Source organism: Phoca vitulina, unplaced genomic scaffold (assembly GCF_004348235.1).
Source record: "Phoca vitulina isolate PV1807 unplaced genomic scaffold, GSC_HSeal_1.0 scaffold25, whole genome shotgun sequence".
NCBI lineage: Eukaryota > Metazoa > Chordata > Mammalia > Carnivora > Phocidae > Phoca > Phoca vitulina.
This window is the reverse complement of record NW_022589728.1, coordinates 28,012,582-28,156,760: the sequence shown is the minus strand read 5'-3', so window position 1 is coordinate 28,156,760 and position 144,179 is coordinate 28,012,582. Positions and strand designations below refer to the sequence as shown.

Sequence of the window (144,179 nt, the reverse complement as noted above, 5' to 3'; positions counted from 1 at the left end):
CAAAAGCTTAAATAAATGGGTAGAAGCCAATGTCACTCTAATGGCCACATAATGAAGGTGTATATAATTACCTATGGATATCCAATTGATTCAGCACCATTTTTTGAAAAGACTAGCCATTCTCCATTGACTTATCTTTGCACTTTTATCAAAAACAAGTTTATTGTAATGTCGAGTAAATCTTTTTTTTTTTTTTCATTTGACAGAGAGAGAGCACAAGTAGGCAGAGTGGTAGACAGAGGGAGAGGGAGAAGCAGACTCCCTGCTGAGCAGGGAGCCCGATGCGGGGCTCGATCCCAGGACCCTGTGGGATCATGACCTGAGCCGAAGGCAGATGCTTAACGACTGAGCCACCCAGGCGCCCCTGTAATGTTGAGTAAATCTTGAAATCGGTTCGTGCAAGTCCTCCTCCAATTTTGTTTTCCTTCTTGTGTATTGCATCTGCTATCCAAGGTCTCTTGACTTTCCAGATACATTTTAGAATCATTTTGTTGGTATCTAAAAATAACCATGATGGGACTTTATTTAGAATTGAATTGAATCTAGGGGCACCTGGGTGGCTCAGTCTATTAAGCATACATCTCTTGATTTCGTTTCAGGTCATGAACTCAGGGTTGTGAGATCGAGCCCTGTGTTGGGCTTGCTCTGGGCATAGAGCCTACTTAAGATCCTCTCTCTCCCTTTATCTCTGCCTCTTCCTCTCCTCTCTCCAAAAAAAAAAAAAAAAAATGACATCCTAACAATATTGAATCTTCTAATGCAAGAGCATAGAATATCTTTCCATTAATTTAGTCTTTTATTTCTTTCCATCAGTGTCTTGTAGTTTTCCACATACAGCAATTGTGCATATATGTGAGACTTGTGCCAAAGTATTTTTCATGGTATTGCAATCTTGTTTCATTTTAAATTCCAAGTGTTCATTGATGGCATATAGAGAAACAATTGGAGTTTACATATTTACTTGATATCTTGCGATCTTGCTATAATTGCCTATTAGTTCCAAGAGTTTTACATAAATTCATCTGTAAATAAAGACAGTTTTATTTCTCCCTCTCCAATATGTATTTAAATTTTATTTTTTGTTCTTGCCTTATTGCATTACCTAGGACTTCCAGTATGTTGAATAGGAGTAGTGAAGGAAGACATCCTTGCTTTGTTCCAGATCTTAGATGAAAAAGTCTAGTCTCTTACCACTGAATATGATGTTAGCTCTAGTTTTTTGTTGATGTCCTTTATCAATTTGAGGAAGTTCACCTTCTATTCCTAGTTTGCTGACAGTATTTATCATGAATGGGTATTGGAGTTTGTCAAATTATTCTGTCAATTGATAAAATTTTTATTCTTTAGACTTTTTTAGACAGGTCATGTTGATTAGACATCACCTAGAGGATGTTGGAGGATGAGGAACCTCATCCATTATGGCGGGGGATTTGATATTGAGGATGGGGAGTTCTGGCTAAACTGACTTAGCAGAATTCTTACTAAACCTGGATTTTACAGGGAAGTGCACAAATAGGCCTAAGAGAAGTTTCAGGAGTCTGACTAATGTTCAGTCAAGCAGAGAATCTTTGTTAAGTGTAATGGCTTTGTCATAGAATGAGCTAAGAAATGTTCCTTCTGCTTCTGTTTTCTGCAAAAGATTGTGAGGAAAGTCATTTCTTACAACTTCTTCTTTAAATGTTTAGAATTAAACAGTGAGACCTCTGGACCTGATGTTTTGTTTTTTGGGAAGTTTTAAACTATCAATTCCATTTCCTTATTCCATTTCTCCAGTTTTTAGATGTTTTTCCCTTTAACTTAACACAAAGATCAGCCTGTAACAGATTTGGAATAAAAAAACCCTGGTCCTTCACCACAGATTATTTGAGTAGACGTCCTCCATATTGTTGCAATAATCATGTAGCATAAAATGAAAGTGCTATAAGATATGGGCTGGCCTCCAGAATCCATGAGATGCGTGAAGTTCCAGGCCTGGGTAAACTAAGGAATGAAAGGAAACTGAACGGCCAGAAGTGCCACCCAAATCAAGCCTGAGAACAGTCTGGTGAGAATTCCAGTAGCATCATTGCTGCTATCACTGTCACCGTGGAACCAGACACTCAAAAGGTCTGTTGATACGAGACAAAGTCCCTGCTGCCACCTCTACACCTCCTGGAATAATATCGTCCCTGCCTCTGACTCTACACAACTCTCACTCTAGATTCAGTCTACTGGATTAGAACGGCCATTTGCCAAGCCAAGAACCTTTGTCACAATGGCTTCCTAACATGTCTAAGGTCTGTGAATGCCGTCTACCCCCAATGTCTGTCCCATTTGTTTATCCTTTCCTAAGAGCCAGGCTTGGTTATAGACAACGGGCTAGCAGATGGTCCTTGGGTAGTCACTAAAGATACTGAAGAGATTCAAACCGGAGATTGAGACTCAACACTAAGGAAACAGTCCTAAAACATGAGTTATCTCTTGCTTTCTGGCAAATGAAATCACTCTTTTATAATTGCCTGTAACTCAGGAGTGTCTATTCCTCCGGTGACCATGTTTAATTAAGGGCATAAAGCCTTAAAATTCTCAGGAATACAAACTCAGAATCAAAATCCTTCCTTAATTTTCATCTCTAAGAAGAAAGAGGATGTATCTAAACTTTAAGCTGGTGTTCCCCAGAATTCATAGGAAGAGAAATATCAAACCCACGTGGAAGCCGATGGCACATACCTAAGATTCTGCACATTAGCTACGTGTCATGCTGGCATAGTCTTTCCTTGAGATCTTGTTTTCCTTTGCAAAATAAATATGAATACAGTAATTTCATGCTTTCTCAGGAGTGAGACAGACTTACATATCTATTAAGAAGCAGTTATTAAGGAGCAACACAGAAAAAGCCTCTAATAACAGGAATAAAATGACTGAAAATAATGCATCTTCAGGGACCTAAAATACTCAAAACTTTTTTTGAGCGTTACAAAATAGTGTGTTTTGATGGTAGGATGTGGAGAGGAAAATAGAAGAGGCTTGGGGACAATGTGCTGTTTTCTTTACTGCCGAACTGAGAACAAAATAGTTCCAATGATTTAGCATGTGACAAGCTCTTCGTTATTATCTGAGTTAAAGTGAATTTCTGGGGCATGGCATGTCCGTAAGCCTGACATTTGTAGAAATGGCAGTCTGTCTGAGAAAAAGCTTTTAGCATATACTCAGCGGTGGCTCAATGTGAAATGTGAGACCTCTCCCTGTTCTGCTGAATGAGTTTTTATGGCGACCTGATGTAGATTATCTTATTTTTGAGGGTGAAGGAGAATTTAGCATGTCCTTCGGGTATTGTGCTTCCTTCTGCCCTTACTCTACAATGAAACCAAGTTTTAAAAATCACAGAAATGCACAGCACTTACACTACATAAAATCACAATGTCATAAGGCACCATAACAATACAATTCTAGTGTTGTAGAGAGTAGAAAATAACATTTAGGCAAAAAGCAGATCTAACAAAAAATATTTTAACTATGATGTGGGCAATGTAGCTGGTTTAATCTGTGAAAAATATGTCCCTGGCCAGCACTATAGTTCCAAATTTCTTATTCATGCTCAAGCAAAATGTTCTCGATATCTGGCCAATCATAGAACACATCACACCAGTGAAACCCTATGACTTGGACTTGAGGCACCAAATTCTACTCCTGTTCTCTCAAGTGCGAGAAAGCCACTCTTTTGACAGATTCTAAGAGCCACTACCAAACTGCCCAATCTGACTCAACACTATTGAATTAATGATCCTGATATTTTTTTGCCAGGTTGGACTCTTCTCATAAATGTATAACAGTAAATTATAGAATGTCCGAATGGGAATGCATGACACACATCAATCTTCCCAAGTTTAAATTGCAAGATTGGTGGCACTGCATAGACTCTAGGATCTGCTTACTGACCTGCTTTGCTAAGAGTTTGCAGCAGCAACTATCTTTTGCTTTCAAGTGAAGAAACTTATGATTTTCATATAAAAAATTTTGTAGGTGCCTTTGGAGTCACGATTGAGAGACCGAGATGAGTGCTCCTCATTCTTAAGATGTGAATTAAACAAGGAACACGGCATAGCAGGTCGTAAGTGCATGTTCTTTCCATTGCACTGACTGCTATGAATTGGAGAGGAAAGAAATTAGAATACTATCAAAATTAATGGAATGCTGTTTTCATGTCAGCAGATAGAATTGCGTGGAAGTTTTATAAACAATTCCAAACCCATCGGCTTTCAGCATTGATGTTATTAGAAGTTGTTGAAGCTATACAGTTTGTCATTTGAAGACAAGGTCCATTTGGTATTCGGTTCCGCATGCCCACTGCCTTTCATGGTGTCTCCTTGTAGACTGTCTCGCTTATTAATACTTAAACAAATCTGAATAGGTAAAAGCAGACACTGAGATTTGGATTGTCAAGAGAACTACTTTTTTTTCTGTTTTGATTTCCTCCCTTCACAAACAACAGCTAAACTTATTAACTGGTTTCGTATGACAGGCACTATTCTAAGTGCTTGGCATTCTAATTTATTGAATCTTTACAACAACCCTATGAGGTTCTATTACCCTTACACAAATGAGTAAACTGAGGCACAAGGAGGTTAAGTAACTTGCCCAAGATACTACAGCTGTTGAGTGACGGAGCTGTGACTTGAACTCATACAGCTCTGGGTCTTCTGGAGCTGTGTTCTCAGTTATGCCATGATGCTACTGAAGGCGCCCGAGAATTTAAAGAAGAATGACAAAACCGGCCCCTCTAAAAAAATTGTTGGCAGCTTCACTATCTATGCAACTTTTATCTCTATTTGTGGGATATGAAGGAATAAAATATTTGAAGCCATAATTAAATATGTCTTTTCATGGATTTATTGTGTATATCTAACATATACTTAAACATTTTTCTTTTGCTGCAATGGAAAGAACATGTCTGTTTCCACTATAAAGCCCAGCATGTATCTGACACACAGATCCTAATCCACATGCTCTGGGTTATGAAGCACCTTCCCTTTGTGATGAAAGGTATCTAAAATCCCACTTACTCTTCTCATTTGGAATTCAAATTCCAGTTCAAATTCCAATTCAAGTGGAATTAATTAATGCCTGTATAATCATTAATTAAATTCACTTGAAAATCTTCATAGCCATTAAATCTCATTTCTGATGAAAGTATTGTGGTTGGTTGTGTGATGGTGTCTTGTAGTTATTGTTGTTTGTTTTGCTTTATGTAGGGACTGGCTTCCAAGCTATCTCCTTTCCAAAGGCTGCTTCTAAAATAACTCCCATTGCCCAGCCCAACTGAATAGAACAGTATCACATTAATGTTTAAAAAGCATCGACTATGGTGTTAATAGACATGCTTTCAACTACAACATATTTTTTGTGTAACAATCAAATCACTTCACTGCACTTGCTTTATGTCCCTCATTTGTCCTATGGGAATTGTGATTGTCCATTCTTCATGAAGCTGTTTGTTCACTTGCTAATTCATTCCATCGGTCAACAGAACTCTTCAGCATCTGCAGGAGCCACGCACTATTCCAGACACCAGGGAACCTACAATGAATAAGCCAAGTCTCTTCCTTCAGGAAATCACAGTGGAGTGTTGTTGGAAAGAAATGAGAAAAATATAAGTAATGTCTTCAGTGCCTCATGCATAGTAAACCCTAAAAGTACATTAGCTATTTTAATTAAACCAGAGCATTTCCTTTACCCATAAGGGTTTAAACGGATGAGCAAACTTATTTTCAGTCCTCGGGCCCTGATAATCTCTGGGGAAACACGGAGACTACCAATTAAAGAGAAATGGGGAGTTGGAAGGTATACTGAAGCACAGATGTGGGTGATTAATTTTACTTAAAGTTATATGGAAAGCTTCATAGAGGAGGGCATTTGATATTTGATATTTGAGCAGAAGGTGAGGAAGAGGAATTTGACAACTGGATAAGAAAAGAAAAGGCAATCTGGGATCTGGGTGGAAGGAATAGCACATGTAGAAGACAAGAGATGTGAGGGTACATGGCATGTGATGGGAAAAAAGAACAAGAGTCTGACCAGAGTATAGAGAGAGATAAGAGATGAAATTGCTAAGGCAAGTTGTGGTCATGTTGCAAACAGCCTCCAAATGTCATGCTAAGTAAGAAGTTGGAAACCATCCTAAATATAATGTGGAGAAATATGAAGGTTTTAAACCAGAAAATGACAAGACTGGACGCATATTTCAGAAATGTCAGAGCTATACAGACTGAGGGTGAAAACCTAGAGATGAGAATGTCCATTACAATCTATGGTAATGATATAAAGAACTAGCATGGTGAGGTGAAAAAGTAGATTGTAAAATCACTTTGAAGGAGAATGAGGACAATTTGGTGAAAGGAAGTAGGTAAGGAAGAGACTGAGGGAAATGAATCTTTTCAAATGATACTTTCAGTATCCTTTTGAGGTAATGTTGACTACTGAATGGGTCAAGAGTCAGGAGAGCTAGAGGGAGAGGGAAAGAGAGAGGGAGAAGGAAGGGATGAAGGTAGTGGCAGAGAAGAGATGGATGTGAGGAGTTAGAGATTAATCAGACGTAATGATCCGTAGGGGCACCTGCACCCCAATGTTCATAGCAGCAATGTCCATGATAGCCAAACTGTGGGAAGAGCCAAGATGTCCATCGACAGATGAATGGATAAAGATGTGGTATATATATACAATGGAATATTACTCAGCCATCAGAAAGGATGGATACTTACTATTTACATTGATGTGGATGGAACTGGAAGGTATCATGCTGAGTGAAATAAGTCCATCAGAGAAAGACAGTTATCATATGGTTTCATTCATATGTGGAATATAAGAAGCAGCGCAGAGGATCATAGGGGAAGGGAGGGAAAACTGAATGGGAAGTCATCAGAGAGGGAGAAAACCATGAGAGACTCTTAACTCTAAACTGTTAACAGTTTAACAAACTGAAGGTTGCTGGAGGGGAGGTGGGTGGGGGATGGGGTAATTGGGTGATGGGCATTAAGGAGTGCACGGAATGTGATGAGCACTGGGTGTTATACACAACTGATAAATTATTAAACACTACATCTGAAAAAAAAGGAGAGATGAATAGGTAGAGCAGAGGATATTTGTATGATACTATATATATACTAGATGTATGTATGATTTATATGATCCTGTAATGGTGGACACATGTCATCATACATTTGTCCAAACCCATAGAATGTACAGCACCAAGAGTGAACCTTAATGTAAACTTTGGACTTTGGGTGACAATGATTTGTGAATATATTTTGACAAAATATACCATTCAATTTTAACAAATCCATTTTATGAATTTTAACAGATATACCAGTCTGGTGTGAGATGCTGAAAACAGGGGAGGCTGTGCATGAGTTGGGGCTATGCATGAGGATATGGGAAATCTCTGTACCTTCCTCTCAATTGTGCTGTGAATGTAAAAGAGCGATAAAAAATAAATTCTACTAAATATGTGTTTAAAAAAAGATTATATATATAAAATTGTTGTCCTTGGTAAATGGCTAAGTTGCTATAGATTTAAAAAATTAGGAACAAGCTCAAAGAACTCAAATATGCAGAATGCAGAAACAGGGCACACTGAAGAAATATGGTCCAATCTCACAAAAGACGAATATAGTAAATTCATGGATGAAACACATGTATTCAACGACCAGAGGGTGAGAATAGTAAATGAGACCTGATAACTACACTGTAGATTCTTATGATTTAAAATGGCATCACGGAGAGGAATATTTTTTTCTAGCAGGTTTTGATACATTAAAATAAAACATAATCTAAAGACTAGGAATTTTAAAAGTTCGGTGAAATAAACAAGAAAATTGATTTGTTTTACATATGAGGAAATTAAGGCTCAGAGAGGCATTGTAGCTAATAAAAAGATCTGACTGTCAAACTCCAATCTCTGTTTTGATAATTGGAGGACTCTTCCTATTGTGCCACTCTTTTTTATCTTTCAGACATAATAAGAGATATAAGAAGAAAATGATATAAGACAATGCCGAGGGGTTGGGCAGAAAAAAAAAAAAAAAGACAATGCCGACTTATTGGATGAGGTAAACGTGGTAGGATACCAAGCAAAGCTATTTTGTTTTCTCTAATTATTCCCTTTAACACTAGCTGTTGAATAATACATAATTATTAATGTGACCAGCAACATCCAGTATTAAAACGCTCAACTTTCTGCCAATTAAAAACACCTTCACTCCCCAGCTTGAGTCTGTCTTAGGGGGAATGCCCTGGTTTATGATTTCTCTCCTACTGGCTCTAGCTTCTGGCCTCTTCAGAATGTGTAAATTGGGGTTGGGCAGAGAGGTTAGGGGTCAGCAAAGGTCCTAGGAGACTGGTAAAATTTTAATTTGGTCCTCTGGTTTTTCTCTCACAGATGTTTTTATGGATTTCTCAGAAATATCTATCCTCAATGGGAACCTCTGGTTATAATCTCATGGAGTTGGAAATGCCTCCTTCCACCTGGCTGGCAGCTTACAAGGTGAAGCACCCTCACTTTCAGCTTCTATATCTGGAAATCCACCCACAAGCTCTTTCTGAGGTGTTCCCCGCATTGCTAGCAGAAAGCCCTCTTGAATGGGGTCATCTCAAGTTGTCTTCCCCTTCCATTATTCCACAATTGGTACAGTTGAGGCTGGCCCCAATGTGGCCTCTTAGTTACTAATAAGTCAACCGGCCCAGAAGTCAGGTACCTGTCCCCCATGTTTCCCGAATCATCAGGGCACATGCTGTGCGAGGGGTTCTCATGAACCTTGGAGTACACCTTGAAACACCTTTCTTCCCATCTTCAAATGGGGTTGGGTGCTGTGGTAGGCAGCTTCTAAGATGACCCCCATTAAACAACATATCTGTCTCTCTCCTCTTCTGTATTTCTCAGGGAACCCTGTCATATCTCAACTACGTAAATACATACACTTTACATTAGAAGCTGAAAAGTCTGTATTAGTTTTCTGCTATTTGTCCTAGAGATGACGAACACCAGTCTCTCTTTAGGGGGTAAGGGTTATCACAGGCAAATAAAACAATGCTATTGGGGGTTTCAAGTTTTAATCTACAACAAATTAACACTTCATACACCCTCTGCCACAATAGGAAAACCAGAAACAAAATAAGCACTTCATGTTTATTCAGATATGATGTCATGAAGCCAATTATAACAGAGGTTCTCATTCTGCACTTCATCTTCCAGAACTTCCTGTTGGCCTCCTCTCCTTCTTCTTTTTCTAGCCTTTCCCTGACTTCCACTCATTCCACTTTTCCTTTTTATGGCATTTGTTCCCTTCATTTTTTTTAAAATCTCTCCTCCCTGAAAAATGCTTGCTGTAGAGGGTTCATAGAGCCATATTCGTTTCAGTTTTGGCTGTTTCTCTAGTGCATGGTGTTTCACAGGTGGTTATATCACACAAGCTGAATCAAGACCCAAGGAGAAATCTGCCATTCCTTGAACCACCTCTATCAGCAGCTTTGTACAGGAAAACAATGCCTTCTTCATTCACAATAGACAACTGTTATCAAAAAGAAATAATAAGTGATATAAAATATTGAAATATCAGCTTAAAAACACTAAAACTTGCTAATAAAATGACTTTTGTATGGAATATGTATCCCACATTCATAAATATGATAGTTATGCATATTTTGAGAGAGAGAAACACAAGATACGCTGTTAGGATTATGAGTACTAATCTGAAAGTATGGTAACGTAGATAGACAGTTCTTAATATTCAAAAAATAAAATCTGATCCAATCTAGTTCCTTTTGGTCAAGTCATGATTTTGGCTTTCCTACCCTCTGCCAATAATAACACTGTGTCCCCCCAGCCCTCATAAACTCTATCCTCACTGCACTTGACACAGTTTAATGAATAGGCAATGTCCTTTTACTCTCTCTGGCTTTGTAATGTTGATCCCTATGTCTGGCAGACTTCCCATGTCAGCCTTCCCTCCTGACACCCATTTCCTCCTCCATCCCCCATACTAGCACTCACATGTCTATACGATCTACATGTGTAACACTTATCAAGTGCTTACTAATGTTTCTTGAATAAATAAGTGAACCCGTAAGTGAATAAAAGTGTGTTATGGGTACACTGCCAAGTTGCTATCTGACATAGTTGAAGTACAAATAATGGACCCTGTGATTGACCTCCCTCAATCCACAGGCTAACTTGTTCCTCTGGAAGAATGTAGCTGCAATGATCTGTTCTGCTCTGTACCTTCTTAAAACTAGTTCCCAAATTCTGTCTGATGATTGGCATTAACAGACTATAAATTTCTTTTTTCGATAAACTACCTTCTTAAAGCAAATTATCAATCACTCTTTGCATGACCTTTTGTTCTCAACCTCTTAGAGTGTGGCTATCTTCACTATCAGACAAGAAAAATCGTTCTCACCAAAACCATCACTAATCGTCCAATTGCTACATCCAACCAATTGCTAAATTGAAGTCCTACATAACTTGCCTGTAGCACTTGGCATTGTGCACACTTACTCCCTCTCTCTAGAAATTCTCTCTTGATATCTGTATTCCATTCTCTCCATTGTCTAGTAATCCTGTGGCCATTTCTACTCTTTCATTTGCTGGCTTGTCTTTTGTACATTCACTGTGTGTTAGGGCTTCCAGAGCAGAGCCTTCCAATCTTGCACCAAATACTCTCCCCTGGAGAAACACTCTCATTGCTTTAATTTTATGTGAATTTTTTTAAAAGATTTTGTTTATTTATTTGACATAGAGAGAGAGAGAACAAGTAGGCAGAGAGGCAGGCAGAGGGAGAGGGAGAAGCAGGCTCCCCGCTGAGCAGGGAGCCCGATGCGGGACTCGATCCCAGGACCCTGGGATCATGACCTGAGCCGAAGGTAGCCCGCTTAACCGGCTGAGCCACCCAGGCGCCCCAATTTTATGTGAATTTTAATTATGCCTTTGGCTTTTGTTTATTTCCAGCTTCAAATCCAAATTTTCAATTGTCTCCTGGGAAAATCAACTTTGATATTGCACATTCAGGACAAAATTGTTAACACACTTGTATTCACACACAGTCTATCCTGCATGTACCTCCATCAGAATGGAAGTGTATTTAATGTCCAATCCCATGGACTCTGGGGCCACAATGCTTGGGATTACATATTAGCTCTAGCACTACCAGTTCTATAACTTTGGACAAGTTGCCTAAGCTCTCTGTGCTTCACTTTGTTACATGTAAAGTGGGGATAATGATGGCATCTCCTTTTTAAGGTTGTTATAAAAATTAAAAGAAGTTGTTCATATAAAATATTTAGGAGAGTGTTGCGATGTATTGAATGTGTTCCCCAAAACTCACATCTCAAAATCTAAAATCCCCAAAGTGATAGTATTAGGATATGGGCCTTTGGGAGGTAATTAGATCATGAGGTTGAAGCCTTCATGAATGGAATTAATGCTTTTTTAAAAAGACATTAGAGAGCATACTTTCTCTCTCTCTCTGCTCTCCACCATCTGAAAATACAATGAGAAGACAGCTATCGCAAATCAGAAAGCATGACCTCACCAGATATGGAATCTACAGGTGCTTGACCTTGGATTTTACCAGCCTCCAGAACTGTGTGAAATAAATTTCTGTTGTTAGAGCTACCCAGTCTCTGTTACTTTATTATAACAGCCTGAAGGGACTAACACACATGTCTAGCACATAGTAATCACTTCAAAGGTTGGACATTATTAGTCATTACTACATTTACCACAACATAATTAGCTTTTTACTCTTACGTCCCCACCCACTAAACACAGAGATCCCTTATGGTAGGAACTATTTCTCAATCCTAGGCAGCTCCTGATACATGGAAGACAATCCATGAAAGGCATGTTGAATAAAAATTTTACCTGCATCCTGTGTTCTCACGGTGATTTAGTGACTTAACCACCATAGCAACCTCAGTCCTATGCAACTCCCCTCCCAGTCATCAAAGTCTGGGCATATACTTAAAGGACCTCCATTCCCCATCTCCACTGCCACTGAGAGTCCTCATCATATCTCACTTGAGCTATTGAAAAAGCTCCCCAACTAGACTCTCTGCCACAACCCTTACATATCATCTCTAGGTTTCCTTTCTTCAAAAGAAAAAAAAACATCATGTTACTTCTCAGGTTGAAAGCCTCCATTCATTACCTAGTACCCACAGAATAAAACCCAGTGTAACATACAAGATTTTTCAAACTCTGGTCCCACCCCATACTGTCTCCTGCCACCTCCCTCAATGCTCCTGCCACCCTGAACTAAATGTTTGGCAAATAGACCAAGTGACTCTGACGTCCAAGTCTTCCCACAAGCCTGAAAGCTTTTTCCCACCTATGATCCTGACCAAATCTTAGTTGTCTTTTAAGATTCAACACAAGTGTAATACTTCTGCAAGATCTTCCTGATTCCCTTAGAGTATTTGTCATTCTCCCTTCAATGATTCCACCATGTTTTGTTCCTATCTCTTAACGACGTTTAACAGAGACACTGTTTTTCTATTTACCTGCTCATCTCTTCCATTAGACTACAGTCAGTTCTTTAATCACAGGGGCTGTCCCCCCTTCCACAAAGCCTGATCTATTGTAGATACTAAGAAAATGACTATTAAACTCATCACCAAATCCAATCAATCCAGTCAATGGATAGTCTTAGCATCTACTCTTCCTTAGATGCTGTATTAGTTTTAGTCAGGAAAATTAAAATGCTCCCTCATGTAAAGTAATAAGCTGCTCAATTTGGAAAGTAGGTTGGTTAAAGAAAACAAGATTCCTGGGAAAGTGGATAGGAGTGTGTAGAGGAAGAAGGTAGTGAAGGTACTTGTGAGGAAGTACCAAAAAAATAATAATAATAATAACAAGCAGGTACTGTGAGTCCAAAACAATAAACTGACTTCTAGCTCAAGATATCAGTAGGTTTTCCACACATGCTTACAGTCATTGACTGGGGTCTCTCTTCTTCTCCTCCTGGCCATTTCCTCTATGTCCCCTCTTCCTTTCCCCCAATTCTCAGAGCTGGGCACTTTCTCTTTTTTTTTTTTTTTAATATTTTATTTATTTTTTTGAGAGAGAGAGAAAGAGCACGAGTAGCAGGGAGAGGGAGAAGTAGACTCCCTGCTGAGCAGGGAGCCCGATGCAGGACTCGATCCCAGGACCCTGTGATCATGACCTGAGCCGAAGGCAGACGCTTAACCGACTGAGCCACCCAGGCGCCTGAGCTGGGCACTTTCTGCAGCAAGATTGAGAAAGGAAAAGAGAGCTTTGGAAGAAGCTGACAGAGAAATGCCTTACCGATTACGATAATAATACAAGAATAATTCACTCTTGTGGATTCTGCATTAAACGAGTTTTTCTCCCAAGATATATGTATGGCTATATAATAGTTACCAGCCTATGCAATGCATAGGTTTAGTTTTGCAATCCCACAGTTGTAGCACATACAAGGACACGGAAAGGAATAGCCAGGACTACTGGGGTGCTTTCTACCTTCCCTAGCCTCAGCCACAGACAGTAGGGAATTTCCTCTCTCCTTTTTATATCGTCCTTTTAGGGAAAAGATTAGAGAAAATCAAGGTAAAATAAATTCAAAGGCTTGTTTATCCAAACTTATCATCAGTGAAATGAAAGAATAGTATAGTGGCAGCAGACCTAGATTAAATTTCAAGTACTGCTAACTAATTATGGGACTTCGGTGGGGGCACTTGTTTTCTCTAGACCTCAGTTTTCTTCTCTGAAAACAGGAGGGGGATCACATGGCCATTCCTTTTTGCTTACGGTCCAGTCAGGACCTGGGACCAAACAAATGCAGAATTTTACTAATTAAAAAGAGAGAGGGAGAGAACATGTTGAAAAATCTGAACGTAATAAAGTCCAAGATAAGGCAAATGATGACTACACATAATGACCACATTAAAAACAGGTCAAATTCTCATTCTTCCAGTCTCAAATTACAGTTCTAGCTAGTGATTATTGAGCATAATTGCAACTTTTGGGAGGAAACTGAATTATTTCCCATTATAGAGACTTCAAAAAATGGCAAAAGGAAAGTAGTCATGCCCGTGTTCTTGTGTGGAATGGAAAGTGTGCATAATGCCATGTCCTTTTACAATGCCCCCCTGTCCTTTGCATAATTTTGTTTTTCATAATGAGCACAATTAATTCTTTTTCATAGAAAAGGGGAAAAAGTGTCCCCTTGGCAAAGCCAGTTATCTGAATCAAGCCCATTGTTATTTCTACCAACAAGGAGAGGATTTATTACTGCATTCATTCTTTAACAATTAGAGTTAAAAGACTGAATGTTTCAGGGACATTCACCTGAAGCCACCCCTTTCTTACTTCTTGGGAGAAGCAAGCATTAGAAAGAGCACCTATTGCGTTATGGTTCTCAATTTGCCCCTAACACTCTCTACGACCTTAGTCATAGATTTAGTCCTTACGATCCTGGTTTGCAGAAAGCGGCAGTTGAACTAGATAACTGGCTGAATCTAAATCCCAATAAATATGCTTGTTCTTATTTTTAGACTTTATTTCCATAAATGAAATAAATGAGAGTAATATTAGTTACATCAATGGCACTAGTAAAGCATTTACTGAGCTTCAATAATAAAAGCAACAATAACAATAAAACTTTATGGCTTTTTTTCTCAAAGGAAATTGGAACGCTTCACCAACATTATTGTCTCATTAATCTCATGTCTTTGGAAAATAGTGCAGCATTGGCAGGATGGAAGGGTATGAGCCAGGGAGTCAGACAGACCTGTTTTGCATTTACCTACCTGGAAATTGTTTCAGTAATGAGTGACTAAGATAATGCACATCAGGTGTGTACCTGCATAGTAAGCATTCAAAGCACTCATTATCTGTCTCCTTCTCTCTCTCTCTCCAGACCTACCAACCTCTCTCCCCTGATCTTCTCTCTCTGCCCCTGCTCTGACAATTCCTCCCCTCTCCCTTCTTTCCTTTTGTAGCAGTGCAAGCTAGGACAAGTTCATTGGAGTCTTTGTTTTATTTTGTTTTATTGGCACAAAAGTATTCTGATCCCCTCTGAAAGAAGTCATATAAGTTTATCATCACTGTTCAACTGTCATATATGGGCAAGAGTCCAGCTCCTACCGTGAGTCAAGTCTCCAGAGGGTAAGTAACTCCAGATAAGTAACTCTTTCTCTCAACATCGCCCTTCTTGGGGTCAGAAGAGTCTTAAGTTTGAGACATCGTAATGCCCACGTTTTGGGCACCTGGGTGAAACAGCAAATCTCTAAATGGAGATCTGCTGAAAACTAACATGGAATAAGACCTACAGTTCCAAGAATTCAAGTTATAATCTGCATGGCAATTCTCTGTATATATGTCTCTATAGTTGCCCCAAAGTCTTTACTACCATATTGTTTAAATGTTGTAGCCTAGCCCTGGGGCATCGTGAGAAGGACTGTTCATCCATGCTTGGGCCAGGCTGTTCCACAGTGAGCTGTTTGCCACTTGAGGCCAACATGGTAGTGTTGATGGTGGTGCTGGTGGAAGAAGCAGAAATAATTACAAGAGCCTCTCCCTCTTCCATGATGGGGTATCTTAGAATGAGAGTAACTGACTTTTTACCCACCCAAACACCTTGAGTAGAGATTATCTCTCCATTTTCCAAACTAGGATAAGTAGGGGTTTTATAACTGCAGAATGTGAAGTTTTATCTTAGAGAAGGTAGTGTAATGCATGACATTTTAAAATTCATATAGAAGGAATAGCTCATTCAAGAAAATGTCTGTCACATAGCTATCCTCTGGGTTTGCCCAGAGAAAGAAGTATTAAATGACAATGTTTATTCAGATACATACTTGGATAGCCCGATACTCTAAGAAGTATTTAGATTTGTGGGATATTAAACTTGATGATGTCTTGGAGAAAAATAAATCATGACTTTGGGAGCTGGCAGCAAATTTGGGAACTTTGAACTGGGCCACACTGCAATTATTCTGAATCTTAACAGAACTGTGAGGTCCACTCACTGGCTTGAACACCATTTTCATCTTCAATAAAAATTAAGCAAAACTTCTGGATTCTATAAACACACATACACAATGAAATTATGAGAAACAATTCCTGAATCAAAGTGAATGGGAGTGCAATGAATAATCCTTTAGAAAAGCAATGGAATTAGCAATGGGGACTGATTTATAAGTTAGTATTTTAAGAGGCAAATTTGTATAGCTTGGCTCAAATAATTACAAAGGAAGACAGTACTGCTGCAGTATTATACAGGCTGGGGGTTTTAAAGACGGAGGAGCAAAAGAAAGTGTGGTTGCATTTTAAAAGGATATAGCAAACCAGAACAATGTGATATTAGGCAAAAGAAAAGCTGGACTGCTCTCGGCGACATTTTCTCAACAGGAAGATGTATTACCGAAGAGTGGAGTCTCCCCAGGGCTGCTAGAAATGCTTCACTGTTCATGTCATTTCACACAAAATACATAAAGCTGCTATAGGAGGTGGACAAGGTGACCTGACGGGTCTCCTGTCTCTAATTTCTGTGATTTAAAGGTTCTGTGCTATTACCCAGCAATAAGCACTGCTTCTTAGTGATTCCATTTATAAAATGACCCTACAGGTGTTTTCTCTTAGCTTCCACCTCTGCAAACTCTTTTTGTTTCCACCTATGCAATGAGACTCAAGATTATAGTATTCAGCATCACAGGAGAGGGGAGGGTGGAGGGTTAAACAGTGTAAGTAGTTACTTGGGAAAAAAAAATTAAAGGCAAGGGAAACTGGAGGAAATGTGAAAGTTCATCACACACTAGTGAGTTTCTCTGCATCTAAATGGAATTTTGATCCAGATACCACATTTCTGTAAGAGAAGCTATATTGAGTGCAGAAAATACTTCACATTAATCTTCCTTTTGACAAGACTAAGGAAAAACAAACAATGGTACTAATTTAACTCAGGCTTGTTGAAGTTCTCAGATTGTAATTTAATTATTGAAGAAGTCACAGGGTAGTGGCAACCTTTGGATGACACTGAGCATCTCCAACTTGGTAAAAAGCCTTTTAATGACAATTCTGGAGTATAATCCGTGTGTGCCATTTATATGATCTATGTAAAGTTTTATCTTTTGGCCCAGATGGACTTGGATTTACAAGATGAAAAACCCTCACAGAGCAACCCTTGCTAGGTTTCAATTATAAATACAAGGTTGGGCTGGAATCTTTTCTCCCCTTTGGTGGGCAGTTGTGAATGGGGCACGTTGCGAATACTGTGTATATTGCAAGAGACTGGATCACTGCTGGTTGCATTATACTTCAGCAGGATTCAAAGCTGGTTTTTTGCTGCCAGAATCAAAGAATGTTAAATTGGATTTAATGTAGACTAGCAGGGGACTTCTCCACAAGTCACTTAGAGTGAAAGGTGAAATGGAAAGAGATCACTTATGTCCAGGAGTTTAAAAATGGAACCAGGGGTCATTAATGAGATGGGCCTTATCATGTCCTAACCAGATGAAACCATGAACTTTGAACTGGGCCACACTGCAATTATTCCAAAGACTCTGCCCAGACACCTGCAGCTTTGCCGCTGTAAGAGACTGCTTGGTGATAGGCTTAGTAGCTAGTTATATTCAGCCAAGTTTAGTTTTCTGCCACCAACATCGATCAAAATGCTTTGGAAACAACACACACAAACATTCCTTTTTGTTTTTTAAAACTCTTGACTTTTGCTCCCTAGAGGACACAATTTGGGGTGCTACTCAAATCTGGGCTCCCCAAATTACAATTCTGAGATCCCAAATTAATACTTTTTGCTTTATTTCAGCTTTGCCACTTTTCTTAGTTGACACTAGCAAGACACACTCTACCACTGAAGCATTAGGTCTCAAGGCTATTAGCAATTTGTGACAAACTCCCACGTTCTGGGATCCACAAAGAAGAAGAAGAATATAATATCTCTTCACACACACACACACACACACACACACACACACCCCTCTGCCCCAGTCTTCCACCACCTGCCAGTCTTGTTTCCTTTTCTTTCTTTTCCCAGACATTGTCCCAGAAGCATCAACCAACATGGGAACTTGAATGTAGCAAAGCAAACACAGTAACCAAACAACAGTAAAAGACAGCAATAGTTGTTGGGTTTAACAAGACAAACAGAAGCCTTTGTTTTCCTCAGAACCTGGTTGGAATAAGAAAGCCTGAGCTTTCACTAAAGAAGGGGAATGCCATCTTCCACATCTGCCCAATCTTGTGACATTTGTCTCTGCTGCTATTCTCATTGTGCACTCTCTATAATGAATCCACCCACAGATCTGCATCCTCTTTTCCCTTAAATTTTACATCTAGGTGAATTTTTCAACATTAATTTCCTGGCATTTTGCATATAGCTCTTTGTAGCTCTTACTGTGTAATTCTGTAACTAATTAATATATGTACATATTTATCTTTGACATAAAATATAGCTTCTAGAAGGGCAGAGACAAGCTCTAAATATGTTTATGTGTTCCCTAAGCTTAGCCCAGAGTAAGCTGATTTTTTTTTTTAAAGTTTGTTGTGTGAAGAAAAGGGATGAATTTGTCAAGAAATAGATCCCTGCTTACTCATTTAAGGGAATATCTAATGCTTTGGGTATAATCCAGGGTCCTATTTTTTAGATAATGCTGAATTGTTACAATATACTTACCAAGAAGTTTGCAAGCCATTACTTGGAAACCTCTTTCAATGAGAATCTCAAGCCCTCACAAAATAGCTCATTTCTTCTATGCACAACTGTTACAAATTTGATATATTGGGGGCTGATATATGTCCCTTAGAAATGTCCAAGCACATAGATTAGTTCCAGTACATGAGTCTGTTTAGAAAATAAATTAAGTACTGTTAAAATTAGAAACAAGACAAAGATGCTATCTCTACTATTATTCAACATTATATCAGAAGTCCTAGCCAATAGAAGAAGGAAAAGAAATAAGAAGGAATAAATAATGAAAAAGAAAATAAAATTGTCCTTAATATATTACAGTATTCATAAAAATTCCAAGCAAATCTACTGTTATGTTATTTGAGCTATTAAGGGAATTCAGCAAGGATGCTGGTAAAAAAAATACAATTACTGGTATCATCGTAAATCAGTAATAAATGCTTTAGAAAATGCAGTTGGCCAGAGATTCCATTTACAATGGCTACAAACTATTACCATAACCATAGCATTCACTTTGCATTGTTGACAAATTAGACATCTATTCTCATCCTCCTTGCTAAAAGAACTCTGATGGTGTTCAGATTCTTATCTCTCAAAGAAGGGGGACACCATTCCCAGTTCAGGAGTATATTCAAAAAGGGCTAAGTCAATTATTGATTTTTAGCATTCTCTTTGCTTATGATTGGTTTGGGGTAGCCCCTAAACCAAGGGTGTGTGGGAAATGTGATGGGTGCTCCTCAGAAAGATTTGCTTGCTCTTAAAAGATGACACAGGCACTTTTTCTCGTAGTTTTTTCCATGCCTCGATGTGATGCCTATGTGGCAGCCACTCAGTAACAAGGAGGGGAACAAGCCAAAGCGTGAAAGAGAAATGTTAAGCATGACTGAGCTGAAGATGGAAAGAAACTGTATTCTTGATGATTACTGAAGCCACTGAATTGACCAGTCCTTAAGACAACTACTTTGTAATTTGTGCTGCATAAAAAAAAATAAATTTTCCTTATTGTTTAAGCCACTTAACAAACAAGAGAAACAATGGACTCAGGGATTCATTTGTAATACACCTAACCAATCAAGAATTAACATCCAGAAGAAAAGGAGAGTGAGAAAGAAAGAGCAAAAGCTCTTATAAATTAGTAATAAAACTATAAATAATCAAAAAACCAGTGAAGGATATGAACAGGGAATTTACAGAAGAGGACAATAGAATATTCATGAACATATGAAAGAATGCCCAACTCAACAGAAATCAGAAGAATTCAGAGTATAACACGAGTATAATTTCCAACTCATCACACTGGCAATTGATGGTGGTATGGATAATTATGAACTTTCATGGAGGCTAATGGGAGAGTAAATTGATATAACACATACAAAAGCAATTCAATCATGTCTGGCTAAAGATGTCTATATCCTTCAAGCCAATAGTTTATCTTCCAGATACAATTCCTAAGGAAACTCCAGCACCTGTGCACAAGAATACATGTACATTAATATCTAAAAGCATTTTTGTTATAAGGGAAACTGCTTAAGTATCTACCATAAGGCAAATGTATTAATATTACTAATCCAATGGCATAGAATACCATAAATGGCATAGAATACCATTAAATAAATGAAATAACATATATAACCTGGATAAATCTTACACAATACAATGTTGAGAAAAAAAAATTGCAACACAATCTATCTAGTATGGTATCCATTCCACAGAGTTTAAAAATATACAATATATACATTGTTTTTTGATGTATAGTCACATAGTAATAATAAAAGCAGATATATGGGAATAATAAACATTAAATTAAGGATAATAGTTTCCTCTGGATCATACAGGGAAGTGTCAACCTTTTGAAATCTTTCATTTTTGAACTCTTTTGAAATTCAACTTTTTGAAAGTTAGTATTTTTTTATTTTTTTAATTTTTTTTTAAAGATTTTATTTATTTATTTGACACAGACAGAGAGTTAGTGAGAGCAGTAACACAAGCTGGGGTGTGGGAGAGGGAGAAGCAGGCTTCCCGCGGAGTGCGGAGCCCGATGCGGGGCTCGATCCCAGGACCCTGGGATCATGACCTGAGCTGAAGGCAGACGCTTAACGACTGAGCCACCCAGGCACCCCTGAAAGTTAATATTTTTAAAACTGACCACTTGATTTTAAGAATTCTGTGTGTACCAAATATTTAAATATGAAAAAAATCTTCTTTTCCAGCATTCGCCATAATTCTTTATTAATGATAAATCCATTCGTCTAGGTGCTCGGATGAAAATCCTTGGGGGCATCCCTGACTCCTCTTTATCCTTACATCCAATCCATTGGCTGATTTTCATGGTTCTAACATCAGTTTCACCTCCCATTTCATCACCCTTCTGGTTAAGTTTACCATTATCTCTTGACTGGATCGCCGCAGTGGTTTTCCTTTTTTTTTTTTTTTAACTGCCTTTTTTTTTTTTTAAGATTTTATTTATTTATTTGAGAGAGAGACAGACAGATAGTGACAGAGATAGCAAGAGAGAGCACAAGCCAGGAGGAGAGGGAGAAGCAGGTTCCCGCTGAGCAGGGAGCCCGATGTGGGGCTCGATCCCAGGACCCCGGGATCATGACCTGAGCCGAAGGCAGATGCTTAACCGACTGAGCCACCCAGGCGCCCCATACAGTGGTTTTCTTACTCATCCTCTGCCCCTTGGAATTGATTCTCGAAATAGCACAGCCAGAGTTGTTTCCTTTAAAAGATTAGTCTAATCATGTCACTACTCTGCTCAACATACTCCATGAGTTCCTATGACATGCAGATCAAAATCCAGTTCCTCTGGCCTCCCTGATGCTCCTTAACCTTCTAAACACACTGCCACTTCTGCAGGCCTGTGGCTCCCCTTTCCATCCTCCAGGCCTACCTTTCCCCACGGCTTGTGCTGTGCCTCACAGAAGACTCTGTTTCAAGCCACCAGATCAGAGTGGCTTTCCTTGATCACCCTTATCTAAAATCACCTCTTCTCTCACTCTCCTTTCCCTGCATAAATTTCTCCATAGCATGTCTCAACCCCTGACATACTATGTACTTTGTGTATAATATGTATACCTCCTATTGGTGTTTTGGTTTACTGCATGCTCTCCCCAATAGAATGTAAATTTCAGGGAGTAGGGATATTGCTTCATTGTTCTGTTATACCTCTTGTAACAAGAACAGCACATGTCACAGTGTAGAAGACAAAAAAATAAAAAAATAAATAAAAGATTGAATGGCTGGATGTATTGAATCTGCATTTTGTAGTCTAAAGCAAATATGATAAAATTTTATATTTGATAAGTCTATATGTTGTCATCATGGAATTTTGCTATATTTTATAATTTTAAAAAATGAAGGCCCTTTATTCAAGAAAAGACCTACACTAAAAAATGGCTTTGGAACATGCAAAGGGCTAGATGATAAAAGAAATGGCAGGAGAAGAATAGATAAATACAGATATTTCCTTTAATTGCATCTGACAGAATGGATCACCCATTCTTTACTAGGAAGTGATTAGAAATTAATACCAAAACCTTATCACATATTACCTAATGTCAAAATATGTACCCATGTATGTGTTTGTATACTAAAATTAACTGAATAAAGTAAATGCAATTTTATTCCAAAATTATAGATTTAATCATCCTCAATTAATTCCTTTCTTGTTTTATGATGTCCTGAGTTAAAAAAAGGTATCTAGTTTACATTGATATCTACAATTTAATCAAAATAAATAACTTTTTTAGAAAAAAACTCTTTGCTAGATCCATTTATGCCTCTGTATATCGTGTCTTATACCTACAGATGGTTTCAATTTGACAACATGGATTTTCCTTCTTATTCAAAACAATTTATTAAGCCTTTGCTATTTAGTCAGTGCTCTAGGAATATAGCAGAAAAGAATGATAACAAGAATAATACTATTGTTGTTATTACATTATATGATATTGACAATATATATTTATTACAACAAACATTAACACCTATACAGTACCTACTATGAAATACATACTGTTCTAAGAGTCTTAGATATATTAGTTCATTTAATTTTCACAACAACCTTAAAAAGAAATATAATAGATACAAGTAAAAAGGTACTGAAAGACTAAGCATCTTGCCCATCGTCACTCAGGGTCAACTTCATGGGCATGCAACCTGTGTAGTTGCTTTGAAGGACCCTATATTTAGAAGGGCCCACACTTGATTTAATGCTCTACTGTTGCTGTCCCAAAATTCTTAATAAATCTTGAATAAGGTGCCCTTCATTTTAATTTTGCATTGGGATCCACAAGTTATGTAGCTGATTCTGCTTGAATTTGAAAATGAGTTGTTGGTTTCTGGTAAACTTGCCATTAATCACTACTACTAATTTTTTTTAAAAAATTGATTGATGACCTGATTGATGGATTGATTTAAGAGAGAGAAAAAACAAGACAGAGCAGGAGAGAGAGAGAACATGAGCAGGGCGAGGGGGAGCACAGAGGCAGAGGGAGAAGCAGTCTCCCTGCTGAGCAGGGAGCCCCATGCGGGGCTTGATCCCAGGACCCCAGGATCATGACCTGAGCTGAAGGCAGGCGCTTAACTGACTGAGCCTCCCAGGTGACCCTACTACTTCTTTCTTCAGACAGACAGGGGACTATTTACACTTATTTATTCAATAAATATCAATTGCACATCATCTATGTTCCATACACTATTCTAAAGATTAGGGATACAATAATGAGCAAGATAGGCCACGTTCTCAAAATCATACTTATTTTAGTGGAGATACAGATAATAAATAAATGAATAACCAAAAAACATAGGATTGTTATAAATTTTATGAGGTGAATTAAACTAGAGTCATATGATTAAAAGTAGCTGGTGGTTGCTGTAGATAGATCAAGAAAGAATGACATTTAAAACAAGATTTAACAAACAAGACACCACTCATGAGAAGGTCTGAAGAATGTTTCACTTAGTTTCATGTTTATTTGTTCACCTTCAGAAAAATACTTGACCAAAAATAAGAGCAAAGACTTCCTAGCCTAGAAAATGGATTATTGTTAGAACATGATTTTCCTCATTTCACATGCTTTTCCTTATTTTAATTATAATTCTTGGCTAATTCATTTTTCAAAATGGAAATGATATCAAAAGATCTCTTGAGAAAGCTTAGTATCTCTTACAGTGAAATGCCAAAGGACTTTGTCAGTGATTTATGTGTCTGTAAATTAAACTCAGTATGCTTAGTAAAATCTGGCCATGATACTAATTAATTGCAATGAGAATGAGATAGAAGTGATTAAAATATTGACTCATCAAATCCAGGCTGCTGTGTACGCCAAGTGGGGAGTGCCACCTGGAGTTGTGCCATGTGACGTCACTGACCAGAAGTTGGCTGGCAGCGTGCACTTTCTAAAATCAGTAGAATATAAAACATTATAGTTTATACCCTTTATTTTACCGACAAGGAATCTAAGGCACAGTACGTTCATTTAGATGGTCAAAGGCAGTTCAGGCCTCCTGATTCCTGCCCTCCTGATTCCTGTTATTTATTTATCTTTAATTAAAGATGGAGCATAATGACACATTCATATTGAAAATTAGGGCCCTGGAGCAAGTCAGAATCAACTGCAGATAATGAGCCCTTCTGAAATGCTGATTGTGTCCCACTTAATATATCTCCCCTAGACCACAGTCAGACCCCAATTCCACTTCCACACACAACCCCCCACACACATTTCATTCAGGAAGGAAAGGATCCTTATTCAATACAAATATTTGATACTGTGGAACTAAAATAAGACCCTGTTCATGAGATCAAGTTATTCTTCTTTGTATCCCCTGCATGTCCCAGGTATTTCAGTACAGCCTACATTAAATTGCTCTTCACAAAAATAAGATAAAAATATTAATATTCACCTATCTTGCTCAATTAATGTTTCTTTCACATACTAAAAAAAATGTTCCTCTCATAACAGTGATCAATCATTTGTGATTAGAATCTACTTTCCTTCATTCATCAAACTCTACATTGTTGAAAATGATAAATAGCCCCTGGACATTTGAGAAAACAAGGAGTACAATCAGAAATATGAACACTTTGTCTCTTCAGGAGTGTGGAGGAGGGGACGTCTGCGTGGCTCTATCCGTAAGTGTCTGCCTTCGGCTCAAGTCATGATCCCAGGTTCCTGGGATCAGCCGTAGTTGGCCCCCTGCTCAGTGGGAGTCTGCTCCTCCCTCTTGCTTTCTCTCTCTCAAATAAATAAATAATACATTTTTTAACTTAAAAAAAAAAGGAGTGTGGAGGAAATTATGCTCGGATTTCTAAGCACAGTTCACCTCAAGGTATGTTCTCATCTATTGGAAACTCATTGGCTTTCCCTGACTTCTTTTTAGGTCTATATTTTTGATAGTGGCTATTCATAGATAGAAAGTCACTTTCTCAAACTCAATTGCTTCCTAATAAAATCAGTGAATTTTTGGTTACAGAGAGAGAAATTAAGAAAGAAAAAAAAGCCCTAGGATTTTTAAACAATGGTTTATAAAGACTCAGTGTTCCAGAGAGATACTTCAATGGCGGGATGATTGCAGTGGGGGTGGTGGTAAGGAGGAAGGCAAAAATTGGAGGGTGGGTACCTGGCAGGACACCCACCTCCTCCTTCTATCAGAGTGGACTCTGCTTATTTGTTCTACTAGGATTCAGAAAGAAATGTTCATTAAGAACAATTTTTGATAACCACAAATCTAGCAAACTGCCCCTTTCTACTCAAGTTTTGTTGTTGCGCGAGAGAGAAATGAACTTTAAACTTGTTCAAAAGACACACACACACACATAAACAACAAAAGAAGGAAGGAAGGAAGGAAGGAAGGGAGGGAGGGAGGGAGGGAAAGAAGGAGGGAGGAAGGGAGGGAGGAAGGGAGGGAGGAATGGAGGGAGGGAGGAAGTGGGGGAGAGAAAGAGAGAGGAGAGGGAGGAGAGGCGAGGAGAGAGGAAAGGAAAAGAGAAGAGTTTATTGAAAGTATAATAGGGTTCCATAGAATCCTAAGGAGAATACCAACAACCATGGAGTGGGTAGGGTGAAGACCAGAAACTAAAAAGATCCTGAATTTCTGTGTCTCCAATTCAGTAATCTAACTCAGATGGGCCAGCAGCTCTTGGCCACCAACTGAGAATTGCCAAGAGAATCTGATTACCTCAGCTCAATTATCTACCCACTGTGGAACAATTAACCATGGTCAAGGGAGAAGGTTCACGTGGCATGAAGTAATTGCTGAGGGTTGACTTCTTTAGATAAGCATGGCTCCTAAAAGAAAGGTGAGCTAGGCAGACATTCCACCTTCAATTCCAGCACCTGACTTGCTAACAATTAGGAGACCAGTCATTATCACATCCTTGAATATGAGGCCAAAGGTCATTGTCATGGGTTGAACTGCATCTTTCCAAGATTTGTATATTGAAGTCCTAACTTCAACTGAGGTCCCCAGCACCTCAGAATGTAATCTTATTTGAAAATGGAGTCTTTACAAAGGTAATCAAGTTAAAATGAGATCATTAATGTGATCCTAATCCAATATGTGATCCTAATCCAAAACACAATTAACGTGTTTTCATTAAAAGGAAAAGTTTGGACATAGATATGCACAGAGAGAAGAAAATGAGAAGATACAGGATGAACATGAAGGTAGCCATCTACAGGCCAAGGACAGAGGCCTAGAACAGATCCTTCCCTCACAGCCCTCAGAAGGAACTAATCCCACCAATCTCTCATTTTTGGACTTTTGTCCTACAGAACAGTGAGACAATTAATATCTGTTGTTTAAACCACTCAGTTTGCCATGCTTTGTTATGGCAGCCCTAGAAAATTAATATGATCATTTTAAGAGACAGTATTTCTTTCTTCAGGTTACGTTAAGTTCATCTCGAAGAAAGAAACAGCATGAAGAGTCAGGCTACTTAAATTCCTGTGTGATTTCAGAAAGCCACTTAAACTTTCTGGGTGCCAGTTTTTTCATCTTTAGAGGACCCATGATGCCCCAGCTACCTACAATTTGGTTGTGAGGTTTTGAGAATAAATTAAGGCATTATATTAGAGAGTACTCTATAGAATGTGAAATCATCTGACAGGAATTCCTTTTTCTTCTGTAAAAAAGTATACAACGTTGCATCTACTTCTAGCAGTCTAATATGATTATATTCATCAGATAATGGGAAAATCTATAATGAAGTCATTTTAAACATTATTGTTTTCACAATTATGCATTAGAAAGGTGGAAGGAAATAGGATATTTTCACTTCACAGTGGCAAGACAGCCTAAGTTCGTAGTACCAATTGTTTTAGAGTTTCATCATTTTCTTCAGCTCCCTTATGGTTTCTTTCCTTCTTATTTCTCATAGCCTTTCCCTTTTACCTGGTGAGAATTAAATAAATTCAGGGATCGATCAGAATCTTTTCAACAGTTAAAAAACGTGCATGTATCCTGTTCCATTACCTTGTATCAAAATATATTATAACACATTCAAGACAGAAATATCACTCCACATTAACTCCAGCTTGGAGCTATTTACGATAACATTGTGAACACTAGAGCTTGGATTTCAGCTTCATAAAGCGGGTATGTGTATACACGCTCCCACTCTTGTGGGTCATGTACTTGATCAAATTTAACTGCTCTTACTAACCAGTGACATGCTTTTATTGGTGTAACACTAGATCAGGAGCCATCTCATTTCTGTGCTGGATAAAGACTCAATCATAGAGTTTGTTATATTTGACATTAGGGAGCTAGCCGAGAGATTTTTGTGGCCGATTGCCTTGTGGCAACTCTCTTGAAATCCACAGTAAAACTTGATCTTAGAAAGCTGGCTTTCTACTACATCTTTGCAAAGCTTCAGATAAATAAAATGCAGGAAGTTAAGTTGAACTTAGATTAAGATGTTCAATAAATTGAACTCCACAAGATTCCAAGTAATGTACAAATATGGTCTTTTCTGGAGAAGTTTTTATTATAACTATGTTCACTGTGCTTTATTAATAATAAAGAGATAAGTTGAATTTAATTTTTTACTTAATTTCAAAACAAACTACAAATCTAGCACTTATTTTTAGAATGATCAAACTATGTCCAGTTCTTTGTGAATAATAAATCCATTTAGTGCAGACTAAGTTCACTATATTTAAAATATATCCAGCACTATAAAAATAGCTCTGTTGTATTTTCTCCTTATTCTTCTCTATTAGAGCATTGAACCAAGCATCTAATAGCGATACTGATGGACTTGACAAAGCAGTCGTTTTGTTATAGCTTTCCTCATCTTTACAGGTCCTCTACATAGCCACAACACTGGACAATGTGTTAAAAAGTCAGTCTTTCGTATTTGCTTACATTAACAGGTAATTTGACTCTTTCATGCATACTCTTAAGTTTCCCAATATTTTATATAAAATGTTAAAGCATAGACTAATTTGTAGCTTATACATTACATAGAATGCATAATTCATGCATTCTCATATCATTTCTAATAGGTATTTAACCAGTCTTTGTACATGAGAGCTTCATACTCAAATTTGACTACTTCTGAAATTATGACAAATTTTGCCCTTCGTTCCATACATTAGGAAGCTCAGTTATTTTATTTTCTTCCCCCTTTCTTCACCTCCTTTCTATTCAAATCAATGTATAATTCCTTTTTGCTTTACTTTTGAAAATTATTGGTTCTTTCTATTCTCAGTGCCTTTCCATAATGAGGTCACCGGGGTTAACATGATACTGCCTAATGAGTACATGTGTCCATTAGTCTTGTCTTGTCATCCATCTCTCCAACTATCCATTAGTCTTGTCTTGTCGTCCATCTCTCCAATTTCAGTTTTATCTCTATATAACTCTACCAGAGTTGTTTTCTTGGAATGAAAATATGATCTGTTACCCCATTCTCCTGCTGGTGAACATGTAAGTTATTCTAAATTTTCAGTATTACAAACTATGCTGCAAATAACAGTAGCATACATGCCTATAAATGTATATGTGAGTAATTTTGAAGGTTAACAACCTAAAAGTGAAATTACTTGATTTGGAGATACATATACTATTAATTTTTATACATACTGCAAAAAAAGGCATTTTAAGGATGATATTCATTTATGTCCTAACCAATAATATCTATTTCTCCTCACACTTACCTTCAGAGGATATTATCAGTCTTTATAATTTTTCTAATCTTAGGGGGAAAAGTCCTAACTTCTTGTTTTTTCCCACTTATTAGTGAGTTTGAGCATCTTTTCACAGGTCTTTTTTACCCTATTATGTTTCTTTTACTGAAGTTTGCCTATTCATATGTTTTGCTGCCCCTGTTGGCTTAGTCAAACAAAATGTCTAGATGTAATTATCCCTTTTTAACAAGTACATAATATTTCAAAACAAGTATATTTCATGATTTACTCAGTGGTTGCCATGTTAATAGATATTCAGAATGGTTCTAGTCTTTTGCCATTACTACTAATGCTACCTTAAATGTCCTTATAAATAGATCCTTACCAAGAGATGTTTATAGTACATTGGTAGAAATTTCTAAAGGTGGTATCGCTGGACCAAAACACTGACATATTTGCATACTTTTTTATTTTAATAAATACTGACAGCTAACTTTTCTTTAAAAAATATTTGTACTTAACATACACCATCAGTATGAGAACATGGCCAATCCAGCATTCTCACCAGCCTTGCTGTTATCAGCTTTGGACTAGGCATGCATGCCCTGGAGTCAGAATACCTTGGAGCAAAGCTGATTTCCACTATTTACTATTTACTATATGTTTCTGTATTTTTTGATCAGTGTTAAATTAACAAGCTAGATACTCATACACTCCCTAAGAGGTAGAATCATATATATTCTTCTCTTCATTGTATTTTCTGTGCCCAGAAGACTGTGTCTTGAACATAAGGTCCTAGTGTGATGGTGTTTTTATTTTCAATAATAGGAACTTTCTGCGTATCAGTGATATTAGGCCTTTGGTTTTTTGTTCAAGTAACAAATATTATTTTCCTATGTTGTCTTTGTCTTAAAGACACTTTATTAAATCAAATATCAATCAGTCTTTCCATTGCTGTTTCTACATTTATCTTGTTCTCTTCTCCTACAGGGTTATAAAAATGTTATCTGAAATAGTTTATTAACATTTTTAATAAAATTTTAACAGGGGCACCTGCCTGGCTCAGTCAGAAGAACATGCAACTCTTGATCTTAGGGTCCTGAGTTTGAGGCCTACAATGGGTGTAGAGATTACTAAAAAATAAATAAACTTAAAAAAATAATAAAATTTTAACAGACAAGTACGTCTAGAACATTTAGTAAATAAACCAGTATTTCCTTACTAGATTGTAATTCTACCCTTATCATAAATGGAGTTTCCCACATAGATTTGAATTTAAATTTGGAGTGTTTAATCTGAACCATTCATTTATTTGGCATATTCTTGTTTCACTAAAAAGCTGTCAAACTGCAATATATTCCTCTTACTAAATTGAGAGTTCCTTAATGTATCAGGGCACCTGGGTGGCTCAGTCATTAAGCGTCTGCCTTGGGCTCGGGTCACAATCAGGATCAAGCCCCCGCATCGGGCTCCCTGCTCAGCGGGAAGCCTGCTTCTCCCTCTCCCACTCCCCCTGCTTGTGTTCCCTCTCTCGCTGTGTCTCTCTCTGTCAAATAAATAAATAAACAAATAAAGAATCTTAAAGAGAGTACCTTAATGTATGCACTATTATATTTACTATTTAATGTAATAAATGATATTTAACATATATCGGTTCTGTATCTATAAGACCATTGTATTTGGTTGTCTTTCCCACTAGATTGTCAGATCATTGAGAACAAGGAATGTTGTCTTTTGTTCCCTCTGTATCCCCGCTGTGAAGTGTACTGCATGGTACATTCTAGATACTTAAAAACATGTTTTATGAATAAACAATAATTGAATGCACACACAAATTCCTAAATTATGAATGTGATACCAAACATTAAAATCATCAAACTACTGACATTTCATTCCTTTAGATGGAAAGGGTAATTGGCAAAATAATTTTATGGAGTTACTTGGTTGCTTATCATATATTTTAGTGCGTGTTTAGTGACATCGATACAGTGTCGTATGACTGTGCATGTGCATATGACTGATGAAAATGACAGCAACTTCATAATCAACAAAGCAACTATAATTCTGTGTCCAGAAAAATTCTCCCCCAAAGATTCAAGATTCAGAGCTTCTAAAATCCCCTTCTTTTAGTTCCCCAAAATTCTCCATTGTCTACAGATTCTATGAGAAACCTTTCCTGTGAAAAGAGAGATTAGCTGTGTTTAGACCCTCAACATCCAACTGCATTTTCTCTTTGATCATCAGCAGAACTCTAACTGTATTGAAAATGGAGGATTCTGGACAGAAAGTAATTACATATAGGAAGCATTTTCCTTAGGGATAGATGCTAACACCATTTGTCTAGTCTAAAAACCTCTGGGGTCCCACTTTCTAGAAAAGACAAACATTACCCATGTATTTGTTAATCATATATCTTTGGTCTTAAAAAAAATAACCATTTTATTATGTTAATGGATTCTGTGTATCAAAAATTGGGAAAGAGCTCAGTGTGAATATCTGATCTCTGTTTTTCATGATAGCAGGAGCCTCATCTGGGAAGACTTGAAGCCTAGAGGTAAGTTGGTGACTGGAGGCTGGAATCATTTGAAGCCTTGTTCACTCACATCTGGTGGTTGCTGCTGGCTTTCAGCTGCCACCTTAGCTGGGGCTCTACGGTACATGAAGTCTCTCCAAGTAACTGTCCGGCTTCTCTCTACAGCAGGATGACAGCATGGGTTGAAAGAGCAAGTATCCCCAGTCCACAGGGCAGAAATGCATTGCACTTTTACAACCTAGCTTCGGAAGACATAGAGTCACTTCTACTGTATTCTATTGGTTGAGATAGTCACAAAGTTCCACCCAGGTTAATGCTGAAGGGGTACAGACCTCACACTAAATGACAGAAATGGCAAGGGTCCCTTATAAGAACCTGTGGGAAGAGAGATATTATCGTGGCCATTCCTGGAATATACGATCTGCCCCATTATTACTACTCTGGATTTGGTATTTAACATTTCCATGTATTTTTCCAAAATTTAGTAAATAGGCATGCAGAAATGAAAATATAATACTTTTTTATGTTTTAAAACTTTGTGGTAGACATTGGGGAGGGTATGTGCTATGGTGAGCGCTGTGAATTGTGTAAGACTGTTGAATCACAGACCTGTACCTCTGAAACAAATAATACAGTATATGGTTAAAAAAAAAAAAAAAAGAAGAAGAAGGTAGCAGGAAGGGAAAAATGAAGGAGGGGAAATCGGAGGGGGAGACGAACCATGAGAGACGATGGACTCTGAGAAACAAACTGAGGGTTCTAGAGGGGAGGGGGTGGAGGGATGGGTTAGCCTGGTGATGGGTATTAAAGAGGGCACGTTCTGCACGGAGCACTGGGTGTTATACGCAATGAATCATGGAACACTACATCAAAAACTAATGATGTAATGTATGGTGATTAATATAATAAAAAAAAACTTTGTATTTTTTTTTGTATTTTTTTTTGTATTTTGTAACAGGCTAACTCTGTTTTTTTCCTCACCATGTTATTTTTAAGATTGATGCAGATTTGATATTATAGCTCTAGTTCTTTCATTTTTAACTTCGGTGCGATATCCTTTTGTGTAAGAATACCACAATTTATTTGTTCCTACTCCGGCATCTCTGGTCTTAAAGTCCCAGCAAAAGTGAATTTTCAGCACTCTTCAGCACTATGACTACAATGATGGTAGTATGGTCCTCAGTGTGTTAATTATAAGTTGCCATAATATGTTAACAGAAAAAAAGAAAATTGAAACAACTTTATCCTCAAAAGTCCAGATGAATGTTTAACTTATATACTTATATTTATATTTAACTTATATTTATATTTAACTTATATTTAACTTAACAGTCCAAAACTGTTTTTTTCTAAAATTTTAATATGTGATACTTGTAATGTCATTATAAAATAACAATATGTTAAATGAATGAATGAATCAACAAATCTCCTGATGACTAGCCAGGCAGTCAATGAATTCAAGGTCCTCCATTATCTGGAGACAAACTGTCCAACTTGACTTATCACACTTCTTCCTCCGCTGACATTTGTGCCCCCCCGCCCCCTCCCTGGAATGCCTTCCATTCCAATTTCTGTCAGTTACAAACCTTCCCATCCTTCAAGCTACATCTGAAAGTCAGTCTGGCAAAGTGACAAAGGCTCAAGTTCCCGATTCAGACAAATCTAGATTTAAATACCTGCTCAGCCACTTACAAACTCTATGACTTTGAGAATGTTTTCTAGACTTCCGTTTTTTGGCCCATAAAATACAGATAATAATTATATTAACCTGGTAGACTTGTTTTAAAAATTAAAAGATATAATATATGAAAAATGCTTATCATATGGTAGGTTTTCAATAGATATCAGTTGGATGGCATTTCCTTCATGACACCTTCCTTGAACACCCCATCCCAATAGCATGGTGAAGTAGTTCCACTAATTTTTTTATTAGAATCATATGGAGGATCTTTAAAAATCCAAGCCCTGGGTTATACCTCAGAACAATTAACCAAATCACAATCTCTGAGTGGGGAACAGAGGAATTTTTAATTTTTGAAGTTCACTACGTGATTCCAGTGGGCAAACAAACTTGGGAACTATGCAATTGTATCCCCCCAATCTTCCTGTTCCCAGAAGAATCATCCAGAATATTTACTAAATTATTAAAAGAGCCTCCACCCCGACCTAAGGATCTGACTCTCCAAGACAGACACACAGTAATTAATCTGTACTGTTAATTAGTGTCCTAGGTGAAGCTCATTAATAGGCGGGTGTGGAAACAAGCCATTGGCAATATTGGATGTACTTCTATATCAGATTCTCTTAATAATTTATAAGCTCTTTTTCAATGTGGGACAATGTCTCTTTCAACTTTGTGTTTCTTAACATAGTGCTTACATATATTAGGTATGCAATAAATGTTTTTAGTTGACTGAATTAAGAAACATAAAAGAGTAATTATTATAAGCCCATTCCCTAATTAAGACATTTCCAATTTGTATTAAAAAGTGAGGGTGAAATATTGGTATCCGAAGTACAAACACTTGTGCATAATCTGACATCTGAAAAGAGCTGGCCTTAGTCTCAGCTTTGTCACCATCAAGCTTCAGGATCTTGGAAAGTCACTTAGCTTCTCTGGGCCTCAGTTCCCTTGTAGGTCTAATGCTGTACTTATGCGCACAGTTAGGCAAATTCTCTACAGTTTATTCACCGTAAATGCCGAACTGAGTCCAAATTTTATTAAGTATGCATGAGGAGAAACTAAAGCTATATTTCTCTATTTTAAATCGCCTCCCTTAATTTTTCTTTCTGGAAACAGTTCCATTACTTTTCTACAGCCAAACATTCTTTCCCATTGAATGCTGCTCTTTCGTATCCGCAGATGAAATGTGCTCAGAGGAGCCTCAGTGCCACTGCCCTTCCCACAGGGGCGACAGCCTCCAGGGCTGCACTCTGCCATCCCTACATGTGTCTGTGCTTATTTTTATTCCGAGACTTCTCTCTCACTGTCTGGTTTGTGAATTATGTGTCTGCTTTCTGTTTCCTGCCAGAATGTTCTCTCCTCAGCAGTAGGTCATTTCTCATCAGCAGAGATACACAATCATCACCCTCATCAGTAACCCTCTCACTGTACCAAATGAAAACATATTTATTTTTGTGACTGTATTTTAACCCCATCTCTTCTCACTTTTCAGTGATTTGGGCTTTAAGATTAAGGTGATCAAAATAAAAGAGCAGATACAGGACAGTTAGTCTCTGGTCTTCCTACTCAAAGATTATAACAGAATCACCTTCAGAAAGGATAGAATAATCAGCAATTAACTGCCAAATTACTTTTCATTGATTATATGGAAGAAAAAATATTGATATTAAAAAACTCGATCTCAGTAGACTTGAATGACTGCAATACACACACACAGGGAATGAATAGATAAAAATTTTATAGTCAATTGATATAACTGAAATTATTAGTGCTTCCATTATTTTCCAAATGAATTCATACACTTAAAGATGATTGAATTTTTTAACATTTAGGGCAAAATGGCTATTAAAGGAAGTAATAATGACCAAAGTACAAGTAACATCTGATATCAAAATATTTTTAAAAGAAAAATAACATTGGATCAGAATTGTGCTGCATGTGTCTTGAATAAGAATATGCCTCTTTTCAGTGCTGCCTTTTGGGAAATGTGATTGAAAAGGTTATCCAAAAAAGGAACAAAAATTTTGTAACTAAATCTGACCGGCCTTGGAACCAACACCTGTTCATTTCTTCGGTTGATGGTCTAAATGTTAGCTAAAGGTCAAATGTCCATGATCATCCTGTAAGTCATTCAACTACCTGCAGTCACAATGAGTCATATAACATAACAGAACAGATGGAAATATTATATGGTGATTCTGCTTCTGTATCTGGATGAAACTAGCAGAGAGATTTTTCAGCAAGGCATCTATAATGTCTTGAATAAGTCTGAATAAATCCATAAATCTCTATTCAGTGCCAGTAAACACTGTAGGAGATAAAGTAAAAGATGAAGAAGAGAAAGAAAAATTGTCATTTCAATTTTCAAGATACATATCGAGGACCGATCATAGAGGAACAGCTGTTGAAGATGTGGGGATGACTGGCACATGATCCTGAGACAGACGGTTTTAATAAACCCAGGAACTATAATCTGATTGAGTTTCATTCCTACACCCATTTAGTGCTGTTCCTCAAGATAATCGCTTTGAGCAGATACACAATATTCTCCATAATTGTCATTGCTCAAAACAATTTTGAAGCACCTCTTTTGGTAGATATGCACTTTTCAAATGACAAGATGACCTGTTTGTAATTGGTCCTAATTTTTTTATTCTCTTCACCAATATATTGTTATGTATATGCATGCATATAAAAGTGGTTAAGGGGCACCTGGGTGGCTCAGTCGGTTAAGCGTCTGACTCTTGGTTTCAGCTCAGGTCATGATCTCATGGGTTGTGGGATTGAGCCTCACTTCCCACTTCTGGCTCCTCACTCAGTGCAGAGTCTGCTTGAAGGATTCTCTCCCTCTGCCCCCCCCTTCTTTCTCTCTCTCTCAAAATAAATAAATAAATCTTAAAAAAAAAAAAAGGAGAGTGGTTAAGAACATGGAATCTGGATTAAAAATACCTGGGTTTAGGGGGGGTGCCTGGGTGGCTCAGTTGGCTAAGCGACTGCCTTGCAGCTCAGGTCATGATCCTGGAGTCCCGGGATTGAGTCCCGCATCAGGCTCCCTGGTCAGAGGGGAGTCTTCTTCTCCCTCTGACCCTCCCCCCTCTCATGTGCTCTCTCTCTCAAATAAATAAATAAAATCTTTAAAAAAAAAATACCTGGGTTTAAATTCCAGTTCTACCTGTAAGAACTTGAATAAGTTATTTAACCCATCTATGCATAGATTTCTTTCTATCTCTGTACCTAATTCACAGAGAGGTTGTGAGGATTAAATGATTATACATGTACGTACAGATATAAGTGTACACTATAAACATACATGTATAAAATGCTAAATGAGAATTTGTTGTTATTGTTATTATTAAATAACTAGAGATCATCCTTCTCTTGATATTTTTCTTGGTGAGGAGTGTTCTCTGAAGTTATTTTATTTTTCCCTTTGTAAATATACCTTTAACCATGCTAAGTATGCTTTCAAAATATTGCAAAATTTCCTGGAAGTAAGATTAATATAATAATTTTAATTAAAAATGACATGATAATCTCAATATGGTGAATATTAATTATTACATGTTAATTCTTCCATATAAAATAACTTTAGGATGAATTTAAATTTTTATATAAATTTAGAAAAATAATATTTATATGATATTTAATCTTCCCCAAAAGCACATAGCTTGTCTCTCCCTTTTCATGTTTTAATATTGCTCACCAACATTTTTTAATTTAATTCATATTGTTATTTATATGTATTTTACATTCTTTCTGTGTTTATTATGAATGGAATTATTTTTTCCATTATATTTTTCTAACAGGTCATTGCTGATATCTTAGGTTTGCTCCCCAAAAACAGATACTGAGACAAGGATTCATATGCAAGAAACTTATTAAAAAAGTGTCCCCAGGAAAGAGGGGTATGGAGGACAGAGAAGGGGTAAAAGCCGAGCAAGGATTTAGTCTCAGACCAAGTCCTACCTAAAGTACCTTCAACTTGATCCCATGGGGAACGATGACATGTAAGCTGAGACTCATGTCAAGGAACTAGGGCTTTCATAGGCCCATACATGTCAGCCAATGGTGAGTGGACACACCCAGGAAATATAATTTCCCAGAAACTTCTCGATATTCATTTAGACAAGGTAAGCACGAGTAACCTTAAGGCAGTTACACAAAAACAAGTGCCACAAATCCACCTACTGGAAACCAAAGAACACCAAAGCCACAGCACGTAAAAACAGTAAAAAGAGGATCTGATGCTTAACATCACTGATCATCAGTGAAATGCAAACAATGCAAATCAAAACCACAATGACATATCCTCTTAAACCTGTTAGAAATGCTAGAATAAAAAAAGAGGAAATAACAAGTGTTAGTGAGGATGTGGAGAAAAAGGAACCCTCAGACACTGTTGATGGGAAGGTAAATTGGTACAGTCACTGTGGAAAACAGTATAGAAGTTCCTTAAAAAAATTAAAAAATAGAAATACCATATGACCCAATAATTCCACTATTGGGTGTTTCCCCAAAACAGTGTTTTGAGAAGATATATGCAAGATTATTGCAGCATTATTTACAATAGCCAAGATATAGAAGCAACCTAAGAGTCTATCGATAGATGGAAGGATAAAGAAGATATGGTATATATCTATAAAGGAATATTACACGGCCATAAGGATGAGATCATGCCATTTGCAACAACATGGGTGGACATAGAAAGTATCATGCTAAGTGAAATAAGTCAGACTGAGAAAGACAAATACCATAAGATTTCACTCATATGTGGAATCTAAAAAAAACAAATGAATAAACAAATAAACAAAAAGGAGAATCAGACCTGTAAGTACAGAGAACAAACTGATGATTGCCAGATGGGAGAAGGTGGGGAATGGGCAAAATGGGTGAAGGGGACTGGGAGATACATGCTTCCAGTTATGGAATGAATACATCACAAGAATAAAAGGCACAACATAAGGAATACAGTCAATATCATAATAGGTTTCATGGTGACAGATGGTAACTACACTTGGGGTGAGCATAGTATAATGTATAAACTTGTCCAATCACTATATGTACATCTGAAACTAATGTAACATTGTGTTGTCAACTACACTCAAATAACAAAAAATTTTTAAAAAGAGAGAGAGAAAGGAGGAAAGGGGTAGGAGACTTTTGCCTGCATAGAATCCCTCAGCTTCATTTGTAAAAATCATAGAAAGTATGATTTTTCTAAGGGGTGCTATTTTTTCCATAGGGGTGCTATTCACTTAATAAAATAAATGTTTTCTGAGGAGGGTATGTGCTATGGTGAGTGCTGTGAATTGTTTAAGACTGATGAATCACAGACCTGTACCCCCGAAACAAATAATACATTATATGTTAATAAAAAATTTTTAATTAAAAATAGATAAATAAATAAAATAGATGTTTTCATGAAAAAAAAAAGAAGATCTGAGAGGATCTTGACAGAGTACCTAAATTGTCCCAAGCCTTACATGTCTCAGACCCACTCCCATCTCACATTCAGAGAGCCACTCTGAACGTGACTTCACTCCATCCTGTAACAGATTCTTCAAAATGATGGTTGGTCACAATTTCTTAGGGACAATAATCCATACTTGGAACAGTAGCTGGAATTGGAGTTACCACCTGATAAAGTTTAAAATAATGAAATTTTTTTCAAATACCCACCACATTCTGCACAGGCCAATAGGACAAGATAAATGGGAATGTGAACAGTATCACCGCTCTTCATCTTTTGAGGCTTTCATAGAAGGCACTTGATTCAGCAATTCCCACCATAAACACAGCATGTCAGTTCAGATCCTGACAAGGAGGACAAGTTCAGAGGCTTCCACAAACCCTTTCTACCTTAATAACCATCACTTCCTGGATCAGAGGGACACTGCAGGGATTCTGCCAGATGCCAAATATGCCCATTCCAAGTACACATTCAGGAACTGGAGAAATATTCACAGGATGGGTCTGTGGATCTAATGGGCACTTGGTGACTCAAACTTGAGACATAACTCCATTTACTACTTGATTATTATAAACCTCACATTGGTATTTTGAGTCCCTTAAGAATTAGTGCCAATTCCCAAGAGTTTAGATCTCTCATTTTCTCCAAAATACATTTACTGTAGTAATTGGCCTCAGATCTCTTTTGACAAGGTTGGAAGAAGAAAAATGATAGAAGCTGATGGCAGTGTTGAATGGGAGCCAAAACTCTCCTTCAGTAAAGAGGCTCTTGGTCTGTGAACTGACTTAGGTCTGTAACTGGGGGAGAGGACATGATTCTCCATTGTGTTGACTCAGATCATGAATTTGGTCCATTACCTGGAATTTGTCTTGTTCTAGATCAAGTAATGCTTTGCTAGACTGCACATTTACTTTATTTTTAGGGACATGAGATTGATTAGCTCCTACTAAAGATTTCTGTGGGTCAAAACTTCTAATGTACATTACACTAATATCCCCACTTAGTCTGGCCATTAAATGTTGCATTATCTTCATGAGGAGCCCAACTCAATGATGACATATCTCAACATTATACCTGGCCTATTGAAGACATTCCCATATTTTAAGGATATGGATGTTTCTCTTACCTATGTAATTTCCCAGTGACTGAGTGAAGGGAGTAATCTTTGGGTTCTCACAGAAGAAACAATGTGGGAAGAACTAGTTGCACATGATAAATCCATTCCAACTTGCTTATTTCCCTAAGTCATTGAATTCTTTCTATTTTATACCAAGGAAGGTCTGGTATCTCAACCTTATTGAGTTACTGGAGACAAATTTTTACTTGACAAACCAAGTCAAATGTTAGAGCCCCTCCCAACTGACACACTGAGTACATTACATTCAGACTCTTTGATAGGTGCACCCATATCAATAAATTTGGCCATATGTACTCACAAACATTTTGCAATTCATTTTGGAGTAAAGCTATTTCCTCCCAGGTCGCTTTGAGCATATCCCCTTGGAACATGCTAAGAATTGACAACAGTTATAAGATGGTTGGGGTGAATCTTGAGAAGAGGCATTCCTTGTAGGACAACTGCATTAGGAAAAGTTATTACAGAATCTTTAGTAAGAGAAAGCTAACAGGAGGAAGCAAAGAAAGTTCAGAGTGTTCAAATGTTCAACATTCTTAATATCATCCAAGACCTCCCAAATATCTTATTCCAAGTCTCATGGTCCATTCCTTCCCCATTTATGAATGCCCTGACCTTCACACAAGAGACTTGATGAGGGCTGTGAATTCACTTTCTGTAACCCATACAATTAAATTTTGTTTCTGATTTTTCAGGGAGATTATCGTAGAACTTCAGGAAATAAGAGATGATGTTTAGATTCACCATCGAAGTTCTCTGGCTCTCTGAATGTGACTTGACTGAGATTCACATCACTTGAGATATCATTTTCTTTTTTTTCTTTTTCTTTTTTATTATGTTCAGTTAACCACTGTATAGTACATAATTAGTTTTTGATGTAGTGTTCAGTGATTCATTAGTTAAGTATAACACCCAGGGCTCATTACAGCATGTGCCCTTCTCAATACCCATCACCCTGTCACCCCCTACCCCAACCTTCTCCCCTCTGAAACCCCCAGATTGTTTCTTGGAGTCCATAGTTTCTCATGGTTTGTCTCCCTCTCTGATTTCTCCCCCTTTGGATTTCCCTCCCTTCCCTTATGGCCCTCCATGCTATTGCTTATGTTCCACATATGAGTGAAACCATATGATAATTGTCTTTCTCTGCTTAACTTACTTCACTTAACATAATCCCCTCCAGTTCCATCCATGTCGATGCAAATGGTGGGTATTCATCATTTCTGATGGTTGAATAGTGTTCCATTTTGTATATGTACCACATCTTCTTTATCCTTTCATCTGTTAAAGGACATCTTGGTTCCTTCCACAGTTTGGCTATCATGGACATTGCTGCTATGAACATTGGGGTGCCCGGGTCCCTTCCTTTCACTATGTCTGTATCTTTGGGGTAAATACCTAGTAGTGCAATTGCTGGGTCGTAGGGTAGCTCTATTCTTAACATCTTGAGGAACCTCCATACTGTTTTCCAGAGTGGCTGTACCAGCTTGCATTCCCACCAACAGTGCAAGAGGGTTCCCCTTCTCCACATCCTCGCCAACATTTGTTGTTTCCTATTTTGTTAATTTTTGCCATTCTAACTGGTGTAAAGTAGGATCTTATTGTAGTTTTGATTTGTATTTCCCTGATGGCTAGTGATGTTTAACATTTTTTCATGTGTCTGTTAGCCATTTGTATGTCTTTTTTGGTGAAGTGTCTGTTCATGTCTTCTGCCCATTTTTTGACTGGGTTATTAGTTTTTTTAGTATTGAGTTTGAGAAGTTCTTTATAGATCTTGGATATCAGCCCTTTATCTGTAATGTCATTTGCAAATCTCTGACAAATCAGGAAAAAATATCCAATGGAAAAAAGACAGTCTCTTCAATAAGTGGTGCTGGGAAAATTGGACAGCTACATATAGAAGAATGAAACTGGACCATTCCCTTACACCATACACAAAGATAAACTCAAAATGAATGAAAGACCTCAATGTGAGACAGGAATCCATCAAAATCCTAGAGGAGAACATAGGCAGTTACATCTTCGACATCGGCCCCAGCAACTTCTTTCAAGATACATCTCCAAAGACAAGTGAAACAAAAGCAAAAATGAACTTTTGGGACTTCAGCAAGATAAAAAGCTTCTGCAGAGCAAAGGGAACAGTCAACAAAACTAAGAGGCAGCCCACGGAATGGGAGAAGATATTTGCAAATGAGATAGCATTTTCTTCATTTTCCTTCTGAAAGCATTTCAATGCACTGAGGAGCAGTCATGTCCTTCTAGTGTTTTTGGTCCTCACTGGAGCGAGCAGCCCCTTCTCTTCTCCGATCATTTACTTCACTGGATACTTTACCACCATCAACTGTAGATGATAAATTTGTTAATCATGGCGTCCCTGAATGTTGTGGCTTACTTGGATCCCACTTCATTTTGGCAAGGATCGAAGCACTGCATTCAAGTTTAATTCAGAGAGAAAACTGAACCAATCCCCAAATACAACACAAATGTTTGCAAAGACACACACACACTGGGAGAAAATGCTTACAATGCATTTAACTACAAATGATTAATGCCTACAACATAAAAAAGAATTTCTACAATTAATAAGAGAAAAACTAATAACACAAGAAAAAATAGGCAAAGGCATATGAACCACCAGTTGCACACAGGGAAATGGCCAATAAATGCATGATAATCTGATTAATTGAGCAATTAATCTTTAGGTGGTGGTTCTTTTTATTTCTAATTTTTTTTGGTCTTAAAATAAAATTTGTTGATATTTAGATAGTAATAAGAGTTTCTTTTGGTTAATATCTTCTGGGTATCTTTTCTTTTTGCTATCTTTCCGCATCCTCAGCTATTGGGTGTAAACTGCAGATAGCTGATTTTTAAAACTACAGCCTATTTATTTTCACTGCCGAGAATGATCTTTTTACATTTATTATGATCATTGCTACATTTGGAACTGTTTCTACTTTTAACTCGGATCATTTCCATCTCATCTTTCATGCTATCATTGTGCAACATTTTATGTCTGTTTATTTATTCCAATGTGTAGGCATTATTGTTTTATATGTTCAATGTTTGTTTATATTTACTCATGTGTTTAACATGTTAATTTTTTTGCTCACTTAATGTTGCATCTCACACTCTTTCTGGGATAATTTTCCTTCTATCTGAAGTACATCCTTTCCGATAGTGAATATAAGAATAAATTCAGTATTTATTTGTCCTCATTTTTTTTTTTTTTTTACTCTTATTCTTGAAAAAGAGTAAAAATTCTAGGTTATTTTTTCTCAGCACTTTGAAAACACCCTTCTGCTCTTTTCTGGCTTTCACGGTCGTGAAATCTGCTGCTGATTTTATTCACATGTAGGTTCATTTTTCTATGGCTTTTTAAAGATCTCTATCTTTCGTGATCCATTAGGAAACTGTAATGCATTTAGGAATTGATCTTATCTTCCTTTTATCTGCTTGATTCACTTATGCTTCTGGAGTTCATGTCTTTAATCAATTATGAAAAATCTTAGACTCGATCTCTTTAAGTAGATCCTTTCCTTCACTGATTCCATTCTTTTCTAAAAGTCCTATCGGTTCAATTAAAACTTTCATGACAAATATGTTTGATTATATTTTTTATTACAAATTCTTATTATTTCCTTGTAAAGTATATTTGTTCTTCTTAACATATGTGCTGCTTTCTCATATTGTCTATATTGCAGTCATTCTCATCCACTGTGGCTAATTTCTTTGTGTGTTTTAATTTTAACTGTGTATTTACATTCAGTGGACTTTTTCTGGGGAATTTGCACCTAGCCTGGGATCCAACCTTCTTCAGAGGTTTTATACATTTTTCTGACCACATATGTGAAGCATCTTATTTCATGCTGTTTATTTTGTCTTTTCTTTCCGTTCCATTTTACTTGTCTTTTGCTACACATGTTATACTTTGTTTGCTTTTGGATCAACTTAAGTTCATGTCTCCGCTTGTGGTTCCCTAAACCGCAGGAGTATTGTAAACTTGAACTCCAAACCAATACGGTTACACATTCTCAGTGTAAACTTTCTGTTCATTGTTTGCCCGCTGAAAATACTAGCCAAAACAGATAATCTTCTTTGTCTTCTATCTGTCTTTACAAGAAACTTTTTTTGGTGGTTGTTTTTTTGTTTTGTTTTGTTTCTTTTCATCTACTCTTTTACTAATATTGTAGTTCCTTCAATTCTCAGCAGTGTTCAGGAACTTCACATACAGTCTCCTTCCCTTTGCCTAAATAGAGCCAAGGCCTGGTCTCCTGGGAAAACTTCCTGGTTTTCTGGAATTCTTCTGCAGGGGAATTACAGATTTCAGTTTATTTCCCAATCAGTTTTTTAACTCTTTGGTTTTTATCCCCGGACTTTCCCCTACCTTATAGTGAACACATTAAAAATGATTTGTTATATTTTATCCTCACAGAAATGTATGTTGTAGTGAAGCTTTTGAGGGTATGGCTTCTGCATCATTGCCAGAAACACGAGTCCTGAAATTTTCATTTAAATTTCATCTTTGATTCAAGAGTTCCTTAGAGGATAATATTTAATTTCCAAATAGTTGTTGAGTACTGTTGTTTAATTTTGAGATTTATTGAAGCGTTGTTCTAAAATATGACCTATATGTTTCTCCATTTGGGGAACTTATTGGGATTTCTCATGTGGTCTATTGTATAATCAATTTGATCAACGTTTTAAGAAAAATAAAAAGGATGAGATATTTTTAAGGGAAAAAGTGTCAATTATCAATCTGTTAGAATTTATTATTAAATCTATTAGAATGTTCTATGTCCTTATTTATTTTATACTCTATTACTTGTCGAAAATTGAAAGTGGCTAATAACATGTTTCAAATTGTACTGTGTTCCTTACTTTTCTTTTTCTCTAGTAGTTTCCACTCTGTATACATCAATACCATGTTGCTTGCTGCTTACGTTTTGATTCTTTTATATCTTCAGTGCCAATAGTAACTTTCATCTTCCATTTACTGGTTTTGTTTGGGAATTATGTTTCAGGGGATATTCATAGTCCCACTTTTAATAAAGAGCTATTGTTTGCTGAATGTACCTTTGCCTATCCTTTTATTTTTTACTTTTTTTTTGCTATGCTCTTTTGGGTTTTCTTTTGTATATGGTGCATATTTACATATTTTGGAGTGGCCAAATTCTATTTTTTTTAATTCCAGTGTACTTAACCTACAGTGCTACATTAGTTTCTGGTTACAATACAGTGATTCAACAACTCTATACATTACTCAGTGCTCATCGTGATAAGTGTACTCTTAATCCCCTTGACCTATTTCATCCATTCCCCACCCGACCTCTTCACTAGTAACCATCATAATCTATGTGTTTTAATAGCAAATTAAGCCTTTTTTTTCTTTGCATTTGTGGTTGTATATGAAATATTTAGTCATATGAACATCACTGTGTTTCATGCTCTGTTTATTCTGTGCTTCCTTTGTTTCCTTTTACTTGTCTTTCTCTATATAGATATTTTGTTTGCTTAATTTCTGCAGTGATTTAGAAGTCATGTTGTTTTTGTGTGTCTACTGATTACTTACAAATTAACGTTTTAAAAATACACTGTAAAATTTTTCTATATCAGTGCAGAAGTGTTATCCATTGACTTCTTCCTATGAAAGATGAGAAATGTAGTATAAGCTTTTACTTCCTCTCCTCCTGCCACCAACCCCACCCCACTGCCTAGTTTTAATAAAACATAATCTGGATTCTTAGGTCCACTTTGGTATTAATACATGATATGTATAGTCCTTTTAAAAAATTGAGTTTTTTTTTTTATATTTACATGATCTGTTACAGCTGTTTTTACAGCTCCTAGTTATTAAATAAAACCATGTTCAAATACTTTCAATGCTTACTGGCTGTCATTTTATACCATAACTTCCTCATTTTCGTGATCTCTGTTTTAATCTCTTGTTCAACTGCTGAATTTTTTTTTTTTTCTTAGAAGTGAATGTGGGCAGTGTATTTTCTGAGAGTTTGCATACAAGAAAAGAATGTTCTGTTGCCAGAGCACATGACCAATAATCTGGCTGCGTATAAGATTTTTCAGCAGTATTTTCCCTCAAAAAAAGCTATTCCTCCATTTTTTTCCCCAAGTACTTAATAATGGAGGGATAATTCTTATGTCCTGATTTTTTTTTTATTTTGATCATTTAAAAAATACATCAGGTCAGAGATAGAGTTGTCACTGGGGAAATAGTGAGGTCATCATATCCCTGCATAATTCAAGCAGGGCTTTTGCCTCTCTACCAATTCTTCCTTGTTGTCCTTGCCTGCAAGAGAAACCAAGTCCCTACAGGACATGGTTTACCATTTGCCTGGCTGTTCATGCCAGGCAGAAGGCATGGCGACACTGGGGTCCTCCTATGTCAGGGGTCATCTGCTGTCAACTCTCTGCTTGCCTTAAACCGACCATGCCAGGAGCAAATCCCCTGATTCTACCGGTGGAGGCTGAAACATACTTGTATGTTTGAGAAAGAGAAAAGTATTTCAAGTGCAGCGCCCTTCATAGGTTACACGTCTCCTTTGCCTCCTTCATTCACCTCTTGATGTAGATATAAAAATGATTTGATGTTTCATTCTCATCTTTCAATATTCATATAAACTTCTGAATTTGACTTTGACTCTTCATAAGAAGAGATACATGGCCCAGCCTCTTAAGGCTTGGTGCCTCCAGCACAAAACAAGAGCTTCTTGGCATCAGAACAGATCACATGTATCCACGGAATACATATGGAGTGGCCCTGTTTTGACTTTTCTTTTATGAAACTGCACTTGGTTTTCTATGCCATCTGCCTTTGTGAAGGATATTAAATGAAATCATCCTATGAACTCATAAACGTATTCACTGTAAGAGATTGGTGAGTTAGTGTTAATTACTTTGCTCAGTAAGGCTGTCACCTGTAGATTCAGCCTTAACCAAGTTTTAAAAACATATCTTGTCCCTAAGCAGAGAAATTTTTAATCTTGTTCTTATGGTATTATATCTTAATCTCTAAAATTAGGTTGTTGTCTTGTGACTTAGTCTCAGTAACTGAATTCTGCTCTAGTAAGGCTGTCTCTTCCTGGCAGGTCTTTGTTCTGCCTTGTCCTTATCAGTCTTCCTAGGTATTAGGAAGCTGTCCCTAAATTCTAGTCCCTGTAATAGAATGATGTCTATCTGGTGCTAGAGGGACTGGCTTGACATAGCTCTTCCCATTTACTAGTTCTCAGCCTGCTGTTCTCCAAGCATCTCCTGGCCATTGACTGTACCTTTCTTTAGAGTCTTCCCATTTCTTTCCAATTGCCCACTTCAGACGATTTCCAAAATACTCTGTCATACCTCAGTGGGCCAATGTGGCCCTAGGAACCTGCATTCTTATGTTCAATCTGTCCTACCATCCACCAAGCCCTTTGTTGTAACATAATACTTATTTTACCAGGACTAAGGCAATTCTCAAGACTTATCTGAAATTGCCTACGAGTGACTAAAGTCTTCTATGAAGGCTATAATATTTGCAAAGTGACTTACCAAATATGCCGTAATATATGACAGGAGGTTTTTAGGGCATATTCCCAGTCATCTGATATTGAAATTTAGTTCATTCAAATTGAGATGGTGCCTACTCCACATCACATAGTTTTACCTCTTTTTTGCATGTAAAGAATTCAAATGCTTTTAGGCATGTTTTGCATTTTTTCTCTAATCACCTTCACAAAGGAAACCATGAATGGTTATTCCTCCACCACCGAGTAGTACAAAAAGAGAAACACACAAGTATCTTCATTTGTTTTGTATGCTTCTAAGTAAATTTTAACAGTATTTCTATGAGGCTTTTCCAACAAGTAGAAATTCAGTATTAAAACATTGGCAACTTTTATTCTGTTTAAGGAATGGCTATAAAACCCAAAAGGAATGAACATTTTGAGAAATTCTGTCTGAATAATCCCTTTTGAAAGTATGGATTGAAAATTTCTAATTTGGGGACACCTAGGTGGTTCAGTCAGTTAAGAGTCCAGCTCTTGATTTCTGTTCAGGTCATGATCTCAGGGTTGTGAGGTCGAGCCCTGCGTCAGGCTCCATCTTCGCTGGGTGTGGAGCCTGCTTAAGGTTCTCTCTCTCTCTCCCTTTCCCTCTGCCCCTTCCCGCCTCTAAAAAATAAAAAATAAGAAAATTTCTAACTTGAGTCTGATTAATAAAAGAACAAAACAATCTGAACTTTTTCACAGATAATTGTTTTGTTTCTGAGCTAGCCATTTTTACCTTCTTGAATCTCTACATAGTTTATTTGAGTTTCTATGATGACCCTGCACATAGTTATTTTCTATTTATCAGTGAGTATTTACTGAGGGCCTGTGATCAGTCAGATCCTTTCCTAAGCATTTCATGTGCTACCTTGCTCCATTTCACATCAGACCGCTAGGGCAAGATCATCACCATTTCACAGATGAGAAAACTGGGACCCAGACAGTTCCTCAGTGCATCTCACTATCAAATGAACTTCTATCCAAACATTCTGGAGGCATAGAGGGAAAGAGACCCAATCATTAACATAAAAATATTGACCTAGAGCATAGTGATGTTATTTAAAAAAATGTTTGTTTTATTTTATTTAAACAAATACCACTGTCAGGCACCATCCTCTTTTTAAATAAATACCCATAATTTACAAATATCAACAACATGATAAGTACTAGTCTTATCTCTACTTTGCAGATGAGAAAACTGAGGCACAGAGAAATTAGAATTGTCTGAGATAACTCGGTAAGCAGTGAATCAAAATTTTAGATCCTAGGGACTTCTGGGTGGTTCAGTTGGTTAAGCGCCTGACTTCGGCTCAGGTCATGATCCCAGGGTCCTGGGATTGAGTCCTGCAGGTCCTGGGATCGAGTCCCGCATTGGGTTCCTTGCTCAGCAGAGAGGCTGCTTCTCCCTCTTCCTGCCATTCCCCCTGCTTGTGCTCTCTCTCTCTCTGGCAAATAAATAAATAAAATCTTTTAAAAAAATTTAGATCCTAGCAGGCAGGCTTCAGTGTCCATGTTCATGTTCATGACCATCATGCTCAAAAGTAAAGACAGCATAGGCAGATCTGTACAGAGCAATAACCCATAGTGGGATTTCCTTATAATGCTTTCCACAGACTTGAGATTTTTGCATTTTGCATGTAGCTCATCTCATTAAGAATAACAACGTTTTATGTGCCTTCGCTCAGGTTTTTAGAAAGTATAGTAAAGGATGAAAATCAGTGACTGGCAAGGAAAGTTAAAATGAATGTTCGAGGAGCTTTCTCCTTTGGGAGGGGTATTTTCTAAGAATGTGTTATTCATTTGGGAGATTATAATATTTGAGTGAAACATATTTGTAGAATTATTAAATTTGAAATACAAAAAGAGAACTTTGAAATGTGAAAAAGAGAACCCTATCCAGAAGTATTTTTCTGCAGAAAAATATTAAATCACCCTGGCTTTAAACCTTACGTTTATATATCTTTAGCATTCAGGAAGAGTTGTTTATTTATAAATAAGTGAAATAAACTCCATCTCTGTGTTGTGCTACTAAAGGTGGCTCAAGGAAACACATTTTAAAATGTATTCTTTTCTTTTTTTCTTTTTTTTTTTACGTTTTTGTAACTCCCTGCTTGTCCTTGGGAATTTGTTTCTTTAAACACTTTACCAGTCGGCGTCTGCCCCCTGTGGTAAGCTGAGGAGGCAGCAGTCATGTGTATATCTTAGTGCAAACTACAGAATGTGTGTGATGAGGACCCTTGCGCTCTGCACAAAATCAGCCCAATGGCTTTTTCAGGCGGTGTGTCAGGGTCAGTGGAGGACTAGGAGAGGGGAAAGAGCACTCGGGATGCCCCGCACGTCTGAGGGAGCTAGAATGTTGCAGGACCTGACTGTGACCTATTTCCAGGGTGTCTGTGACTCCAGCTGTGAAATCCTGGCCCAGGGAGTCATCACAGTGGGGTGCTGGGCCTCTAGTTCCCCCAGGCATCTGGGAGACTGTAGGATGGCTCAAGCCTCTTAGATTCCAAGAGAGATGATCTCATTTAGCTTGAAGACCACAATCAATCAATTTGCTAAATACCAATCTGGGGGCCTCTGGGTGGCTCAGTCAGTTAAACATCTGCCTTCGGCTCAGGTCATGATCCCAACGGCCTGGGATCGAGTCCTGCATCGGGCTCCCTGCTCAGCGAAGAGTCTGCTTCTCCCTCTTCCTCTGTAGTCCCTCCAGCTTGTGCTCTCTCTCTGTCTGTCAAATAAACAAATAAAATCTTAAAAATAAACAAATAAATACCAATTTGTTAGAGAATGGCTATGCTTTATGGAAAAATGTAAGTCAAAATGGAGACTGTATGTATTTAATATTTTACTTTATTTACAAGTAGTTTTGTTTGTTTTGAGAGAGAGACAGAGAGAGCTGGACTGGGGAGAGGGGAGAGAGAATCAAGTAAACTCCCAGCTGAAAACAGAGCCCGACTCGGGGCTCGATCTCACACCCCGAGATCACCACCCTAGCCGAAACCAAGAGTCTGATGCTCAACCGACTGTGTCACTATAAATAGTTTAAAAATTATCCACAGAGATATATATATCTAGGTAAAGTGCACGATTAGGCTAACATCAACTAGATTTTTTTTTTGTCTAAAATGCTAATATTCAGGCAATGTCTTTATTAAAACTTTTTTGTTGATACATTGAATATATTTGTAAGCAGCCTGGAGAGAATGAGAGGAAAGGAGGTGAAGAAGGAAGAATATATCAATGCTGACTCTGAATGAATAAATGTCACCACTATTCAGGGGTTTATAATTATTTTTCTTTTGAGACAACATTCTAGTTATGGTGCTGAAATACCATTGACTTCAACTCAAAAATGGGAATTAAAATACCTGATTCTAATTAAGTATAAGGGAAAGACACAGGCCAGCTTGCAGCCTTGTGAAGCAATGGAAGGCAATATACCAGCCGATGCGGTTAAGAGTCCTGGACCCACTCCCAGGTCGCTCACTCATCTGCTCCATGGCCTTGGTCATTTGCTTAACCTCTGTGAACAACAATTTCCATAGCTACAGAATAGGTTGATCGAGTTACTGCGTGAGAGTGCTTTGTGAAGCTTTAGAATCAGGTACAGAGGCATAAACAGCGTGCTCCAAGGAACTGCCCTTCCCAAGAATAGTCCTACTAAAGGACACCTGGCAAGGGACAGGGAAATATGACTTGGAGGCCTGTTTATAAGATGTTTGACATTTGAAATAAAAATTGACATTTCTGGGAGATCCAGGATCCTTCATTACTGGAGAGAACCAGCCTGGTAGGGGCCTCGTCTGCCTGCAGGGAACAGTTGGAAATTTCCTTTCCCATTCCACACCCACATAATATTTGTGAGGGAAAGAAAATTGGAACACTTGATTCTTCTAGGGAAAAAAAAAAACCATAGACTACTATTTAAAACTGTTAAAATCTTAAGAGCTATTCATAATTTAAGAGCAAAATGGAATTTGATAGCCATCCCTGAGATGGCAATTTTAAGAAGACAACCACAGGCAGCAAGGGCCTATCCTAGAAATGCTAGTTTCACCCTTTTTCTCAGCCTACATCCATAGTGTTACCTTCCCAAGTATGTTGCCATAGGGCATGTGTAGAGCCATATTCCAAGGGAGAAAAAATACATTCTAAGATCAGCTGGGTTTGGGGAATGTTTCATACTATATTATTGGGGATGATGAAGATGAAGAAGACAAAAAAAAGACGTGTGTGTATATATTTACTGAATCTAAAGGACAGAGAACATGATAAGAGAGAAAAAGAGGCTTGGAGCTGACAGAATTCCTGGACATTCCATTTCCTATGTATGAATGGGGGTGAAATGGGTAGTCAATGAGTCCTGAAACCCATTACCAAGACCACAGTGGGAAAACGAAATACTGTCAATACCAGCCTATAAACATTCCATGAACTAGCAATCCACAGAGCATACTTTGGGAAAGTTTCACAATAGAATTCATATAAAGAGAGCAACTAAGTGAACAATTAATAAGAAGATATAGATATATAAACAAGTACTACCATCCAAATTCTTGTGCCAAATTTTCAATAATTACATACCTTTGTGTTGGCCTATTGATAGAAGTCACTAGATATTAATCCTGGCTATATATATAATAACCTGAGGAGTTTTAAAAACAGCAACAACAACAACAACAGCAATATCTGGGTCTCACACCCAGTAATTGATAATGATGTTCTAGAATGAGGCCCAAACACTGATATATTTAGAAGGACCTAGGTAGTCAAGTGGCCAACCCAAGATAAATAGTCAAAAGATACCTCCTTCCCTGTTGGTTATAGTTCCCTGGTTTTCTTCCCAGCCTCCTTCCTCTTCTTGCCCAAGGTTGTTGACAAGATGTCACCATTCCCCTCCTTCACTAAGAGCCGGCTCAAAGGGGCAAGAATAGTGGTATCAAAAGAAGTGGAAACAAGGAGAGATAGGAGGAACCTAACTGCTCTTCTGGACTAATTTCCACCCCACATGGCCATGGTTCCAAGCCCTCAGGCGACTCCCCCCATGATTCCCACATGCAACCTCAGATTCTCGGTCAGTTCTGAGAGTATGCAGAATAAGATATTCTGGTGATGTATTTCTTAACATGGAAATCTCCAGGGGAGAGCCTAATGTATACTTGTAGAGCCTTTGCCCGTCAACTTGACCAACTCTTGTCTTCAACACAGTCTTATAGGGCCCCAGAATGACTGCTGGACTCAGGGATTACAAGCTCAAACAAGGATGCCAGGAAGCATTTGCTAGGGTCTAGCCCTGGTGGTTGATCTCCCAAAGATCCAGTTATCACCTGAAATGCAGATTCCCACTCCCCATCTACCCTTTTCCTCTGCTTCATTTTCTTGGTTTCCCTTTAGGACATGAAGCTTTTCATGGACTCTAATATAGTGTATCTACTTCCGGGGACCATAGGTAATTTTTGTCAGCCCTTCCTTTGTGTGTACCTTATAATGATGGACCTGAGTCCAAGGCTTGACTTTCTAGGGAAGACACATGCCAACCCCCCAAGCTTCAGCTTTCCAAATACAGTGTGAATCATGCCCATCATGCCCCACCCATGGGACTGTATAGCTTGGTATGCAGACCTCCAGAGTTAGGAATGAGATAGATTCATCACCATCTGATGGCCTTCCACTGAGTCAGCCTCAATAGCAAGATCAGTGTCCCTGAACCTGGTTCTGGCTCAGGTTACAGCTTCCAACAAGACCTCAGGAGGCTTAATGCCTATTAGGATGCCTGCATCAGAGCATCTAACTCTAAACTCTCTACCACGAAAACATCAAGAGCAGGTGCAAGAAAAGCACCCTATAAACTGTAACCCCATGCATATTACATATTAACAGCAATTGGTTTAACATTTCCATTAATACAGTAGTAATGTTAGATACATCATATACTAAATAAGATCCATTGGTCTTCCTGAGATTTTGACTACCATGACTGAGGTTATTTCTGTAAACAAAATGCACTGAAGTCTAAAGCATCCACTGGCATGCTTGACTCCCCAAATAGCTAGTTAAACGACAAAACCAGTAGCACTTGGTAGACGTAGGTAAAAGGTGCTTTTTTTGCAGCATATTTTCCAAAAGGAAGACTTTGTCATCTTTGTTTGTATTTTTACTGTATCTAAAAGAATATATGCTAATTGAGATGAAAAGGGATAATTCGATGTGGAGAACTGACTCAAAAAACTCTCTACGACTCTGTGTTTCTGGTGCAGTCTGCAAAAGAGTGTGCCCTAATAAAATCTGCCCAAAAGGGGTTGTGCCGTGTCACAATTTTATATACCAGAGCACCAATACGCAGGCACAATGCACTTGTTCTTATTGCTAGATGCTCTTAGGTTAAAAGAGCAGAGCAAGTCTGCCCTTAGTCATAAAATCTGCTGCACTGCAACTAAGTAGAAAAGTCAGTGTGTCCTCTGCCCTTTAAATGCTGAGGTTGGTTTCTCCTTACTGGACATGTGTGTTCACATCTATTTTCCAGTAAGGTCTGATTGCATCTGCGCTGACCCTTGGTTCGAATCAGCTTGTAACTCTCCCCCTATATGAAATTCTTTAGCCCAAAAAGAGAACTCTAAGGGGCCAAAGTGATTTGATGGTTTCTGCAAAATCATCGTAAGCAAATAAAAATTCTCTTTCAATGTTCAGATTTCACTCACACCGGTGGTGGTCAAACTTGTGCCTTCATGCCATATTGTTCACAAGAACATTTGCATAAGCTTTGGACTTTCTCCGAAGAAATCATGTTTCTTGTTTTTAAAGCCAAACATTATGGGGATTAGTCTTCCACTCCACCCCCACCGCCCAACCCCCACCCCACCCCCCCACACCGAGTGAGCTCCCTGGTGCAAGGGCCTCTTTCTCTGCTCTCTCTGTGGGGCAGCTCCCTCCCTCCTGCGGGCAGCCTCCCTCCACCTTTCTGACCTTCCCAAACTTTCAGCTGCAACTTCTACTCTATATTCAGTTGTGGAGGTGGTTCTGCCAGTTGTTGAATCGCTCTCCCGTTTGTTGACTTGGATGTGGACAATATCTAGTTGAAAAGTGGGACTGGGTGAGCTCTGGGTCCTCCTACTCCACCATCTTCCCAAGCTCCCTGCTCCCAAATCAGGTTTCTGCCAAGAGCCCCTAAACTCAGTAACTACCAAGTGACTCATTCCCTACTATCCAACCTCACAGCACATGTGACTGAATTCACATCTCAGCAACATTTCAAGTCACTGCCCTTGGGGACTGCTTTTAATTTACCAAAATGATAAATGTTCATTATTCTAAGGTACCTGGTCTGCTTTAGTTTGCAACTTTTATGGGCTACCTTCACATGCCACAGACAAATGACAGACAGTCCAACCCCAGGGCTTTCCCCAATATCCAAAAGACTACCTAAAACTTTTTCTCTTTCTCTTCCACCTAAGAAAACATGTTACAAATCAAATGAGTGACAATGATGCTATTATAAGTCTAACCTGGAAAGTAGTATGTTTTGTTTTTAAAAAGAAAACTATATAATATCGCTAACTTGGAAATACTAGAAACTTGCAACATATTTCACAACAAATCTCAACACATCAGTGTGTTACAAGAGCATATTTGAAAAGTATTGGTCCATAGGTTTCAGTCTAGGGCAATGAGAATATTATGGCACTTTACATGCATTGCTTCATTCGGTTCTCGCAATATTCCTGTAAAGCAGGAGATGAACATATAACTTCCCTCATATTAAAAGTCAAGTAAGCGGTTCTGTATTGCACAAAGGGACATTTAAGCATTTGTTGCATGAATGGAGGGAAGGAAGAAGCAGAAAAGAGGGGGTTGGTGGAGGGATGTTTTTATAACTAACTTTGCAAGGCTCACATTCAGAAGACTTTTCTTTATTCTTCTTCACCTGCAATTAGGAAATCATGTTGTCATACAAGTATTTTATAGTCTACAAATTTATTTTTCCTTTGTGATGCTTTACAGAAAAAAAAAGGTACTGAATTCAAATAAGTTCTGGGGAACACTGCATATTATATTTGTTTTGTAGACTCACAATGTCCTTTCGTATAGTAAAGGTCCTGGAAAGTCCTTCAGGAAAGGATCATGTTTAATTTTGTTTCATATGTATTATTAACATTTATTTGACCATGGCAACCTTTTCTCCTATAACTCCTTTTAATGTGACATGTAATTGGGTTCTAAGGAACACACTTTGAGAACTGCCACATGAAGTGTTAGCTGTCTCATGGTTCAAATAATAAAGTGCCTTATAGAAGCTTTACTCACTCATTTTTATTTAAAAGAAGAAAATGGGCAATAATCTTATGAGAACCCCTTATAAAGGCCTCTTCTTAAAACTGACAGAAGCAAAAGAAATAAAAATGAGGAAAAAAATGTTTATCTGTTCTGAAACTAGTAAATACTGCCAAAGATGTATCACAAGTCTTTGGCAGGAATTACTACCAAATGCCGTAAATTCGAATCAGTGTGAAGAAAAACATCAAAGGTTGATGTGCAACTTCCCTTCCTGAAAATGTGCAGTTTTCAGAGAATTATCTAAAGCAAATTCTGCCAATTCCCACTGATGGTGAATAAATGTAGAACAGGACTGGAAGCACTGGAGACTTTGGGAAAAAGACTTTTGCCCTAATCCATCCCTGCCCCCAGGCGAATGAGGGGGCAGAGGGAAGAAGGAGCAGCCTCTCTGCAGGGTGTTTTTATTTGTTTAATAGTAGCCACTTTTCTTAAAATGTAACATATTTTCTCCAACCTGGCTGCTGGGAAGGATCCTTATGATCAACAGGCTCTAGAAGTAAGGGTGAGCATTTTTCACAGATACAAAGATGCTTATGCAAGAAGCAGGACGTAAACAAACAAACAAAAAAACAAAAAAATCCCAAAAAAGTGGCCTTACCAAACTAAAAGCCCTTGGGCCTTGTATTTTTCCTCCAGCTTGACTTCCCATCTTCTGTCTTAGTCGGCTTGGGCTACTTTATAAAATAGCATAGACTGAGTGGCTTAAATAAGACATTTATTTTCTCACCCTCTTGAAACTGGAAGACCAAGTTCAGGGCGCCAGCCATAGTCAGTGTTTTGAGGGCTCTCTTCTTGGCTTGCGGAGGGCTTCCTTCCCACGGTGAGCTCATGTGACCTTTCCTTGGTGAATGTACTTTTTCTTCCTCTTCTACAAGGGCACTAATTCTATCACGAGGGTCCCATTCTCATGACCACTTCTAAACCTAATCACGTCCCACAGGCGCAACCCCAAAAACCATCATATTGGGGGATCAATATATGAATTTGGGGAGACATAACTGTTCAGCCTGAAAGACCTGCCTAGCTAAAGTAGGTGAATAATCCAGAATCAAAGGAGTACTCCCGTACACCCTCAATGCAGGACATAGACACAACCCCTCACTCTCCTCTCCATATCTCCCACCTCCCCCACCCTGCCCACCTCCTCCCCCACACCCCTGCCTCCCTACCCACACTGGAATTCACAGTACACACTAGAAGTGAAATCCAGTGCATTTCCCCAACACATGCAGAGAGTAAATCATACAGAAGAAATACAGCTTCCCATGGCCACAGTTCCTTTTCTACCTGTCTCCGGTATAGCATAACTGAATCTATATTTAAATTTGGAAGACGAATTAAAATGGGAGTCAGATAAGCAGAAAGGGGAACCATGAATAATCTATCTATGCTCTTTTGGGAACAATAGCAATTCTGCCGTTGTTACTTTCCTCAAACATGAGTAAAAGCAAAAAATTTGTTAAAAAAAAAAAACAGAATCATATGGTATTTGTCCTCCTGTAAGTGGCTTATTCTAGAGTTCTGCTGTTCAACACTGTGCCTATGGATAAAAACTCTGTACTGTGCACTTAAAAATCTATTAAGAGGAGGATCTCATGTTGTGTTCTTATCACAATAATTCTTTTAATTGGTTAAATAAAAGAAATGAATCAAGCATTTATCCGTACTTCCCTCTTAGTTATACCATTGAGCAACCAAGTAGCTTAGGAAAAACATCTTGTAAAATTGTTCCAGTTATTGAATGAAAACCAAATGAGAGAATTTGAATATTAACATTTTAGAATGTTAGGCGTTGAGCATCAGTGGATGCTAACATTTAAAAAAAAACAAAGTGAAAAGCTGACATTCTGTACTTCTTAATGAAAGAATGCATCACAGCCACAGTCTTGGCGAGGGAACCCAACCAGAGTCTTATCAAGCATCTGGATCCAGTTGCCAATTTACAAGAAATTTACAGAAGACAGAAATATGCTAAACTGTGAAAAACTCTATCAGTCCAATTCCCCAGGTTCTCCAAGATATTTATTAGAATGGGAAGAAAGGATAGAGAATGTGTAGATTAAAAGACACTTAAAAGTGATACAAAGTTTTTAAAAGTGGACATGCACTATTGGGTGATAAAATCACAAGGAAAAGCTAAGAAGTAATTATTATGAAAGTCAAGATAGTGGGTACTTTTGGAGGGAGAAGAGCCATGATTAAGACAAGAAAATAAAATAAATAAATCCTGGGCATGTAAAGTACAGCAAGGTGACTATAGTTAACAATACTCCATTGTATATTTCAAAGTTGTTAAAAGAGTAGACCTTAAAAGTTCTCATCACAAGAGAAAAAAATGTGTAAGTATATGTGGTGATGGATGTTAACATAAACTTAATTTGGTGATCATTTTGTAATACATACACATATCAAATCATTAGGTTATACATATAAAACTAACGCAATATTATATACTGATTATATCTCAGTAAAAAATAAATAACAAATAAAAAAGTAAAATTCAACAAAAACTACCAACACAGATGGAAAAATGGAGGGGTTTACAGGATGACTGCTAAAGTTCTTCTTGACCTAAGTGATGGTAATAAGATTATTCACTTTATTTCAGTTATGAAGATAAATAAGTTCTTAAAATCTATATAGCACAGTGCCTACAGTTAACAATACTGTATTGTATACTTAAAATTTGTTAAGAGAATAGATCTTATGTTAAGTGTTCTTATCACAAAATAAGCAAATAATAATAATAATAATAATAATAATAATAATAATAATACAGGGGTAAGAAGGGAACTTTGAGAGGCAATGGATATGTTTGCAGCCTTGGTGATGATGTCTCATGACCATATATTTATTCACAAACTCACTGAGTTGTATACATTAATTATGTATAGCTTTTTACATGTTAGTAACACCTCAATAAAGTGGTTTTTAAAAATTATTCACTTTATAATAATTTATTAATCTCTAATTCTTTGTTTTCTTTATTTGTGCTTTTTTCTACAATAAAAGAGTTTAAAATATGGCAAAAAGCACAGCATGCAAAATGTAAATTAAGCATATTCTTTACAAAAATATTTACTCCAGGAAAGAGAAAAAAATTTTGAAGAGGAAGTATAATGTCAAGATAATTATAAATACATAAAATAATACTATTACCTACAGGTAATCCCCCTTCTTTTTGAGTTCCCAAGGAAGCTATTAAATTTTTGTGGTCAACTCTATAAGTTTGAAAATCTGTTTGAAAGACATTTTTTTCCTGGAAAAGCATAAATGAACCACATTCCCTCAAAACAAATCAATGATAAAAGAAAGCACTGACCAAGCTATTATACAACAACAAAGTATGCGTTACCGGATAATTCTTTCAGATTTCAAGGAGGAATATTTCTATGAGCACGGACAAAGAAGGAAAGCTTTACTTTACATAAAGTTAATATAACCCTGAAACAAAACCTGAGCAAAACATCATACAGAAAAATAAAATCACAGACTCATCTTGATATAAACTTAACAGCTAAAATTGCTAATAAAATGTTAACATTTATCATCCATTTCTGTATTAAAATTCCAGTATATGACCGACTGATGCTCATTTCCAGAATGTAAAAGTAGTTTAATGCTAGAAGGCTTGTTAATATAATTTCTTTCAAGGGGCGCCTGGGTGGCTCAGTCGGTTAAGCGCCCGACTCTTGATTTCGGCTCAGGTCATGATCTCAGGGTCCTGATCTCAGGGCTCCGTGCTGGTCATGGAGACCGCTTAAGATTCTCTCTCTTCCTCTCCCTCTGCCTGTTTCCCCACCCCCCACCTCCCGCCGCTCCCTCTTGCACAAGCACACCTGCCCATGCACACATGCTCTCTCTCTCAAAAAAAAAATTAAATAAATATATAAACAAATAAGAGATGAAGGGGAAAATACTCTGTAATCATCATAGATTCCAAAAAGTCATCAAACACCTATTCTACATTTTTCTTAACTTAATAAATGACAACATGACTAAAAAAAAAAAATCAGTATCAGCCAGAAATTTTTACTCTCAATACTACTATTAATATTGTTCTAGAAATAACATATTGTTTTGGACATACTGTTCTAAAATAACTAAGGAGTTCTTTAAAAGTATTTTCAAAGAATATGAAGTATTAATAATCGAAAGGAGTCCTTATGTAACAGGGGCTCAAAATTAAATATTTTTTATTTGCACATAAAGGAGTTTTGTATATGAAGCAAACAAGAACATGGATTAAAAATAACTGAAAATAAGACAATTCCACAAAGGTATCCAGTTTCAAAATTGATATTTTAGTTTTCAATAAATACCTACTTAAAATAAACATATTCCATTCACAATAGCAACTGTTAAGCCATAGTCTTAGAGACATCAAAATGTAAATAATGAAAGATGGGATTACATGGGCTTTTTTTCAACATGGGCTTTTTTCCAACTTCTTTTTAAGGTTTCTATACTGCTTTAAAAAGAAAAACTGTCAATCTTATTATCAAAATCTAAAGACTTATTTCTTTAAAAATTGATAAATAAAATACATCAATAAATTTTACCATTATATTTTAACAGATGATAGAATTTAATACTCACTTCATAGAAGCATTGTTCTAGTTATTTTTATTTATTTTTATTTCTATTTTATTATTATTAATATTTTAGTACTAAAAGAGTCTTCAATAGATGTCTACCTCAAACCCCCATTTTCAAATAAGAAATTTAGGGCCTCCCACTTTAAAAGATTTGTTTAAGGTTTCTAGTCAATGGCAAAGTCAGAATTAAAACTCAGGACTTCTGATTTCGAGTCCACATTACCTTTACTTTACCTAATTTCTTTTATCTACTTCACTCTCCATTATACCATCCATGATCAGTGTTAGCTTTTCATAGTCTCTGTTTAAACTGACTTAGATTTTAGAATGTTAATAAAACACTTTTTTCAACTCTCCATTCAACTCTGTTGCTAATACTTTGAGCTTGGAGTAAAAATTTATCAGTGGACATCAGGGATTCAGGCCAGCTTAGCTGAAAATTCTTGTCTTTTCTCACCTGATACGGACTGTTCTACCACAGCCATAATATGTTTTTTTCTGCTACGATGATAAAACTAAAAATGGGAAAATGTTCCTCTTTCCAGTGGCTCCTTTGCCCCCTGCTCTCCTTATCTGTCTAAGAACAGAATAGATAGAAGGGACATATCCATTTGCAAAAATACATGTCCTCTTTGCCCATTCAAGAAACTCTTTAAACAGAAGTAAAGGTTTTGTGGCCAGATGTAGATATTGCTTTATTAATTAAAATAGTTATACTAATTTATAATCATGTTCCCATGATCCCAGTCTACAAACTTGATTCGAAAACAGTTCCTTCTTTTAAATCTAGTCAAATGATTCCATATTCTAAGCAAATAAATTTAAGGAGAGCAATATAAAAGCAATTAAAATTAAAGCAATATAACATTCTTAATATTTAAGGGATGTTTCTTTTTTTTTAAGATTTTATTTATTTATTTGAGAGAGAAGGAGAGAACAAGCAGGCAGAGGGGGAGAGGAAGAGGGAGAAACAGACTCACTGCTGAGCAGGGAGCCCTATGCGGGACTCGATCCCAGATCCCAGAACCCCGGGAACATGACCTGAGCCTAAGGCAGATGCTTAACTGACTAAGCCACCCAGGTACCCCAAAGGATGTTTCAATCAAATACAATGTATGAACCACGTTTAGCTCCTAATTTGAACAAATCAAATGGGAAAAAATAATTATTATGAGAAAGCTGACTAAAAGTGACCATTGAAAACATTATGTGATTATATTATTTTAGGTGTGATTATGGTATTGTAATTATATTATTTAAGGTATTCTTATCATTTAAAGGTATGTAATAAAATACTTATGGATTGGAAAAAAATAAATCTACTCATAAATCCTAGCTTAGCCAAACATATACCACCACGGTCAACTTTAATTATTAATATAATAGTGGAATAAATTACAAAGTGCAAACAATTAGCGCCCAGGACAGTAGGTAAATCACAGAAGTGCAAGCAGTGCAGTTTAGACAAGGAAAGGGAGAGTAATTACAGGTTTTGTTCTCAAGAAGCAGAGGCAGAAGAGGAGAGAGGCTAAGGGTAGAACTCCAGCAATTTTGACTAACTTTAGAGCATCAAACTGCCCTGAGCAACCATGGTTAGGGCACAGACACGCCCCCCCACCCGCCCCATCGCCTCATGCTTGAATGCTGTGACTATCTAACCCACTCTTACATGACTTTTCCCGTAAACGTCCCCTCATGCTCCCAACACCTCTCCTGCCATCATTCTCAACCGGTGATTGTGCTTTCCAATTTGCTGAAACAAAAACTGAAGCAATCAGAAGACACCCTCAGGGGCTCCCCCATCACATTTGCCTGTAGTAGAGATCCTTATATACTCTGTTTTCCTGTAATTCCAGGTGAACTACCTGCATCCTAGTATCTCAGGCAACCCCTTAGTTACGCACTAGGTCACATTCCACATGGCTTATTCAAGATACAGCTTCTCAAATCTCTCTTCCTTTCTCTCCTCCCACCCCCACATCATCAATTTCCCACTCTATACCGGATTGTTTCCATTAGTGTTCAAGTACGTAATTTCTTCCATATTAAGTTTCAAAAAAAAAAAAAAGAAAGAAAGAAAGGAAGACAAACTTTCAACTCTCTTGACCCATGCCTCCCTTCGGAGTCCACCTGTTGCCCCATGCCTTGTCCATGCTACCCCTGCTCCTTCCCTTCTCCTGGTTTTGCCACTCACTGAACTACGCTCAGACCAACATCTCCAACGACCTTCAGATTACTAAATCCAATTCTGACCCATTCTCAACGTTCACCTTATTTGATCAAAGAAGCATTTAAAACGGTTCTTTACATGGCTTTCAAGACATGCTCCAGATATTTTATCCCCTGCTACTGGTTATTCCTACTCTGTTTCCTTTTCAGCCCCTCCTCTCCTCCCAGACCTTTTAATGTCTAAGCAACTCACACTCAGTCCTTTAGCCCTACTTGTAAGTATCTTCATTGTGTTGGTGATGTTCTCCTGAGTCATAGCTTTCAGTATCACCCTGTCATGGAGAACACTTGAGGTTTATAACTGCAGCTCACAGTCCTCCCCTGAACTACATGTTCATGTATCTAAGGTTTTAATGTGACCTTTACACTTTAGATTAGTATATCCAAAACAGAGCTTTCTTCTCTCCCAAATGCTGCACCCTTTTCCCATCTCTGGTAATGCTATTACCATCCATTCAGGTGCTCAGATTAAAAAAACCCTGGACTCGCCTTGATTCCTCTCTTTCTTCAGACCCTGCATCCATTCTGCTAACAAATTCTGATGATTCATTCTTCAAATTATATGTAAGATCTAACCTCTCCCTGGTGCCCTCACTATTATCACCCTGAACTCTGTCACTGGCTTCTCTCACCTGGATTATTACAACAGCCTTTGAACTGGTTTTCCTGCTTTCATCCTTAACCCACTTTAGCCTGTTCTCAACAAGGCAGACAGAGTGACCATTTTAAAGTGTCAGCCATAGCCAATCACTCTCCTGCTTAAAACCTGCATGTAAAATATATATGCATATAAAATGCTGCATGTAAAATGAATAATTCCCACTTTAAGCAAAAGACAAATTCTTAAAATTGCCTACAAAGTCCTATACATTTGGCTCCGCCATGATTCCTCTGATGTCCCGGTGTCTTGCCCTCCCCCTCCCAGAAGAAGTGAGGAACCCTTTTGTCTCAGGGCCCCTGCACTGGTTGCTGTCACAGCCTACATCCAACCTGTTAACAAACACTGATGGCTCTATCTTCAAATTAATTTTAGAATTTCATCTCTTCTTAACACAAAAATGTTCTCACATTGCCACCCCAAATATCTACAGGGCTCACTCTGCTCAGACATCAGCTTACCAAAGAGGGCTACCCTCATTGCAACCCCTATCCCCCTTATTCAAACGCCCTTATTTTGCTTTATTTTTTCTTGATTGTACTTACATACCATGCAACTTAATTATTTATTTTGTTTTATTGTCTCTCTCTCTCTCTCCTTACCAGAATGGAAGTTCTGTAGGAGCAGGAATATTTGCTGTTTTGTTCACTGTTTCATTCCCACTGTCTAAAAGTATACTGGTACATAATAAATCAATAAATAATTACGTGAGTGAGTGAATGAATGACTCTAATTGAGTAACTCATTACCACAATGGGATTTACAACAAGAATGTTGTGCTTCCAGAGCAACCTTGCTGATAATGTCAAAAACAAAAACATCTTACATTTGCTTAGCACCTTACCCATTGTTTTTTTAAAAGATTTTTATTTATTTATTTTACAGAAAGAGTGAGAGAGCACAAGCAGGGAGAGCAGTGTAAGGCAGGGAGCCTGATTCAGGGCTCGATCCCAGGACCCTGGGATCATGACCTGAGCGGAAGGCAGCCGCTTAACCATCTGAGCCACCCAGGCATCCCCACCTTACCCATTGTTTACATAAAATTTTTATTCTGTAGGTCTTTGTACTCTTAGTTTTCTAGAAAAACAAATATCTAATTTAAAGCTGAGATAATCAACAAGATATTTCCAAATAGCTGAATCTTTGTTGAAATCCAAACTTGCCTTGTGATATCCCAGTATTCAGAGGTGTGAGTTTTCCACCCTACTTGCCTCATATCCTCAGAAGCTTAACCGACCCCACTCTTTCCTTTTGCTTGTCACAGTTTATTTTAAATTTATTTAATAAAACCTGTAGCTCAAGATATAACTTAGTTTGTAAACCTGTCTGTTCTGTGACCTCATGTACAGATAACTTGCCTGGTGATGTCCTTGAGGCTATAAGTATAAGGTGCACCAAGGTCATTTCCCACACAACACTGGAAGGATTTAGGTCATCTGCTGAGTGTAGGTGGACATGTTGCAACTACATTTTTATAGTAATAAAGTATCAATTTGCAAGGAAGGATGATAATGCTTTCGGATTTGTAGAGTATATAAACCTGCTTTCGAAGATACCAAATTGGAAAAATGAAACCCGATTATTTAAAGAACTGGTCTGTATTTTGAGAAGTTTAGAAATGTGACCCTGTCAGTTTTTGGAACACTTGTCTTCAAAGCACAAAACATCATTGATGCATGTGTGGGTTTTTTTTCCCCACCTCTTCCAGATGTTAAAACACAATGGATTTCCAAAAACAATAACTGATAAAACAATTGCCAATATTTTTTAGTTCTCTCTAATATCAAACCAACAGACCAATTCTATGTAGATTTCTAACCGCAACTTCCTGGGAAACCATAATGGAAGCAGTATTTACAGCTGACACCATTGGACTTGATGTTTCTACAAATGCAGAAAACTGGTAATGAGGCTGCTATTACCAACTCCCTGTGTTGGTGGTACTAAGGCTCATCTTCCTTTTTTCTGAGGACCACTGTAGCCCAGAGTCACCTAAAATTCTTTGCAAGGTGAGTCAGGTTAAAACAAGAAGGGGTTGTGGTCCATCTCATGAAAGACAAAGACCCTCTGCTAAAGCAGAAGACTGCAGACCTAGTAAATAAACCTATTAGCGTTTTGACTTGCTTTATCCAACAGAATATGTAGGACATAATAGTGTGCGGTCTGAGCTGAGGTTTCAAGACTTCCACTCTTTCTCTCTTGGAATCTTTCTGTGGCCATGAGAATAATCCCAGGCTAGTCTTTTGAAAAATCAGAGATCACATAGAAAAGGACCAAGCTGTTTTATCTGAGACCATCCTAGACCCACAACTCAATCCAACTAAGCAGCTGACTGTAAAAAGGTGAGTGAGCCAGGCCAACGTCTTTTGGGCTTAGCCCAGATCAGCAGAAAGTGACTTGTGAAAAATAATAAATGACTGTTGGGACGCCTGGGTGGCTCAGTCATTGGGCACCTGCCTTTGGCTCGGGTCGTGGTCCCAGGGTCCTGGGATCGAGCACTGCATCAGGCTCCATGCTCAGCGGGGAGCCTGCTTCTCCCTCCCCCCACTCCCCCTGCTTGTGTTCCTTCTCTCGCTGTGTCTCGCTCTCTGTCAAATAAATAAATAAATAATCTAAAAAAAAGTAAAATAAATGACTGTTGTTTTACATTTTTAAGTTTTAGAGTGGTTTGTTACACAGCTATTGTGGTAATAGGTAACTGATACACTATCTCATAGGGTTGAGGCTTAAATGAGTTTGTCAAGTACTTACTTAGAACAATGATTGCAATTCAATAAGTATTATTTAAATGTTTGCTTTTATTATTATTTATACGAGTAGCAGTAAAGAAATGGGATCTGGATTAGAAATACAGATCTGAAAATGAGCATAAAAGTGGCTACAGAAAACATGACAAGAGATGGGAGCCCTTAAAGCATTTAAAATCTTAATTTTACCTGCCTTGACAGCTTGAAATATACATTTATCTCTTCTATGTCTAGAAACATCTTAAAGTTTAAAGGAATAAAAAACTAAAATTTCACAAAGACAATGAGAACAAGAGGTTAGCAGAGTGAGGAAAGCCACACAAACACACACACACACACACACACACACACTTGCAGAAGTGTTATAATTTAGAAGAGAATGGATTCTTCTCAACAGAAAGCCTTTGGTCAGATTCCACAGAAGGCAGGAGTAAGGGGTGTGGCTAACAATGAGGCTTTGGAAACAAGCGTCTATGCAGCTTAGTGTGATTTTAGCCCCACAACCCTACCACACAAAGACAAGTTACTGCTGTTCCCATTCACCTCCCTAATTCCTCCTAGGAGTCTGAAGATTATTTCCTGGAGAAAAAAAACCCGAGGGACTGAATTTCATAACGGCAAGCAAAGTAGAAGGAAGGATAATGGGGAAGACAAGATAGAAAGGGGTTAAGGAGACGTCTGCATGCTGAAGAGCAGATCTCCAAACCATTCCCTTCCACCTTGGCATTGGTAGCCAGATTTATAGCAACCACCCATTTCTAAGAGATAAGAAGAATCTTCTCTGCTTTTAGCAAGAGATGCAGATAACAAAATAAAGTAAGGGGGGGAAGCTCAAATAAGTGGAGATAATGCAGGTAAAAATTGGATATTTATTTATTAATTAATTAATTAATTAATTAATTTTTATGTAGTGTTCCATGATTTAATGTTTGCATATAACACCCAGTGCTCCATGCAATATGTGCCCTCTTTAATACCCATCACCAGGCTAGCCCATCCCCCCAACCCCCTCCCCTCTAAAACCCTCAGTTTGTTTCTCAGAGTCCATAGTCTCTTCTGGTTCATCTCCTTCTCTGATTTTCCCCTCTTCGTTAGTGCTCACCATAGCACATACCCTTCCCAATGTCTATCACCCAGCCACCCCATCCCTCCCACCCCCCCACCACTCCAGTAACCTTCAGTTTGTTTCCTGAGATTAAGAATTCCTCATATCAGTGAAATCATATGATACTTGTCTTTCTCTGATTGACTTATTTCACTTAGCATAATATCCTCTAGTTCCATCCACGTTGTTGCAAATGGCAAGATTTCGGGTTTTTTTGATGGCTGCACAATATTCCATTGTATATATATACCACATCTTCTTTATCCATTCATCTGTTGATGGACATCTTGGCTCTCTCCATAATTTGTCTCTTTGGGGCATTGCTGCTATAAACATTGGGGTGCATGTACTCCTTCAGATCCCTACATTTGTATCTTGGGGTAAAGACCAAGTAGGGCAAATGCTGGGTCATAGGGTAGCTCTAAAAAAATGGATATTTAAATGTTTCTTTTTCTCTCTCTCAACATAAAACATTATAGCCACAAATCAAGAAGAGTCTTCTCTATCCAAAAAAGAGAAAAATCAGAAAATAAGAGTTCAAAAATGAAGGCTTTAATTAATCACTCATTACTTTACACTGAGACACCAAAAAGTTGTACCCACATTGTAGTGGCACTATAAGTAACACAGCCCTTGCATAAACGTATAGCCTGGTTTTCATCATCTGGATGGTCCAACAAACCTCAAACTTTCAACTCAAACTTTCTTATGCCCCTAGTTAGCTGGCATAAGAAAACAAAAGTTCTCTCTGGAGGAGATCCAACATTCTAGACCTCCAATTATTCCTACAAGGGAGGTTTCTAAAATAATGTCTAGTACACAGTGATATGACCATAACCAGGCACACAAAGAAACAAGACTTTATGAGTGAAAACAAGCAGAAATAATGGGAAATAACAACATACCCACAAATACTTGACATACTATCCTCATCATAAGTAAGTGGATCGTCTTTCTTTCTTTCTTTTTTTTTTTTTAGCAGGAAGGGAAAAATGAAGGGGGGTAATTGGACGGGGAGATGAACCATGAGAGACTACGGACTCTGAGAAACAAACTGAGGGTTCTGGGGGGGGGATGGGTTAGCCTGGTGATGGGTATTAAAGAGGGCACATACTGAATGGAGCACTGGGTGTTATATGCAATGAATCATGGAACACTACATCAAAAACTAATGATGTAATGTATAGTGATTAACATAACATAATAAAATAAAATAAATAAAAACAAAAAAATAAGTAAGTGGAAATATACGAAGACTATAAACACCTATGCTTACTTTATTCAATAAAAAACGAAAGATCAAACTTAAATATTTCATCAGGGCACTATAAACTACATGCTTGAGTAAGTTTTACAATGCATAATCTGAAGAAGTAAATCTCTAAAATAGACCTAAATACTGCCTGTGTCAAAAAATGGGCAGAAGACATGAACAGACACTTCGCCAAAAAAGACATACAAATGGCTAACAGACACATGAAAAAATGCTCCACATCACTAGCCATCAGGGAAATACAAATCAAAACTACAATGAGATACCACCTTACACAAGTTAGAATGGCAAAAATTAACAAAACAGGAAACAACAAATGTTGGGGAGGATGTGGAGAAAAGGGAACCCTCTTGCACTGTTGGTGGGAATGCAAGCTGGTACAGCAGCTCTGGAAAACAGTATGGAGGTTCCTCAAGACGTTAAGAATAGAGCTACCCTATGACCCAGCAATTGCACTACTAGATATTTATCCCAAAGATACAGATGCAGTAAAAAGAAGGGCCATATGCACCCCAATGTTCATAGCAGCAATGTCCGCAATAGCCAAACTGTGGAAGGAGCCGAGATGCCCTTCAGCAGATTAATGGGTAAAGAAGATGTGGTCCATATATACAATGGAATATTACTCAGTCATCAGAAAGGATGAATACCCAGCTTTTACATCAACATGGATGGAACTGGAGGGGATTATGTTAAGTGAAGTAAGTCAAGCAGAGAAAGACAATTATCACATGGTTTCACTCATATGTGGAACATAAGCAATAGCATGGAGGGCCATAGGGGAAGGGGGGGAAATCCAAAGGGGGAGAAATTAGAGAGGGAGACAAACCATGAGAGACTATGGACCCCGAGAAACAATCTGGGGGTTTCAGAGAGGAGGAGGGTGGGGGGGGAGGTGGTAACAGGGTGATGGGTATTGAAGAGGGCACATGTGATGAGCACTGGGTGTTACACTTAACTAATAAATTATTGAACACTACATCAAAAACTAATTATGTACTATACAGTGGCTAACTGAACATAATAAAAAAATTAAAATAAAAAATATATTTACCCAAAAAATAAAAATAAATAAATAAATAAATAAATACTGGCTGTGAGTTAGGCCATTCCTCTGTTGGAGAACTCTAAATGTTTAAAAGTACTTTCTTTTGCTAAGCCAGTATCTCACAACTCTTGTGTCCAGGGGTGTGCTGGTAAATGACATGTTTGTATCATTTATTAGTTTCTGTAGCAGAAATACTCTCACCATGACTGGCTTCAAGTAACCAATAGGATGTCACTACATGCAGAGCTGAGAAGAGACACATACAATCAGCTCTTACAGGCCGGTATGAGCCAGTGCCGACACATTGTTGGTCGTATTCCTGATTATGTCTTCTCTGGCTAAGGTAAAATATCCCTAATTCTTAGTTATTTCCCCTATGCAGTTGATTATCTGTGAAATATTCATTCATTCAATGGGTATTTATTAAGGGCCTACTATTTGCCAGTAATTGTTCTAAGAACTAAACATACATCAATGAACAAAAAATATCTTCATGGAGCTTATGTTATAGTGGAGAGGAAAAGATGATGAACAAACAAGTAAATATACAATTTGTAAAATACCGATAAATGATATGGAGAAAAATATATAGGGATAAGGTGAGGGGGTTGGTTGCTCTTTTATATGGGGGAAGGCCTCACTGATAAAAAAGACCATTTTTACTCTTTGTTCTCACACTTTGCCGTGAAGCTCTTGACAAATTAGAGAGAAAAAGAGAAGAGTTGAATTTATGAAAACTTTAAGAAGAATTTACAAAGAGTATAAGCACTATGAAGAGGCATTACTCTAAAGCAGAGATTGCAAATAAAGTGTTCAAAAGAACTGAACCAACATTTAAAACTTGGAAAAGTCCAGGAAATATGCAAATTTTCAGGCTTGCTTGCAAGACTGGAAAACCAGGCAATGCTGATACTGCATTCTGGTGTCCTTTAGACAAGGCCTGAGCTCTCCAGGCAGGCATTGTAGTCACTAGAATGCTGTCTGTCTCACCTTACATTACCTACTTGGCCCCTGCAACCATTTGAATTTGTGACCCTGCCAAAATTAATTAGAAATTATTTTTTTAAGAATTCTTTCTGCTTCTGAATTGTTTTTTTCATTGTCTTTAAAAATCAAACCACAAATTTTTGAAAAGTAATATATTAAGAGACTCTGCAACCTACTCTATAAGAGGTTTCCAAAATACATTTTGAAAAATGGTAGCATGAACATAAAATAGATGTCTAAATTCACAAGATAGCTACTTTAAAAGGAAAGGGGAAAAAACATTAGGAGGTAAAGATTCAAGAGTGTTAAAATATTCATAATACTTTTTGTTAGTAATCAAGATATATAATATTATAGCAATATTCATATTCTTCAATATGTGTCTATTTCAGCATAAATTGTCAGTTTTGAAGCATAGTTTCTTCTTGTGATCTCCCTTACCATATCAGCATTACTAAAATATAATGACATATAAGTGGTATTTCATACTTTGAAAGTATTTAATATATATTGGGCAATATGGAGGCGGTCTGACCAAATTAATTACAATTTGATACAAATATCTTTTCATCAATGAATGTAGTGTGACGGTTATCAGATTGTTCCCCATCCAATTCATATAGAGTATTTTTAAATTCACAATTACAAATTACAAATAAACTGCAAAACCAACAGCAAAACCAACACCTACACTAGTCTATGAAATATATTTTATGGACTCACTTTATGCGACATCACCTTCCATCTGCCAAGATACATATTTATAAAATTCTATTTACAATGCTGCCTAGAAACCACTATTGTCATCATAAATATTGCTATAACCAAATAATTTCCATAAACCAAATGTTGCAAGTAAAAACAAGTGATTCTGGAATAATTTCTAGAGCCTGTCTCCTTGATTTCAAATTATGTATTTGTGGGAAGGAATAGAAGGAGGATAAAATAACTAAAGCAGACCTTACAATTAAAACTATATTTTCAACTTAAAAGTATATGTAAATGGAAATGTGTGACATAAGGATCTATTTCATAATTAACTCAATTCTCTTCGCCTTCACTTTGAGAATTCCTTATATCTCTTTCAGTTACAGAACACATACAATACACACAAATAAATAATTAGTTGACATAATATTCATTTGGAGACCATTTTTTAAAAAGAAAGCCTTGTTTTATCTTTATAGTGTTATTTTATCTAGATTATGTGAGGTTTGAAAGCATTGAACTTCTCAGAATAGGAAGGTCTCTTATACCACATTTTTAATATAGCCAAATATGCTAGTCACTGTTATGCATGATGAAATCATAATAGATTTGTTGTTCGAATATATAACTAAATTGAATGTGTCTAAAAGGTAGAATCTGTCTGAATCTAGAATATCTGAGTGAAATATTCCAATTGATCTAAACCCTAGTTATCCGCTGATGAGTAAATATATCAGCATGAATACATCTACCTATGTCTAAGGTGATATTGGTTATACGTGTACTAACTGCCTGTGATGTCCAGGGATTGTGTCAAATATTGAGAATAGAACCACAAACAAGACAGGTATCTATCCTCAGGAAACTGTGAAAGGCTTAACAGTGTAACACATACAACAGCAGAAGTAGCCATCCATTCATTCAACACACTTGTATCAGACACCTAAGGCAAGATAGCCTTGTTCTGGGCTCAAAAGATACCATAAATAAAAAAGAAGTCTGTGCCTTCAAGGACCTCACATTGTAGGAAAAAAATTATCAAAATGTTTACAATATAACTGCTAAGCATTTGATAAAATAAGTACCTAGTCCATACAAGTGACACTAGATAAAACATCCCTTAAGAAATAATACCTGAGCTTAACCTGAAGAATGGGGTAGGCAAGGGCATTCTAGGCTGCAAGGACAGCAGGTACAGAGCTGGGAAAGCCTGAGAGTCCGAATGCTGGAGGATTCAGGATGCCGGTGAAGTGTCCATCTAAATAACTGGATGGCAGGAGGGTGGAGCTAAATTATGAAGAACCTTGTATTCCATGCCGACTGCCTAGGGACCCTGCCCTTAGGAAACATGAAATCATTGAAAAACTTTAAGCAGGGAGTGACAGTCCGATTTTTTTCAAAAACATCTTTTAAGGAGGTTTTGTAGTGGAGGAGAGAGGGTGATTCCTAGTCCCTAAACAAAGGCAGCAAGAATGGATGCGAGAGGACAGTTAGTAGCAAGCAAATAATATCACGTAGGATTTAGTGGTTAATGTTATCACTCTTAGGTTCCCAGCCTGGGGGATAAAATGTACAATTAAACTATATATTTTGGAAGGGTATAGAATGAGAAAAATTCGGTAGAAATAAGTATATGTTGGTATAGGTTGAGTTGGAGATATTTTTGAAAAACTCAGGAAGTTGCACCATAGACTGTTGGGTAACAGAATTGGAATTTAAGGTCATGTAGGACTAGCCTAGAAACAAAAAACATGGGCAATAAGCATAAACGGTGGCTAAAATCATCGGAGTGAATGTAGTAACTCAGGAAGTGAATGCAGCATGAGAAGAGAGAAGTGAGGGCAGAACCCTGAAGAATAGAAATGCTAAAACTGGCAGAAGAAGAGAGTCCAGAGAATAAGAAGGAAAGATTTTAAGTCTAACAAGATAAAAATTAGGGATGTCCATGGAAACCTAGGAGGGAAAAAATATTCCAGGAAGGAGTGATCAAGTGTCCAATGCTTCTGAGATGTCAAGGAGACTAAGTGGTAAGATGTACCTAAAGTGCTTTTATAAGATAGCATCCAAACCAAGTGGCTAGGAGTAGATGATGGTTGAAAAAATTATGGGCCATTTATATATAATGCAGCTGTTACAAAAACAAAAACAAAAACAAAAAAGGTCTCTATGCTCTGATATGGAGAAAATGTTTTCCTCCAGGGGGAAGAAAAAAAGGGATAGAAGAGGAAAGAGAAGTAGAACCTGCCACACAGAACTTCTGTAGTAGGTTTTTCTATGTAGCTAAATTTTAAAAATACCATTGAAAACAACTGAACCTATCATATGTTAAATTGGTAAAATAACCATAAGTTTAAAAAATTGATTTTAAATGACTTTGGAATACAGCATTTTGATGTTATATATGTCCTTAGAGTGATGTGTTCAAGGAATAGAAAGAACTATGTAGACAATTTAAAATTCCATTAGAAGATATATTGTTTAATATAATATTAGTATTAATGTTTTGCAACTACTTTATATCTGTTGTTTAAAAATAAGAAATTAAATTAATTAATATTAATATCCTTCAGTGAAAGAGAAAATTGATAACATTCTAAATTAAGTGAAAAAAAGCTGAATTATTAAAATGTAATTAGAAAGATCAACACCAACCTGTAATTTTCCCTGCTATGACTACTGAAATGGTCTAGAAGCAATAAGCACTTCTAGTGCCCAGATTGTGGTCTCTAAATAATAATCTACTAAAAGAGGAAACCAAAGCTCCAATGTAATAGATGTTTGGAGGTCAATTTTGGAAATCTGATATCTAGGTATTAGACAAGAATAACTGAAATATATAGATAGAGTCAGGTAAATGAAAACAAAGCATGTTGCAGAGCAATATGTTTAGTATGATCTCATTTTGGTTAAAAATTATATATTAACAGCATGGCCATCAAAAATGTAATGTCTAAGGGAGTGTTAATTTTTAAAATTTTGCTTGTCTCCATTTGTTAAATGTTTATACTTTACATGTCTGCTTTTATAATTTTTAAAAGTCAATTTAAGAAGCCTGGTAATGGGTATTAAAGAGGGCACATAGTGAATGGAGCACTGGGTGTTATACGCAAACAATGAATCATGGAACAGTACATCAAAAACTAATGACACAATGTATGATGATTAACATAACATAATAAAATTTAAAAAAAAAAGAAGTAACATCATCAACAATTAACCAACTAGTTCACTGAGGACCTGAGACATGGTAGACAGAGGTCAGGGTGCGGTGGAGCGAAAATGAATAGGAGTGGAAACTCTAAGTGTAAACTAGTTAGTGAGTCTGGTACAAAAGAAAGGAAGGAGGAAGGAGAGTAATTAGAAGCAGACAGTCTGATGGCTCCAGGCATTCTTTGCCCTAGAGCTTTGGTGCTGAATTTTTTCTCTTCAGAAGATGCTTCTTACAGACATCCATGTGACTCACTGAATCACCTCCTTTCAGTCTTTGTTCAAATGTCAACTTCTTACTAAAGCCTATTCAAATTCCCACCTTTCTTCCCACCCCCCTCCCCTCCACGTGCACAAATCCCCTGCCCTGATCCTTCTTTTAACCATTTACCTTAGTAATTTTCTAAATTTTATATAATTTTTACTTTTTTCTTGTTTATTATCTCCTCTCCTAGAATGTAAACTCCATTTACCAGAAATTATTTCTGTCTGTTTCATACACTGATACATTCCAAGTGCCAAGAACAGGGTATGCCACATCGTGTTACTTGATAACTATGTGTAGGATTAAACGAAGGGTTATTTAGGGTTGGGAAAGACTTGAGGACATTTATGTGCTAATCTTGACTATTCTCAGGAAAAAAGGTAACCCCTGATTAATGAAGCTCAGGATGGTAAAAGCAATCTTTATGACATTTCCTTTGTACCTCTTCCTAGAGTGTATATAGCACATATATAGTAGTAAGCAGGTAAAAGCAGTTCAGAATGAAGAGTGAAACTGATTACCATTTTGTGCTTGCTATTTGACCTTTATTTCTGGTAACTGTTCTGCACTGCCAGAACAGCTATACCAAATTCTGTTGGTGCTTTTTCTGTGGAAGATATTCATCACTTTGGCAACGATACATTTCAGAAACACACACTGTTTGAGCTGGTAGTTACTACCATGGAAAAGCAAAGGTCGAGTTAATTCCATTTAATGATATGGTGTATTGAATTAGCTGCACCTACACAGTAAGATAAAGTACCAAATGAGAACTGCCAAAAAGAGCTGCTTGCAAGAACAGGTTTGTCATGAGGTTTATTTCCTTTTACAGTTTAATATTCAATAAAGATTAGGGCGAGGGAAAAAATTGTATTAAGTGAAATTAAAGTCAAAACAAATATTTATTAAGGGTATCAAAAGACCTAGAGAAAACTAAAGGCATAAAGAAGATAAGTAGTCTCAATCAATATTAACACAAAACAACTATAATAATATGTTGGAGGAGGTCGCTGGGAGGATGTGACTACTAGTTGACCTTGAACTGGATCCCCAAATCAAAGATTCCTCACTGCCCCCTTTGCCCCCATCCCTTGGAATGTAGGTTCTGCTCGCCTCCCCTCTTCCCAAAGTCTGCGCCAAGGATACAGCCTTTAAGTAGTGATGTGGTGTTGAGACCATCTAGATGGTATATGTGATTGAATCCAGTTAACGCATCTATATAAACTTTTAAGATTTGGTGGGCAGGTGTGGAGATCTACTTGTCTTATTGCCACCCAAGACAAGCCCCCTGCCCACCTGGAGAGGCCTGCGTCTTTCTTCTGACTTTCCCTCTCCTCTGAGGACATGGGCCAGTTTCAGATTACACCTGAGAGGCTCCCAGGAGCTTGCAAACTGCAACATAACAGTAGGAAAAGTATGAACTTGCTCTACTCAATATCACCTAACGCTTTTCTAGGTTCAACCTCCTGAGATTTCTTTGGGCCTTTAATCTTTTTTCACCTTCTGATAGTGTCTTGTGGCTCTTGAGAGTCCTCAATTTTGTTTTGATTGTTTGGGGATCTTACTTTAAAGTCACTGATTTATATCTGGCTATTGAACAATGCTTGCAAAAACCTCTAGTCTCAGAGGACCATTCTTAAATGATCAATGTACCAGTACACACAGTATTTGTTTTTGTGTTGTTTTTTGGTTTCATTGTAGGCCTCATCGTAGGTCTCATCGCAGGCCACTTGGATCACGTACGTAAAATGAAAAAATATATACTTAAACGCTTAAAGGGAAGTTCAAATAGTTGAATACATGAGGATATATTTGTATTTGGTAAACAGCCCTAATTTCATAAAGTTTACTTTAAAATTTTAAAAAAAAGTTCTAATATGGGTTAGTTTGGAGTTAGAAGCAAAGGATCCTCACTTTTCTAATCTGAATAAAAGTTTAAAAGTCTCAGAATAAAAATGACACAGAATATCATTTTGAAAAGAAGGAAATAATAAGAAATAGAAAATATTACATTTCACTGGTAAAAACAATTTAGGAAAAAAAGTGTTGGTCAGAAAAATAACCTAATGAGGAAGAAATTAGAACATTTGTTAGTTAAACATTAGGGAGAATTGCTAACATAGTAAAAGAAACAAGGAAATCAAAGCATATCACCGCCATTTCATAGAGCATATTACTCAAGAAACCGAAGACACTCTGCTCCATTGTTTGAAGAAATCATTTTCTGATAAACCAAACTCAAGAGCTCAGTGTTTTGATCTCTCGAAAACTTCCATTTTTGTGCTCTTCTCATGGAGGTGTCCTACCAGCTAATGTCACTACCAGCTAATATATTAAAATTTTAGGCAAGCATGTTAATGTAGTTCCAGGCTTTTGGGATGCCAGTTAATCAACACACTATTGGCATAGAGCAATGACTGATACCCTGAGAACTCAGGGAAGTACAAGCTCTTTTTAGATTACTTTTTATGAACTTAATTACTACTGCAATACACTTAATCATTCCATGTCATATATGAGTTAATGGACGTTCTGAGAGTCCAATCACAGTCCAATGCAATGATAAATGTGCTGGAACAACTTGGCTTGCCTGAAGGAGAGTCAGATTGAACTAATTTTCTCATTTAATAATAAAAGGATTTAAATAGGACAAACAGCCCTCCATATTAGAAAAACAAGTCAAATTGGGGGCCTGCATGGCTCAGTCAGTTAAGCAACCAACTCTTGGTTTTGGCTCAGGTCATGATCTCAGGACCCTGAGACAGAGCCCCGTGTGGGCTCTGTGCTCAGTGAGGAATCTGCTTGAGATTCTCTCCCTTCCCTCTCTCTCCGCCCCGCCCCCTGCTCACGCATGCTCTTTCTCTCTAAAATAAATAAATCTTTTAAAAAGTCTAAATTTCTATTAAATAAGAATTTTGACAAGCCTACCAGAACCTTAGACATATCAATGTCAGTCAGTAGTTTTTATTATAACATTCTTGGATATTAACACAGGTTTGCCCAGAGCACTGATTCTCTGTGAGAACAGCAAGTCAAGACCTGTGTAGTTTGATATCTCCCTTTTCTACAAGTCATACATGGGAAGAATTTGTACCTTGAAAGTAATTCTGTCGACTTCAAAGAATTCCAGGTTGAGTAAGACACTGTCGCTGTTGTCCAAAGAGCTCATAAGAACAACTCAACATCTTCACATAGTAACTGAATGTTATAAAGGGGGTCTGTCCAGGGATTTTAAAGTAATAAAGGAAAATATTTTTCCATTTTCTTCAAATAATTTCCATGAAGAAAATTGTCATAAGTGTAATCTTCTTTAATTAATCATCCATAAAGGCAATGATTTAAAAGCACAGTCCCTGCTTTGGGACGCCTGGGTGGCTCAGTCGTTAAGCGTCTGCCTTCGGCTCAGGTCATGATCCCAGGGTCCTGGGATTGAGCCCCACATCGGGCTCCCTGCTCTGCGGGAAGCCTGCTTCTCTCTCTCCCACTCCCCCTGCTTGTGTTCCCTCTCTCGCTGTGTCTCTCTCTGTCAAATAAATAAATAAAATCTTTAAAAAAAAAAAAAAGCACAGTCCCTCCAAAATTTAGTATATAAAAGAAAACTCTAATTGACAAAAAACATATCCATTAGTGTGAAAAAGGATTGGACAATACAAGCTACATAAGATACTGCTCCTCCTTGTGAAAGACAATTTGGGAAATATTTCTCTCTTACACTAGCCAATACTCAACCAGAGTCCGCAGGTGAGGTCAGAGGGGACATTTCAATAAGAAACATAAAATGAGGCACCAGATTCATAATGAATTCTGATTGTTTAGAATTATAAAATTTAAGGACTGAAATGATAGAGGAGAGAGAAATGAAGGGAGGATACAAAAAAAAAAAAAGCAGGTACCTTGAGTTTCTTGGTTCCATCCTTTCCTACTTCTTCCAGAGAACCTAATTCTACCAATTAATATATAAATACGCTCTAGTACCTCTCATGCATGAAAACGGAAACCTCCATTATGCTTTACATGCCTTTCAAACCATTACCCTATTTCTTTTATCTTTACCACAGATCTTTTAAAAGTTGTCTCCTCTCTTTGCATCTTCCCTTGTATTCCACAAACTGGAATATTGTCTCTATCTATACCGCTCTTCTCAAATTGCTGTCATGTGGACCACACACAATCTCTACTCTGCCACATCAGTGGACACATGTTTCAATCTTCCTTTTGTTCGATCTTTTTGTGACATTTGGAGATTCTGACTACTTAACCTATTTTGAAATTCTATCCTGGGACACTGACTTCTGCCTCTCCTAATCTGCTGTCCGCTATTTGTCAGTTTGTTGGTGGGCACCCATTTCTCCAACTACCCCTAATGTTTGTGTCTCATGGTCCCTCCTGGCATTAGCTCTCTCTCTCATCTCTTCTAAGTTGGATGATTTCATTCATTTTCATGGCTCCATACACATTTTTGGCAGGGTTCCTAATATTCTGATTCAGCCTTATAAGAAAATTTTTTCTTTTGACTCTTCTAATGCTTCAAACTGACAGTTTCATCCTATCCTTTGGCTGCATCCCATGAAATTAAGTATGTTTTATTGTTAAACTCTAGTCAATCAGCCAGAAACAAATAGTTCATGTAATGATTAAATACAGTTTTAGAAAACAATAGAATTTCCAAATCCCTTTATGAAATTAAGAAAATCTGACAAAATAGCCCAAGCCTAGTTAAATATAATATAAAGAACAGACCTATACCAATTACAAATAAAATTGCAAAAGGCTGTTAAATATCAGCAACTTGAATTTAACATTATGGTAAATTTATAGTTTCTTTAAAAATACAATAAGAAAAAACATGACCTTGTAAATAGATTCTCAGCAGTCATTTGATAAAAATTTAAAATCCATTCTCAAGCTCAGGCTTGAAAATCAAACAGATATGATTTAGAATTATAAGTTATCCACTTATAGCTGTTTTTTCCACTAGACAGGTATATTAACCTTTTTTGGATCCTAGTTTCATTAATTTTTAAAATGGGTCTAGATTGCCTTAAACCCTTGTTTGAAATACATCTCATCCTTTCCTTTTCATAATATTCTTTATCTTTAAAGTCACACATTTAACATATGTTTTCCCCACCAGACTGAAACCACCTTGAAGATACGCATGTATGTGTGTGCATGATCATTTACAGAATTTGCAGGGCCCAGTGCAAAGTGAAAATGAAAGTCCCCTTGTCCAAAAATAATTAAAAATTCCAAGACAGTGATCAGCAGAGTATTAAACCAAGCAAGGAGCCCTTCCATGCACAGGGCGCTGTGTGACTGCATAGAACACGTGGAGGCTTTATGTGTGTGTGGTATGTCTGTGTGTGTGTCTATGTTTGAAATACGTTGAGTATTATGCCTGGAAAATTAAGCCATAGGAACCTCAAAAAATATCCATAGACAGAAAGATAGCTAGCATTCAGATCTCAGACTATAAACAATAGTCATATTAGGTTGAGCAAAAATAGTTCAGATAATTAATCAAGAAAATATTTTCAGGTTTACCACTGATTGACTAATTTGACTGAAGATGGAAAAAAATTAAAAAAACATTGATGAATCTTTAACAATTCTCCCTTTAAGTAGACATTTATATCATTTTATTTCAATGTTTTCTGTTACATTGTGTAAATCATTCTGAGATGATGTCTTCCCTCCTAATATGTATTGGTTGTAAGTCACAACTATGTACTGTTTTGTTTCTGTGTTGACTTTTCTGCACAATTCATTGAGTCTATGAGTGAACATTATAATAACCACTCCATTTCTCTAAGCATAAAACATGAGCATATAAAAATTCATAGAATGTTTAATCCTAGTCCATTTGTCTTTTTTAAAAAAGATTTTATTTATTTATTTGAGAGAGAGAGAGTGTGTGAGCGAGAGAGAACAGGAGCAGGGGAGAGGGGCAGAGGGAGAAGCAGACTCCCCAGCTGAACAGGAAGCCTGATGTGGGACTCAAACCCAGGACCCTGAGATCATGACCTGAGCCAAAGGCAGATGCCCAACTGACTGAGCCACCCAGGTGTCCCTGATCCTTGTCCATCTGTCTTATAAAAAATAATGTTTAGCTTATCAAAAATATCAACCACTAATTTAAGACTTCATTTTGGAATTCTTTCAAAATGCTATTAATCCTCTCATACACAGAAAAATAATAACTTGATATAGTTAGAATGTATCCCTTTTCATATACCAATAAAAATTCCAAATGCTTTATGAATATTTTTTTTTAGAGTGATTCTTCACATTTGGGGTAAGAGTTTAGGATAAAATTTACATGTCCTCTCCTGGAGCTCTGAATAATTTCCTTTCATGATTTCCAAAAGTTCACTTATGCATAAGCCTTTATTCTGCCAGGTTTTATGGTGACTTCATGAAACAGGAAGACAGATTTCCTCTTGAGGAAGTTATTGCTGGATGCTCTTTTATCTGTCCCTGAAAAGTATTTAAAAAAAAAAAAAAGTGCAGGCTGTGTGCAATTACATACCTCAATGCTGCTGTCAGGGATTTTAAACTAATAAATAACCGATCTAGCTGTGTTTAGTTACAGAATTCATTTTTAAAAGTCACTCCTGTTTTTCCACTCCCCACCTCCCACTCTAGGATCCAGTCAAATGAAAATACCTGGCTTCTCCCACCCCATCCTGTCTCCTGTTCTCATTTGCTTCCCTCCTTCTCCTCCTCTTTCCTTCTATTTCCCTTCTGCCTTTACATATTTTCTCTTCATGCGTGTTCTCATTCATGCATTCTCATACAGTTGTTCTCTCTCATTCTGTCACTCAACAATACTTTCTGAATACCTGTGTACTGGATACTATTCTAAGTGGACAGAGGCTTGGCTGAGCACAGGGAAGAACACAGCAGGAGCGGAGTGAGTCGTGTACCAGAGGGCGTCAGAGAAGACAGTAGCCCCCAGATCACACAGGACGACCTTGAAGGCTTGGTGCACAGTGGCAAGTGGCCAGAGGGTGGTCACAGAAGATGGCACTGCATAAATCAAATATCTTGCTGCTATGAGGAGAGTGAAGGGGTCCTAAGCAAGAGTGAAAGCTGGAAGATCCCCCAGACAGCAGGGTTTTAATGGTTTGCCCATGTGCAATTCACAGAGTGGACAGATTGGATTCAGGATTTATTTTAGAGGTAGAGTGGACAAGACTTGCCTATGGATAGGATGTAAGAAGTGAGACTAAAAGAGGAAATGGAGATTCAAGCTTCAGGCTTGAGCAACTCTGTCTCACTCTCACTGTCATTCTCTTCTTTCTCCCTTCTTTCTTTTCCTCTTTTCTTTGTTCACACTATAACTGAATATGGAATGTTCACATCCCTAGGTTAGTTCCCGCCTGAGTCTCAATTCAGAACTCAGAAACCCCAAAAAGCTTTCCTGAGGTCCCCCACAGTGGGGCAAAGACATACCCACATGATACCTGACGCTGTCTCTCTCCACGCATCAATTTCCACATTGTTCACAAGGACGGCTAACACAGAGGCTGCAAGCATGAACTCTAGAGCCAGAATACAGGAGGTTTGTGTCCAAGCTCTGTTACTAACCAGCTAAGTGAACTCTGGCAAGTTACTTAAGGAAGTCCCAGTTCCCACATCTGTGAAGTGCGGATAAGGAAAGTGTCTACTCATAGAAAATTTTGCATGAGAGTATATATATATATATATATATATATATAATATATATATATATATATATATATATATAATATATATATATATAATGCTTAGCACAATATTAGTACAGAGCAAATGCTAGATAAATGATAGCTGTTATCATCATCACCGTTACTACTTTACCCACCTTCTTTTAAGCAGGGTTCCTGCAGAATATCAGAAAACAAATTCAAACAGGAAATACTAAAATAATTCAGGCTTAGAAAAAAAATTAACTCCTCAGTAAAACAAAGTAAAAATGGTTAGTATGACTTATTGGTCAATTCAGATAAATGCATAGGTGGGAGTCATAGTTATCAACTATTATAGTCAGTCTCCATTTTCTCCACCTAATCTGGGCTTTGTGTTTCGGGTCCAAACACCACTTACCAGATTAGATGCACCCACAGGATTATATTTCTTTGAGGTCTCACCTGGGCAGGTGCATCTACAAAACACAGGGCAGAAAGAGACTGATTACAGAGGTTGAGGGGCGGAGGGCGTGACCCTTTTAATCTTTCTTTACTTCCTTTTTCTTTTTTTTCGAGACGACTTGGCATCGTCCACTACATCCGTGGCAAGACCTGCGACGTCTCCTTGGTGGCGTAGGCTTGCAATTGCCCAGCTTTCGCCCTACATGTTTGTGGCTTCCACAGATTAGCAACCAATACATTTAGATCCCAGTCGCCTAGCTTTGCCAAGACGGTTAGAGGTCATTTGGAAAGTCTTTTGCCTCGAATTGTTCTCATTCAGAAGGCCAGCTCATTCCTCCTGTGTGTGGTGCTTTGGAGATTCGCGCCCTCCTCTGGTCCCGGTTCAGGTGCACAAGAAGAGCTAGGGGAGGACGCAGGTGCTCAAGAGAGGTGGGGCGGTGCAGGCACCTCGGTGGTGAACCCAAAGATCAAACCTGCAGACCCGGCGCAAAGTAGAAACTGAAAGTACACTGCCGGCTGATCCTACGGAAGTTATGGGAAAGGCAAAGCGCAGAGCCGGGCCGTGGTGTGTGCCGCCCCCCTTGGGATGGATGAAGCAGCAGGCGCGGCGTGGGTGAGAGGAACCAGCGGCAGAGGCCGCCCTACCCGGCACGGACTCCCGGCAACTCCGCGGAAGACCAGGGTTCTGGCAGCGACTATGGGCGGTGAGAGCTCGCTCCTGCTGCAGTTGCGGTCATCATGACCACGCCCGCCTCCCGCAGACCATGTTCCATGGTAAGCGCTCCTCTCCCAGGCGCACCAGTCCGCGCGCCCGGCACGCCGGGGGACTCCAGGACGCGTCGCCGGGCCCCGCGCCCAGGCGCGTCCGGGAACAGCCCAGCCTTGTACTTTGGACCTGCCGAGAGCACTGGCTCTCCCACGGGCAGGCGTCAGCCGCGCTTCGGCACCCTGGCCCACAGCCGCCACTTGCAGTCGGGACTGCTGCGCCTAGCCCACGGCGAGAAGCCGTCCCCGACGCCGAATTGCGTCTCGAGGCGCGGCGCTGCAGCGTCCGCGCCGCTCAGCGGTGGCAGCCCGCAACCAGGTCTCAGAGGTAGCCAGTGGCTCGCCGTCAGTCTTCCCGAGCCAGCGCTGCCCTCTGTCAACCCGGCGCCCTGCCCGCCGTACCCGTGCTCCTGGCGGCGCCCAATTACTCACTGATGCCCGGGTAGGGGCCAGTTACCTGAGCTCGTGTAGTTCCCTACTCTCTAGAGAAGTGAAAGCGAAGCTCCCACGGGACGCGCTTTTTAAACCCTATGGGGACAGGTCTCTGGAAAGCCCCGTTTCGCCCCCTCAGCGGGGCTGGGAGTTTCCGACTGGGGCTGTACCTCGTGCCCTTTGCCGGGAACCCAAGTCCTCGGGCTGGCACCGAGAAAGGCGAGTTTCGGGTTTCTGTTTTTTCCTATATGGGTGCTCCTTGGTGGAGGCAGGGTTAAATAGGCTTAAGTCTAAATTCTAGACCTTGGCCGAGATGTAATATATTTTTATTCGTGTGGACTACGGACAAGGGCAGAGCTGAGGCGAGCGAGCCGGATTCCCATACGGCCAAGGGAAAGAGCCAAAAAGTTTACTGGATGGGAAAAAAAGAAGAAAAGGAGATGTGAGGGGCGAAGATCTAGTGAGGGAAATTAGAATATTTTATAGTAAATACTTCCTCATGCAAAAAAAAAGGGGGTGAGGAGGGTGCGGGAATAGGGAGCAAATTGCTCTTCCGTTTCATGCCTGGCCTGTGCGCTTTGCAGGCTACACCGTTAGATCAAAAGAGCCTTTCCTCCCTCATAGGTATTAAAGAATCTTGACTTGGCATAGCCAAGAAGTACCAGATGAGTAACAACATAAAGCGGGTGGGGTGGGTAGAGTATGGAAGACGATTATGGAAAAAGATTTGTAATGGGTGCCCTCCAGAAGTTTTGTATAGAATTAGAAATTAGGTGTATCCCTATCTGCCTCCAGATGCCGTGGATCTCCTGCAATTACTTCTTTCCTGTAGCTCTTGGTTCTAATACCTGCGTCAGCTCTGATTTGAAATGGCGAGGTTAAAAAACAAAAACAAAGAAAGCGAGGATATGCATTAACAAGGAGCTTTATTTCCTGAAGTGTATCTATATTATTCACCTACCAAAAGCTATTTGCAAACAAAACATTAGAATTCTAAACTTCTGATAAAAATAGTGATTATAATGTGTGGCTTTTGCATTTCCAAGAGATTTTACAAGAAGCTTAAGGATAGAGTTACTCTTTAAACTTTTCCTTTGCTGCTTCTCTGGGGAGTTGAAGTAGTTGAGGCCCTACTATGTGGTTCTCAAGGGTACTATCTAGTTTAGGTAATTTAATCACATTTGAGGACCAAAAATGGAATAGTAATAGAAACAGGGAACCGAGAAAGATGAGAAAGCCTGAACAGGTACAAAGGAGAATCACACATGGTACCACATCAGTGTTTCAGTATCTTAAACAAAAATGGAAAAAACTATTTTATAGGATCCATTTATATGTCATATTCACATTCATGCACATGAGATTATTTTTTCTGGTCTAACCTCTGACACATAACCTGGTGTCATAAGAGCAAATATTTAGTGTCTGTTTTTCTTGAAATAGGAGTGTATGATGCAGTGTTTCAGAGCTTGACCAGGAAGCACCTTAGTGGGGTTCATGTGGAAAAAGATGGGTTTTTGTACATTCCCTTGACTGCACACACACACGCACACACGCTTGTTTTTGTAGGAAGCAGTTCAGCTCAGTGGCTAAAAGCTGAGTTTCTAAACTCTTTAACCTGTCTCATACTATACATGTTATATATGGGGGAAAGTTTCTTTGTTCCTTAGATTCTCCATTTTCAGAACTGTGAATAATTGGTAGTACTTACCTCCTGAAGTGGTTATGAGATTAAATGAAATATTGCATGCAGTCTCATAGGATGGCTGCAGAAATGTCTTTAAGTGTTTATCATGGGATTTGTGGATAGAGTTTACAGAGCAGTGTTAATATTGATTGTGGCAGAAATTAGATTTATTTATATGAGGATAATCAAATTTATGTTCGTAATCTTAACGAGCTGATTTCCATACAACTCATGGTTGTTTTCTGTTTATTAACTTTTTCTTCTCTTTATGCACCAATTTGCTTGTGCCAATTGTTCATATTAAAGCCAAGTCATATTATATATTCAGAATTCAGATAATGTTTTCTATTCCATCCTGAATATATTTTGAGTATTTCTTTTAATTCCCAGTGAAAATGGGTCTATGAAATGTTTATAGCGGACATTCAATAAGCACTTACTTGTCTTAAAGAGGGATGAAAGATTGCATTTGATAGGGTGTAGAAACTAATTTATTTATGTTCACTTTGACCCCATAACTTATGCAGCTGAGGATTGAATGTATTATTTGGCTTAAATTAAAAACCAACAAGAATTTTTTTTTTAGACAGCCATCATTCTGGTGTAACCAAATTCCCTATTGAGAAACAAATTCTCCAGTTTCAATCCCTTCAGGAAATCTAAAGACAAAATTCCACAGGCCCAAGCTTGCCTTGCATTATTCCTTATGGTCTGTCTTTTCTGTAATTTAAAGAAAAGTTCAGGGTCATGAAAGGGGTGAATGTCTATGCATAATCTGAAACAAAACAGAATAAAAGCAGAGTTTTTTCCTATTGTGACAACAGTGTCAAAAGCATGCTCAAACTAGGCAATATTAATATGTTTATTCTCTGGATGGTGTGGAGAAAAGACTTCAATTGCAGACCAAACTGCAGTTGTTAATTTGAGAGGTGGGAACATGTGAGATGTGGGTCTGAAGCCCTGGGTGTGTTTGCAGTATTGTCCATGAGGCGATTTCAAGTCTAAAGAAATACGTTATTGGGATGGCCAGGGAGATTCTTAGAATTAAGGTCTTGAAAGTTGAAAGGGACATTAAGGGATCATTTAGTCTAAAGTTTCCATTTTACAGATCAGTTAAATTAAACTTAAAAGATGCTGTCATTCACTTAGTCACACAACCCATTGTCATACAACCCGTTGTCACACCAAGACAAAAACCCCAAGTCTCCATACCCCAACCCTCTGTGTTTTGTTTTGGCTTAGTCCATCTGGAGCTAGCCTATTTAACAACAATGGCAACAATGGCTTTGTCTTTATAGACAAAGCAAATTATGTTTCATTTTTTAAAAAAGATTTTATTCATTCATTCATTCATTCATTTATTTACTTAGAGAATGCACGTGCAAGAGAGGGCAGGGGCAGAGGGGGAGAGAGAAAGAGAATCTTAAGCAGACTGCATGCTCAGAGCCTGAAGGGGGGCTCAATCGCACGACCCTGAGATCATGACCTGAGTAGAAATCAAGAGTCAGATATTTAACCGACTGAGCCACCCAGGTGCCCCAAGGCAAATTAAGTTTCAGGATTGAGAAACTAGTTGTAATACATGAAAAAGACTAAGTTTTCTACCAAGCCACCATTGAAAGCACTGGTAAATGTCATTCAATGAATAAATGGATCGATATGAACTTGGGGAGCACTTACTGAAAGTTGGGGTGAAGAGGACACGACAGGTAGTGCTCATAGAAAATAAAACAACCTCCTTTGTCAAAACGTAAAAGATGGACCTTTAAAATAACATTTATGTAGAATAAAAAAAGGTCTCTTTTTTCATTCTAGTGTTTATTTTATTATATTCCCCTTAAAACTCATTTCAAGTTATATGCTATATAAATTATCATCTACTCTTTCCAAAGTGTTCCTTTTTGGACACCTGTAAGAAGACAGAAGAAATGAAGTTTGGATCTATGCAGTCTGTACAAATCCAATTACAAAGTCAGGATCTAGTAAATAAATAGCAATTGACTCTTCTTTGAGAATCTTCAGGATGAAGGAGCAATAGTACAAGAGAGAGGTAGAGCTATGTAATATTACATAGAAGTGGTTTCATTCAGAGGACTAAAGTAATTACATGTTATCAAAAGATTATGACCATTTCTGGTGAGGCAGTAAACTCAGGTTAGAATCCAGACCTGGCACCTATTATCTGGTTTTTACAAAAGATCAATTTGTAGGACTCTTTTGATCTTTACAGATAGGTGTAAGGTAACAAAGTGCTTAGCACATGATGGGTACTCAAACATAACTATCATCATCGTCATCATTAATCTCCTAAGTGAATTTTGCGGGTATGTGTATAGACTCTTAATGGCAGCTATGAATCAATTCCATGTCTTATTTTGTTTCTCTTACTTTGTCAAGTGTCCGTGATATATGGAGATGAGATTTGTGTTTGTTCTCATACCTGCTATTTAGCCTGCTTTCTCTATTTGTAAAAATATGGGTAACAAATAGCTCATCATTTATTGGGGAGTGCTACTGACTTTTATATGACAGATAATGATACAACAGATAATATTATTGGGAACTTTATGATGTATTTAACATATGTCACAATATTAGTTCCTTGGGTTCCAAAGGGTATTGTTTGTAGTCCTAATCAAAAAAGACACAGGTGTGGAATGTCTTGCACTCATCAAGTACAGTTAAACTTCATTTGGGAAATTAAAAGGAGATATGTTGTCAACGTAACTCAAGAATTTGCAGAAAGATACAAACAAGACATTTTGGCAGACTTATGAAGAAATACATCTCTATATAACGACATTTTAATGTCTCTGGGAATAACGGGCTCTCCATCAGTGCATTATTACTGCCCGAAATGATACCATTTATAATTTCATTCCTTTCGATTAGACAAATGCCTCTAAGTAGGAAGGCTTATCAAAACAGATATAAATCATTAGTTACCAGGGTGTGAATTTATTTAATGGGTTTTTCTAACATGTCAAGAAGCTAGACAGAGCTGTGTTTGTAGAAAATATGGGTCTCTGGACACCTAGAAACAAAGAATATACTGAAAAGATAGAGTGTCAAAATGTAAATGTCAACTTTGTCACAGTTCTGGGAAGGGTAAACCCTTTAAGGTCCATCATTAAAAAGAAAGAATATAATCACAGTACCATGGAAATAAAGGTGCAGTGCTGCCTCCAGGAAGAGGCTGGGTACTTGGACAGTCATCAAGGTTTACATAAATATACATGCCATAAATCATAAAATTTCAAAAATGTGTAACTTTTTTTTACCTGTAGTTTACCTGTTTACCTGTAGATGCCTTTTCTTGTAGGAATGTTCAATATAAATCAAAATTGAATAAACTGATTTATACCCTAGAGTGTTTTTCAAAGACAGAGAGTCTGCTTTCATCACACCTGTTCAGTGCTTTTCCAAAGAGTAATTTTTAAGTAAAAAAATGAAAGAAATCTAAACTCTACAATGCAGCCCTACCTTGGTTGTTACATAATACTGAATTTTAGGGTCTTCCCACACTATCCAAAAGCCAAGGTGCATTCCAAAAAGTTATTAGAAATAAATGGTCAGGCCGATTGAAACAACACAAACGATATAATATGACTTACAACATTCAGCTTATTCTTACTCACTGTTCAATTTAGTTTCTTTTAGGTATATCTTTGGAATTCCTCCCCTGATCCTTGTTCTGTTGCCAGTAGCATCATCCGATTGTGATATTGAAGGTAAAGACGGCAGAGAGTATCAGCACGTTCTAATGATCAGCATCAATGACTTGGTATGTGCTTGTTTGTTTTCCTCACATTTTAACAGTTTCATATTCAAGTATCCGTCTGTATTCCTTGAAAGAAAGTGAAATAACTAAAGAGCAAAATTTAATGAGCTACTAACTACCTATTTTTATAATTGGCATCATCATATCTTTTTAAAATAATTCTTTAGTAGACCTTCAGATTCCCACAGCTATCCATTTCCGCTCAGTTCCCTTCACTACCACATTTCTTGTAAGCATAATTTAGCATAACTACCTGCATTTCCTCACTTCCTGATGACAGTCCCTGTAGAAGCACTGTAATAGAAGAGGGAAAATAACAGAATACAATATCAAAAAACTATCATTAAAAAAAGATGCATAGTTATTTCATCTGAATGTGTGTACATGCATATGCATTATACAGGTATTTTTATACACATGTATATATGTAATTTGCTGTGAATTAATTTTTTAATTTACTATGGACTTTTTTTACAATATAATTTATATCTTAGAGTAGTTTTAAGTTCGCAGAAAGTAGAGAATTACCATATACCCACTCGTCCTCTGTACAGTGTCCCCTATTATTAACATCTTGCATTTGTGTGGTACATTTGTTAAATTGATGAACCAATATTGATACATTATTATTAATTAAGGTCCATAGCTGACATTAGGGTTCAGCTTTTGTGTGGTACAGTTCTATGGGTTTTAGCAAATGTAGGGTCATGTATCCACCATTACAGTATCATACAGAATAGTTTCACTGCCCTTAAAAATCCTTTGTGCTCCGCTTATTTATCCCCCCTCTTCCCCTCCCTTTGAATGCATGGCAACCACCAGTCTGTTTATGGTCTCTATACTTTTGCCTTTCTAGAATGTCATATAGTTGGAATCATGCAGTATATAGCTTTTTTAGACTGGATTCTTTCACTTGGCAATGTATATTTAAGGTTCCTCCATGATTTTTTGTGGCTTAATAGTTCATTTCTTTTATTGCTCAATAAAATTCCATTGAGTGGGTGTACCACAGTTTGTTTTTCCATTCACTGATTGAAGGACATGTCTTGGTTGCTTCCTATTTTTGGCAATTATGAATAAAACTATAAGCATTCGTGTGCAGGGTTCTGTATGGACATACGTTTTCAACTCATTTGGATAAATATCTAGGAGAGTGATTGCTGGATCATATGGTAAGACTATGTTTAGTTTTATATAAAACTATCCAAGTGTCCTCCAAAATGGTAGTACCATTTTGCATTTTCACCAGCAATGGATGAGAGTTCCTGATGCCTCACATTCTCACCGGTATTTGGTGTTGTCCATGTTTTGAATTTTAGCCATTCAAATAGGTGTGTCATGGCATCTCATTGTTGTTTTAATCAACAGTTCCCTAAAGTCATAGGATGTTGAATATCTTTTCGTATACTTTATTGCCATCTGTCTATATTGATCAATGAGGTATCTGAATTCACATCTAAGCTGACATCTTAACAATACTAAGTCTTCTTATAGGGAAATATATTTCCATTTATTTAGATCTTTCTTTGATTTCTTTCTTCAGTTTATATTTTTCCTCATATAGATCCTGTTTACATTTTTCCTCATATAGATCCTGTTTACATTTTCTTAGATCTATACCTAGGGTGCTATTGTAAATAGTGTTGTGTTTTGAATTTTAGATTCCAATTGTCCCTTGCAGATATATAGGAAAGCAATTGGCTTTTGTGTATTAACCTTGTATCTTGAAACCTTACTGTAATTACTTATTAGTTCCAGGAGTTGTTGTTCTTGTTGTTGATCCCTTGGGATTTTCTACACAATTATGTCACCTACAAAAATAATTTTTTTACAATCTAATAGCTGTATCAACATAATGGGATGTGTTGATTTAAAAGATAATCAGTTCTTGAAGTCTTAAAGGGCAAAGGAAAACCCTCTCAAATGTTCATAAGATGGAAGAAATTGTCTAATCTGCCCCCTCCCGCCGTTCCACTATCATCTTCTCCACATACTTATACTCAAGTGGCATGACATTTTGGGAAATTCATTGTTCCAACTCTTGAAGGGATATGGGAAATTCAAGATAATATATTTTTTAAAAGATTTTATTTATTTATTCAACAGAGAGAGAGTACAAGCAGGGAGAGCGGCAGGGAGAGGGAGAAGCAGGTTCCCACTGAGCAGAGAGCCCAACATGGGGCTCAATCCCAGGACCCTGGGATCATGACTGAGCTGAAGGCAGATGCTTAACCGACTGAGCCACCCAGGTGCCCCAGGATAATATTGAACAGGGACCACAGAGGTCCCTGATTTTGTCCATTGACAAGGAAAAAAGTGTACACTAAATGGCAGTTATCCCACTTTGCATTTCATGAAGTTTTGACAGTTGACATTTGCTGCATTAATTAATGCTACTAAATTAATGTTTTTGAGTCAAGATAATGCTTTTATTTAATTTTATTACCTAGGCAAAGAATCAACTAGTGTTAGTCCTACAACACTTTTAAATAACTCTATGTGCGTAAAACTGCAAAGAAAATTGCTATTGGAATCCAAAAGGAGAGTTTTGTCTGCCAGATTCATAGCACAAGTTTTGGAAATGTAGAGTTTATCTTGTTAAAATGCACAACAGCAACAAAAACAACAGCAGCAACAATGATACTGTTAAAACAATACCTGTTGGTGCCTGGGTGGCGCAGTTGGTTAAGAGGCCAACTCTTGGTTTGGCTCAGGTCATGATCACAAGGTTGTGAGAACAAGCCCCGCGTGGGCTCAGCACTCAGTGCATGACTCTCTCCCTCTCCTTTTCCGTCTCCCCCCTTCCCCACTCTCTCTCTCTCTCTCAAATAAATAAATAAATCTTACACAAACAACAACAAAACCCAAAGCAAAACATGGTTACTCTTCTTAAGAGATTAATTCATAAGACGTGGAAGAGTATATGAACTAATCAATTCAAGTGAACCGTGCCATGATAGTCTCAAGAAAGTTGTCTATAAATATGAGGTGATAAATTAGAAGGAAGGAGAAAGAAGTCACCACAGATTATTCATGTCAACATGGCTGGTAGAGAAAATTCAGTCCCCTTATTCACTCAGTGTGTACTAGAGGCTTTGCAGACATTACTGGGTTTGAGTCTCAGGAAGACCATAATAATACTAACATTTATGAAGCGCTTGTTTTGTTCCAGGTACTAGCCAAATACACTTTCACAATATGGCTATAAGAGAGGTACTCTTATTACTTTTATTTCACGGAGGAAGAAGCTGAGGCTTGTGGCCGGCCAGTTTGTAAGGGGCAGAACCCGGATGTGAGCCTTTGCTGTTAACCAGCACACTCTCCTGCCTCTTGATAGCAATATCATGTTAGCTTATGCGTGAAACCAACATCTATTTGGAGCCTGTTACTATGGAAAACGCTTTTGTGTGGTAAAGTGGTGGGGGCTTCAAGGTAGATACCATGATGGACGAGGTGTAGACCCTTCTTTAAAGAAGTTTTCCTTTGGTGATAGTTTAGTCTTGGTGTGAAGTATGCAAGTTGCAGCTTGAAAAGGGGTGGCTGCCATACTGTCATTCGAAACAAACAGACTGGTTGTGAGCTAGATTTCGGAACAGAAAAATATAAGCTGTGTCCTAGAAGGAGTTGAATAGATCTGCTTGGCGCTAGGAGAAAGACCACGTTGTGGGATAGCGCACTGATTTCCAGTGAAAATTTTTTGAACCTACACTTGCAATATCCATTTAGCATTTATTTACATATTAGAGCATTTCATAATATTTTTGCATGCATTAATAAAGATATATATAAAACAGAAGAAAATTCACAAAGGATGAGATAAAAACTACATGTAGTTAGAATTTCTAAAATTTTCCTCCCACACTGCAATGAATGGTCCATTGTGACTCCACTTTCAAGACCAGTGATAGAGCGGAAGACATAAGGGGATCTATATTTTATAGCAAGATTGAGAGTGGTCTTGATGCAATGATACTTAGACTTTATTCCTAGCATAATCGAAAGTCCTTCGTGATTTGATCATAAAAGTAACAGTTAACTAAAATATGAATTTCTGAGCATTTATTATGTGCAATGTAGGCCATTAAAAATTAATAGTCTGTGTTCTTCTATACTCTATAAGGATGGTGGATACATGTGTCACTATAATACAAAATGATAATAGCAGTACATTACAAAAGGTTTCATACACATTATCTTTTTTGAGCTTCACAATACCCCTATGAGGTGATGATAATAATAATAACTAAGACAAAATCAAGGTGTACAATGTGCCAATGCTTCTGTAAGCACTTTCTATGTATTAACTTATATAATTCCTAAAACACCTCTATGTAATGAGGACATTGAGACCTGGACAACATAGCTGGCAAGTGGCAAAACTGGAAATCAAACCCCAGAAAACATGCTCATTATTATGAGGAAAAACAGGGTAAAACTCTGCTATTGTTTTGGCTATTTCAGGTCCCTTGCAATTTCATATGAATTTTAGAATCACCTTTCAGTTTTTAGGAAGAAGTCAGTTGGGACTCTGAGAGGGAATTTTTGCAACTGTAGATAAACATGAGGGGTATTGTCTTTTCAACAATGCATAACAATGCTTCTGATCCATGAACACATGAACATGGGATGTTTGCCCGTGTATTTAGATCTTCTTTAATTTCTTCTAACAAATATTTTGTATTTTGCAGACTATAAACTTTGAACTTTTTTTTGGTTAAATGTATTCCTAAGTATTTTATGTGTCTTTGACGTTAATGTAAATGGGGTTGTTTACTTAATTTCATTTTTAAATTGTCTGTGATTCTTAACACTGTACTCCTTGTATACTTAACCTAAGTTTGTATCTTATTTCTCCATACTAGTCCATAAGTATCTTAAGGGCAGTTTACGCTTGATTTATCTTTGTATCCCACAGAATGTTCAACAGAATACCTTGCATATACATAGTAGTTTTTCATAAGTAACAATATGAATTGTAATAATATATGATAAATAATAGATGAATTTAAAATTAATACTACAAGTTCATGAGAACCCGGAACTTGTTTCAAATAAGCTAGAAGTCTCTTTTCTTGACCATCTGTTTCTTTGGAAATTTGTTATGAATCAAATGTCAGGTACCTTTCTGATATTCAATATGTGAACTAGTTTGGGATATTATATAATATTGTTTTTTTCCATAGAGATTATTTTGCCTAAACATGACTTATATGGTTGAATTACATAACTCTTAGTCACCAGAACAGCGGCTGGCTAAAAATATAAAGGCTGCTAGAGATGGCCATATACTTTCTAGGAATGACTCAGTCTAGTTAGACGCACACAAAGGGTTGTTCTTTATTGTAAGTTATTAAATTATAAAATCCAATGATGAATAGGTTATAATTGGCTTTTACAATTTTCGATGTCTTTAACTCCATCTCCATCTCTATTCAAGGGGCCTTCACAGATTCAACTTTTGTCTTTGCATCGATGGCCCTCTGGTTTACACCCCTTTCATAAACTTAAGCACCAGATAATTTAAATATCAATTAGAAATCTTTATGGAGATGTACTGTACTGGCACATCATGCATAACGGAGAACTGATTATCATCACTTTTCATCTGTTCCTGCTTCTGCATTCTCTATCTTAGGTAGCAATGTTTGCATTTGCCCAGTCTCTCAATGCTGAAAGCCTGGAATCATCCTTGGCACCCTTGCTCCTTCATCTCATCCATCACCAAATCCTACAGATTAGTATACCTGCTCAACACCTGTACAAGTCATTCATTCTGTTGACTTCCACTACTATAGTTTCAGGGCAGGAAGTCATCAAACATCACTGAGACCACTTCCATAGCCTCCAGGGGGTTCCCTGCTGATCTCCCTGTGTGCATCTGTCCTCTTTGCTGGCATTTGAGTTATCTTTCCAAAATTCAAATCTGATACACCCTCTCTCCTTTTCAAAAGCTCTTTAACACCTTAAAATCTCTCTCACCTAATACCTATCAAATTTGATCTTGCATTTCATTGGTTTGCTAACAAATAAATGACCAAATTCTTCTCAAACATTACTTTATAAATATGTCTAAATATGTTTAACTCTAATTAACATAGGAAAGAAGATTTAAATTGTCTAAAATAAATCTTAAATTAGTTCTTCTTTTATCAAGTTATGCTAGAGGATAAAACAAATTTCCTGTGTATATAATTTAGCAGTATGACTGAGTCAGTTGCAATTTAACAAGAGAAGTTACCTTCTAAGAGGTAAGTCTTTTTGTTCTAGCAATGACTTTATTTTAGTTATAAAAATGAAATAAAAATACACTACTTAAAAGACAGAGACTTGCTGAGTGGATAAAAAAACAAAAAAAAGGAAAAGAAGGCCCAACTATATGTTATCTACAAGAAACCCATTTTAAGTATAAAGATACATGTAGATTAAAAGTAAAAAAGGTTGGAGGATGATATGCCATGTTAACACTAATCAAAAGAAACCTGGAGTAGCTATATTTATTTCAAGCAAAGCACACAGTAAGGAAGACTATCAGAGATAAGTAAAAAGTAAAGTAAAGACATTAAATAATCATAAAAGGCTAAATTCTTTAGGAAGACATAACAATCTTTAATGTGTATGCCTAACCATAGCATCAAAATTTGTGAAGCAAAAACTGGTAAACTGCAAGAAATAGATAAAACCACTATTATAGTTGTAGACTTCAACACCCTTCTATCAGTAATTGACAGATTCAGCAGACAGAAAATCAATAAGCATGTATTTCAACTGAAAAGCACTATAAAAACTGGACCTAATTGACATTTATAAAATACTTCATCCAACAACATCATGATACACATTTTTTTGCAAGCTCACATAGAATATTCACCATGTTCTAACATATTCAGGGTCATAAGACATTTTAACAAACTTTTAGCAAATAGAAATCATGTGAAGTATGTTCCCAAATTAAAACATAATGAAACTGGAAATCAATAATAGAACAATAGATGGAATATTTGGAGATTAAACAACATTTTAGATAACATACAGGTACAAAAAAATGTTTAGATAACATACAGGAAAATTTAAAAGGAAAAAACTAAATGAAAAGAAAATACACATTAACAAAATTTGTTGGACATAGTGAAAGCAGAGCTTAATATATGCATTAAATGCATATATTAGAAAAGAAAAAATCTAAGTCAATCATTTAAGCTCCCACATTAGGAAAATAGAAAAGAGAGAATAAATTAATATTAAATTAATCAGAAGAAAAGAAATAATGAAAATTAGAAAAGCAATTTAAAACAAGAAATTAATAGAAAAAATCAGTGATACCAAAATCTGGTTCTTTGAAAAGATCAGTAAAATTGGTAAACTTTTCTCTAGCCAGGCTAACCAAGAAAATACAAAAGATGCAAATTACTAATATTAGAAATAAAAGAGAGGTCACCACTACTAATCCCATGCATATTAAAAGGATAATAAAGGAATATTATTGTGTTGTTTAATTTTATGTCAGCATGGCTAGGCTGTCGTACCCGGCTATTTGGTCAAACAACAGTATAGATGTTGCTGTGAAGTTACCATTTAAATCAATAGACTATGAGGAAAACAGTTTACCCTTCATGGTGTGGGTGATCCTCATTTGTATGGACTGAATGTTTGTGTTCTACAAAAATTCATATATTTAAGCCCTTAACCTCAAGTGTAATAGTCTTAGGAGGTGGGACTTTGGAAGGTAATTAGGTTTAGATGAGATCACGAGGGTGGAAGCCCCATGATAGGACTAGTGCCCTTGAAGCAGAAGAGACACCAGCACTTTCTCTCTCCATCATATGAGTACACAGTAAGAAGATGGCTCTCTGCAAGCCAGGAGGAGGGTTTTCACCAGGAACCAAATTGACTGACATCATTCAGGCACCTTGATTTTGGACTCCCCAGCCTCTGGAACTGTGAGAAATAAACATCTGTTGTTTAAGCCACCCAGTCTGTGGTATTTTGTTATAGCAACCTGAGCAGACTAAGACATCATTCAATCATTTGAAGGCTGTAAGAAAAAAGACTGAATTCTCCCAAGGAAGAAGGAATTCTGCCTTCAGACTCAAGACTACAACATCAACCTCCTTGGGCTTCCAACCTATTGGCCTATCTTACAGATTTTGAACTTGCCAACCCCCACAATCAAATGAGCCAATTCCTTAAAATACGCCCCCCACTTCTCTCTCCCTGTTTTTCTCTTTCTCTCTCTCTCTATATATATATGCATATATATTTATTTATAAATTTATTTAAAAATCTCTATATATATTATATTATATATTATATATACATATATATAATATATATAAATTCCTATTGATGGTTCTGTTTCTCTGGAGAACCCTGACTAATACAATTATGAACAACTCTGTAGACACACATTTGATAATTTAGATGAATGCAGCAATTCCTTAAAAGACAGAAATGATCAAAAGTCACATAAGAAGAGATAGATGATCTGGATAGGACTACATTTATTAAAGAGATTGAATCAAAAATTAATAACTATTCAAAATCCAAAGTGCCAGGTCCAGATGGTTTCACTTGTGAATTCTACCAAACATTTAAGCAAGAAAGTATATCAGTTCTCTACAAACTCTTTCAAAAACAGAGGGAATACTTACCAACTCATTCTGTGAGGTCAGTATCACCCTAATACCAAAATCTGACCATGACACTGGAATAGAGGAAAGCTCCAGATGAATACTTCTATGAACATGGGGGAAAAAAATCTTAACAAAATATTAGCAAGTGAAATCCTATGATGTATTAAAAAAATTATACATTGTGACTAAGTGTAATTATTCCAGGTATGCAAGGTTGGGTCAACATTTGAAAATCAATTAATGTAATTTATAACATCAACAAGCTAAAAAATAAATCATATGATCATAGCAATAGATGCAGAAAAAGGATTTGACAAAATCCAACAGGGATTCATTACAAACACTCTCAGCAAACTATGGATAGAGAATAATTTAAGCACACTGATAAAATTCACTTATAAAAATCCTACAAGTAACATATCTAATGGTGAAAAACCAGATACTTTCCCTTGAGATTAAGAACAAGTTAACATTGTACCCCTCTTATCAGTCCTATTCAACATCATTCAGGAAGTCCTAGCTAATTCAACAAAACTAAAAGAGGAAATAAAATATATTCAGAAGAATTGAAATGGTTTTTGTTTCCTGGTGACATGGTTGTCTTCACAGAAAATCCAAAGTAACCAAAAGAACTCCTGGAACTAATAAGCAATTATAGCAAGGTTGCAGGTTACAAAAAGACAAAAGAAAATTGCTTTTTGTATACCAGTAGTAAACAATTGCATTTGAAATTATACCATTTATATAAGCATCAAAAAATGAAATAATCATGGATAAATAAAATATGTACAACATATGAGAAAAACTGTAAAACCCTAGTGAAAGAAGTCAAAGAAGAACCAAATAAATGGAGAGATATTTCAAGTTCATGGATAGGAAGCCTTAATGTTGTTAAGATGTCAATTCTTCAAACTTGATCAAAGCAGTTTCAATCAAAATACAAGAAGTTATTCTGTGGATATCAACAACCTGATTCTAAATTCACATGGAATATCAAAAGACCCAGAAAGGCCAACAAAATATTGAAAAGGAAAGCAAAGAGTGCTGACATTGCCCAAACTCAAGACTTATAAAGCTAGAGTAATCAAAGAAGTGTGATATTGGTGAAGTAATCAACAAATCAATAGAACAGAATAGACAGTCCAAAAGAGACCAACATTAATATAGTGAACTGGTTTTTGACAGAAGATCAAAGCCATTTCAATTGGAGAAAGGATAGTCTTTTCAACAAATAGTGCTGGAACACCTGAACATCTACATACGATAGACCTTATAGTTTTCACAAAAATTGATAATAGATCATAGATCTAAATGTAAAACGCCAAACTATAAAACTCATAGAAAATAAAATAGGAATAAAATCTAGGTAACCTTGAATTTGGTGATAACCTTTTAGATACAACACTCAATAGTACAATACATGAAATAAAAAAATAAGATTGGACTACATTAAAATTAAAACTGCTCTGAGAGGTGGTGCCTGGGTGGCTCAGTTGGTTGAGTCTGGCTCTTGGTTTCAGCTCAGGTCATGATCTCAGGGTCCTGGGATTGAGCCCTGTGTCAGGCTCTGTGCTCAGTAGGCAGTCTGCTTGAGATTCTCTCTCTCCCCCTCTCTCCCCCCCACCCCCGCTCTCTCTCTCTCTAAAATAAATAAATAAATCTTAAACAAAACCAACCAACCAAACAAACAAAAACCCCCAGAAAACTCCGCTCTGAGAAAGACACTGTTAAGAGAATGAAAAAACAATCCACAGACTGGGAGAAAATATTGGCAAAGCACATATCTGATAAAGGACTTGTATTCAAAATATCCCCAAAAAAACTATTTAAACTCAACAACAGCAAAAGAAACAATCTAATAAAAAATGGGCAAATACCTGAATAGACACCTCACCAAAGAAGACATACACATAGGAAATAAACATATGAGAAGATGCTCAAGGTCATATGTCATTAGGGAATTGTAAATTAAAAGTGAGGTAGCACTACACGTCTGATGAATGACTAAAATCTGTCATAACTAAAATGACTAAAAACAGTCACATCAAATTCTGACAGGCATGTAGAGCAACAAGTGTTCTCATTGATTGCCAATGGGAATGCAAAATGGTGCAGCCATTTTGGAAGACAGTTTGGCAGTTTCTTAGAGTTAAACATAGTCATACCATGTAATCACGATTCTAGGTATTTATCCAAATGAGTTGAAAACTAATGTCCCCACTAAAACTGTTATGCTAATGTTTATAAAGGTGTTATTTATTCACAATTGCCCCAAAGGGAAGCGACCACCTCATTCTTCAAGAGGTGAATGGATAAACAAAATGTGGCACATCCATTCAGTGGGATATAATCAGTGATAAAAAGAAATGAGCTCTCAAGCCACAAAAGGACATGAAGGTATCTTAAGTGCATATTGTGTGAAAGAATTCAGTCTACAGGGCTACATACCATATGATTCCAACTATATGACATTCTAGAAATGGCAAAACTATGGAGAAAGTAAAAAGATCAGTGGTTGCCGGGGGTTGGGTAGGGAGGAAGGTGGGAATGAATCAGTGGTGCACAGAGTAATTTTATAGCAGTGAAGCTATTTTCTATATGACACTCTAATGATGAATACATGACATACATTTGTCAAAACCCATAGAACTTCATAGCACAAAGAGTGAACCCTAATGTAAACTATGAACTTAAGATGATAATAATGTAACAATATTGATTCATGAACTGTCACAAAAATACCACATTAATGCAAGACATTAATAAAGGGGAAGCAATGAATTGATTGAGGAGATGTATTTGAACTGTATCCTTTTTTCAAGTTTTTCTGTAAGCCTGAAACTGTTTTTTAAAATAAAGTCTATTAAAACAAAGTAAAATTCATTCATTCATTCATTAAAAAATAAAAGAAGCCTACCAGTACGTATTTTATGGCTCCATAAATTCTCCAAATCCAAAATCTCTTGGTATGTACAAATAGTCACTAGGGAGGAAATAATTATATTTCCATAAATAGTTTCCTGGGCAGAATGAGATTAAGAACCCAGCCTCTTATTTGCTGAGGCCCCATGATATCAGATTCTTTATGAAAGACTAAATTGTTCCTATCTGGTATCTACTGAGAGGAAGGATTCATTATGAGAGAAAGGAGTTTTGACTGGTTCCCTAGACTCAACACTAACAAGATACTTGTTTTTGTTCAAGATATTTGCTGGAGAAAGTTTACTCTGGAAAAGAGTGTAAGGATTGGCATCACTTTTAGATCTGAGTACCCTGCCATTGTAGATGTCTTTGGAGACAATGCTGGGCATACAAGTTTGAATTAAATAATTATAAATTTGGGATCTCAGGCCTGTGCCTGAGCTTATACACATATCTGGACCAGCAAGAACATTAGACTACGTTGCACTGGTTTTTTTGGGTGATACCTTATATCTGCAACAGAAATTAAAACAGAAAGAAAAAGCATAAGCAGAAATCTGTGGATGGATCACATAGTCCTGTTTTCTTTACGTGGCATATGAAAGGAAATTTTAGTCTGTTTGCACAGAATAAACTCTCTACATTCTTGGCTAATTCAGAAAACTGAAAAGAGAATCTAATAAGTGGAAATAGAGCGAGTTTAATTGGAAAATTTGTAAGGATGTGACATTATGAGTACTCTGAATCTGTTGAAGCCTGTCATTTCTGTTTTGAAAACTACTATGATCTCATTAAAATGAAGAAATGATATAACATGTTCTAGCCTTCATAGTGGGCTTTAACATACTGTTTTAGATGATCACACAATAGAGTGTAAAGGTATATGTATCATTGGTATTCATGATTTTGAATGTACTGCCAGGGTGATATGACAGATTGAAGCCCACTGAAATGAGCTGAAGTTGGGTACCTAAAACTGTACAAAAGTATAAAATAGAGAATCAAACTAATGAAAAGACACTTCTTTATGCAAAAAAAAAAAAAAAAAAGGTCATTGAAAACTGGCAGCCCCAAAATGAGAAAGATCTTTCAGGAACCCACATGACTAACAGCATGTCCTAAAACAACACCCTTCCAAAAATAATAATATAGGTGGTGTAGTGGTTTGAATGGTGGCACCCCAATTGCTCTGTGTACCTGAGACCTATGAATATGATCTTATTTGAAAAAAGGGTGTTTGCAGATATAATTAAGAATCTCAAGATGAGATCAACCTGGATTAGGTGGGCCCTAATTCTAGTGACAAGGGTCCTTAGAAGTGATGAGCAGGAGAAGAGACACAGAGTAAAAGCCATGTGAAGACAGACAGAGATTGGAGTTATGTAGTTACAAGCTAAGGAATGCCAAGGATGGCTGGCAGCCTCCAAAATCTAGGAAAGAGGCATAGAACTCTGCCAATACCTTGATTTTGGATTTAGGCCTCCAGAAAATATATTTTTGTTGTTTCAAGCCACCCAGTTTGTGGACATTTGTTATGGCAGCTATAGAAAACTCATACAGATGGTGGCAAAAGTGGACAAAATTCTGAAAAAGAGCTCACTAATGCTCCATTTTGGAGAAAGATAGTGGAAATGTCTGCTGGGGAAAGGCAAGTGAAGTGGACAAATCACTTCCTGAATATTCTACTCTCTGTCAATGCTTTCCTCTTAATAGGAAGGGAACCTTGAAGGCCAAGTGACCACTCTCTCCCCAAGAAAGGCAGCTCACCAAACACCGCAATGGACTTGAAAAAGTTATTATGGAATAGACAATACCATGACCTCACCTAGAAGTGCAGGAAAGAGACAATGTTCTCTGATAGGTGAGAAGAAACATATGGGGTCAAATAAATATCAGCATAGAGTGGTCCCCTGTAAACTAAAGATGGAAAAAACATGGCAACTGTGCATAAACACCCCAGACAATAATAAGTCAATTTATGGATCACTGTTCCTACAAAAGAAAACCCATCAAATGGAAGAGTAAAATAACCTATGATAAAGGAAAAATTTTCCCAAAATGGATAAAGAAAATGGAATTAACAAAATTAAGGGGCACATCATGGAGCCGCCTGGGTGGTACAGTCGTTTAAGCATTCAACTCTTGGTTTTGACTCAGGTCATGATCTCAGGGTAATGAGACTGGCCCTGTGTTGGGCTCTGTGCTCAGTGCTGAGTCTGCTTAAGACACTCTTCTTCTGCTCCTCTATCCACTCAGTATTAACTGCCTTTTCATTTACGTGTTCTTAGTGCAAGAACTACATTTTAACAATCTTCAAGTTTTCCATTGTATTTTCTTATGATCAAAACTTATTGAATGACAATATCACTAGTCACACACTCCTAAACTTTCAGAGGACATCAGCTGCCATATGTAAGCTCTGAATGCTGAAATAATCCATCTTTCTGTGTGCTTCCCATTTCCCATTTATTTTATACGAGCTATATGAGTTACATTTTGAAAGTCCTCATCTCATTCTGCCATTCTGAAGTTTAACAGTCTTCAATGGCTCCCTATTACCTAGTCCTAGAAAACCAAGTCGACATTCCTCAAGTTGGCATATAAGGCTTTCCAAGATCTGATCACAGCCTAACTTCTAAACTTTCTACACTCATATCTTCACCTAAGCTTAATCCACAAAGGGCCACTGACTTTTTTTTCCCTCAGGTTACATTTTTAAAATTTTATTATGTTATGTTAATAACCATACATTACATCATTAGTTTTTGATGTAGTGTTCCATGATTCATTGTTTGTGTATAACACCCAGTGCTCCATTCAGTACGTGCCCTCTTTAATACCCATCACCAGGCTAACTCGTTCCCTCACCCCCCTCCCCTCTGGAACCCTCAGTTTGTTTCTCAGAGTCCATAGTCTTTCATGGTTCATCTCCCCCTCCGATTGACTTTTAATGCAATTCCCAAGCTCCCAATATTGAATTCGTTGCTTTCTCTAAACATTTTTAACTATGATTATCAGCATTATCTCCTTGTGTTGTAATTTTTTTAAATTTAATTTTATTATGTTATGTTAGTTACCATACAATACATCATTAGTTTTTGATGTAGTGATCCACGATTCATTGTTTTCGTGTAACACCCAGTGCTCCATGCAGTCCCTTGTGTTGTAATTTTTGAAGAGTTGATCTTTCTTTCAAAACTGTGAACTTCACAGGATTAGAACCCAGTCTGGAAGGCTGGTCTTTTTATACTCATGTTCAATACCTAACAGCTTACACATAACCACTAACACATAATTCATAAATGCATACAATATTGCATTGAAAACCTTGGACTCCAAGCTTGATTCAAGTGGTCCTCTATTCCCTTTCATTTGCCTCCTTAAGACTTCTCATTCTTCAAAGCCCTATTAAAACTGTAATTTTCCCTTCAGTCACTAGAGTTCTTAGAGAGTATATGATCCATCTTTGAGTTGGCAGATTACAATTGTCAGATGCTTAGCAAATGTTTACCTGAACCATTAAGGAACAGAAGTTGAGATTTACACAGATCTGGAGAACTGATTGCAAACCTACCAATGTATGCACTTGATCATTTTGGGAGATTTTAATCACTCACCAATCTTAAGGTTAATAAGCAGTGATGATTATATACTATCCTACACGTATGACAGTCAGCAATTAAAAATGTGCCAAATATGAATTTGTAATCATCAATGCTTACATACTTTACTTTCTAACTGCCTTACTACTTGCCTGAACTTTATGTATCACTTTCAACTTAAGGACTCATAGAATTTTATTAATGAGAGAATATGAGTGACCAAGTACTAGATTGACTATATTAGAAGAGCTGAAGGAAAGATAGACTCTCTAGCTCCATCCATGTCATTGCAAACGGCAGATTTCATTCTTTTTTATGGCTGAGTAATATTCCATTGTGTATGGTATATATACCACATCTTCTTTATCCATTCATTAGTTCATGGACATTTGGGCTCTTTCCATAATTTGGCTATTGCTGATAATGTTGTTATAAACATCAGAGTGCATGTATCCCTTTGAATTAGTATTTTTGTATTCTTTGGGTAAATACCTAGTAGTACAATGGCTGGATCGTAGGGCAGTTCTATTTTTTTAAAGATTTATTTATTTATTTATTTGAGTGGGGGCAGAGAGAAAGGGAGAGAGAGAATCTCAAGCAGACCCCGTGTTGAGCAAGAGCCCGACACGGGGCTCAATCCCACGACCCTGAGATCATGACCTGAGCCGAAATTGAGTCAGACGCTCAACTGACTGAGCCACCCAGGCACCCCAGGACAGTTCTATTTTTAACTTCTTTTTTTTAAAGGATTTTATTTATTTATTTGACAGAGAGAGACACAGCGAGAGAGGGAACACAAGCAGGGGGAGTAGGAGAGGGAGAAGCAGGCTTCCTGCGGAGCAGGGAGCCCGATGCGGGCCCGATCCCAAGACCCTGGGATCATGACCTGAGCCGAAGGCAGATGCTTAATGACTGAGCCACCCAGGCGCCCCCTATTTTTAACTTTTTTGATGAACTTCCATAATGATTTCCAGATTGGCTGCACCAGTTAGAACTCCCACCAACAGTGCCCTTTCCTCCTCAATCTCGAAACATCTGTTGTTTCCTGTGTTGTTAATTTTAGCCAGTCTGACTGGTGTGACGTGATATCCCATTGTAGTTTTGATTTGTATTTCCCTGATGATGAGTGATGTTGAGCATCTTTTCGTCTATTAGCCATCTGTGTATTTTCTTTGGAAAAATGTCTATTCATGTCTTCTGCCCATATTTTAACTGGATAATTTATTTTTTGGGTGTTGAGTTTTGTAAGTTCTTTATATATTTTGTTTATATATATATTTCAAATATTTTATTTATTCATTTGAGACACAGAGATATGGAGAGAGAGAGCATGAGCGTGGGGAGAGGCAGAGGGAGAGGGAGAATCAGGCTCCCCGCTGAGCCAGGAGCCTGATGTGGGGCTTGATCCCAGGACCCTGGAATCATGACCTGAGCCAAAGGTAGATGCTTAACCATCTGAGCCACCCAGGGGCCCCAGTTCTTTATATATTTTGGATACTAACCCTTAATCAGATATGTCATTTGCAAATATTTTCTCCCATTCCATAAATTGCCTTTTAGTTTTGTTGATTATTTCCTTCACTGCGCAGGAGCTTTTTATTTTGATGAAGTCCCAAGAGTTAATTCTTGTTTTTGTTTCCCTTGCCTCCAGAGACATACCTAGTAAGAAGTTGCTATGGCCGATGTCAAAGAGGTTACTGCCTGTGTTCTCCTCTAGGATTTTGATGGATTCCTGTCTCACATTTAGGTCTTTCAGCCATTTTGAATTTATTTTTGTGTATTTTGTAAGAAAGTGTTCCAGTTTCATTCTTTTGCATGTTGCTGTCCAGTTTTCCCAGCAGCATTCGTTGAAGAGACTATCTTTTTTCCATTGGATTGTTTGTTCTAGCTCTGTGAAAAATGTTAGTGGCATTTTGATAAGGATTGCACTAAATATGTAGATTACTTTGGGTACTATAGACATTTTAACAATATTTGTTCTTCTAGTCCATAAGCATGGAGTGTTTTTTCCATTTCTTTGTGTCATCTTCAATTTTTGTCACCAGTGTTTTATAATTTTCAGAATATAAAACTTACCTCTTTGGTTAGATTTATTCCTAGATATCATATGGTTTTTGGTGTAATTGTAAATGGGATTGTTATTAAACGATCAATAAAAAATATTGATATTGGGGCACCTGGGTGGCTCAGTCGTTAAGCGTCTGCCTTCAGCTCAGGTCATGATCCCAGGGTCCTGGGATCGAGCCCCGCATTGGGCTCCCTGCTCTGCGGGAAGCCTCCTTCTCCGTCTCCCACTCCCCCGCTTGTGTTCCCTCTCTTGCGGTCTCTCTCTCTGTCAAAAAATAAATAAAATCTTTAAAAAATAATAATAATCCAACAGTGAATACTTTGGAATGAACCCATTTATGTCATGACTCACTGAACCCTGTGTGAATATTCAGTCTAAATCTGCCACTTGCTAGCTATGTGACATTGGATAAATTACTTAACCTTTTTATGTCTTCATTTCCTTATTCCTAAAATGGGGATAAAAATTAGTATCCACACTTCATTGGGTTATTATATGGATAACATGAATTAGTATATGTACAGTTGATGAAACAATCCCTGTAACTTAGTAAGCATTCAATTAGTGATGGTTCTTAAAATCTTATTCATGTTAGAAATATTTCTGCAACAATGGCTTCTAAATTTCTATTTCACACCCTTAAGAACAGAAGCAAATAAAACCTTTAATATTTTAAAATGGCTATAAATTGCTTGATTTATGAGAGTGAAATTCTATTAAAATTCAAATGTGTAAGTGATGACTTTTCATTTAAAACTTAGAAATGAATCATTAATAACTGTAGTTTTCAAATTTGTATTTATCCACGTTTTTTTTTTCAAATAAATCTTACATAGAACAGTGAGGCCTCGAGCCTTGAGTGTTCTGTATCATCTTATGCCTATTTTCAGTGGCCTCTGAGTCATTCCAGAAACCCCAGGATTACAGGGAACAGGGTGTTGGAAAACCACGGCTCAAGCTCAGTGTACTCATTTTACAGATGAGGTAATTCAAGGAGAGGCTAAATCTTGTCAGCACACTGTTATAGGGAGATTGTTGGTCTGGAAATAAAAATGTTTGGGTCAGAGTCCCAGCTTTGCTACTTTGGCTTTGGGACTTTGAACAAGTCAATTAACTGCTATAGGGCCTCGCTTTTATAATTCATAAAACTAGAACTTTGGCTTGCATAATTTCTGAGGTCCATTACTGCTGAAAAATTATTTAATGCCAATAGTGGAATGTTAGGATCCAACCACCCACACCTCTGTTTCAGTGTTCGTTTCATTGCATTGATGTAGGACTTCAGTCTATTTAGAAGAAACATAGAATGGTTGCCACGTATGAAACTTTTCTATCTATCTCATAATGACATTCCTACACACCCAGAGTAGCATGTGCATAACTTTTGGATCTGTGGCACTGTACCAACTACAGGTGGATATGCCACCAGGTTTCAGTGATTATTCAGTGTCTGTACTTAATATTGCACATTGATATTTAGGGAAATCTGCCAATTGTTTAATCATAGAACTCCTGGAACACAGTTTATTATCTTCAATCTTAGATAAACACACTTTGATTAACATGAATGAGTAAAATACCAAGTTATGTATCTAGGGTGTGTTGGTAATGCTGGAGAGGGATCTCATGAATAGAAAATATATACTCACCTCCAGAAAAGGCATCCAATGCGTATATAATTTTGCACAAGATAAAGAATGGGTTTAAAAACTAAGATTTATTCATTATCCTTTTGTAGTGTCCTCCTTTGTTCTGCATTCATAGAACTGTATTTTTTTTTTTTTTTAAAGATTTTATTTATTTGACAGAGAGAGAGATAGCGAGAGCAGGAACACAAGCAGGGGGAGTGGGAGAGGGAGAAGCAGGCTTCCCGCCGAGCAGGGAGCCCGATGTGGGACTCGATCCCGGGACCCCGGGATCATGACCTGAGCCGAAGGCAGACGCTTAACGACTGAGCCATCCAGGCGCCCGTATAGAACTGTATTTTTAATGAATGTTGCTGATTGTTTGATTTTTCTTATTTTGAGCCTCATCAGAAAAATTCTGTAGAGGTATTTCTACAAGTGGAAACTTACAAACATAAGTTTTCTTTTCTAACTCTTCTGCATAAAAAGCACTTTGGAGGCACTTTCATGATATTATTTTGAAATATTTGATAAGACAATCATTTTCAATGTTATTTTTGGACTGATCCTCTTTGTTTTTATTCCTGGTGTGCTCTCTATAGTAAATGATCATTAATATTAATTGTTAAAGCATTTAACTTTTTATTTCTGCTATTGTTTATGTACTATGGAGACATATAATACTAAACATGCTATTTTTCTGAATGTAATTAAGTGAGTAGCAAAATGACAATATATTTAATTAGAGCTGTTTTACTTGGGCTACTCTTGGTTATAGGAAGGACTATAACATTATTAGGAAAGTAACATTATTATACTTTGATAGCCTCAGAACTTTGGTTAATAAATTTATAGCTGTTAATTAGTAGTACTATATATTTACCTTAGAATTTTAGCATAAAATTTAGTAGGAAACATATTTTGGCTATTAAGTATCTCCTGTTTCTTTAATACCAGAGCATAATTAATATATATTCAGTGTCATAACAAAAAGTAAATACTAAAGCCAAAAAATTTCAGCTACTCTGCACCCCCCTGATTAACCCAGCAAAGTTGGGCAGTAGACAAAGGGAAGGCAAGGATACAGAGTTTGATAAGGATGTGCTTTTTTAGCCTTTGCATATACTTGGTATCTGTTCTCTTCTAAAAACCTCTCTATTGAGGGTGAATTCTCAGAAATAGAGCAATCCAAAACATTAGACAAGACAAACATAGGTGAGTGTATATATATACTGTATTTTTCTTTCTCCTACATTTTTGGTAGAAAATATAGGACATGGTTACACATTTGGAGTTGATTAATTTATCATTTCTTTCACAGTGACTATTCCAAACTAAAGAATGCCTGTTTACCTATTAAGATATTTCCAAATATCTTGGAATCTGGACCTTTATTCAGCGAGACTTACCCCAGTTGTGTATTTCCAGTGAGACAGAATTCTTACAGCCTTCCTTCTAATTCTTCTGTATTTCTCATGTAAATTATATCTACCTCCTCACACTGCATTTCTCTCATAATTTACATCTACTCACCACCTAATTTGCTTCCCCAGGCAAAGTAGATGAGCATCACAGTCAAGAATACAGTGTGAATACCTCCCCAACATGTACTAATCATCATAAGGCAGAGTTGAAATCATGCTATATCCCTGCCCAGCAACTTTCCATAGGTTACCACTCATTGGCTACTGAATGCGGAATTAATACCTTATCTGGGCATTTGGAAAGCATTATCTGCTCCCAGTCTGATTTCTAGCCTAACTACCACTCCACATTGCCCCTTATACTCTCTATACCACAACCAAACTAAACTACTTACTGTTTTTCAAAGGAGCCCCAAATTTTTGTACCACCATTTTGTGCCTTTGCTCTGTGTTCTCTCATTCTGGAATTTTCTACTTCTCCTGTCTTTCTCCCCAAATAGTCACATACTCAAATTTAACCACCCTTTAATATCAAGCTCAGGTCTTCATTCATAAGACCAGTCAAAAGTAATCTGTTATAGCATTTTATCTTGACTACTATTAAGGCATTTATCATTCTATAATATATGCATAAAATATGAATATGCGTGTATATCCAGTAAATTTTTTAAGTAGGTACATAAATGAATGTATAAGCAAACAAGAAAGATTATAAGACATATCATGTGGATAGGGTTCAGGATTCAGAAAAGAATATATTTTATTGGTTTTTGGCTGGAACTTATATTCTCAACTCTTCTATTAAACTCTGTTGATTAAAAATTTTTAATCAAGTTCACCTTACTTGGATGGCAACCTTGGTGAAGTAGAAAAAGCATGAGCTTTGTAACTGGGCCAACCTGTGTTTGTAGGCTAGCTCTGCCTATCACTAGTTTTCTCACTTGGTCTGTTTGTGACTCTGCTTTGTCAAGGATTCTGGGGTGTAATGGTGGTGGTGATTGTTGTTGTGTTGGGTATTGTCTGCACTATCAATCATTCTAGGAAGAGGACATGCCTGGGAGGATAGGAAATGTGACTGTGTTTTGGGTTGTTTTCTTGTTTTTCTTTCTTTCTTTTTTTTTTTTTTTAATACAGGAGGAGGAACTCCCTCCTCTCTCTGGAACTGGAAATGAGTTGCTCTAAAAATCTCAAGTTAAGAGGACTAGAGACCTTTTCTAATGCTAATGGTGACCATGTGAAAGTAGGGCAAAAGCGAGCCATAGATTTTCATTGGTAGAAGTAGCTGCGTCAGAAGGGGGGGCTGTTTTTAGAACAGCCAGAGTCCAGAATATTAGTTATGAAATCCTTCAGGCTGAAGAAGGTGTGTCAGTTAGTATGCTTTCACCTACAAGTAGTAGAAAACTGAACATAAATGAACTTCAACATTAAAGAGTATTTACTGGCTATTTTTAAACGAAGTATAATTGACATAAAATATCTTGTTAGTTTCAGGTGTACATAATAGTGATTGGATATTTTTATACATTGTGAAATGATCCCCTGATAAGTCTAGTTGCCATCTGTTACCATACAAAGTTATTGTAATATTATTAACTATATTTCCTATGTTGTACATTACAGTTCCATGACTATTTTATAATTGAAAGTTTGTACCTCTATTTCATCTGCTCCCCCCTAGATCTCTCCACTCTTAACCAACAGTGTGTTTCCTGTGTATGTGAGTCTGTTTCTGTTTCATTATTTTTTTTAGTTTTCTAGATTCCATATATAAATGAAATCATGTGGTATTTGTCCTTCTCTGTATATTTCACTTAGCAAAATACCCTGTAGGTCAATCCATGTTGTGGGAAATGGCAGGATTTCATTCTTTTTATGACTGAGTAATATTCCAGTGTGTGTGTGTACCATATCTTTTTTATCCATTTATCTATCAGCTTCGTTTTTTTACAGTTCTTTTCACTCTACATTTCTCTATGTGTCATTTGGCTTCATGCTGTAGCTTTCCAGTAGCAACCAGAGTTTACTGCTTCTTTCAGATCCAGAAGAATGATCACTCTCTTGCATATAACCAGTTAGTTATATTTTTATTGGATTACCTATGAAACAGTTGTTATGACTAGAACACCAAGGACCTGAATGCTTTAGATCTTGGTTATTTGAGCCAATTACTTTGACAAGGAAGATCAGGTAACTCTTATTGACTTAGTGTCTAAGTCTTAAACCAATTAAAGTCCAACCCAGAAGTGGGAGCGGATTAAGTCCCAGAAATCATGTGACTGCTAGAAAATGAAGAGAGGGAGGAATTGATAAGATAAGGAAAGAAAACACAGTGTTCACAAACACAATGTGTTTGGAGTTCCAACAGCCAGAAAAATGCTTTGACACAAAAGGCTGCGATTCCTCTCCACAACTAGAGGGGGAACATTACTTGTTCTCACTAGCTCTACCCAAGAAAAGTGGTGAATTCATGAACATCATCATTTCTAGAGGAAGATCTTGACAGCAAGTTGAGGAGATCAAGTGGAAGAACTGAGGAGTTATTACAGAGTAAACATTAGATAATACCATGAGGACTTTCAGAAATAACATGGCAGGGGTGCCTGGGTGGCTCAGTCAGTTAGTTAAGTGTCTGCCTTCAGCTCAAATCATGATCCCAGAGTCCTGAGATCGAGCCCCTCATTGGGGCTCCCTGCTCAGCAGGGAGTCTGCTTCTCCCTCTGCCTCTCACCCCACTCGTGCTCTCTCTCTCTCTCATTCTCTTTGTCTTTCTTTCAAATAAATAAACAAAATATTAAAAAAAAAAGAAATAAATTGGAAAATGAAAGTTTATCTCACTAAGATAGGAAGGTAAAGGCTTATATTATAATAATGTGTGTGTAAAAAAGAAGAGCGACTTTATGTTGTAATCTTTTCATGGACACACATGTAAAGATCTCCCAAAAGAAAGGAAAAGGCAAAGGTAACTATACATATTGTAAGAAAAAAGTAACAAATAAAATAGAAGCAAAAATTCCAGAATTGAAGGGAGATCTCTTTTTGAATTTTAAAAATATATATATAAAGTCTGTTGATTATGTCAATAATAATAAGAAACAAACACTAGTATATTTCAAAGAGAAATTTTGCAAACAAGCATCATCCTGGAAAAATAAAGAGAGAAGGTTTCCAATAAAGGAAAATAAAATTAGGCTACCCTCCAATTTTTCACCCATTTTTACCTCCAGTTGACCAATCTCTACTAAGATTTATAATAACAGGAGCATGAGTCCACAATCCTACACATAGGCAAATTTTAATCAATGTGCCAAGGAAAATAAAAATACACAGAGCTCAGTAAGGATACAACTTTCTTATCTAAAACAATCACAACAAAAATCTGACTGCAAGATTAGTCCAGCCAAACAAGGTATTAATATATTTCAGTAACGAAGAAATGATACTATAAAATGACTACTATTAAATACTGAACTGTTTTGTGATGTCTAGATAGTTATTATAAATATAAAAACACAACAATAATATGTTCTACCTAAAAACTAATAATATGCAAAACATGTAGTTACAGGAGGACTGAAAGAAAGTAAAAAAGATAATAAATCCCTCTTCGTATTTCAGAATGAACATTTATATGAGATATATTTACCATTTATATTGAGAAAGAATATAATTTTAATAGATTTTTGGAAAACACTTTTTAAGAATTATCTTTTATATGCCAAAATTATAAAACAAATGAAAAGGAGCATAAAGAAATAATAATGGATATCTAACAATAAATAAGAATTAAGGTCGGGCGCCTGGGTGGCTCAGATGGTTAAGCGTCTGCCTTCGGCTCAGGTCACGGTCCCAGGGTCCTGGGATCGAGCCCCACATCGGGCTCCTGACTCAGCAGGGAATCTGCTTCTTCCTCTCCCTCTGCCTCTCCCACTGCTCATGCTCTCTCTCTCTCTATCTCTGTGTCTCAAATGAATAAATAAAATATTTAAAAATAATAATAATAATAAAATAATAAAAAAATAAAAATGTTAAAAAAAAGAATTAAGGTCTGAAATTAAGACTAATTGTACAAAAATATGCATTATATGAGAGATACAACTGAAATAAAACATGGAAAGCTTTAAAATATTTCTTATATAAAATGTACAAACTGGTTATTAAAAGACAACCTAAGAATGGATAAGAACTGGCTAGTTATATAAAAGGACATGCAAATTGTCAAGATGAAATGATGCTCATTTTCTAATAGTAATAGACATGCCAATTTAAGCTACAATGAGGCACAGATTTTCACATATCAAGATTGGTAAAAATGTTAGGCTGATGACATCTGTTGCTGGCAAGGGTGTGACCAAATGGGCTCCCTTATTTGCTGGTCAAAGTGTGAATAATTTTAAAAATGAATATACCATTTTCTTAAGCAAATTTCAATGAGGGGAAAGAATTCTACAGAAATGTAAGCATTCAAGTCAAAGGGGATAATATGCACGGACAAATATATATGTATACACACACAAAGATGCCTATTGTAGAACTGTTTGTAGGAGCAAATATTGACTGTTCAACATTAAAAACTTTTGAATAAACCATAGAATACACTGGATGTGGAATATAATACAGTAATGAAAAAAATTGTTCCAGATATATTTGACCTAGAATGATAGTCACTATATAAAGTGAAAATAATACATAACAAGAAGAGTAATAATATATATACCCTGAACGCTTTTTTAAAAAATGGTAAAGGAAAATACCTTCAAATATCTTATACATGCAGATATATGAGTGAATTTTGTAGGCTTATATGCACATTACATACATACATAGGTTTTCTTGAGCAAGAAGGATATTTTCATCAAACTGCTAATACTTATCACCTCAGGTGGGTGATTCTAGTGGGGACAGTGGAGAGAAATTAAAAAGGTTTTCATCATATATCTCAGTATCAATTGAATAATGGCAAGCAGGTAATATATTTGACATTAAAAGTGTTTTTTAGTTATGTTCAAAGTAATTAAAAAACAAAAAGGTAGGAAAACTCTATACCATGCAAACCAATAATCAAAGTACCATAGTACAAATAGGGTGAGCAAAAAATTTATTGCCCAAACTAGAACACTTTTAAGAATGCAAGAGGAAGCTAACCAATAGGCTGCCATTCTGGTGCAATCCAGAATGGTCCCAGATATCTGGGGTGTGTGGTCACCCTATGAATAAAATAAACTTCAAAAATATTATCAAAGAAAACAAAGAAGAATATTAAATTCCAGCCAGTTAACATACAGTGCAATATTAGTTTCTGTTGTAGAATTTAGTGATTCATCACTTACATACAACACCTGATGCTAATCACAAGTGCCCTCCTTAATGCCCACCACCTGTTGAACCCATACCATTGCCCACGTCCAGTAACCCCCAGTTTGTTCTCTATAAGTAAGAGTCTGTTTCCTGGGTTGCCCCTCTCTCTTTTCCCCATGTTTGTTTGTTTTGTTTCTTAAATTCCACATATGAATGAAATCATATAGTATTTGTCTTTCTCTGACCTATTTCGCTTAGCATAATACTCTCTAGCTCTATCCACATTGTTGTAAAGGGCAAGATTTCATTCTTTTTCATGGCTGAGTAATATTTCTGTGTGTGGATGTGTGTGTGTGTGTGTGTGTGTGTGTGTGTGTGTTATACATATAAACCACATTTTTTTAATCCATTCATCAGTCAATGGCCATTTAGGCTCTTTCCATAATTTGGTTATTATTGATAACGCTGCTATAAACATCAGGGTGCATATATCCCTTTGAATCAGTATTTTTGTATCCTTTGGGTAAATATCTAGGAGTACAATTGCTGGATCGTAGGGTACTTCTATTTTCAACTTTTTGAGGAACCTCCATACTATTTTCCAGAGTGGCTGCACCAGCTTGCATTCCCACCAACAGTGTAGGAGGGTTCCCCTTTCTCCACATCCTCGCCAACATCTGTCGTTTCCTGTTTTTAATTTTAGCCATTCTGACTGGTGTGAGGTGATATCTCATTGTAGTTTTGATCTGTATTTCCCTGATGATGAGTGATGTTGAGCTTCTTTTCATGTGTCTGTTGGCCATCTGTATGTCTACAAAGAATATTTTATTGTATTTATTTTTTTTAAAGATTTTATTTATTTATTTAACAGAGAGAGACGCAGCGAGAGAGGGAACACAAGCAGGGGGAGTGGGAGAGGGAGAAGCAGGCTTCCCGCGGAGCAGGGAGCCCGATGTGGGGCTCGATCCCAGGACCCTGGGATCCTGACCTGAGCCGAAGGCAGACGCTTAACGACTGAGCCACCCAGGTGCCCCAGGAATATTTTATTTTATTTTATTTTATTATTTTTAAAGATTTATATTTATTTATTTGAGAGAGAGAATGAGATAGAGACAGAGAGAGCACATGAGAGCAGGGAGCATCAGAGGGAGAAGCAGACTCCCTGCTGAGCAGGGAGCCCGATGTGGGACTCGATCCCAGGATCCTGGGATCATGACCTGAGCCGAAGGCAGATGCTTAACGACTGAGCCACCCAGGTGCCCCAGGAATATTTTATTTTATTATTATTATTATTATTTTTAAAGATTTTATTTATTTATTTGAGAGAGAGAATGAGAGAGAGAGCACATGAGAGGGGGAGGGTCATAGGGAGAAGCAGACTCCCCGCCGAGCAGGGAGCCCGATGCGGGACTCGATCCCGGGACTCCAGGATCATGACCTGAGCCGAAGGCAGTCGCTTAACCAACTGAGCCACCCAGGTGCCCAGGAATATTTTATTTTAATAAAAATTATTGTAAAGAGCAAAGAGACTAGTCACAATCTTTACATACAATATATGGCAATATTAAAGCAAAAATTCTTAGAAATATGTCAGTCTTCTCATTCCCTCTGTCTGGAGAGAGACATATCCTCCTGTATCCTTGAAGTAACAACTCTAAAAATGCACTTGAGATTTTATTCTACATGGCCTCCTCTTAGACTCAATTTGATTTAATTAGTTATCTATTCTTTTTCTTGAAACACTGGCGTCTCCACTGAGAAATTCCTATTATATAACAAATATGTCATATAACTATTCCCAAAGAAAGCAGTTACAGCATTACAGTTATGAAAAGGGCTCTGGAGTTAGATGGCCTAAGCATAATTTTGATTCTAGCATCCACTAACTGTGCCTTTGGACAAATTACTCTGTCTCTTTATGCCTCAGTTTTTTCCTTTGAAAGAAATTGTATATTATGTCCCGGTGTAATAAAGGAGTAATGATAGCAGTGAACTCAAAGGATCTTTCTGAGAATAGGAGAGACATGTAGTTAAGCTTTGTGTGTTTTACAGAAGCACACATTCAACACTGTGATTGAAAGTACCATAGGAGTACTTTTTCATCTCTGAATCTTCTGTGCTGAGAACCACACCTTAATCTTGAAGTTGTTCAGAAAATATTTATTAAGTTTAAAAAGTCAATTATATCATCATTATTACTAAGATACCATTCTTTATTTCCCTCTTTTTCTACTTTTTCCATAAACTTTCTTTTTTTTTAATTTTATTTTATTATGTTATGTTAGTCACCATACATTACATCATTAGTTTTTGATGCAGTGTTCCACGATTCATTGTTTGTGTATAATACCCAGTGCTCCATGCAGTACGTGCCCTCTTTAATACCCATCACCAGGCTAACCCATCCCCCCAGCCCCCTCCTTCTAGAACCCTCAATTTGTTTCTCAGAGTCCAATGGATAACTTCTTAATTAACATCTCTACTATAAATATGACAATGCATTTCATAAGATGTTTTTTAAGATGCCCTCAATGCAGGCCTATAACGTGATATCCTATGATTCACCAAAATTTGTTGTGATATGTATGTGTTACATATAACTATATATGTTGTCTGCTTTTTAAATTTTATTTTATTATGTTATGTTAATCAACATGCATGACATAGTTTTTGATGTAGTGTTCCATGATTCATTGTTTGCGTATAACACCCAGTGCTCCATTCAATACGTGCCCTCTTTAATACCCATCACCAGGCTAACCCATCCCCCTACCCCCCTCCCTTCTAGAACCCTCAGTTTGTTTCTCAGAGTCGGGGGTGGGGGCGGCGGGAATATGGGTGAAGGTAGTCAAAAGGTACAAAATTCCCATTATAAAATTAGTAAGTCCTGGGACTATCATGTAAAGCATGGTGACTATAGTTAAGAGTGCCATATTGTATATTTGAAAGTTGCTAATAGAGTAGATCTTATAACTTCTCATCACAAGAAAAAAATTGTAACTGTATAGTGATGGATGTTATCTAGACTTACTGTGGTGATCATTTTGAAATATACACAAATATTGAATCATTGTTGTATGCCTGAAACTAATGTTACATGCCAATTATATCTCAACCAAAAAAAATGTCTGGGGGTCGATATGGGTAAGGCAGGAATCTGCCATTTGAATGTATGCTGAGCCACTTTATGTGACCTTGTGTGGAAAAAGAATGTTATACTCCTACATTGGTATTCATCTTATCTAGGTAAAAATCACCTCTGGGTGGAAAGGCATCATTTAAAAACACTTAGATTCTTAATTAGTTACTATGGCTGCAAGGCTAATCATAGACGCAGTCATTAGATGATAGCATATTAATCTTCTTTTGATTCCTGCCTATCTATGTGAACAACCTTAGTAAACAAGTCTCTAAAAAAGTTTATTTTGCAAACTTTGTTTTCAAAGAGATAGGTGTATGTGTATGTCAATATAACATAATAAATATGTAATTATACTGCACACAGTGCTACTATATTATATATTATATATTACATTATATACATATATAAATATGGGTAGTGCTACTATAATTACTGTAATCAGGGGAAATATATATGTATATGCCTGTGTTTTGAAGTTTTTATTTTAATGAAATCCAGATTATTAATTATTTCTTTCATGAATCATTCCTTTGGAATTTTATTTAAAAAGTCATTACCACTGATGTTGAGTATCATTTTGAGTTTGTTGACCATTTGCCATTTGTATGTCTTCTTTGAAAGAATGTCTATTCATGTCATCAGCCTATTTAATTGGATTATTCATTTTTTGGGTGTTCGTTTTTGTTGAGTTTGTAAGTTCTCTATACATTTTGGTATTATGCCTTTATCAGATAAGTCATTTGCAGATATCTTCTCCCATTCCATAAGTTGCCTTTTAGTTTTGTTGATTGTTTCTTTCACTGTGCAGGAGCTTTTTATTTTAATTAAGTCCCAAGAGTTTATTCTTGTTTTTGTTTCCCTTGCCTCCAGAGACATATCTAGTAAGAAGTTGCTACGGCCGATGTCAAAGAGGTTACTGCCTGTGTTCTCCTCTAGGATTTTGATGGATTCCTGTCTCACATTTAGGTCTTTCAGCCATTTTGAATTTATTTTTGTGTATTTTGTAAGAAAGTGGTCCAGTTTCATTCTTTTGCATGTTGCTGTCCAGTTTTCCCAACACCATTTGATCAGGGACATACAAATCAAAACTACAATATGAGATACAACATGAGATATCACCTCACACCTGTCAGAATGGCTAAAATCAACAACACAAGAAACAACAAGTATCGGCAAAGATTCAGAGAAAGGGGAACTCTCTTGCATTCTTGAATGCTAACTGGTGCAGCCACTCTGAAAGAGTATGGAGGTTTCTCAGAAAGTTAAAAATAGAACTACCCTATGATCCAGTAATTGCACTACTATGTATTTACCCAAAGAATACAAAAATACTAATTCAAAGGGATACATGCACCCCAATGTTTATAGCAGCATTATCAAAGATAGCCAAATTATGGAAAGAACCCAATGTCTATTGACTGATAAATGGATGAAGAAGATGTGGGGAGTATATATATGTATATACACGCACACACACACATAAATATATAATGGAAAATATATAATATATAATAAAAAAGAATGAAATCTTGCCATTGGTAACAATTTCGCCTTTTGAAAGTGGATCCTCTAGTCCTAGTCAAGCCTTAGGTGATTACAGACATGGCCAACATCTTAACTGTAGCCCCATGGAAGACAGAGTCAGAAGTACCTAGTTAAGCTCCTCCTAAATTTCTGGCCCACAGAAACTATATAGTAATAAATGTTTGTTGTTTTAAGCTACTAAGTTTTGTGATAATTTATTATGTAGTAATAGATAATGAACAAGCTGCTACCAGAGACTTATTCTCCTCATGTTGAAAGACATGAGTACAAGTAGCCAAACTCAGTTGGGCAAATACATTTCAAACCTCTGCTCTTGTCCAGTTTGCAAATGTCCACTATCCAAAGCACAGGCTTTTGGTCAAACTCAACATCAATGGTCAGGGAAATACTTCTCTATAGGAGGCCATGGCCACTTGAAGATATCAGGTTCAAATCTTTAGAAATTTATAGGGAAGAGGAGTCTTTGCAGATGTGATTAAGTTAAGAATTTTGACATAATAAGATTATCCTGGATTATCTATTTGGGCCCTAAATGGCCATCACAAGTGTCTTTATAAGAGAAAGGTAGGGGTGGGAATGCAAACTAGTGTAGCCATTCTGGAAAACAGTACGGAGTTTCCTCAAAAAAGTTAAAAATAGAACTGCCCTGGGGCGCCTGGGTGGCTCAGATGGTTAAGCGTCTACCTTCGGCTTGGGTCATGATCTCCAGGTCCTGGGATCAAGCCCCACGTCTGGGCTCCCAGCTCAGCGAGGAGTCTGCTTCTCCCTCTGCCTCTCCCTCTGCTTGTGCTCTGTGTGTCTCTCTTTCTCAAATGAATAAATTTTTAAAATCTTTAAAAAAATAGAATTGCCCCATGATCCAGCAATTGCACTACTAGGTATTTACACAAAGGATACAAAAATACAGATTCGAAAGGATACATGCACCCAGATGTTACACACACACACACACACACACACACACACACACACACACACAGGAATATTACTCAGCCATGAAAAAAGAATGGAATCTTGCCATTTGCAGTGACATGGATGGAGCTAGGGAGTATCATGCTAAGTAAAATAAGTCAGAGAAAGACAAATACTGTATGATTTCACTCATATGTGGAATTTAAGAAAAAAACAAATGAACATGGGGGAGAAAAAGAGAGGCAAACCAGGAAACAGACACTTAAGTATAGAGAACAAACTGATGGTTACCAGAGGGGAGGTGAGCGGGGTGGGGGTATGGGTTAAATAAGTGATAGGGATTAAGGAAGGCACTTGTGATAAGCACCAAGTCTTGCATGTAAGTGTTGAACCACGAAATTCTATACCAGAACTAATATTACACTGTATGTTAACTAACTAGAATTTAAATAAAAAACTTGAAAGAAGAAAAAGAGAGAAAGGCAGGGGGAGACTTGACACACACATAGAGAAGCAGGTGATAAAGTTGCAGGCAGAGACTGGAATCATGTGGCTACAAGCCAAGGAACACCAAAAACTGCTGGTGGCCAACAGAAAAAAGAAGAGGCAAGCAAATGGATACCTTCCTTTTGGACTTCTGACATCCAGAACTGTGACAAAAGAAACTTCTGTTGTTTTTGGTAATTTGCCACAGCAGCCCTAGAAAACTGATACATCCTCTTATGGGGTAGAGGGAAGAGTTGAATACTAGCTGAAAAATAATCCAATTTAGTTTTGCATCCCTTCAAAGTTAACCAGAAAATAACACCTGCACCCCAGTGTTTATAGCAGCAATGTCCACAATAGCCAGACTATGGAAAGAGCCCAGATGCCCATCGACAGATGAATGGATAAAGAAGATGTTGTATATATATACGTGTGTATGTATTCAATGGAATATTACTCAGCCACCCAAAAAAATGAAATCTTGCCATTTGCAACAATGTGGATGGAACTAGAGGGTATTATGCTAAATGAAATAAGTCAATCAGAGAAAGTAAATTATCATAGGATTTCACTCATATGTGGAATTTAAGAAACAAAACAGAAGCAGAGAGGAAGGGAGGGCAAAATAAAACAAGATGTAACCAGAGAGGAAGACAAACCAAAAGAGACTCTTGACCATAGGAAACAAACTGAGGGTTGCTGGAGGGGAGGGGTGAGGGGATGGGGTAGCAGGGTGATGGACGTTAAGGAGGGCACATGACATAATGAGCACTGGGTATTATATAAGGCTGATGAATCACTGACCTCTACCTCTGAAACTAATAATACACTATATGTTAACTAATTGAATTTAAATATATATATACATATATATATATATCTGCAGAAAATAAAAAAGAAAAGACTATGCATTGATACTACCAAAATAAATGAGCAAATGAACATGTAAATAAGCAAATGAAAACATAGATAAGGAAAATGAAGAATTCAGATCAAAGATTAATTACCTATGAAAGCAGTAGAAAATGTCAGATTTTTCTTCTTAACACTCTCTAAGAAACCAAAGTAAAAAAAATCTAAAAAATAATACAGTATGAAGAGAAGAGATAACAGAGAAAATGAAGGTGAGCTCTTTAGGTTTAGGAAAAAAGTGGAGAATAAAATGGAAACCAGAAATAAGTGCCCCGTTAGAACAGGCATATGGAAGACATGGTGGAGAAAACCACAAAAAATGAAATTTAAAAAATCAAAGACAAATATATAAAAGAAAAGGTGAAATAGAAAATCCATTGTATACACAATTAGTGTTTCTGAAGAAGATACTGTTACAAGTGCAAGGGAAGTAATTCAAAGAAGAAAACTATGCTGAAATGAAAGACATGTAAATCTATAGATTGAAAAGACATTATGTATTTTTAGAACAATTTATATAACATTATGTTTTATACTGGAAAATATTGCAGTTCACAGTCATTGTGATCCTGGCTTTTCTCTTTTAATTTTCCATATCCATATTAAATATGAAGAAATCTTCAAACATGTCATGATGCTTATAAGAAATTATTATTGGCAAAGTAAATCAAGTAAAGTAACTAAAGAGATGGATATCTAAGGTTCTTTCCAACTCCGTGATTCTATTAACCTTAGTCTGAGCCATCCTTCTTATCAGGCTTGAATAAAAACAATTTCAGAAACCAACTGTAATATGCACTCATATATACCTGTTAACGTATTCATAAAGGCACTGAAGTCAGTAATTGTTACCTCTACAGGAGTCAGTCTTTTAGTGTATAGTAACATCTTTATATACTGTAGCAAACATTTGGCAAACAAATCAACTAGTATAACATTACTTTTCTGTATGTTATACATACATATAAAAACATATACCTACATATAAATGAGTTTTTTAAAAATTCATTGGAGCAATGGCTTAACCAAGTGGCTTTTCACATATTCATGTGCCATGCAATTTGTTAAAATGATCCAAGAAATAAGTACTAATTCTATGCTGTATTTTTGCATAATATTTTTGGTAAATTGGAAAACATGCACATTTGTCTATTTTCTTTTTATCCTAGTGTTTCAAATTTTTATTTAAATTCCAGCTAGCATACAGTGTAATATTAGTTTCAGGTGTAGAATTTAGTGATTCATCACTTATATATAACACCCAGTGCTCATCACAAGTGCCCTTCTTGGGGCGCCTGGGTGGCTCAGTTGGTTAAGCGACTGCCTACAGCTCAGGTCATGATCCCCAGAGTCCTGAGATGGAGTCCCGCATCAGGCTCCCTGCTCAGCGGGGAGTCTGCTTCTCCCTCTGAACCTCTTCCCTCTCATGTTCTCTCTCTCAAATAAATAAAAAATCTTAAAAAAAAAAAGTGCACTCCTTAATGCCCATCACCCATTTATCCTATCCCCTGCCCACCTCCCTCCATCAACCCTCAATTTGTTCTCTATAGTTAAGAGTCTCTCTTATAGGTTTTTTTTTTTTTTTTAATAATGGCATGGCAAAAATGAAATGCTCTATGTTTTATCAAAGAGAAATGTATGTACGATTTATTGTGGGTTTTTTTTTTTTTTGAGTTAAATGGAAACCCATAGGAAGATGATTTAATAGGTAAATGTTAATTCTTTACTACCTCTTCAGGAATGTGTATAATGGCAACATGAGGTTAGTTATAGAAAATATATCCATTTGCACTTAAGATATTTGCAGTATGACTGAGGAGACTGGCACTAACAAATATTTTGTTTACAAAAGCATACACTTAACAAAGATAAGTGATATAAAAGTGTCCAAGGGATGATGTAGTATCTGCCCTTTATATCAAATGGCAACAAGAAACTGGGACTGTGCTTTCTTAGTCTGTTTTTCTCCTCGGGCTTGGCAGGGATCTTGCACATTGACTGATAGTAAGCGTTGGGTGATTAAATGAATGTTCAAACACTAATTCCTACAGTAAAGCAGATAGTAAATACAATTAAAGTCAGGATAAACCCAGAGACCATTTACACTTTTCACAGGTGACCAGAGTAAGGCACACTTTTCTGAGAGACAGATGAAGACTAGAAGCCCATGACTAAAGCCATTCTTCCACTTACCCTGTTTCTTTGGTGACAACATACAGGCTAAGATTGCTTGAAATCCTTCTGGAAGCTCTGATAGCATGGAATTGTTAATTTGCTTGACAGAACTAGTCCAATCCTGTGTAGAAGAGAATCTGAATCCTTAGGAAATTCTTCCTAATACCTCAACTAAATTCCAGATTTGGGTAATCCCCACCTTCTACTACTACATTCCTTAGAAATAAAAAATGAACAAGTAGTGTCTGCTTTCCTACTCCTATGTTGTTACACACACACTTGATCCCATTGTTTCTTAGCAAAGTTCTATCTCAAACATCCCAGACAAATTGGATTGTTAAAAATGCTGTAGAATAGGGGCAACTGGGTGGCTCAGTCGTTAAGCGTCTGCCTTCGGCTCAGATCATGATCCCAGCGTCCTGGGATCGAGCCCCACATCGGGCTCCCTGCTCGGCGGGAAGCCTGCTTCTCCCTCTCCCGCTCCCCCTGATTGTGTTCCTGCTCTCGCTCTCTCTCTCTCTCTCTCAAATAAAATAAATAAAATCCTCAAAAAAAATGCTGTAGAATAAATTTCAACTTCACTCTGTCAAGAGGTTTTCTCTTATTCTTATGTAAATTCTTTTTGTTGCTCTTTTTTAGTGGCAGGAAACTGGACTGGAAAACCTCTTAAATGCATCTCAACTTCATGATTTCAGAATTTATTGTACTTTGTCTACATAGTATAACTTCTAAAATAGGTACTTCTATTTCCCCAAATGAACCAGATCCTCTCAGTGATTTATGGGATTAAATTATGGAGTCTGGGAGACGCTCTAAATGTGTGAGGGTTTGTGTATATACTTGTTTATTCTTTAACTATAGAAAACTATTCTTTATGCCTAGTCAGCTGAGCCATGCTAAAGTTATTTTCCTTAAAATGCACATATTAAGACCAAGTATTATAACATTGTTGTTTTTAAAATTGTTATATATTAGAAAAGTCCCCAATTTAACCATACTATTATATAATTACTTTTTACAGGACACTATGATAAAAAATCGTACCAATTGCCCGAATAATGAACCTAAAGTTTTAAAAAAACATGCATGTGATGATAATAAGGTAATAATTATTTGGAATTTATATGTCATTTAAGCTTGATTTTATAGAAGCTTATATTATTTGTATGTGTTAGATAATTATATTCATTATATTAATAACATATTCTTTTCGTTCTAACCAGACAATTCCCACTGACCTATTAAATTATACTATTGTCTTCTTTTATACTTTTATTTTACAAAAAGCCCTATGCTTGTTTTGTAAATATTTTTTTCTATTTTAGCATTTCAGTTTTCACTTTGAAAATGCTAAAACTGCTGAATTCAAAGACACACATATCCCTTATTTGTGACATTCTTATGCAGGAAAATGCTTGTTAGAGTGATTGCTTGCACACACACACAAACATAAGTCATCAGCATAATTTACTTCTAGGACTTTGAAATTTTTTCTTTCAATATTTGCTTATTTTCAAACAACTACTACCTCTGGTCAGTGGAATATTAAAATTTACCAACCTTACAACAAAAGTTTGTGTCATTTCCTTCTAGAGAAACTAGTATGATATTCAGTAGTCTTTTTAAAACTCAGAGTAGCTGAGTTAACCTCATAGTATCACACTGTATATTCATAAATTCTTTTTATTTTAATTTCTTACTTTAAATATTTGAAAGACTTGTTTGAGGTGAATATGGACCCTTTTTTATCATTGTCAGCTATTCATCCATAGCTCAAAAGGTACAAAAATAAGAAGAGAAACCACATACCTTTCATTATTGTTGCCTCCAGAAGCCCTCTCCTTTGGTTGTCTCATTTAAAAATGGAATAATCTTGTTAAATGTTCATCCATAAGTGATAAGATCATAAATTTATATTATAAAGAAAAGAGACTTCAAAAAGTCAAATAACCATTAAGCCAAATTCCAGGCCCTCCAGACTGTCACTCAGGAGCTAAACAGTTTTAGTCTAGTTACTTGTCAGTCATGTGATTAACTGGAATGGAAATCTGGGGTGGAGGTGGGGCATTATGTGGCAATACAGCTCTGGCTTTTGGCTCTTTAGGAAAGCTTGTCATTTTTTAATATTTTATTTGAACCACAACGCTTCTGATTTTTTTTTCCTGTAATAGGAAGGTATGTTTTTATATCGTGCTGCTCGCAAGTTGAAGCAGTTTGTTAAAATGAATAACAGTGAGGATTTTAATCTCCACTTATCAAGAGTTTCACAGGGCACATTACAATTGTTGAACTGTACCCCCAAGGTAAGTTGTTTCCTTTGAACAAAAATATCAACTAGTCCTGTGATAGGATGCTATAATTCTCTAATGATCATATCTATTATCATAGAATTCTAACTGCTTATTATTACCTAAAGTTGAAATAGATTATGGAAGCAGAGTAAAAATAAGTGAGTGCATACCTCATTGCTATGATAACTTTGAAGGAGGTTAATGTGATAACTTGGGTGGGAATGGTAAATTTTTACCTCTAAATCTCATTAATAATTTTAACCCATATGTACACATTTATAAGAACCCATAGACAATAAAACAGATAATCAAATGTATTTAACAAATATCTTTACATGTTAAAACATATATATATATGTCCAATAATTTTTTTTTGCTTCAATAATTTTGTTAAGTATAGGGCTAATTTTTCCTACTTGTCTGCTAGTGGTTATGAAATATAACAAAACAAAATTTGGAAGACACAATCTTGATACTAAGCCACAGTATGGAGAAAAATACAGTATCTACTTTATAGGATGGTGACAGGGTTAATTAAATAGCATAATTCATGTAAAGTGCTTAGTACTAGAAAGGTTTCAATAAATGATATATTATTATTACCACAACCCCCCCTTCAGAAATTTTACCAGCTGCCTCACAAAGCCAAAAGGTTTCTTATGATTTTTTAAAAAGAAATTTTTAACATTTTCATGACAGAAAAAGGGTCTTGTGTGTTTTTATTTTTTTAATACCAGTAGTTGCCCACAGAAGGTAAGATGATAAGATTATCCTTGAGCCCTATTGACAATGATGAAGATGATAGACTGTGAACCACTTCATTTATCATCACATTATCTATTTGATGCAAGCCAGTCTCCTCTTGGTGTCCTGGATTTGCCAAGTTTATTTCCAGTTTTGCCCCCTTACTTATGTTAGTCCTCTATATGAAATTTCTACTGTTCTCTTTTCTATAAATCTGTAAGGGAAGAATCACTAAATTCTACACCTGAAACCAATTTTACCATATATGTTAACTAACTTGAATTTAAATAAAAACTTTGAAATAAAAAAATTTAAAAATAAACATCCTAAATTGTTAAAAAGAAAAAGGAAAAAGAAAACTAACCTGTCTTGCTTTTTCCTTTTCCGATACTCTATTTCTAAATGAAATTATTCTTCTTTCATACTATCAAAAAATAAAGTAGATTCTCAAATAGATTAGATGAATTTGACAGCAATATAAAATTTAGCAATGCCATTAATGAAAGGAGCAATAAAGGATTAATATTCAATATTATAAATGTGACTTTGTTTTTAAGGAAGGAATAAAACTACCTTCCCTGGGTGAAGTCCAACCCACTAAAACTTTGGTGAGAGTGATTGTATAATTTTCTTTCTTCATCAGCTTTTTATTCAACTTAATTCCTTTATGTTTCCCTTTGAATTTTTTCCTTTTTTATGTTTCCCTTTTCCTTTTTAATGGTTCGTTTTGAAAATATTCATTATAATGTTAATAAAAGGAGAGGTACCTCTTAGAAATTGGATCCCTTTAAGCTACATTTTTTAAAGCCACTCCTTTAGTTTTTATTTTTTTGGAGTTTTATTGATTTATTTATTTGAGAGAGAGAGAGAGCATGCAGGGGCGAGAGGTGGGGGAGAGAATCTTAAGCAGGATCCACATCCAGTGCCTGAGCCCCATATGGGTCTGCATCTCACGTCCCTGAGATCATGACCTGAGCCAAAATGGAGAGTCAGACACTTAACCGACTGAGCCCCCCCCAGGTGCCCCTTAAAGCCATTACTTTAAAATAAAAGAAGCTAGGGAAAATATCAGAGCACCAATTTTTTTATAAAGCAACAAAGTTAGAACATCAATAGGTAATAAGCAAAAGACATGAGCGAACTACTTTTATAGAACATAAACTAGAAAACAAGTATATGAAGAAAATAGCCATCCTGGTTAGTTAGTAAACCTTCAGCATAACCTAACATGATGGAAATTAAAGATTGAACATTTTAAAATGTGTATTTTTTAAATAGAAATTTAAAACTTTTTTTATATATTTTTCTAGGAAGACAATAAATCCGTAAAGGAACAGAGAAAACAAAAGAGCTTGTGTTCCCTAGGGATACTACTACAAAAGATAAAAACTTGTTGGAATAAAATTTTGAGGGGCTCCAAAGAACATTGAAAAATATGGAGTGGCAATATAAAGACGTATGAACTTCAGTTGTATCCTTCAAGAATCTATCTTCTTGTACAATTCTTGGGGCGGGGGGTAGAATACCCTAGAAGTTACAGAATGCATCCTGGTAAAAGCGGATTAGAGCAATTTCTCAATTGCTACTAGAAGATGGATATAAACAGTGGAAACCAAAGGCTGCAATCGACAAACCTTCATATGTTTTTGGACATATATCAATCAGTATTAATTCTGTGATTTTTGTAAGACAATCCAAGTAAGGTATTAGTTGCAATAATACTTTTTAAACCTGTTTTAAAATTTCAGAAGAAGACATATAAAATCTGTGAAGTATATAAGCAGGAATTAAAAATTAACATTGCTTTATTATCAAAATAATTTTATGCACCAGCATACTACCATGAGAGTGGAAATTGTCTTCTGTGCTGGAAATGTTTCAGAGTTAACAGATGTGGATAATGCCAATGAGAGTAAGAGTTAGATACCTTAAAGAAACAGTGGTATGAAGGAGTCCAAGATCCTTAAGAGAGATTAAGACATGTAGTTAAACTTGAATGCATAAGACAGTGCCTTCATCAATGGTATAGCAAATGTTTTAAGATGACCATAAAGAATGATTTCACAAAATAGCAAGTCACCTGTTCTAAGGATGCTAAACCATAATACTGAGTTACTTTTGTCATTTATGTGTAATAAAATTTGTCTAAATGAGTTTGCAATTTGGGAAGTATATTTTTAACAGAATAATATATGTTGTCCTTTTAATTAATGGAATGTGTATTTAATTTTGACACTGTATCTGTATTATATAAAAATATTTTCATACAGTATTACAAACAAATTGCTGACTTTGGATAACATTTCTCTTTTGATAATAAATGACCTATGGTAACACTGTCAGATTCACTTCATGAATTTTTAAGAATTTTTAAGACAAGATTTTTAATACTGCACTACTATTTGATCTCTCACTGTCATTGAATATGTGACTTTTAAAACCTTATTAATACTCAGAATGTAAATGAGACCAAAACTATATAAGAACAGGAACATTACTTTCTATGTTAAATTTTAACCTTTTAAAAGAGACTTTTGTATATACCAGATCCAGTTTAGAAAGGTCTGTCAACAGTCTTCACTTACTTACAAAGGCAAATGAAAACCCTAGTCGAGAGTCAGAGTCCTCCCGCAGTCACTCAACTCACATCCTTCCTGCTCTTGTACACCTTCATCAGCACCTGACCGGCTTGATTTGAGCTTCGGGTGATGCACTGTGTGGTGGGGAAGACCTTCCTCTCAGTCCATGTTTATGTCTCACTCTCCCTAACCCTTCTGCCCTTCACCCTCACTAGTGCAGATTCCTGTGTAGAACTGTACAGAAAGTTGTACAGAGTTCACGGATTGCTCCACTCACAGGGCTTTGAATCAAGCATGTTTTCTGTTTGGTTTTCATTATTGACTCCAGAAAAGGGAGCTGACGAATACTTCTAGGAGCAAACGATTCTTCACCACGCTCTTTCTTTAGAGGGACTTTTCCAAGTAAGCTGTGCTTCCTTCTACCGTAAAACATGGTCAGCTGTGTGATACACCTCCACCCTGATGAACTGGCGCTGTTGGCAAACCATTAGCTATAGAAATGAGGGAACTTCACGTTTCTAAAGGTAAACTCTTAAAACTGTCCTTGAAAGTGTTTCCATAAAGGCTGTCTAAAACATCCCTAACAAGTGTTGAAATAATTCTGAGATTGTGCTAAAATAAGGAACAATATTTTTAAATGCTTGCTAAAAGTTATTAAAATTTTCTTCCTTGATTTTCATTTGTTTATGGTACATCTGAATTTTAGAGAAAATTCACACTCAAAACAGTATTCAGCATACACTGTTGTGTCAAATGCTTGGGAAAAAAAATAGCCACACATTTATGGTTATATTTGCCTTCTTTGTTTCCTACCCACTGGCAAGGTAAGTAGAGACAGGCAGGCTAATTAATAATGAACTTGGACATTATATTTTTATTATTTATACTCCCCAATTAAAGACTTGGTTTTTTTTTAAGATTTTTTATTTATTTATTTGACAGAGACATAGCGAGAGAGGGAACACAAGCAGGGGGAATGGGAGAGGGAGAAGCAGGCTTCCCGCGGAGCAGGGAGCCCGATGTAGGGCTCTATCCCAGGACCCTGGGATCGTGACCTGAGCCGAAGGCAGACGTTTAACGACTGAGCCACCAAGGCACCCCAAAGGCTTGTTTTATTTCAACGAATGTTTTCTTTCAAATATGTATGTGGATGCTTTAAATCAGCATTTTCTAAAGTTTGTCCCAAGAAACCCTAATCCTCATCAATGCTACAAAAAAAGAAGACAATGACAACAAAGAAGATGAAGAAGAAAGAGGAGGAGGAAGAAATGAAAAAAGGAAAAAGAAAAAGAGGGAGGATTCTGTATTCTGGGGTCAGATAAATTTTCTCTTGGAGAGTCACAATTTATATAAGTATATTATTAAAGGCTATGTAAACTCAATACCGCTTTAAAAAAAAAAGTGTAACACTAACATAACATTTCCAAAACTTGACTAGAGAATGCTACTTTTATGTAAAAACCATTACCTAAATGTACTTCGGGGAATATTGCATTATACAAAGGGACTCAGTTAAAAGTCTTTTAAAATAGGCTTTCAAGGAATCTCTTGAAGGAAATAACTCCTTTCAGGATTAAGATAGTTCTATTAAAACTAGAAAAGTTTCTTTGCCTTAGGCCATATTTTCATTGACAGCTTACAAAGGACATTTCATCAAATCTACTGTAAATATTTCTCTAGAAACATACATCCTCTACTCTAAGTCAGATAGTCTTTATGGTACTCTGTCCATGCAGTCTTCATGTCTTTAGTTATTATGCTCTTATTTGCTTAGAAAGTTCTTCCAAATTCTTTCCAGATCCTGCTCAAACTTCAAGGGGCATCTCAATTCCTTTCTCCTCAATTGCTATGGCTTCCATGATAATTCTAGATAATGTTAATATTTCTTCCTTTAGTTGCCTAGCACTTACTTGTATGTATCATGCATTATTATCAGATTCATCTTAATATTTTATCTTAAATACAACTATTATTTACATTATTCTATTTATGTTTTCTCCTGAAAGAGTGTATGATCTTTTGTGTTCCCTTCAGCTCCTAACGGGAAAAGCCAGGCATATTATGGTTTTTTGTTTTTTTTTTTTAAAGATTTTATTTGACAGCGAGAGACATAGAGAGGGAACACAAGCAGGGGGAGTGGGAGAGGGAGAAGCAGGCTTCCCGCCAAGCAGGGAGCCCGATGCGGGGCTCGATCCCAGGACCCTGGGATCATGACCTGAGCCGAAGGCAGACGCTTAATGACTGAGCCACCCAGGCGCCCCATATTATGGTTAATAAGTAAAGACAAATTGCGTTAAACCAGTGTATTAATAAAATGTATTTAATTATCAAAAATTACACTAGAATAATAATAGAAAAATAAAATCTGTGGAAATATAATAGGGCAAGAGAAATAAAATAGGTAGGTACATTGATAATCATCAATTCCAACAGTTTTTAACATCTCAATATCAAAATATATGTATGCACCTAGATTCATGAGTTATTTAGTATTTAAGAAAGATGCAAAATAGTTACTTTTGTTTGGGAATAACTTGGGATTTATTTTCACTTGTTTGTTTTACATCTTCTCCATACAAAATGGTAAGAAAGAAGTGCGTTTTTTCTGTATATAAGTGGGGGAGAGGTTAGATACACTTTAGGATCTTATTCTCAAAGTGAATCCATTTTTTTAAGTGGGGCTTGAACTCATGACCCTGAGCTCAAGACCTGAGCTGAGATCAAGAGTTGGACACCCAAACAACTGAGCCACCCAGGTGCCCCATCAAAGTGAATCAATTTTCTACCTATATTTTACATGAATAAAATTAAGACATGGCAACATTTACAACTTAGGATTTACTGCTCTTGCTTGCTGATTTTTTTCCTTAAGACCTAGTCTACGGGCTTCCTCCTTTCTGAAACCTTCCCACACTTCCCAGATGGGGTTAAGGATTCCTTCATTTGTGCCTCCATTGCTAAGCTCAACAAATAGCTCAATAACGTACCAGGTGCGACCACGTGAGAGATGGAAATGTGTTTGTTAATTTCTACCTCTGATGCTTATCATAATTTTTTTTAAAGATTTGTTTATTTGAGAGAGAGAGAGAAAGCAGTGGGGAGGGACAGAGGGACAGGGAGAGAGAAACCCTAAACAGACACCATGCTGAGCACAGAGCCCATCATGAGGCTTGATCCCATAATCCCATGACCCTGAGATCACGACCTGAGCCAAAACGGAGAGCCTGATGCTCAACAGAACACACCACTCGGGCACCCCTGATGCTTATCACAAATTTTATGTTTGAAATAATCTGATTAAAATGGGAACATTTTACTTAAAAAATTAATTGGGTAGGAACTCTTACAAATTGTTCTGGAAACGGTTCAAATACTATCACAAATAAAAGGACCTTGGTTTGCAGAACATCTAATCAGGTAAAGTAAAGCTTCCTAGGAGAATCAGAAAGATCTGCCAGAAAAGTACAGAATGACCGTTATCTACCCTATCATCTCCTTGCCTAGCATTCCCAGCAGAAAGGAAATCTTTAGCTGTGAAAAATCTTGAATGTGTAGACAAATACATCTTCCTACTTAAAAAAGAGGTATTACTTTCATTAAGGGTAAGTCAGATACCAGGGTTGGGACTTATATCTTCACAGCCAGTGGGTTTAAAGAAGTTCCAGCTTTTGAATACAGACCACTTAATGGGAAGATGCAACACAGATCAGATAATTAAATCATTCAACAAATATTAAGTATCCATCTCCAATGTGCCAGTTCTGGTCCTAGGGGTACAACAGAGTCCCTGCCTTCAGGGAACATATATTCCAAAAGAGGAGACAGTCCACAAGTGAACAAAATTATTACAGAAAACAAGTTCTATGGAAAAGAAAAAAAAAAAAAAACAACCCAAGATAGACTGACTGATGGAGACAAGGGGTATTTTAGGTTAGATGATCAAAGAAGACCCCTTTAAAGACATTTGAAAATATTTTATTGGTCTCAAAAATCTCAACATATATCACTGGCAATATAAGTTTCATTGAAGGATTCAAGTGTTTTGCAAAAGATCAAAACAATACTTCAGCTATAAGACATAGTACACTGTCATAGAAATAAATTATGAAAACATCAAATGTTTGAAGTAGTATGTTGGCCTTAAGTAGTAATGTACAAGCTTTACTTACATATTTTGAAATAATTTCAGATATATGGAAGCCTTGCAAAGATAGTACAGAGTGTTCCTGTATGCCCTTTACCAAATTTCCTCTAAGGCTAACATCTTACGTAACCATGGTACATTTATCCAAACCAAGAAGCTAGCATTCTTTGTTGTGGGGGTGGCGTTGCTGTTCATTGTGGAATGTTTGGCAGCATCCCTGGTCTCTACCTCCTAGATGCCAGTACCATCCTCCCCCAAGTAGTGACAATCAAAAACGTCTGCAGACATTGCCAAAATGTCTCAGGGAAAAAGTTGAAACCAATGTTCTAGAAGTTTTATGATTTTACATTTTACAGTTTAGGTCCATGACTCATTTTGGGTTATTTTTGAATATAAGGTATCATAGGGGGGGTTTGTTTCTTTATTTTGTTTTTCTGCATAGGGACATCCAGTTGCTCCAGTACCATTTGTTGAAAAGACTACATGCAGTTGGCCTTTGAACAACATGGCCTACTGTCGGCCGAAAGCCTCACCAACAACAGTCGATTAACACATATTTGTATGTTATATGTATTATATCCTGTAATCTTCTAATAAAGCTAGAGAAAAAGAAAATGTTAAGAAAATCATAAGGAAAATACATTTACAATATTTGTAAAAAAATAATCCATGTATAAGTGGACACATGCAATTCAAACCTGTGGTGTTCAAGGGTCAACTGTACTTTGTCAACTGAATTGTCTTTGCCCTTCTGTAAAATTCAGTTTATTATATTTGTCTGAACCTATGGATGCTCTATTCTTTTCCAATGATGTGTCTATCTCCAAATACCACACTGACTTGATTACTATAGCTTTATAATATCTAGAAATTGGGTAGAATAAATCTTCAGAATTTTTTCCAGAATTGTTTTGGCTATTGTAATTCTTTTGCCTTTCCATATACATTTTAGAATCACCCTATCATACCACAAAAATCTTGCTGAAATTTTGATTCAGAGTGCACTGAATCTATAGATTAAATTGGGGAGAACTGACGTCTTCACTACGTTTATTCTTTGAATTAATAAACACTGTATTTCTCTAGATCTTTTGAGTTCTTTCATCAGTGTTTGAGTTTTCGGCATATGTGTATTTTGTTAGATTTATGTATAACTATTTACTTGTGTGTGTGTGTGCATGCCCACAGGCTACTGTCAATGGTATTTAAAGTTCAAATTCTACTGTTCATCACTGGTATATAGGAAAGACTTATTTCTTTATATTTTCCTTGTATCCTATAATCTTCCTAAAACTAAACTTATCAGTTCTAGTTTTAGATAGAGTCCTTGAGATTTTCTACATAGACAGTCATGTCATCTGCAAATAGACGTCATGTCTTCCATGAACGTAGAACTTAAAATCTCATTTTTTAAATTCTTAATTTACTTTTAGCATAGCCCCACCAGCAGAGATTTTGTCAAGCATTACTTTCTGATGTTTGTATTATGAAAATAATAGGCATAATGAATTAGCCTTTTAAAACTATCCAATGCTCCATCTTCACAAATTTTTGGCTACATATTTCCCAGGGCTTTATCTCTCCCCTGCCATTGAGAATCACTGCTCTAAATTAATACTAATAGTTACTGATACATTTCTGCATAAAACACTTTCACTTCAATTTTCAGATTTGCTAGTTTGAAACTATTACAAATATAAACAAATCCTTGTTTTCTAAATATGTCAATCATTCCCTGCAATGTCCATACCTCACGTAAGGAGTTCTCCAACACCTACGATTTCTTCTAAGGGGCTATGTTCTTTGCCATGTGAACTCATACCTCTATCCCAACTAATGAGAAGGGAGTAAAAGGGAATCTGCCCTAAGTACAACAAATTGATAGACTGACTAATGATCTGTGATGTAGGTCACAGAGCTTGAAAAGATGGAGTAATTCGGGTGCTCTGTGTCAGAAATTTGAATCACAGTCCTAAGTGAATTTGCTCAAAATGAGTCTGAAAAAGAAAGTTGCAAGGTTTAATTAAGCTGGATACTGACAAGGTGAATGAATGGGAGACCCAAAAAGATACATAGCAGTGAGTGAGGAAGACAGACAGTAGAGAATGGACAAATGAGCTCTGAGAAGAATAGAGGTTGGCAGTTAGACCAATTAATTCTTGGAGCTGCCTCAGCACCTAATGACCTTCCATTTTTAATTCACATGCATCTTATATTAAACCCCCTTTCTCAGGGTAACTTAGAAGGATATCTGTCCCTTACATTTGAAGGTTCTATTCAGATCATTTGACATTGATGAATAAGGAAATAAGAATGAAAGACAAGTTTATGAATATTAGGGACTAAATTCAGAAAGTAGAATTAATCGCTAACTTCTGCCTCCTTAAATGAGACAAAGGAATTATCAATAAAAAAAAAATAGGGTTTTACTTCTAATGAGTGGGACATTAGGGAACTGGATGGCCATCTTGAGAAATGAGGATACTTCTCCTTTTGTTATACTCAGGTGGGGTTGAAAAGACTGTTTGTTTCAATCTAAATTGTACATAATCAAATATCAATCTACGCTGTAGAGTGTGACACTTTTCTGAGAGCTGAGTGTTAAGACTACTTAATTTGATCAATACACAGACACTTTAGGGTGAAACAGGCAACAGCTATTTCCTCTTGCCTTTTATTTTGCACTAATTTAGAGGTCAAAGAACATATACAGACATTATATGTCTAAGCCAGATCATGTCATTCCCTGATTCCTATCTTACTGAGTAAGCCAAAATCATTTCAGCGGCCTCTAAAGCATACACAATCTGGCTGCTGCATTACCGGACTTAATTTTCTAATCTCTTCCTTCCTCAAACCATTTTAGAGGTACTGGGCTCCCACCTCAGAGCCTTTGCACTTTTTACCCTCTGCAAAAAATACTCTTTCCTCTCTTTCCCACTTGCATGCTTCAACCATATTGAATATTCTTTTTAGCAGAAAACACTGAACATTAGGGTGAACAGTTCAATAAATTATGCAATACACGAAAGAGATGAACAATAATGCCTCACTCCTCTTTCAGGTCTGTGCTCAAATAGCACTCTCTTGATGAAATCATCCCTGAACTACCCTATTTAAAATTGCAACCCACATCCACTCTCTCTCGTCTCTCTCTAACCACCTCTTCCCCATTTATTTTACTCCATAGCACTTGTCACATTCTAATAGTAAATATGTTTACTAATTTATCTACTATATTTTCATATTCCTCCACTAGAATGTGAACTTCAAAGGGACAGGGATTTTCAACTGCTTCATTCACTGCATGTAGAACAGTGCCTGGCACATCATAGGAATTAAAATATTTGATGAACATGTAACATACATATATATCCAAAATTATTACTACTACTAAATAATTGATGCCATTTACTGATAGCCTGTTAAGTGTCAAACATTGCACAGGGATTTTAGACACATTTCTGATAATCCTCAAATTAGCCCAGCCCAATAGGTATAATTATGCTTACAGCGTATTTCTTAAAATTCATTTTCTGCCATGAGAAACTCTTGACTCCAAGAAACAAACTCAGGGTTGTGGGAAGGGAGGTGGGTGGGGGGATGGGGTAACCGGGTGATGGGTATTAAGGACGGCACGTGATGTGATGAGCACTGTTATATGCAACTGATGAATCGTTGACTACTACATCAAAAACTAATGATGTACTACATATGTATATATGTTGGCTAACTGAATTTATTTTTTTTTTAACATATACTGTATTATTTGTTTCAGAGGTACAGGTCTGTGATTCAACAGTCTTACACAATTCACAGCGCTCACCATAGCACATACCCTCCCCAATGTCTATCACCCAGCCACCCCATCCCTCCCACCTCCCACCACTCCAGCAACCCTCAGTTCCTTTCCTGAGATTAAGATTTGCTCGTATCAGTGAGGTCATATGATACATGTCTTATACAATGGAATATTATGCAGCCATCAAAAGGAATGAAATCTTGCCATTTGCAACGACATGGATGGAACTGGAGGGTATTATGCTGAGCAAAATAAGTCAATCAGAGAATTTAAATAAAAAATAAAAATAAATTAAAAGGTGTCTATCTTCATGAAAAAAAAATTCAGTTTGTGATTATTTATCACCATAATTGGAATAAGGAAAGGTATCTTGATTCAATATGTTGAAGATTCCCTCCTGTAGAATATGATTATAAGCACTTTTCCCATTACCATGGCCATTATAAAAGGGAAGCATGAGGTCAGGTCAAATTTTATCACTGAAGAGTTTTAAGTACAAATAAGAAATCTCAGTCCAGTTTGCTTAGGCAAAAAGGTATCTATTAAAAGCTGTTGGGTAATTCACAGAATCTCTAGGAGAGCCAGATCATCAAGACTGGTGGCTCCGTAGCCAGAAACAAGGCCCAACTTAGACTGATAGACTACTCCAGAGGAGGAAACTCAGCTCAAGTGCTACCACAGGGCATAAGTCACATCTTGACTCTGCCACTGCTACCCTGGAAGCTCGCTGCCTCTCCAGCAGACTTCACCATCCCCACTGGAAAAGAGATACTGCCGCTTCTGTGGCCGCTTCTTCACATTGCTTGTTTCAGAATCCAAGTCTGTTCAGTCGTCAGATGATATGACCACTCCCTAGCTGCGAGAAAGGATGGAAAACTAAACTCTGGCTATGATCTTCTTGAGGCAGTGGGATTCAAAACAAAAAACTTAACCACACACGGAGGAGAATTTCCAAAAGATGCTAGCCACAAATGTAAACAATGCCTATTACAGACAGTAACAAAATTGAGATTGAAAATAGGTCAAAATCTCTCACTACTAGGTATGACTTGGACAGTTTTTAATTTCTAGTATTGTTCAATGTTTTCTACTTAAACTATAGTTAAGTATTTAAGGCAATGAATAACTGCCCCTCCTCTTCATATAAGTTTTCTGGTAATGGCATCAGTGAGATATATGATACAAGAGGGAGAACTATACCAGTGCTGACCGAGGGAAGGCCATGGGAACATAGTGCCTCACCGAGGATAGACAGCTGCTCTAGCACACATGCTGCTCATTCAAAAGGAGTTTTGATTTTATCTGTAGTGAGACATATTAAAAAACAAACCTATTGTTTTAAATTTTCAAATTAATTGTTAATTGAACAGTATGTTTCCAAAGAGAATTGCCCTTGAGGAATTAGGGTTTAAAATAAAAAATTCCAAATGTTTCTTGTGGGGTTCATATGAGTTTTCCCCAGGAGTATAAGTTTGGCAATATTAGCAAAAATTTTTTAAACTTACTGATTCTAAAATTATTGTTCTTGACTAAAATAACTACAAGAAAATAAGAAGATAACATTAAACACATTTTAAAGTTTAAAAGATAAGCCTATAGGTAAATATGTGAAAATGGATGTATTTCAGATATATATATATATCCCCCTCCAGCTCAACAATAAAATGGTCTTAAATATTTAGACCAGTTTAGTTTTTATGTTCTGCGAAGTAAAAATTCACTTGCATACCATGGACTCTTCAAATCATATGGGTAATAATTAGAAAGGGGGAAGGGACTACGTTAGAATGTTGTTTGGGGCGCCTGGGTGGCTCAGATGTTAAGCGCCTGCCTTCAGCTCAGGTCATGATCCCAGGGTCCTGGGATTGAGCCCCGCATCGGGCTCCTGCTCAGCGGGAAGCCTGCTTCTCCCTCTCCCACTCCCCCTGCTTGTGTTCCCTCTCTCTCTGTGTCTCTATCTGTCAAATAAATAAATAAAATCTTAAAAAAAAAATGTCCTTTGCGTGAAATACAGGAAAAATAATCTCATGAAAATTATACCTGCAGTTAACAGATACTTTCAGCAACCAAGGTATTATAAAAACAAACTAGCTTAACTTGATCACAAGGGTTACCATCTGTATTTTGTGAATGCTACAACATAACTGAAGATGAGGTCGTGACTTTAAACAAACTACTACTATCACATGCAAGTGATTTTGAAAACATAACCCTATTTTTAAAAGATTATTATATTAACAGTATAAAAAACATAAAGAAAATATAAAAACATCAAAAATCCTTCCAGTAGAAATAAGTACAATATACTGAGGAATGTATTTCAAGCCTTCATCTGTGCAGTTCTTTACATATGCACTCTTTTAGACTGTTTGTCTTAGTGGTAAAAACATAACCTTGTTATACCATTAAAAATTATTTGAAAGTGCTTTAATTATTAACTTACTAAATGACTGAATTTTTGTGGTTTCAACTGGCCTTTTATTTTTTTATTTAAGTATGGTTGACACACAATATTACATTAGTTTTAGGTGTACAACATAGTGACTCAACTTCTCTGTCCATTATGCCATGTTCACCGCAAGTGTAGCTACCGTCTGTCACCGTGCAACACATCGTCACTGACTATATTCCATATGCTGTCCCTTTTATTCCTGTGACTTATTCATTCCGTAACTGGAGGCCTAGATCTCCCACTCCCCTTTACCCATTTTGCCCATCTCCCCACTCCCCTCCCCACTGGCAACTATCAGTGTGTTCTCTGTGTTTATAGGTCGGCTAAATGGTTTAATTTTTGTCACAACAAATAATAGTACTATTAAACACAGTCTGCCTAAGTATTTTTCTGTACTTCAGATTACTTCCTCAAGAATCAGTGTCTTGGAAACAAAATTACTAGGTTATGAGGCATGACTATTTTAAAGGCTTTTAAAAAAGATAAAATTAGTCAACTTTTCAAAAAGTATTATCAATTTTTATTTCCACCATTAGTGGATAAGGGCATTCATCCTGGTGTACCATGAAGTTTTCGGTTTTATTATAATTTAAGATTGTTGATTTGATGAATGAAAATCAGCATTTCATTGTTAAGCATACTCACCACTACTCAGAACTATTGGCAATCTCCAACCTTATCAGTGCAATTCAAAATAGGCATAGAAACAAGTATTGGAGCAGAGAAAAAAGGACAATGAAAGTGGAGAGTTACGTGAGGTGAGATGAACAGTTGGAATTAGTAATTTTTACTCAGCATCATTTTTCCTCAGTCTTCAGGACAGTCCCAAGTAGTTCACACTTTACATTCCAATAGACCCCACTGCACACACATCCTATCCACTGCCATTGCCTTTTCCCCAGCAAAGGTGGGGAAGTGCAGCTCTTGGTCCCATTCTACCAGGCCTCCTCCTAAGCACTGGGATAGGGAAGAAAAGAAAAAAAGCAAGAAATGGTCAGCTGTATAACTTGTGGTGATGAGAAGCTCTATCTTCAACATTTCTGCAGTATTTTGTTGGTACCTTATAATAAAATTTCATGAAAATGAATCTTTTTTGTCCTGAGTTGTAATTGTATGTATATCGGCTTCTCCAAATAAGTTACATCAACTTTATAGCATAAGGACTTAATCACATCTTACTTACTGCTCTCAATCCCTAGTATATCAGAGAATGAAGAACATGTAAAGTTTTTTTTTAATATTTGTAAGTATAAAGTTTTAGTTTAAAGTATAAAGTAAGTATAAGTTAAAGTTTTAGTTTTGTGCATCTCATATTAGTTGGTCTAACAACTTACTTAGCTCTTATTTTAAATAGATGTCACTCTCAATCTTTCCATTTGCAATGACATGGATGGAGTATAATGATCAGCAAAATAAGTCAGTCAGAGAAAGACAAGTACCATAGGATTTTGCTCATATGTGAAATTTAAGAAATAAAACAAACAAAGGGGAAAAAAAGAGAGAGAAAGACAGAGAGACCAATCAAGAAACAGACTCAACTATAAAGAATTGATGCTTATCAGAGGGGAGGTGTGTGTGTGTGTGGGGGGGGAAATGGGTGAAACAAGTGATGATGGGAATTAAGAAGGGCACTTGTGATGAGCACCGGGTGATGTATAGAAGTGTTCAATCCCTCCCTATATTGTACACCTGAAACTAATATAACATTGTATGTTAACTGGAATTAAAATAAAAACTTAAAAAATAATAAAAAATAAATAAGTAGATGTCACTCTCCTATATTAGGTATCATTAAGTTAGGTTAAAAGATTGAAAAAAATTATCTTAAAAGGAAATGAAAACTCTTGTACAACTAAGATGAAATATTAAAGTAATAGTACAAAGAATATCTGGTAATATTTGAGTAATATGTTTGAGATGCACAAATTTGCTAACAAAATATTGTGAAGAGTAAATATTAAACATTTCTATTAATTACAACCACCCTCGTACCCAAAACGAGCTAGACTAAAGTTCTTAAAAATCAACACATGAGGGGTGCCTGGGTGGCTCAGTCGTTAAGCGTCTGCCTTCGGCTCAGGTCATGATCCCAGAGTCCTGGAATCGAGCCCCGCATCAGGCTCTCTGCTCAGTGGGAAGCCTGTTTCTCCCTCTCCCACTCCCCCTGCTTGTGTTCCCTCTCTTGCTGTGTCTCTGTCAAATAAATAAATAAAATCTTAAAAAAAAAAAAATCAACATATGAATTGTTAAAATCACAACAAAATAAACAAAAACAATCTTTTATAAATCTCTGTAAGGCCATGATATATATATATCTCATACTTATACTGCTGAGAGGCCTTTAAAATAAGAATTGAAAGCTGGCAATATTAAATTATCTAAAAGCACCCTCTAGTGGCAAAAAAGCAGTTCACCTATAAGACAGACAAAATTATCTATGAGTATCCTGACAGTAATAACCTGAAAAATTTCTAAATGAAAATAATGGCTATCATTAACTTGGTTTTAACAATTTTTCCACTGCTCTATTCAATATAGTCAGTTAGAAAAGTTAACCTTAGTACTAAAAATGTATCCACCATATAAAATACAAATACCTGCAATGCAAATAAAGACACAGTTCTGCTGACTCTTTGTAGTTATGTACCTCTTCTATTATTTTTCATTCCCTGAGCTTCTATTTGTCTCTAGAACAGGGAAGATTGAGTACAAACCAAACATGTCTAATTTGATTGTATTTTTACTAGAGACAGCTACTGTTTAAAATTTTAAATATGATAGTCTAAATCACTAAGTATTGATCACAAACCAATACTATTTGCTATTAAACTGTATATTTCCTAACCAGAAATATCCACAATGTTTCCTATCAACCTTGACTTCACTCATGTTTTCAACTGCTATATTTTACTGGACATAAAGAGAATTTTTCTAGGTCTTAGAAATCTTGTAATGAAACATATTTATAATACTTTGATGCCATAAAACACTTCAATTCAAAAAACAACAGCAATTTCTTTAAAAGCTGATGGCACAAAAAACCTGCCAATGAAAAGCTATTATCTCATTTAAAAAATCTGTATTTTAACTTTGAATATTTTCTTCATATTTCAGTGTGCTCTTATCTTTCTATTACCTATGTCTGGCTAAAAGCTAAGACATCAATAAAGACCAATTGAAAATTTTTTTTGCTATATGTCTTTATTGAATTGGTTCAGAAATGAAGACAGTATTTGTAATAAAAAACAGAGTGAACAAGAGACAACAGCAACCATAATAATCTTACTTCTTCAAGCTAATGACTTTCAGAATAATATATAAGCAATTTTTACATTTTTAATTTAAGCTTACAATCATTTTTTTTTATTCTACCACACTAGCAAATACTTGTGAAAATAAATAAAAATAAAGTAAATGATGCATAGATCTAGGAAAATTTCTTATAAACTGAACTATTGCACAACAAATCAATGTGAAAATAATATATGTAAGTAATACAAAAATGCATTTAAATACATTGTCACAACATGTTTCATAATTCATAAGTATACTTCACCTACTTACTGTTTATAATAATCTCTGGGTTCTAGAATTGGATGATTTTTATACCAACTCATTTTCCATGTAGTACATTATAACATTTACTGGCTACCACAAAATTCTGTGAGGAACAAACATGTGCCACTGCGTTTAAGTTCATTTACCTACCCCTTCCTTGGGCAAAAATTACGTGGTCTTAAAAAAAAAAAAAAAAAAACTTGGAAAAAGAAAAATAATGCTCAGTTCCAGAGAAAACAAAGTTTAAAGTTCTTCATATGATTTATAACGGGACAGCGTAACATATATTATTGAAATGAAAATCTAATATGTACATTATTCTCCTAAATTAATTACAGCTTATTCTAGCTAATGGATTCCTTTTTTAGACCAATATGACTGAATAAAGACAACCAGATTTTAAAAAGTTAATGAAAAGTCAGGAAAGAAACTATAAGGTAAATAAAACGACAATTCCCATTACCTCAAAGTTTATATCCCCTACCTGAATGAAAAAACAAAACAAAACCACAAAAAAACTAATGATACAATTATAAAGTATAAGCATAAATAAATTTCAGAGAAAATTAAAAGCCACAAATTTCTACATTAACCCTTACAGTTGATCACAATCATAAACGAGAAGCTAAAAATGGCCTACAAAAGATTTGCTTACACCTTTATAATAAGATCAAAGCTCTTTTCTTTCCATTCAACAGAAATTACTAAGGAGTTACTGAACCTGGCT

At 36.8% G+C, this 144,179-nt stretch overlaps 1 protein-coding gene across 1 annotated transcript; it reads left to right on the top strand.

The window, feature by feature from the left end:
• Nucleotides 1-82,181: 82,181 nt before the first annotated feature.
• IL7 (interleukin 7) lies at nucleotides 82,182-128,533 on the top strand. Its single transcript, XM_032421790.1, has 5 exons — nucleotides 82,182-83,253; nucleotides 89,014-89,147; nucleotides 124,904-124,984; nucleotides 126,054-126,185; nucleotides 128,228-128,533. Exons 1-5 carry the CDS (start codon nucleotides 83,244-83,246, stop codon nucleotides 128,345-128,347), a joined length of 477 nt encoding a protein of 158 aa, XP_032277681.1. The 5' UTR covers nucleotides 82,182-83,243; the 3' UTR covers nucleotides 128,348-128,533.
• The last annotated feature ends 15,646 nt before the right edge of the window (nucleotides 128,534-144,179 follow it).

Coding starts and splice junctions, on each gene's coding strand:
- IL7 (XM_032421790.1), top strand. Junction 89,148..124,903: donor TGATCAGCATCAATGACTTG/GTATGTGCTTGT, acceptor TACTTTTTACAG/GACACTATGATAAAAAATCG. Junction 124,985..126,053: donor ATGCATGTGATGATAATAAG/GTAATAATTATT, acceptor TTCCTGTAATAG/GAAGGTATGTTTTTATATCG.